The sequence below is a fragment of the Equus asinus genome, chromosome X (genome assembly GCF_041296235.1).
Source record: "Equus asinus isolate D_3611 breed Donkey chromosome X, EquAss-T2T_v2, whole genome shotgun sequence".
Classification (NCBI taxonomy): Eukaryota; Metazoa; Chordata; class Mammalia; order Perissodactyla; family Equidae; genus Equus; species Equus asinus.
Window position 1 is genome coordinate 37,365,239 of NC_091820.1, and position 144,179 is coordinate 37,509,417.

The 144,179-nt window shown below is 37.3% G+C and overlaps 1 protein-coding gene across 1 annotated transcript; it reads left to right on the forward strand.

Annotated features, from left to right (window-relative positions):
* The first annotated feature begins 88,914 nt into the window (after positions 1 to 88,914).
* On the forward strand, positions 88,915 to 89,330 carry LOC106822122 (non-histone chromosomal protein HMG-17-like). The gene is made up of 2 exons (XM_014827161.2): positions 88,915 to 89,035; positions 89,179 to 89,330. Exons 1-2 carry the CDS (start codon positions 88,915 to 88,917, stop codon positions 89,328 to 89,330), a joined length of 273 nt encoding a protein of 90 aa, XP_014682647.1.
* Positions 89,331 to 144,179: the final 54,849 nt, after the last annotated feature.

Here is a 144,179-nt window from a genome sequence, read left to right on the forward strand (position 1 = left end):
CTAGGTGGATGATGAGAGACGCTGGCCCATGCATCCCTTTCATCCCAGCTGACAGTGAACCCATTGCCAGAAAGGTGGGTAAGACCATCCTAGACCACCTGGCTCCCAGCAGAGCCACCTAGCTGACAAGGCTCTGACCACAGTTGCACAAGCAAGCCTTCTTATGCATAAGGACCACTCAGCTGAGCCTGGCTGAAACTGCTGACCTGCAGAATTGTGAGCAACAGAATTGGTTGTTGTTTAAAGTCACTCAATTTGAGGGTTGTCTGTTATGCATCAAAAGCTAGCTGACACAACCGTTAACTGCCATGCACCAAAATCCAACCAAAAATAAGGGAGAGAAGAAACATTTTCCGTAGTAGAAATTGAACCTCTGCTTGAAGAGGTTGACAGTGACCTTTCCCTTGATCGGAAGGAAAGGGATGAGGTCAAGGCATGGAATACTTGTGGAGCACAGTCTCTGTGCCAGGCCCTGTGTTGAGCCCTGTAGCCTATGTTCTCGACAGCCCATTATATCTTGAGCGGGCGGTTATTATTCCCATCTCCATGGTCGTGGCACCTAGAGCTGCCACTTTGGGGACTAACTTTTAAGGGGAGTACGATTCTAAGAGAGAGGAGCTCTCCAGAACAGCTGTTACCTCGGATAGAGAATGCTACAGACCTTCTCAGAGCCTGATAGAATTCACAGCTGAACCCAGCTTTCAGGAGAGTGACCACAACATATCTGAGAAGATTTCAAGGTACGTTAAAGGGAAACAGAGTCAGGGGAAGTGATCTTAGTAGTAGTCAACGAGACCAAAAAAAGGTGTTTTATAAACCAAATGCCCTGGAATATAAATCTGGCTCCCTCAGTAGCTATGCAGCCTTAAGTAAGTAAGTTTCTTTGACTTTGATATTTCTTATCTGTAAAATGGGGGTAATAAAATCACCTACCTCATTAACCTCGCCTCTCGCGAAAAAGGCTTTCCTGACCATGTGTACTCACTCACCCCTTACACTGGGATTAAATTACCCTCCTTTCTTGTCGCAGGCTCCCTTGACTTTAATTCTGTCATTGCTCTAATCAAGGAGCTCTGTCATGATCTGTCTGCGTGTTTGTAAGGAATTTAAAGGCTGGGAGCCAGCCCGAAACATACCTGTTCCCCCTGAGTCAGCACAGTGCCTGGAACTTGGTGTCCAGCAGGGATTCAAAATACAGCGACTGAATGCAAGACTGTGACAGAAGCTACATGGATCAAAAAGGACAGTTATTATTATACCTAATTGTTTATTAGAGGTTCAAAATGAAAGAGGAGCGAACATAGGCAGCTCCATACATGTCTTTGCACTTGGGGAGGTTGAGTGGGTTGTGTCTTTCGAACCACTCTCCATAGGTTCCCAAATTCCTTGTTTCTTCGTGTACCGTGGACACTGATTTTCTCGCAGCCACAGAATTGGCTTCACGGAGGGGCTGTGCTAAGTGAGTCAGGGAAAACTTCTCAAAAGCAAAGCGACTGGAACAAAAAATGCCTCCCCAGTTTTTCATTCGATTAATTGATAGATCACGGGATGAATACAGGACTTCTAATTGCGTGATTTTTGTGAGTAATGGCACGGGTGTGCACAGAGTTGAGGGTGTGAACACAAAGATTGATGGATGTCAAGTCCAGGTGAGTGCTTCCACTCTCTCAAAGAGGCAGCACTCCTTGATTTCTCCTGCTTCATTGGTCACGACCTCTAGCTCCCTGACTGCTGTGTACCTCCCTTTCACTGATCCTGTCCCCATACAGACTTCTCATTCAGCACCGAAACCCGTCCTAGTGCTCCTCTGTTCCTGCGACAGAGTCAAATGCTAAATCCTCACACAGGTCTACGAGGCCCTGGGAGGTCAGGGCCCTGTTTGCTCTTTGACTTACCCTTAGGCTCTCCCCTCAGTCACTCCTCTCTGGCTCTGCTGGACTCTGGGCGCTTTCTGCATTATGTCAGCCAGGCTCCCTCCTCAGGGCCTTTGCTGTAGCTATTCCCTCCACCTGGGATGCTCCCTACCCTGGCTGACTTCCTCACTTCCATCAAGGCTTGGCTCAGTTCTGGGCTTCTCAATGAGGTCTACCCAGGCCACCGTATTTTCTATTGCTGAGTGCACTCATCTTTTCCACCACCCCATATTCCTGATCCCCCCTTACCTCAGCCTAAATTGTCTCTTTGTTAGAGCACTTATCACCTAACAGATTATGTTATTTACTGTGTCGTTGTGTTTATTGCTTATCTCTCTCCTCCCCCATAGCTCCTGCTTGGACATAAACTTCTTGATGTTAGGGATCTTTGTCTCTTGCTCAATGGTTTCTCACAAGCAGCCCTGAACTTTGCCGAGCACACATTATAGTCATCCAGACCATATCTGTTGATGTAATGAACGTGCCTGTCTCCTTTGCTACATTGAGACACCCTTGAGGGCAAGGGCCGTGTTTCACTGGTCTTTGTCAATCCACCAGCCAGCACACTTTCTGATACAACTGGAAAGACACCACTGAATATTTGAATATTTGTCGAATTAATTAATTAGTTAATTGATTAATTAATCTTTCGAAAGTGACCCTAATAGGGAAAACATTCTGTTTCCAAACCACAGTTCTTCCAGTAGGTGCCATCTGGGTCAGCACCATGCATGTATCAGCTTCCATGCAAACTCTGTTAGTCGGCTGCGAGACAGCTGAGGGCCAGAGGTCTGACTCATTTTTGGCGAATCCCTCATAGGGCTGGCACAGTTTTTACTACACAGCATGACTTAGGGTGGTGTTTCCAGATCTCGGTCATTCATCACCTCGGTGGTTTTTGCTTTTATCTTGGCAGAACAGGTACTATCATTTACATAGTATATTTTGTTTAAATAAAACTGTGTCTTTGAGAATAAAACATAATTCTATAATTAAATAATGAAAGCAAAGCAATGGAATGAAATAGCTGACAGAATGGTTGAGATTAATGTTAAGTAATAGTACACATAATGATGGGCACTCCACCAGGCTCTTCATCGATCTTATTTCATCTAATTCTACCAAAAACCCTTCGAGGGAAATATTTGCATTCCCATTTCATAAAGGGGAATATTAAGATCAAGGACATTATGTAAACGGCCCAGGATCTGACACTTAGTAGGTAGCCAAATGAGGTAGAAACTCAGGGCTCATTGACCATAACACCCCACAAAGAGTGCAGGACAGGCAGAGCCCAGCTGAACTTGCCCCCAGCAGTCCTCTCTGATTCCCCTCCCTTTTCCCACTGATTCAGCTCTCCAAGGTTATCATCGCGTGTCTCCTAACGCTCTCAGAAGCTGTTCACCCCAGAGATCTCTCCCAGCTCCTTTGGCCAAATGTTGGTATATTCAACACTGATTCCTGCTGTGGCAGATGAAAGATAGCTATTTCAAGTCTTTGTAAAGGAATAGGATAATTGTTATTTACAATTCCTTCTTGACTTTGATGAGATGGATCCGAGGAGGGTTTTTGTTGCAGAGCTAATTTCCTTGTCTGAGAATCCTCTTCTTGGCAGGACGCCTTCCCTTCCACAAAGACATCAATCCCGCCCAGGATGGAAGATAGTTGACTTATCAATGATGCTGTGCACCCACAGGCCCAGGCACCATGAGACCCATTCCCTCAGAAGAAACAAAGGTTTCTCGGGGTCGCCACGCTGTTCCACAAATTTCCTAGCTTCCTTAAATGAAGACAACAAGGCACACACAAGTGAGGTTTGAGATCAAAATCGGGATCAGGAAAATGGCCGCATTCCGTCTTTCACAGTAAAAGCTTCAAGTACCCCCAATAAAATCAGCTCGTTCTGCAAAGATGCATCATCAGTGAGCACCATGGTGGGGTGTCTGTGACCATAGGCTCTGAACCGGGCACCGTTCTCTGGAATTCGAGATTGGTAGGAAAACAGCTTTTCCTTTTCTTTTTTCCCATCTTCTCCCAGGTTATGTATTTCAAGGCAAGTTTGAAAATCAGTGGTCTTGTTGGCAGTTTTCCCAAAATACAATATTACACCTCCTAAGAGAGGACACGAATTACATTTTTGGTTTCTACACTTCACTTTAGCTTTGATCCAACAGCTTCGACTACCAGCCTATACCTCAAAGGAAGTATCCTTGATTTGTTGCTTTCAATGAACTTTCTGATGTGCATAATTCCCAAAATTCTTATAAAGGAATCCTATTTGGGTTTTTTGTTGTTGTTTCAAAACTGCAGTATTAGAAGAGGTAATAAAAGCTCTTTGAGGGCCTACCATGTGTCAGATCCTTTACATATCTCACTGATAATTTTCATAAAATCCCTGTGACGTAAGTACCATGATTCCAGTTTCACAAATGAGAAAAGTAAGCGTCAGGAGGATGGATAACTTGCCCCTAACCACACAGCCAGGAAGTGGCAAAGCTGGGCTTTAGAAGAACTGCTGTTACAATCCAAAGCCTGCATTGGTGAGCATATCTCCACATTAAAAAAAGAATTCGAAAAAATTCCTGTTTTCTCGAAAGTCACCAGTGTAAATTTTAAAATTCCATGCCATTGCTATGTCATCACTTTATTGATTTTTACAGTCTTTTTTTTCTTAAAGATTGGCACCTGGGCTAACAACTGTTGCCAATCTTTTTTTTTTTTTTCTGTTTTATCTCCCCAAACCCCGCCCCTTACACAGTTGTATATCTTAGTTGCTTCCAGTTGTGGGATGTGGGACGCCACCTCAGCGTGGCCTGACGAGCAGCGCCATGTCTGCGTCCAGGATCTGAACCCTGGGCTGCCACAGCAGAGCGCGCGAACTTAACCACTCGGCCACGGAGCTGGCCCCTTGATTTTTACAGTTTTACTCCTGATAAATAATACTTTTCTTTGCAGTAAAACACGAAGTTTATAACATTTCAGTTGAGGGTGGCAGATATGGAAAGGCATCGACATGGCTAAGGTCTGGGAATTGTTGCTTTAAGCCATATTGTGTGCTGAAACCTATGCCACATGCTGTGTAGAGGCATATGGACAAATGGACCAGATTTCTCATCCTCCAACACCTTTTAGCTTCTCTAGGAGAGTTTTCATGGCACGTGCTACTCAAAAGCCACACATATGCCACCTACAGAGGAAGCATTTAGTGGACTACCATCCAGATTGAAAGTAGGTGTTGTTGCTGTCAAAGTTTCGGTATGAAATAAATGAATTCAGCAAACCTTCAGCAATGCCTATCATGTTTCAGGTTGTGTACTTCCTACAAGGTAAGCAAAGTGCAAATAAACCATCCTCCCAGCAGGAAAACAACAAAAAAAGAAGTGTAATTTCTGAATTAGAAGTCTCCACAGGGTACATTTGCAGTGCCGGGGGGGTGGGGGAGAGGAAGAGGAGACAAAAGTTGGACTGAGGAAGAATAGAAGCAATGGGAGCAGGAGTCGGATCAGGGAAACTGAGTCCTTGTGACTATGATCATGCGTGCCTGAACCTGATATTCCATTATTTGGGGGCTCACAGACTTGGTTCCATATTCCTGAATATTTATGATTTTCACCAGAAAATTAAATAATCAAATCACCAGTCTTATATTTATTCGTTTCTCCAGTTAAATTTTTCATGACTTTTGTGCATCAGTCACTTTGTATTTCCAGAGCCTAGGGGAGTTTCAAATGTTCTCCCACTCTAAGCCCATTTCAGACACTGAGAGATTATTAGAAAGGCTGACTCTGATTATGAAGCCAGGAAGTCAGCAATACAGTGGTACTAGAAGCTAGTGAATACAGGGAGCTGGGATGAAAGTCAGAAAATCCATATGTGCCATGCACCGTGGTAGTCTCTGGGGCTAGAGGGATCGTTCAAGCTGATCCAGCTGTCTTAGTACAGATAATCACGCAGGCAGATGTAAACCCCAGGGGCCTCTAAAGATGTCAGAGTTGTTTATCAAGGGGGTGTTTTACATATGCATGCGCACACAGACACACACGTAATTAATAAATTAAAATTCTGGAACTCAGCTAGGATCACAGAATAATAGAGCCAGTCTGTCTGACTCTAAAGCCTCAAAGCATGTCTATGACTTCAGACCTTTTTTCGTAGTAATTTATTTCAATTTAATTCAGAGCCAGCACCTGCAACTCCCCTGACTGTGCTTGTCTGTTGTTGTCTCATAAAAGAACCTTGGAACGGAATGTTCTGCCTTATCTAAAGGGCAGGGACTGAATAGGCAGCTCCAACATCCAAGCCCTTCGCACTGAGTGTGGCACCCATCTTACCAGAGAGTGTCCTCATTGTTGCTGTCACACTTCAAGCTGTCTGTTCTTGCCTCCGTGTTACACTCGAGTTAGACTTCACTGCCCTGTGACTTTGTCCATACTTATTTTAATTCGCACCTTAGAGCTACATGTGGTGGTGGCTGGGCCAGAAATTATTTCTCAACCTCTTCGGTAGGTTGGATAATACTGAGAAATACCTTAGCCACACACATTCAATACACTAATAACTTAAATACCTGTGTATCAGTTTTCCATGGCTGCATAACAGATTGCCACAAATTGGGCAGATTCAATCGACCCATACTTATGATTTCACAGTTTCCATAGGTCCGATGTGTGGCATAGATGAAGTGAGTTCTCTCTTAGGGTCTCACAAGGCTGAAGTCAAGGTGTCAGCTGGGAGGAGGTCTTACCTGGAGGCTCTGGGGAAGAAGGTGCTTCCTGGCTCATTCAGGTGGTCGGCAGATTCTCCTCCTGTGGTGGTCGGACCCATGACACCACATCCTCATGAGATGTCCTCAGGGTCTGCTCTCAGATTCTAGAGTCTGCTTATATCTCTCGTCATGTGGCTCCCTCCATCTTCAAGTGAGCAATAGTGTGTCAAATCCTTCTTGAGCTTCCAATCTCTCTTGCTTCCCCTTCTGCTGCTAACCAGAGAAGACTGTCTGCTTCTAAAGGGCCCCTGTGATTAGATTAGGCTCTTTAGGATAATCTCCCTATTTGAAGGTCAACAGTTTAGTAACCTTAATTACAACTGCAAAGTCCCTTTAGCCGTGTAACATAACGCAAAAATGCATGTGATGCCTCTTCTTATTCACTGTTCCTGGGCTAATGGCAGGAAATCTTGGGAGACCATTTTTAGAATTCTGCCTCCCACAACCTTTAATAACCGTCAGTTAATTTTTTTATGAAAACCCTGTTTTGTGACCCTGATTGTCTGTACTCCTGTGAACATACTGCCCACTCTTTCCAGAGTTACATCATGTCGTCATGTCCTTTTACTTCAACAAGAGGCTTGTGCCTTCCCGAGTGTATTAGTCAGCCTTCTCCAGAGGAACAGAACCAATAGCATATACAGAGAGAGACGGAACAGAACGAATAGCATATACAGAGAGAGATGGAAAGAGATTTTTTTTATTAGGAATTGGGGCTCCCATGAAGATGGAGGCTGAGAAGGCCCAAGATCTACAGTTGGCAAGGTGGAGACCCAGGAGAGCCAATGGTGCAAGTTCCAGTCCAAAAGCTGCTGGGACCGAGTCTCAGGAAGAAGCCGTTATTCAGTTCAGATCCAAAGGCAGGAAAAGACCAGTGTCCCACCTCAAGCGGTCAGGCAGGAGCGGTTCCCTCCTGCTTGAGGGGAGGTCAGCTTTTTCGTTCTATTCAGGCCTCTGACTGATTGGATGTGAGACACCCACATTAGAGAGGGCAACCTGCTTTACTCAGTCTACCTATTCAAGTGTTAGTCTCATCCAAAAACACCCTCACAGACACACTCAGAATAACGTTTGACCTAATATCTGGGCACCCTGAGGCCCAGTCAAGTGGACATGTAAAATTAAACATCGCCCCAAGCATCTTGACACGGTTGGTCATAAATTAACATTTATTTTTCAATTCCTATTGAATCTTAATTAAATACTCTATTTCCCTGTTTCCTTACCTGTAAAAAGGAGCTGTGAATAATTTCACTCTGTTAGTTGCATGTTGTCTAATTACCTTTAAGGCTCCATGTCTCAAAAGGGCAAAACAAAGCCGCGAGCAGTTTACATTCTTTACTGTATGGGGAAGTTTGCATCACGTGGTCTGCAGATTTAATGATACCTCATATGTATGAAATAGTTAGCATTTTAGCAAGTCCTTTTGTAAGCTCTTTAAGCGCTTTACCTCAGTCGGTCAGCAAAACTTCATGAGATTATGTGCCAATTATTAGCCCCATTGTCATATAAAGAAACTTAGGCACAGAAGTTAAGAAATTGTCTAAGATGGCATCTTGTAAGTGGCAGGCCCAGGATTGGCATCTATGGCTTCAGAACCAGTGTTCCTAACTAATTAGTGTGACCATATAATTTATCATCAAAACCAGTTCATATAATTTATCACCAAAACCAGAAGGAAAGAGAGTACTATGAAAAGTTATACCTCAGTAGGCATAAAACAGAAAAGCCTTAGACATACCAAGACATTGCTCACTCTGTTAGCGAAAGTTCTTCTGGTTGCAAGTAGCAGAGAATTCTCACCTAAATTGGCTAAATCGAAAAGGAAATTCGTATTTTCACAGCATTTGTAACATCATCATCACTTTTCCTGCCTCTGCTAGATTAGTCCTGTCAGCATACAAACTGGTGCTATTTTTTTCCATCTTAAAAACAACACAAAACCAACCAAACAGAAAACTTTCTTTCACCTCACTCCCTGTGCCAGCCATAGGGCCATTTCTTCTCCCCTTGATAGCAAACCTCCCATAGAGAGTTGTCTGCGTTCACGGTCTCCAATTCCTCTCCTCCCATTCTGCCTTAATCACACTCAGATCAAGCTTATATACCTTCAGCTACACTGAACTGTTCTGGTCAAGGTAACAATGACATGGATATTTCTAAATTAAATGGCTATCTCAGTCCTCTCCTTAACCGACCTATCCATAATTTTGGACAGAGCTGGTCACTCCCTGCGCCTGGGAGTACTTTCTTCCCTGGTGTATTAGTCACCATTCTCTAGAGAAACGGAACCAATCGGATACATAGATGGGAAGAGATTTATTATAAGGGATTGGCTTATGCAGCTGTGGAATCTGAGAAGTTCCCTGGTCTGGCAGCTGCCAGCTGGAGTCCCAGGAAAGCCGGTGGTGTAATTCAGTTCAGCTCCAAAGGCCTGAGAACCAAGGGAGCCGCCGATGTAGCTTTCAGTCAGAGTCTGAAGACCTGAGAATCAGTAGCACCGAGGACAGGAGAAGATCGATGTCCTAGGTCAATCAAGCAGGCAGGAAGGGCCAAATTCTTCCTTCCTCCACCTTTTTGTTCTATTCAGGCCCTTAAAGGATTGGATGATGCCCACTCCCGTTGGGGAGGGCAAACCGCGTTACTGAGTCCACATATGTAAAGGTTACTTTCATCTGGAAACACCCTCACAGACACACCCAGAAATAACGTTTAGCCAAATATTTGGACACCCCGTGATCCAGTCCAGTTGACACACACACACACCTGGGTTCCAGGACAATACTTTCCTGGTTGTTCTCTGACCTCATGAGTATAACTCCTCAGTCTGCTTGGTTGTTCTCCTTTCCTTGTCACCTCTTGACATTGACATGGCTCAGAATTCGATCCTTGGCCGTCTGCTCTTCCCTATGTACACTCATTCCCTTGGTGATCTCATCCAATATTGTGGCTTTATTTGCCACGTATACCCTCTTCTCTCTCCAATTTAGATATCCAACTTAAACTCTAGAGTCTGTTTCTTCCACCTCTCCACTTGGCAAGTCCAGATGGATGTCTAATAGACATTTTGATTTTAACCATGAAAAAAAAGAGATTCTTATTCCATCCCCCTCACTGCATCTACTTTAGTTCTTCCTCATCTCAGTTAACATTAACATTATGCTTCTAGATGCTCACTTAAAAATAGTGGGTCTGTCTTGGCATTAAATCTGTTCAGAAATCCTGTTGATAACATGTTCTAAATATATGGAGAATGGGAACAGTTTTGCCACCTCCACAGCTACCACTTGATTCTAAGCCACTACCATTTCTTGCCTGGATTATTTCAATAACATTCTTACTGGTTTATCTTCCTATAACTTTACCTTGATGTTTGGTCCCATCACAGCAACCAGAGGTATCCTTTTAAAACCTAACTCAGATCACGCCACTCTTCTGCCGTTGCTCTCCATCTCACTGAGAGGAAAAAATCAAAGTATTCACAAGTTTCTACATGATTTGATGTTGTGGTACCTCTCTAAAATCCAACTGCACTCCCACTAGATGCCTCCACGTCTGCCTTAACTATAATAGTTACACTTTTACTTGAAGGCATCTGCACTGGCTGTTCTTTGTGCTTGAAATGCTCCTGCACATATTTAATGGCTCATTCCAGCTCCTTCCAGTCTTTGCTCAAATACCACCTTCTGAGGTTGGCCTATCCTGACCGCTGTTTTACAAGAATTCCAATTCCTTAGCATTCCAGATTTTTCTTAACTTGCTCTAATTTTTTCCCCAGAGCATCATAATCTTCTTACACACAGTATAATTTAATTATTTTATTTATTATTTGTACAATTACTGAAAAATATGAGTTCTATGAGGGAAGAGACAGTTGTCTGTTTTGTTTACTACGGTATCTTCGGAGACAACAGTAATGCCTGGCTGTTAGCTGTTACTCATTTAATATTTGGTCCATTTCCAAGATACACTGGAAGTCAGCAGTAGGATGGGTTCTAGACATGGAGAACTGTAGCTCAGGGATGTCATCAAGGGTTCAGATCCTTTCCTTCTCTTTTCCCTGCCATCCTCAGTGTCCTCATCATCCTGGTCCCAAGATGTCTGTAGCAGTTCCAAGCCTCATACCTAGGCACGGTAACATTAAGAGAGAAAGGGAAAATATCTTCCACTGTCCCTTTTCAAAGGGATGGGAAACCATGACACAATGCTTTCCAGAAGATATCCACCCCCATCAAGCCCAGCATATGAGACTGAATTTGGTCTCATGTCCAATCGAAAAACAGTGATTATCAAAGATATTGGACTTGTCACGACTGGCTTAGATGAATAGGTGATGAAATGGATGTTGAGGAGTCAACTACAATGTTCCCTGAGACACATCGGTGCACTGGTATGATGTGTGTGTGTGTGTGTGTGTACCTGATAGGGGGCTGAATTCTGGTACTCAATTGTTGCACAGTGAGAAAGAACAGACTATGATAATTTGTGAACCAGAAATTAGAGAAGAGTTCATGTCTTGCATAGAAACTCTTTGTCTGTTAATGGCATAAGGCTAACATCGTCCAATATGTCCATCTCGCTCCAGGTAATATTTTGACAAAGGGACCAGAAATCCTCAAAGTCCCTTGTTAGAGATATTTCTTTATCCACACAGATTTTATCATTGGGCGTTAAAAGTATTTTCTTTCATAGATGACCAACTAACCCCTTCTGACTGATACATTCTTCATGTAGCCATGTTAAGACCTTTATTCATATCTTGGTGTCTCTCTGAGCTGAGACCTTCCTATTCTATTTTTGTGGGTCTCAGTTGTGAAATAATATATACATACCTACAAAAAAGTGCATCAACATGTATACAGAAGTTAATAATGAGCAATTATAAAGTGAAAACCTATGTAACCACCACCCAAAGCAATGAAATCAAAGATTATTAAAACCCCAGAGCCCATGATGCTCCCCTCCCTGACCACAACTGTGTATCTCCTTACAGAGATATCTGGCATCCTGATCATTGTTTAGTATCTCTTCCTTGCTGCTCAGTAAGCTCTATCACCTGTGTAAACAACACTAAACTACCTAGTGCATTTTTTTTAACTTTATGGCATCACATCTCTGCTTTGAGTTTTTAGTGCACACTTAGAAAACAACCTTATTTTGACTTGTTTCTAGAGGCTCCTTGAAGTGTTTAAAGGCAGTCCCTCTTCCCAGGTTAAAGAGACAAACCCTCTTCCCAGGTGGGTACTTGGGTGCCTACCGTGTGCTTAGGAGTGAATCAGATGCCAGGATATACATGAGAACTAAACAGTCTTCTCTACCTTCAATGAGAGTATAGTGTAGTTGGGAAGGTGGTGCTTAATGATAGTGTACACTGGTAGAACTGAAGACAGCTCAGGTTAGCAGCGAGGCTATGGCTAGTGCAGTGAGATACTCCATGTGCCACCTCTTACTGGCTTTTTGATTTTGGGTAAGTCTCTCCACCTCTCTGAGCCTGAATATATTTACTTCTTAAAGAGAGGGAGATTTAAAACCTACTCCCCAGGGCTGTCGTGTATGGTACTTCGTAGGCTCTCAATAATTGGTAGATACTGCTATTGTAATACATTGTGCTAGACAAAAATAAGGATGAAAAATAATTCAGTTCTCCCTGGACAATGTAGACGGCATATATACAAGTCTAATGAGTTTAGTACATACTAGATGTTAACGCGAGGATTCGTTCAGCCCCAGGAACACACTTAGGCAGCTAAGTGGAGTGGTAAGAGGCTAGACATTAAGATTAAAAATATTGGGACTGAGGGGCTGGCCCCGTGGCCGAGTGGTTAAGTTTGCGTGCTCCGCTGCAGGCGGCCCAGTGTTTCGTTAGTTCGAATCCTGGGCGCGGACATGGCACTGCTCATCAGACCACGCTGAGGCAGCGTCCCACATGCCACAACTAGAAGAACCCACAACGAAGAATACACAACTATGTACCGGGGGGCTTTGGGGAGAAAAAGGAAAAAATAAAAAAATTCTTAAAAAAAAAAAAAATATTGGGACTGAGGATAAAATCGTCCCATTCGCAACAACATGGATGGACCTTGAGGGTATTATGTTAAGCGAAATAAGCCAGACAGAGAAAGACAGTCTCTGTTTGACTCCACTCATATGTGGAAGATAAAGAAACGCGTGGACAAAGATTAGTGGTTACCAGGGGAAAGAGGGGGTGGGGGTGGACATAAAGGGTGAGGTGGTGCACCTATAATATGACTGACAATAATGTACAAGTGAAATTTCACAAGGTTGTAAACTATCATAACCTCAATAAAAAAAATTGGGATTGACAATTACTATCATGATGAAAGCTATCTTTGAGCACTATACGTTCCTGTAAGCACATAGAGTTGGACTCCCGGCGGGCACCTCAGTGACATGGTTAGATATGAGTACTTGGAACCAGAAATGTCTAGGTTAATGATGTACTTTAAAGACTTTTGAAAGAATCAAAAACATTAAAGAGGTTTAACTTTTATTGAATATTCTCTGTGTCCAAGATATTGCTCAAAACATATTATATGTATTATCTCGTTTGATCATCTTACCATGGCCCTAGGATGTAGGTAGGCTCAATGATTATCCCTATTTACAGGTCAAAAACCTTGACTTCAAGGGTTAAGTAACTTTTCTGTGATCACACAGTTAATAAATTTCAAATTTACAGAAAAATTGCAAGAATAGTACAAGGAACTCCGATTTATACTTCACCCAAATACCTCAATTGTTAATATTTTACATATTTGTTCTCTCTCCCTCTCCCTCCCTCTTTCTTTTTCCTCTGCATATATACACCACACACAGATGCATATACATGTAAGTTTTTTCTAAACCATTTGAGAGTAAGCGGCAGGCAAGTCCTTTTACTTCTATTGCTGCTGTGCTACTTCCTTTGAACAAGCACCTCCTTTTGCGTAAACACAGTACAATTATCAAAATCAAAGCATTAACATTGATAGAATACTATTGTGTATCTCATTTACAGACCTTATTCAAATGTGGCCAATTATCTCAACAATGTCATTATAGAAAATTTTATAATTTTCTATTCTACTCTGTAGTCTAGTATTATGCATCGTATTTAGTTGTTATTTCGCTCTAGTCTTCTTCAGTCTGACAACATCCTCAGACTTAATGTCTTGCACAACCCTATCAGTTTTGAAGAGTATGAACCATTTACTAGAGTGTCCCTCAATTTGGGTTTGCCTGATTCTCTGTTCTCATGATTAGGTTCAGCTTATGCATTTTTCCCAAGAATACCACAGTAGTGATAGTATCTTCTTCTCAGTGCATTATATCAGTTGGCACATGACATCCATTTATTCCATAATTGGTGATGTTAAATTTGATCACACAGTTAAGGTTGGACTCACCAGGCTACTCCAGTGTAAATTTAATATTTTCCCTTTGTCCGCTTAAATATTTTGTGGGGACATACTTGGAGACTATGGAAATATCCTGTTCTATCATCCATTGATCATTGTTGCCTGAATCCATTAATATATGATGGTTGACAAATTATGCATTTCCGATCCCTTCACTTTTCCCCTTTTACTCTTGGGAGTCTTCTGCAATCAAGAGCTTTTCTCTCACCCTCATGTATTCATTAGTCATGACTTCATTTATATCAGTGTGGGTTCATGGTTATATAATTTATTCACTATATAATAACCCATTACCATCATGATTCCTTTTGATGCTCAAATTTGTCCAGGTTTGGTCAGTGGAAGCCCTTGAATCTTGTTCCTGTGTTCTTTTCACATGTCCCCACTTGTCTTGGAACACATCTTTTGGTGCAGCAAGACGTTCCTGGTTCTTTTTGTACTTTCCCTGTTCCAGTCCTGGAATCAGCCATTTTCCAAGGAGCCCTGGTTTCTTTTAGTGTAGAATGGTACTGAGAATTGAGTCTGCTCTTTTTACCACCATTCTGTGCTGATAGTATGACTTTACAATCCTCTATATTTCCCTTAACTTCGGTTACCCGATATGTGGAATTGGCATAGAAATAGGATTTTTGTCATAGGTGTGTTGTCAGGTTTAAATACAGTAATGAAAGCATTTAGTAAAGTGCTTGGCACAGAAGTAATTTTTTTTAAATGGGACAATTTGAGCATCAGAATGAGTAATAATAGTAACGGATTAATACAATGAATAAAATAAGAATCTATAAGTCCATTTGAAAACAAGTGGTAGCTATTTTTATCCTCATTTTTGTTACTGTTAAATACTTCTGATTGTCACTAAGATCCACCACTGGGAAAAACCTCAGGATTACAATATTATCCTTATCAAGTCAAGGCCAGCTCAACAGCATCACAGAGCCTGCAAAAGTAGTGAGAAATAGAAATGGCAAGCAATAGGATATGTTGGAGTATATGAGGAATCCATTTGGTGTAAACCTCATTCGGTCTGATCTTGTTTTTCCAAAAGGGCCTGACCTTAGCCCTTGAGCATGGATTGTATATCTGCTTTAGACATTCCCTATGGCAAGAACAAAGGCCCCTGAGATAAAGGTGCAACTTCCCTCCCCCTCCCAAAGTTGGCATTTCCTTGAGGATTAATCATCTTTCCTTGGGCTAGGAACTGATTGCTGCGCTCACCTGTGACCACCCAGCTTGAGACAATAGACTTGCTTCCTGCTGCGCCGGCCAAGATAGCAGACCCACTACCTGCTGTGTCCATCAAGCGCTGTGCTGACAGGGCAATCTTGTGACTATTGTGGGAGGGACATTTCAATCATATGTAAAGCGTTCTCTTTGGGGGTATATAACCACTCTGTATACCTCATTTCTTTGGTGCCCTTTCTTCCTTCGGAAGAAAGGCCCCAGGCCATGGTCCTCAGATTTTAGCTCAGAATAAACTCTCCCAAATTTTCATTTATAGATTGGTTATGGACTATTTTCGTCGACAGCAGAAACATGAGGAATGACTCTAGAAGCAGGTCTCAGGCCTTGGGGACTGACAGGGCTTCAATATAGAAACAAACAACATGAAGTGAAGAGCAGCGGCTGCTCCTACAACCCCTGCTACTAGAAGCCAATGCTTTCCTTATCTTGGCTCTAACACCACTGGGCTGTACACAGACAGTTATTTGTCTTTTCCTTCATTAGACAGTGAGCTGATAGATGTAACTTGTTTACTGACTTATTCTCAACACCTAAAACAGTGCCTATCAGATGGGAGACATTCAATAAGTGTTTGCTGAATTAATGAATGAAAGTGGTGATCAATTTCAAATATCTCCTTAGGATAACTAACGAGAGGAGGAAACTAAGGCTCAAAAAGAAGAGAAGCATCCCCAAAGTCGTACAACCAGTGAGAGACAGAGGTAGAATTCCATCCTGGTTCTACTCTAGAAGCTTGAACTCTCAGTTGTATTGGCCTCTTTGGATGATGGGCCTTCCCAGAAAGATTAACGCCTCCAGTTTCCATGTTTCCTAGAGTTTGAGTGAGAGCCTTCTATGCACCAGGCTGCATATCCAAGAATGGTTCAAGGGTCAGGTAATTAATTCAACCAACATGGATTAATTACTATAGGCCTTTATTATGGGTTACTTACTCTAAGCCTTTCAGGCTCTGGGGACACAGCTGTGAGCATGACAGTCAGATCCCCTACTCTAATCAATGTTTGGTTCTAGTGTGGAGAGACAGACAATGAACAAAGGAATACAGAAAATTTAAGATGGTGGAGAAAGGACAGTGTGATTAACAAATAGAGAATCATCCAGCATGTGTGTGTACAGAAGAGAGAGTGGATGTGGAGGTGAGACAGGGCTTGCTGGGTTCAGGGAACTTGGAGTAGTTCATAATGGCTGGAGGTAGAGTGGGATATAGGCTGGGGGTTGAGGTGGGAAATTAGAAAGTAGAATCCACAAGAAAATGAGTCACTTAATTTCCCTGAGACTAAATGTTCTTTTCAAGAAAACAGGTATTCAAACGTCTGAGAAAATGCATGGAAAATGTCTAAAGCTCAAATTCAAAAACATTAATGTCATTAAGTTCAGTTATTGAACAATAAAGACAGTGATAATAGCTGATATTTTTTGAGTGTTGCTGTTTGATAGGCACTGTTCTAGTTGTTTACATGTTTATTTAATCCTCTGTAATGAAGAGTAGTGGGGATATTTATAGTTTACTAGGTTCGATAGCAGTAGGTGGCAGATATTGGGATTAAAGCCCATGTCTGTCTAGTTTCAAAGAGCTTGTTCTTTTATCTATGTTTGTGTTTTCCAGAATGACACTCAGGAAAGTGGTGGTGACCAAGATGAATTGAGTGGTACAGAAAGTTTAAAAGGGCAGTTATGAAGATTAAATGGCCATGTTTACAGAATACTTCATAAAAGGAGAATCAATTGTTGAATTGATATTTCATTCTTCGTTTTTAAACTTTTATAATTTTTATATTTCCTTGTATTAATTTTTTTAAATACCATAGCACATAATGCATGTTTTGTGTTTTAAGTAGTTACATAAAATTTTATTTTAAGTGAGCTTATTTGTGAAAAAGCTGATACAATATGACTTACATTGTTAAGAAATACTAGCATGGATTTTGTGTGTATCTTGTAAACCCTAAAGTTATAGTACATGAATGACTTAGGTGCTGTTGAAAATTTTGTGCCAAGTCAGGCTCTATAATGAGAACTTTGCTAGATACCAACTGGAGCTGCTAAAAATTCTTTTGTTAATGAGATTCTCCCAGAAAGCCTCAAAGTTGCCTATGAGTTCGCTTGGAATCTGGTCTTTAAAGCCATACAAATGATGACTACAAAATAGCATCCAATATATCAAGTTCCTATTGGAAGTGGGTATTTTTCCTATCTGTAGTCTTTATAAAATATTAATTTGTTATGATAGAAAATACTCAGTTATTCCCATCATATTTCCAGAAGTATTTCCCTGGACATGCAAAGGCCAATGAAATGAGGTCTATCACAATCATGGATTCACAATCTTGTTTTGGGGGCAGATACATAAATTAAAAAATAAAAAGAGGAACTGTGGACTCTGAAATATAAATCTTTACAGACTACCATAAGAGTTCAAAGGGCGGACACAGGGAACGTGGACCAGAGAAATGTAGAGAGGAGTATCCCAAAATGTAGGATAAGTGATACCATATAGTATTTGTCTTTCTCTGTCTGGCTTATTTCACTTAGCATAACGCCCTCCAGGTTCACCCATGGCAGAATTGTCTTATGTTTTTTATGGCTGAATAATATTTCATTTTTTTGTATATTCATCCTTCAATGGACACTTAAGTTGTTTCCATATCTTGGTTATTGTGAATAATTCTGCAATGAACATGGGAATGCAGATATCTCTTTCGAGATAATGATTTTATTTCCTTTGAATATATGCCAAGAAGTGGGATTGCTGGATCGTATAGTAGTTCTATTTTTCACTTTTTGAGGAAACTCCATACTGTTTTTCATAATGGCTGTACCAATTTACATTCCCACTAACAGTGTACAAGGATTATCTTTTCTCTGCCTCCTTACCAACATTTGTTATCTCTTGTATTTTTGATAAAGCTACTCTTACAGGTATGAAGTGATATCTCATTGTGGTTTTGATTTGCATTGCCCTGATGATTAGTGATTTTGAGCACTTTTTCATGTACTTGTTGGTCATTTGTATGTTTTCTTTGGGAAACTGTCTATTCAGGTCCTTTGCCCTTTTTAAAATCAGATTATTTTCTTTTCTGCTATTGAGTTGCATGAGATTCTCATATATTTTGGATATTAACCCCTTATCAGACAGGTAGTTTGGAAATATTTCCTCCCATTCCATAGGTTGCCTTTTCATTTTGTTGATGGTTTTCTTGGCTGTGTGGAAGGTTTGTAGTTTGATGTAGTCTCACTTGTTTATTTTTGCTTTTTTTGCTTGTGGTTTTGGTGTCATATCCAAAAAATTGTTGTCAAGACCAACATCAAGGAGATTTTCCCGTATATTTCTTCTAGGAGTTAAATGGTTTCGTGTTATACTTTTAAGTCTTTAATCCATTTTGAGTTAATTTTTGTGAGTGGTGTTAGATAGAGGTCCAGTTTCATTCTTTAGCATGTGACTGTCCAGTTTTACCATCAGCATTTATTGAAGAGACTACCCTTTATGTGTTCTTAGTACCTTTGTCAAAGATTAGTTGAGCATATATGCATGGGTTTATTTCTGGGCTCTCTATTCTGCTCCATTGATCTATATGTCTGTTTTTATTACAGTACCATACTGTTTTGATCACTACAGCTTTGTGATACAGTTTGAAATCAGCAAGTGTGATGCCTCCAGCTTTGTTCTTTCTCAAAACTGATTTGTGGATTCAGAGTTCTTTGTGGTTCCATACAAATTATAGGATTGTTTTTCCTATTTCTGTGAAAAATGCTGTTGGGATTTTGATAGAGATTGCATTATATCTACAGATTTCTCCCAAAAAACTTCAGAACTATTAAACAGATTCAGTAAAGTTGCAGGATATAAAATCAAAATACAAAAATCAGTTGCGTTTCTATATGCTAAGAACAAAATAACTGAAAAAGAGAACAATTTCATTTACAATGGCATCAAAAACAATAGAATACTCAGGAATAAATTTAACCAAGGAGGAGAAAGACCTGTACGTTGAAAACTATAACGCATTGATGAAAAAAATGGAAGAAATCCAAAATAAATGGAAAGATATCCTGTGTTTTGGATTGGAAGAATTAATATTATTAAAATGTCCAGGAGTTGGAAGATTAGCTCCCTGCTTGGCTCTGCCAACACAACTGAGTGGGAAATTGGAACACTGCCGCCTGCTTCTATGGGACTGAAGGTGGGATGGAATAGATCAGCTCCTTGCTCAGCCCCTCTGAAACCACAGGTGAGGTGGTGAGTTGGTGGGGTATAGTTTTTCCTTTGGTGTTTGTCTGTAGGTAGGGTGAGAATTGACAGAAAGATTTTATGTTATTAGGACACTCTTTTTTGGGCCCTTTGCCTGAGGGAAACAGGCTTTCCTTGGAGCTTTGTCTGTGGCTGAGGATCACTTCACTTTATTTGTGAGAGTCTATTTCTAGGCTCTCTATCTGTTCCATTGATCTGTCTATCCTTTCCTCAATACCACACTGTCTTGACTACAGTAGCTTTATAGAAAGTCTTGAAGTAGGATAGCGTCAGTCCTCTAATTTTGTTCTTCTCCTTCAATATTGAGTTGGCTATTCTGGATCTTTTCCCTTTCCAAATAAACTAGAATCAGTTAGTCAATAACCACAAAATAACTTGCTGGGATTTTGATTGAGATTGCATTGAATCTGTAAGTTAAGTTGAGAAGAACTGACATGTTGACAGTATTGTCTTTTTATTCGTGAACATGGACAATCTTTCTGTTTATTTAGTTTTTCTTTGATGTCTCTCATCAGAGATTTGTAGTTTTCCTTGTATAGATCTTGTACATATTTTGTTAGATTTATATGTAAATATTTCATTTTTTGGCACTAATGTAAATAGGATTATGTTTTTAATTTCAATTACAGTTGTTCATTGCTGGTATATAGGAAAGTTATTGACTTTGGTATATTAACCTTGTATCGTGCAAACTTGCTATAATCACTTATTCTAGGAGGTTCTAGGAGGTTTTTTGTTGGTTCTTTTAGATTTTCCACATAGAGGATCATGTCATCTTACAACAAAGATAGTTTGATTTCTTCCTTCCCAAGCTGTATGCCTTTTGTTTCCTTTTCTTATCTTATTTCATTAGCTAGGACTTCCAGTACAATATTGAAAAGTTGTGGTGAGAGACAACGTCCTTGGCTTTGTTCCTAATCTTAGCAGGAAAGCTTGTATTTTCTCACCATTAAATATGATGTTAGCTGTAGGTTTTTTGTAGATATTCTTTATCAACTTGAGGAAGTCCCCTCTATTCCTAGTTTCTGAGACTTTTTATCATGAACGAGTGTTGGATTTTGCCAAATGCTCTTTCTGCATCTGTTGATATAATTGTAATTTTTCATCATTAGCATATGAATGTGAAGGATTACATTAATGGATTTTTTAATGTTGTACCAGCCTTGCATACCTAGGATGAATTCCACATGGTCGTGGTGTATAATTCTTTTTATACATTATTGGATTTGATTTACTAATATTTTGTTAAGGATTTTCTATTTATATTCATGAGGGATATAGGTCTGTAGTTTTATTTTCCTGTAATGTCTTTGTCTAGCTTTGGTATTTGGGTAATGCTGGCCTTGTATAATGGATTAGGAAGCATTCTCTCAGTTTCTATCTTCTGGAAGAGATTATAGAGAATTGATTATAGAGAATTGATATAATTACTTCCTTAAATGTTTGGTAGAATTCACCAACGAACCCATCTTGACATGGCACTTCCTATTTTAGAAGGTTATTAATTATTGATTCAATTTCTTTATAGATGTAGGCCTATTCAGATTGTCTATTTCTTCTTGTGTGAATTTTGGCAGATTATATCTTTCAAGGAATTGAACCATTTCACCCAGGTTATCAAAATTGTGGGCATAGAGTTGTTCATAATATTACTTTATTATCCTTTTAATGTCCATCTGTAGTGATGTTCCCTCTTTCATGTCTAATATTAGTAATTTGTGTCTCTTTTTTTCTTAGTTAGCCTGGCTAGAGGTTTATCAATTTCATTGATATTTTCAAGGAACCAGCTTTTGGTTTTTAAATTTTTTTTGTATTGATTTTCTGTTTTCAATTTCTGCTCTAATTTTTATTAGTTCTTTTTTTCTGCTTACTTTGATAAAATTTGCTCTTCTTTTTCTAGTTTCCTAAAGTGAAAGCTGAGATTATTGATTTTAGATCTTTCTTCTTTCCTAATATTTGCATTCAATGCTATAAATTTCCTTCTAAGCACTGCTTTTGCTGCATCCCACACATTTTGATGAGTTGGATTTTAATTTTCATTTAGTTCAAATTTTTTAAAAATTTTCTTTGAGATTTCTTCTTTGACCTATATGTGATTTAAAAGTGCATTGTTTAATCACCAAGATTATGGGATTTCCCAGCTATCTGTTATTTATTTCTAGTTTAATTCTATTGTGTTCTGAGAGCAGACATTTGTATGATTTCTGTTCTTTTAAATTTGTTAAGGTGTGTTTTATGGCACAGATTGTGGTCTATCTTGGTATTTGTTTCATGTCAGCTTGGGAAGAATGTGTAATCTTTTGTCGTTGGATGAAGTAGTCTTAGATATCCATTATATCTATTTGATGGTGCTGTTGAGTTCAACTGTGTTGTTACTGATTTTCTACCTGCTGGATCTGTCCATTTCTGATAGAGAAGTGTTAAAGTCTCTAACTATGATAGTGTATTTATCTATTTTTCCTTGCAGTTCTATCAGTTTTTACCTCATATTTTGTTAGGTGCATACACATTAAGGATTGTTATGTCTTCTTGGAGTATTGACCCTTTTATCATTATGTAATGCCCCTTTTTATGTCTGATAACTTTCTTTGCTCAGAAATCTGCTCTATCTGTAATTATTATAGCCACTCCTACTCTCTCTCTCTCTCTTTTTGTTTTTTGGCTGAGGAAGATTTTTCCCTGAGCTAACATCCATGCCATTCTTCATCTATTTTGTAGTATGTGGGCCACCAGCACAGCATGGCCACTAACAGAGTGGTATAGGTCTGCACCTGGGAACTAAAACCAGACTGCTGAAGCAGAGTGGGGTGAACTTAACCACTAGGCCACTGGGGCTGGCCCCCTGACTCTTTTTTGATTAGTGTTAGCATGGTATATTTTTATCCATCCTTTACTTTTAATCTATATGTTTTCCTATATTTAAAATGGGTTTCTCTTAGGCAATATATAGTCGTGTGTTTTTTTTTATCCACTCTGAGAATCTGTCTTATAGTTGGTATATTTAGACCATTGATATTTAAAGTGATTATTGATATTTGTGGATTAATATCTGCTATATTTTCACTGTTTTCTAATTGGTGCTCTTGTTCTTTTTTCCAATTTTGTCTTCCACACTTTTTCTGACTTTTATGGTTTTAATTGATCATTTTATATGATCCATTTTCTCTCCTTTCTTAGCATATCAATTCTTTTTCTTTTTAAAACTTTTTTAGTGGTTGCTCTAGTGTTTGCAATGTACATTTACAACTACTCCAAATCCAAAACTTTCAAATAACACTATACTACTTCACGTGTAGTGCAAGTTCCTTATAATAACAAAATATTCCTAATTCCTCCCTCCCATACCTTGCATCATTGCTGCCATTCATTTCACTTATACATGAACATATATAAGCATATATATAAATATACATAAGCATACATAATTGAATACATTGTTGATATTATTTTGAATAAATTGTTATCTACTAGATGAGTAAAGAATAAACAAAATAGAAGTTTAACTTAACCATTTTCTGATGCTCTTCCTTTTTTTATGTAGATCCAAGTTTCTGACCTATATAATTTTCCTTCTCTCTCAATAATTTCTTTTAACCTGTCTTGCAAGGCAAGTATAGGGCAACACATTTCCTCAATTTTTGTCTGAGAAAGGCTTTCTCCTTCACTTTTGAAGGATAATTTTGCAAGGTACAGAATTCTATTTCGGTGGTTTTCTTCTCTGAACAATTTAAATATGTCACTCCACTCTTCTTGCTTGCATGGTTTCTGAGAAGTCAGATTTTGTTCTTATCTTTGCTTCTCTATAGATGAGGTGTTTTTTTTCCCCTCTGGCTTCTGTCAAAATTTTTTTCTTTATCTTTTATTTTCTGAAGTTTCAGTATGATATCCTAGGTGTAGTTTGTTTATTTATGACATTTATTTTGCTTAGTATTCTCTGAAATTCCTGGATCTGTGGTTTGGTGTCCTACATTAATTTGAGGATATTCTCAGTCATTATTACTTCACATATTGCTTCTCTTCCTTTCTTTCTTCTCCTTGTGGTATTCCCATTACATGTATGTTACACCTTTTATCAGGTTTATGGATATTCTGTTCTGTTTATCTCAATCTTTTTTTCTCTTGATTTTCAGTTTTGGAGGTTTATTTTGTCATATCCTCAAGCTCAGAGATTCTTTCCTCAGTCATATCCAGGCTGCCAGACTTTGGGATGGGACCAAACCATCGATTCTCCTGCATCTCCAGTCTGTCAGCCCACAATTCAGATTTTGGACTCACCAGCTTCCATAATGGTGTGTGCCAATTCATTACAATAAATCTCATTCTGTATATACACACACATACTATTGGTTCTGATTCTCTGAAGAATCCTGACTAAGACACATGGTAACCTCTTTAATCTTAGAGTAGTTACCGAATATAAAATAGACGACAGGCAAGTATGCCTTACCTTAGTCATCATAATTGTTGCCTTGACTAAATTCCCCATAGTCATAGTATCCATTGCCCTAAAATATCCAATTGTGGGCCTGGATGGTCTGACCCATTAAGTAATAAATTAAAATTAAGATTAAGTCTTTGGCAAGTACAAGCTGGTTAAGAAATGGGACCCCATGGACATCCTTTCCACCTTTATCTAGTTAATACAGCTGAATGTAAATTCAAACAGAGCCTTCAATGATTGAAATCCATTATACAAGACCTGTTTAGAGAAGGGGTGATTATCCACACTGCTTATTCTTTTAACAGCTCAATTTGGTCTGTTCTTAAACTTGGAAAAAGTGAATAACACTTCCCCGTGGATTACCACAGCCTTAATGCCATGATCCCACTCATTAAGGCCCCCATAACTAATATTATTGAAATTATTGACTTTGTCTAATCAGAAACTGGTAAAATTTTGCTTTTATAGATCTTTGGCTAATATGTTCTATCCTGCCTATTTCATCCATGTCTTAGACTCAGTTTGCCTTTACCTCTGAAGAGAAGTGATACACTTTTACCTAGCTACTCATGGAATACCTAAACAGACTTGTCATCTCAATTTGTGTGTATGTGTGTATATATATGAGTATATATGTATATGTGTACACATATATTTATGTGTACATATATACGCATACACATATACTTATATACAAAATTCCATATATACAGTTATATATATACAGATATAATATATATACACATGCATCTTTCTCTCCATATATATAGAGAGAGATACATTTACATATATGTCTTTGCCATCTTGAGCATTTTGTGTGTGTGTGTGTGTGTGTGTAGGAATTGGCTCACAAAATTGTGGGGACTGACAAGTCCAAAACCTGTAGGGTAAGCCAGCGGGCTGGAAGGAAACTCAGGCAGAATTGCTATGTTGCAGTCTTGAAGCAGTACTGCTTCTTGTTTGCGAAACCACAACTTTGCTCTTAAGGTCTTCAACTGATTGGATGAGGACCACTTACATTTTGGAAGGTAATCTGCTTCACTTAAAGTCAACTGATTGTAAATGTTAATCACATCCACAAATACCTTCACAGATACATCTAGATTAGTATTTGACCAAACAACTGGGTACCAACATCTGGCCAATTTAACACATAAAATTAACCATCATAGTCCCCAAGAACAAAAGGCTCTAGAATCTATAAAAACTGCAATGATATAGGCACTCTCATTAGTGACCCCCAGAGACTTCATCAATGTAGAGGCTTTAGAAACCTCCTCTCATGCCTCTTGGAGTCGCTGGACCACCTATGATGGCTTTAATTTGCCCATGTGCATCTGATACAAGAAACTGCCCTGCTAGGCCCCATGTTATATGGCATTAGAATGGCAATTGCTGTCAGCATACTAGTGTCCCTTGAAAATAGAGGCTCTTAGCCAGAGCAGTTAGGCAAGAAAAAGAAATAAAAGGCATCCAAATTGGAAAGAAAGAAGTAAAGTTGTCTCAATTTACAGATTATATAATATGACATATAGAAAACCCTAAATACTTCATGAAAAAACTGTTAGAAACAATAAACAAATTAATTAAAGTTGCAGCATACAAAATCAATATACAAAAATTTGTTTCATTTCTATACACTAATAAGGAAGTATCAGAAAGAGAAATTAAGAAACAGTCCCACTTACAGCTGCATCAAAAGGTATAAAATGCTTAGGAATATATTTAACCAAGGAGGTGAAATATCTGTACACTGAAAAGTATTGATAAAAGGAAGAAGGAACAAATAAATGGAAAGATATTCCATGCTCATGGATTGGAAGAATTAATACTGTTAATATGTCCATATTACCCAAAGCGATCTACAGATTCAGTGCAATCCCTATCAAAATTCCGGTGGCATTTTTTACTGAAATAGAAAAAATAATCCTAAAATTTGTATGGAACCACAAAAGACCCTGAATAACCAAAGCAATCTTGAGAGGGAAGAACAAATCTGGAGGTATCATGCATCCTGATTTCAAACTATGTTACAAAGGTATGGTGTTCAAAACAGTATGGTATTGACATAAAGACAGACACATAGATCAATGGAACAGAGTAGAGAGATCAGAAATAAACCCATGAATATATGGTAAAATAATTTACAACAAAAGAGCCAAGATTATACAATGAGGGACGGATTGTCTCTTCAAAAAATGGTGTTGAGAAAACTTGACAGCCACATGCAAAAGAATGAAAATGAGCCACTCTCTTATACCGTACACAAAAATCAACTCAAAATGGAGTAAAGACTTGAACAGAAGACTTGAAACCATAAAACTCCTAGAAGAAAACATAGGAGGTAAATTCCTTGACATTGGTCTTGGCAATGATTTTTTGGATTTGACACCAAAAGCAAAGGCAACAAAAGCAGAAATAAACAAATAGGACTACATCAAACTGAAATCATAGATACAGAGAACAGATTGGTGGTTACCAGGGGAGAAGGGGATTGAGGGTTGCATGGAATGAGTGAATAGGGTCAATGGTATGGTGATGGATGGTAACTAGACTTTTTTGTGGTGATCACTTTGTAATGTATACAGATGTCAAATTATGTTGTACACCTGAAACTTGTATAATGTTATATACCAATTTCACTTAAATAAAAAGAAATAATATAAAACTGGAAGCTCTGAAGAGGAGAAAAGAGCTCAAATGTGGAATTCTGATCGAAATGAAGCCTTAAAGAATTTTAGATTCCTTCAGTACATTAGTCTAGATTAAGGTGATTAACTTTCTGAGATATTTAATATAAATGAAAATATTGCATATTCTCCAAATCCTATATAATTATTTATGAATCCATCAGCCATAAAATAAATTATTCAACACTAGATAAATTATTAAATACATTAATTACCAAGCTAGAGAATAGTTGTTGGCTGACTTGGTTAGGTCTCTCCTTAAAATGAGCAGTTAAAAGACACTTCTTTCAATTAACTAGACATTAGTGATTTCAGAAGCTGTAACACATATGAGCATAGTTTAATGAGATGCTTTTATTCTGTTTTCTTTTTTTTATCAATTGACAAAGAAATATTCACTGACATTTTGGCTTAGTCACTGCATAAGCTATCTTTTATGTAAGAGTAACTCGAAAATTAAAGTTCTTTCTTTAAAAGAAAGCTTCTATACCACAAAGTAAATCATCAACAAAATGAAAAGACAACCTAAATAATGGGAGAAAATATTTGAAAATCATATATCTGATAAGAGGTTAATATCTGAAATATATGAAGAACTCTTATGACTCAATAGAAAAAAATCCAATTAAAAAATGGGCAGAGAATCTGAATAGACATTTTTCCAAAGAAGACATACAAATGGCAAACAGGTACATGAAAAGGTGCTCAACATCATTAATCTTTAGGAAAATACAAATCAAAACCACAGTGAAATCTCACCTCATGTCTATTAGAATGGCCAATATAAAAATGACAAAGAAATAACAAGTGTTGGTGAGGATGTGGAGAAAAAGGAACCCTTGTCCTCTGTTGGTGGGAATTTAAATTGGTGCAGCCACTATGGAAAACAGAATGGAGGTTCCTCAAAAAAGTAAAGAGAATTACCATATGATCCAGCAATTCCAATTCTGGGTATTTATACAAAGGAAATGAAATCACTTTCTCAAAAAGATATCTGCACTCCCACATTCATTACAGCATTATTTACGATAGCCAAGACATGGAAACAAGCCAAGTGTCCACTGACGGATTAATGGGTAAAGAAAATGTGGTATATGTACACAATGGAATATTATTCAGGCATAAAAAAGAAGGAAATCCTGCCATTTTTTACAACATAGATGGACCTTGAGGGTATTATGCTAAGTGAAATAAATCGGGTAGAGAAAGGCAAATACTGTACGATCTCACTTATATGTAGAATTAAAAAGGAAACCCAAACTCAGAAAAAACGATCAGATTTGTGGTTACCAGAGATGGAGGGTTGGGAGTGGGCAGAATGGATGAAGGTGGTCAAAAGGTACAAACTTCCAGTTTTAAGATAAATAAGTCCTTAGGATGTACTGTACAGCATGGTGACTGTAGTTAACAATACTATATTGCATATTTGAAAGTTCCTAAGACAGTAGATCTTAAAAGTTCTCATGATAAGAAAAAAAAATTGTAACTATGTGTGGTGATGGATGTTAACGAAACTTACTATGGTAATCATTTTGCAATATATACATATATCAAATCATTATGTTGTACAACTAAAACTAATACAATGTTATATGTCAGATATATCTCAATTAAAAAAAAAACTTGGGATAGAAATAAAATTCCTGGATCTAATGGAGGATATATGTGAAAACCTTATAGCTAACATTGTGCTTAATTTTGAGAGACAACATTTTGCTACAGTCAGGAGCAAGGCAAGAATGTTCTCTCTCACCAATCCTATTCAGCATCATACTGGTAGTCCTGGCTAGTGCAATAAGGCAAAAATAAATAAAAGGTTTGCACATTACAAAGAAAAGTGTCATTATTTGTGGATGATATAATTCTCAATATAGAACCCCCCAAGAAATCTATTAGAAAAAAACTTCTAGAACTAACATGTGAGTTTAGTAAGTTTGCTGGATATAGAATCATTGTAAAAATTTCAATTGTGAGCCAGCCTTGATGGCCTAGTGGTTAAAGTTGAGCATACTTTGCTTCAGCAGCCTGGTTTTGGTTCCTGGGCTCAGAACCACAGCACTCATCTGTCAGCAGCCATGCTGTGGTGGTGGCTCACATAGAAGAACCAGAAGAACTTACAACTATACACAACTATGTACTGGGGCTTTGGTGGGGGAAAAGGAAGAAAAAAGGAGGAAGATTGGCAACAGATTTTAGCTTAAAGAATCTTTTAAAAAAAAGTCAATTGCCTTCCCAAATACCAGACACAAACAATTAGAATTTGAAATGTAAAAAAGTATCATTTACAATAGCACCAAAAAATTAAGTACTTAGGTATAAAACTAACAAAATATGTACAATAGCTGTATGTGGTAAACTATAAAACATTGATGAAAAATCAAAGATCTGAATAAATGGAGAGATATTCTGTTTTTATGGAATCAATATTGTTAAGATGTTAATTCTTCCCAATTTTATCAGTAGATAAAATGCAATCCCAATCAAAATCTGTGCAATTTTTTTGTGGATGTCAATAAGCTGGTTCTAAAATATATATACAAAGGCACAGATACTAAAATAGCCAACACAATTCTGAAAAAGAACAAATTCAGATGACTCTTATTACTTGACTTCCAGAAGTACTATAAAGCTACAGTAATCGAGCATGGTTTTGACAAAATAATACACACATACATCAATGCATTCAAATTGAGGGACCCATTCAACTATAGTGAACTGATTTTTGACAAAGGTAGAATGTCCCCTCAATATAGAAAGGATAGTCTTTTCAGTAAACAGTGCTGGAAAAATTGGATGTTCACATGAAAAACGTTCAACTTGACCCAAACTGCATAGCTTACACAAACATTAACTCAAAATGGATCACAGACTTGCATGTAAAATGCAAAACTATAAATCTTTTAGAAGAAAACATGCAAAAACCTTCGGTTTGGTGAGGAGTTTTTAAATACAACACTAAAAGTATGATCCATGAAAGAAAAAGTGATAAGCTGGGCTTTATTAAAAGTAAAAACTCGTCATTTACAAAAGAGAATTTTAAGAGAGTGAAAAGACAAACCAGATACTGGAGACTATATTTGTAAGTCACATATCTGATAAAGTACTTGTATCCAGAATATGTGAAGAATTCATAAAACTCAATTTAAAAAATCATTTTAAAAATGGGAGAAAGATCTGAACAGATACTTAACCAAAGAAGATAAACAGATGGCAAATAAATGTATGAAAATATGCTTGAAATCATTTTTCATTAGAGGGATGCAAATTAAACAGTGAGATTACACTACACACCTGCTAGAATGGCTAAAACTTGTAAAAAGTGGTAATAACGAATACTGGTGAGCTTGCAGAGCAACAGGAACTCTCATTCATTGCTGGTGGGAATACAAAATGGTACAGCCAATTTGGAAGACAGTTTGGCAGTTTCTTATAAGACTAAACATAGACTTATCATAACACCTGGGAATCATAGTCCTAGACATTTATCCAACTGATTTGAAAATTTATGTCCATGCAAAAGCATCCATGCAACAATAATATAAAGGAAACATGCACATGAATGTTTTGGCAGCTTAATTCATAATCACCAATAACTGGAAGCAGCCAAGTATTCCTTCAATTGGTGAATGGACAGACAGTCAGTGGTACATTGGTACTAAGGAAAAGTAGCAGTCTAACAATCTTCACAACATAGATAAATGTTAAATGCATATAAGTTAAAGAAGCCTATCTGAGAAAGCTATGTATCATATGATTTAATGTATATGACATTATAAACAAGGGAAAACTGGAGAGTTGAAAAACAAATTAATGGTTGCCAGTGGTTTAGGGAGAAAGAGAGGTGACTAGGTGAAGCACAAAGGATAGTTTAGAGCCATGAAACTATTTTGTGGTGGGGACATGACATTTGTGAAACATTTAGAACATTACAGCACAAAGAGTGAATTTTAACATATGCAGATTTATTTTAAAAGTAACTAGGAGGGGGTCAGCCCCAGTGGCCTAGTGATTAAGTTCACACGCTCTGCTTCAGTGGTCCAGGTTCGGTTCCCAGGTGCATACCTGCACCCCTTGTCTGTCAGTGGCCGTGCTGTGATAGCAGCTCACATACAAAAAGAGGAAGATTGGCAGCAGATGTTAGCTCAGGGTGAATCTTCCTCAGCAACAAAAGAGAAAAGAACAGAAAAAAAAAAGAAAAGAACTATGAGGGTGGAGAATACCATAACGTATGAAAACTGACAAAAATCTGGCAAATATATTGCTATATGCATTACAAATGTTTGACGTTATATCACTGAAGGAGATGAATAAAAAGAAGTGCTGGCTAAAGTAACTTTGGAAATGATTGTATATCATAAGACTAAAGATAGAAGGAACTGTATATAAGTTCTGTACTCTAGTTAGTAAAATTGTTTCTCATAGGGTATAGGTTAAAAACTCTCAAATTGTTTTATGTGTATCCTGGGAATGAACAAATAAATAAATGGATGGCAGGTGGTGAGAGTCAGTTTTCTCACTGCTGGAGTAGATAAGCAGGGAGAGAAACTTAGGATGAAACATAAGGTATTGGATTAGAGTTTGAGATATCAGTATGAATTCATATTTAGTTTAATATAGATACTGACAAGTATGCATGGATAAACATAGTATATGTTACATAGTATACATATATATTCCCTAGCTCTGTGTTCTGAGAGGGGCTAGAAGCAGTTATATTCCAATAGCAACAAGCACACCAAGTGCCCAGGCTTTGCTTTCTAATATCATTCTCTAGTAAAAGTAACCAGGGCTCCTTGGAGAATTGGCTGATATTAGGGCTGCGGTGGGAAATATAACAGATGGGGCTGGGGCAGAAAATACATGAGATGAGGCTGAAGCATGTTGTAGGGAGAAAGCAAGGAAGTGCTTAAAAACAAAAGAATAGGGATATGTCAAAGGAATATAGGAGCCAACTGAAAGAGTTCCAAATGGCCAAAAATGGAACAATCTGAGCAACAACATATATAACATAATATTGGATTATAAACCAAAGCATAAAATAAATATTAATTAGTTCATACTGATATAAATACATTATTAAATACATAAATAAGTGGAGAAGAGACAAATCTCTCATATAAAAGAATTCCATATAATTTATGTGAATACTCCCCCTTCAAGGTGGTAGAACATAACTCTCTACCCCTAAGTGTGGGATATGCTTCATAATTTGCTTTACAAAGAATGCATTAAGGAAAAAGAGGAAATAAAAATTGTAACTATACCATGGAGAAACCTGGCAAACCCTACCTTAGACACGAGATCAAAGTTAACATTATCAGTTTAAGTCAAATTGATAGCATATACTCTTGATATGTTGTGTTGAGAATGTCACTTCACCTCTGTGGTCTTCCTCCCCAAAATCCATAACCTCAGTCTAACCATGAGAAAAACATCAAACAAACACAGTTCAGGTGCATTGTACATAATACCTACCAGTATTACTCTACACTGTCAAGGTCATCAAAAACAAGGAACGTCTAAGAAACTAACAGCAATAGGATATTATTCACCTTATTTTTAGGTTGATTTTGTTTAATATATTTTCTTCTCTGTTGGAGAAGAACACTATTTAAGTAAACTTTTCTTTAGTTACTGTTTCTTTTGTTCTTGTAAATGACACCGACAAAGTTACTCACTTTTCTCTGATAATTTGATCAGGTGAAAACTTAGAAATTTTACAAGTCATAGGTTGGATTTGACAGTTTTTTAGTTTTATTGAGGTCATAATAGTTTATAACATTGTGAAATTTCAGTTGTACATTATCATTTGAGTGTCAACATAGGCATGTGCCCATACTGGTTTCTGTAGTGGTTGCACCAGTTTGCATTTCCACCAGGAGTGTATGAGGGTTCCCTTTTCTCCAGATCCTCTCCAACATTTGTTATTTTTTGTCTTGGTGATTATAGTCATTCTAAGTGTAAGGTGATATCGTAGTGTAGTTTTGATTTGCATTTCCCTGATGATTAGTGACGTTGAACATCTTTACATGTGTCTATTAGCCATCTGTATATCTTCTTTGGAAACCACTATGGAAAACAGTATGGAGATTTCTCGAAAAATTAAAAATAGAAATAACATACAATCCAGTTATCCCACTACTGAGGATTTATCCAAAGAACTTGAAATCAATGATCCAAAGAGATTTATGCACCCCTATGTTCATTGCAGCATTATTCACAATAGCCAAGATGTGGAAGCAACCCAAGTGCCCATGTATAGATGAAGGGATAAAGAAGATGTAGTATATATATACAGTGGAATACTACTCAGCCATAAAAAAGCCAAAATCGTCCCGTTTACAACAACATGGATGTACCTTGAGGGTATGATGTTAAGTGAAATAAGCCAGACAGAGAAAGACAAATACTGCATGATTTGACTCATATGTGGAAGATAACAAATAGGGGGATAAAGAGAACAGATTAGTGGTTACCAGAGGGGAAAAGGGTTAGGGGGGTGGGCAAAAGGGATAAAGGGGCACATATGTATGGTGATGGATAAAAATTGGACTACCGGGGGTGAGCATGATGAAGTGTATTCAGGAATTGACAAACAATAATGTACACCCGAAATTATACAATGTTATAAACCATTATAATCCCAATAAAATTACTTGGGAAAAAAAGAATCCCATTTGCAGTCACAACAAAAAGAATAGAATGTCTAGAATTAAATTATTCATCTTTTAAAAAGAAGGGAATCCTGCCATTTGTGACAACATGGGTGAACCTGGAGGACCTTATGCTAAGTGAAATAAGCCAGACACAGAAAGCAAATACTACGTGATCTCACTTGTATGTATGATCTAAAAATGTTAAACTCATAAAAGCAGAGAGTAGAATGGTGATTGCCAGGGGTTGGTGGGGATATTGCAGAAATGAGGAGATGTTGGTCAAAGGGTACAAAAGTTATGTGGAATGAATAATTTCTGGAGGTCTAATAAACAGCAGGGTGACCATAGTTAATAATACTGTATTGTATACTTGAAATTTGCTAAGAGAGTTTATCTTAAGTGTTTTCACCACATATACATACAAAATAATAACTATGTGAGGTGATAGGTTATTTGGCTTGATTGTGGTAATCATTTCATAATGTATACATATATCAAAACATCATGTTGTAAACCTTAAATCTATACAATTTTTATTTGTCAAGTATACTTGTATAAAGCTGGAAAAAAGAAAATTAAAGCAATAATCCTCCCCCACACCCCAAAAAAGAAGAGCCTAAGGAGACATGAGGACTAAATGTAATATGGTATCTTAGAACACAAAAATGACATTTGATAAAAACCAAAGAAATCTGCATAAAATATGGACTTCAGTTAATTATGTGTGCGTGTTGCGTCATTAGTTGTGACAAATGTACCATAATAATGTAAGATGTTAACAACTGAGAAAACTGATGTTTTGGTATATGGAAACTCTCTGTACTGTATTTGAAGCTTTTTTGTAAATCTAAAACAATTTCAAAATAAAAAATTCATCAAAAAAAGAAAAAGAAGACTGACCATACTAAGTATTAGCCAGGATGTGAAAGAATGTTATAGGAATATATAATGGTACAACACTTGGACAGTTTGGAAGTTTGTTTAAGAAAAGCTTTAAACCTACACCTACCATGTGATCTAGCCGTTCCAATCCTAAGTATTTAACCAAGAGAAAAGAAAGCCTATGTCCAAATGAAGACTTGTATAGGAATTTTCATAACAGTTTTATATGTTGTAGCTCCAAACTGTAAATAACACAAATTTCCATCAACAGGCTAATGAGAAAACAAATAACGGTATATCCCTGCTGAAATAAAAAGGAATGAACTATTGACATGTGCGACAACATGAAATCTCAAAATAATTATTCTGAGTAAAAGAAGCTAGACAAAAAGGTGGAAATACTTTATAATTCCATGTATATAAAACTCAAAAATATGCAAACTAATTTACAGTAACAGGCTATTCCACCATCCACATGCAAGAGAAAGCCCCGTCTTTTAAGCCAGCCTGCAATCAGGGAGCACAATCAGACAAGACTTCTCATAGCCTAACAGCCTTGTGGGAATAGACGGACAGGTGGGTGACAGTGACTAAAGCATGACCTAGAGGCTGGCAAATCTGGAGTAGGAAGGAGCCCTTACTTAGGTATCAGGAGTCTTTTATCACCTATGTATCCTGAAATCTTGCCTTCACCCAGTAATCTCAACAAGGCATTGGTGAGAGGAGAAATGTCAAAGGGCTCTGTCTGAAATCCTGGGTGGTCAATCCAGCAGTCTCTTCTTCAGGTGCCCTTCACCTGGCTGATTCATATTTATCCTTCAGGTCTCAGTTGGTACATATTTTCCCCAGGAAACCTTCTCTGTCTCCCGCCTCCCTTCCCAAGTCCTTGATATGTGCACCTTTTATTAGGGTTGCCAGATTTGGCAAGTAAAAATACAGGACACCCAGTTAAATTTGAATTTCCAATAAACAATAAATATATTTTTAGTGGAAACATGTTTCATGCAATATTTGGGAAATACTTATTCTGAAAAAATCTATTCATTGTTAAAAAAATTCAAATATTACTGAGCATCCTTTATTTTCTCTGGCAACTCTACCTCTTATATGCTCCCATAGCACTCTGTACTTCCACCCTCATCGCTCTAATCCTACTTACATATATTTTATTTCAATATATTAGTTTATAATTTCACGAATGCTTTTCTTTTCATTATATTAATCGTCTCAGCTATCTTGACATAATAAAACATTTTATAAACAATCATATAGATAGTGTTAATATAAAATAAAATCCAGAAATGACTGAGGTGGTAGAAATGCTTCCCTAGATTATGTTGGTGCCAAGAAATGAGCTACCTGCCGTATGAGAAGCTATATTAGTTTCCTATAGCTGCCATAACAAAATAGCACATCTTGGATCCCTTAAACAACAGAAATTTACTATTTCACAATTCTGGAGGCTAGAAATCCGAAATCTAAAATCAAGGTGTTGGCAGGGCTGGTTCCTTCTGAGGGCCTTAAGGGAAGGATAGGTTCCAGGCCTCTCTTCTTGGCTTATAGATTCATCACCCTGATCTCTGGTTTCACGTTCACATGGCATTCTCCCTGAATGTGTGTCATTTCTTTATATGGTGTTTTTAATAAGGACACCAACTGTGTTGGATTAGGGACTAAGTACACCTACAATGACCCAATTCCCAAATAAGATCATATTCGGAGGTACTGGGGCTTAGGATTTCAATGTATGATTTTTGAGGGGACAGAATTAAACCCATAACAGATGACAAATGGTGCAGAGTTCTGGATCTCCAAAACCTCAGATACCTTGTACAAATTATATAGCACCTACTACACAGAAGCTATTCATATGGTGTCTTGGAAAGATAACTTCTACTATACCAACACCAGTTTGGAAGGAAAATTTTTTTCCTTATAGTATATTTAGAAAATATTTTTTAAATCAAAAACTCTTCAGTGAGCTCTACCATATTCCAGGCAGTTTTAGATGCCCAGTATGAAGGACTAATAAAACATGGTTCTTACCCTGAAGGATCTCACAATCTGAGGGAGTCAGATACATATTTTTAAAAGCAAAACCAAAGGTTTCAGTTGTTGAATCCAACATCTTCATATGTAGAGTGGCAGGACAAAGCCCATGGAAAGTGAAATGAACAGAAAAGCAGTGTCCAAAGGTATAAGAAGTAAATAAAAGCAACTGTGTCCTCTAGATTCTGAGAGAGCTCACCTGCATGCAACAATTCCATTGTGTATTCAATTCACACTTTTGAGTCTTTCCATGTGAGCTTGAAGGAAAACTGTGCTTTTCACCTAAAAAAATCCAATTAGCATATTTGTTCATCCATATAGAAATAATTATTAAAGGTCTAATATATGTGCTAATAGCATTGTATTTGGGAAACCTTCAATGAACTTTCAATTTAATGCCAAGATGAGGCCAGCTCTGAATTAGAATGTAATGAAGATGCTGGAGTCTTTCATGAATCTACAATGTCAGGATACCAGAAGTCCTATTCTAAAAGTTTTCCAAAACAAGTGGGGATTAAAGATATACTAGCATATCCAGTGTTGACTGATTTTTCACATACATTGTCAAGTGACCAAATACTAAGTACAATAATAGTGATCTGTCATTTAGTGAGCTGTACATGTCATTCATACAATGAACACTCACTGACTACTTGTGACTATCTAGACTGGGACTCTGCCATACTCTGGGGAATACACATCATAGGTCTCATCCCTCAGAGACCTTACCATCTAGTTGGCACAGACTAGCAGACAGATAACTACAGGGTTATTGTCAGGAGACCATGACAGAAGTAATGACAATGAGCCCTAGAAACACACAAGAGGGTATCTTATCAAAAGTTGTTAGGAAAGACTTCTCAGATACTGTAGTATTTCATGATGAAGCAGATCTAATTATCCTCATTTCACAGATGAGGAATCTGAGGATAAGAGAAGTTGGCCAAAACCACACACTTGGTAAATCTGTGAAGCCAGTTTTCATTCTTGCTCTGTTGAAATCTAAACTACTATGTGTTTTAAATGGCAGCCGCCACGTAGAAGTCTGATGAATCTTTTGGGGTAGAATTACTAAAACTGCTAAATCTAGAGTAGTTTTGGATCAGGAGGCATCTTCCAGGGAGAGATTATTGTAAGTTTCTCTGTATTTTCCTAGAGTCTCCCCACAGGGGAGTTTGGCTAGGCTGTGAGTATTGCAGGACTCTGAAACAGGCCTTTCATTTCCCCCTTTCTATTTAACAGCTCTTTTTGTGAAACTGCTCCCTCTTAGTATTGGATGCTACTTCTTTAAGTGACAACGACAGAAGTTGTAGATCCAGTTTCCAACCCCTTTCACTGGATAAGGCACCTCTTCCCCAGAAAGAAACTTTAATGTTGCTGATTTTTTTCCAAGATGCCTGCTTCTTCCTGAGCTCACAGAGAAAATGTGAGAAAAAAAAAAAAAGCAGATCTATGAGGGCCAGCCCAGTGGCACAGCTGTTAAGTTCGTGTGGTCTGCTTTGTCACCCTGTGGTTTGCCGGTTCGGATCCTGGGTGCGGATCTACGCACAGCTTACCAAGCCATGCTGTCACAGGCGTCCCACATATAAAATAGAGGAAGATGGGCACAGATGTTAGCTCAGGGCTAATCCTCCTCAGCGAAAAGAGGAGGATTGGTGGCGGATGTTAGCTCAGGGCTACCTCAAAAAAAAAGAAGGCAGATCTGTGGTTTCCATACAAATTTAGTAGAATGTGTTAATTCAATATGTAATCTACATATATGTTTTTTAGCTTTTTATTTTGGAATAATTGCAGACTCAGAGGAAGTTCAAAAATAGTACATAGATTCCCATGTGCCCTTCAACTACAATGGAGACATCTTATATTTAGGGTATAATATCACCACCAGGAAATTGACATTGGCAGAATATTACTAACTAGACTACAAAACATTCAATTTCACCAATTTTATAGTCATTAAAAATTGTGTATATATGGTTCTATACGATTTTATCCCATGTATAGATTCACAAAAGCATCACCACAATCATGACACAGAACTATTCCATCAGCACAAAGGAAATCCCTCGTGCTACATCTCATTTAGCAACCACTCCCCCCATCTCCATTTCTTGGCAAGCACTAATGTGTCCTCTATCTCTATAGCTTTGTCATTTTGAGAATGTTGTATAAATTGAATCATATAGTGTGTAATCTTTTGAGATTTTCTTTTCCATCAATTGTAATGCCCATGAGATCCATATAGGATGTTGCATTTATCAATAGTTCTATTTTTTTTGTTGTTGCTGAGTAGTATTCCCTTGTAAGGATGCACCAGAATTTGTTCACCCACTGAATGATATTTAGGTTGTTTCCAGTATTTTTGCTGTTATGAATAGAGCTGCTATGAACATTGACGTGAAGATTTTCGTGTAAAGATAAGTTTTCTTTTATTTGGGATAAATACCCCAAGAGTGTGATTTCTAGGTTATGTGGTTAAGTACAGGTTTAGTTCTATAAGAAAATTCCAAATTATTTTCCAGAGTGGTTGTACCATTTTACATTACCACTTGCAATGTATGAGAGATCTCGTTTCCTCACATCCTCACTAGCATTTGGAGTTGCCACTATATTCTATTTTAGCCATTCTGATATCTATGTAGTGATATCACATTGTGGTTTTAGTTGGCAATTCCCTTATGGCTAAAGATGTTGAACATTTTTTCATATGCTTATTTGCCATCCATATTTCCACTTTGGTGAAATGTCGGTTCATGTCTTTTACCAATCTTCCAATTTAATATTATTTTACTGTTTAGTTTTGCGACTTCTTTATGTATTATAAATATAAGAGCATGTTTGATATGTAATTTGCAAATACTTTCTCCCAATCTGTAGCTTGTTTTTTCATCATCTTAACAGGGTGTTTGGTAGCACAAATGTTTTTAATTTTAATTTTGATGAAATTCAATTTGATTTTTTTTAATGGATCATGCTATTTTGTCATGTCTAAGAACTTTTCATCTATCCCTAGGTCATAAAGATTTTCTCCTTGGGGCCGGCCCGGTGGTGCAGCAGTTAAGTTTGCACGCTCTGCTTCTCGGTGGCTTGGGGTTCGCTGGTTCAGATCCCGGGTACACACATGGCACCGCTTGGCACGTCATGCTGTGGTAGGCGTCCCACATATAAAGTAGAGGAAGATAGGCATGGATGTTAGCTCAGGGCCAGGCTTCCTCAGCAAAAGAAAGAGGAGGACTGGCAGTAGTTAGCTCAGGGCTAATCTTCCTCAAAAAAAAAAAAAAAAGAGGTTTTCTTCCTTTTTGTTCTAAAATTTTAAAAATTTTACTCTTGCCATTTAAATATACTATCCATTTTGCATTGACTTTTGTATATGATGTGAGTTTTAGGTTGAAGTTCTTTTTTTCCCTATAGATGTCTAATTGTTCCAGTACAATTTTTTTTGAAGAGCTATTATTTCTCCATTGAATTGCTTTTGCCCTTTGTCCAAAATCAGTTGGGCATATTTGTGTCAATCTATTTCTGTGGTCTCTATTCTACTCAGTTTACATATGTGTCTATTTCTCTGAAATTTCACATTGTCTTGATTACTGTAGCTATATATAGTAAGTTTTAACATTATTAGATTGATTTCTCCCACTTTATTCTTCTTTCTCGGAATTATTTTAGTTATTCTAGTTCATTTGCCTTTCCATGTAAATTTTAGTACTAACTTGTCTATATTTATAAGTGATCTTGCTGGAATTTTGATAAGAATTGTGTTAAACCTGTGGATCAATGTGAGGAAAATTTACATATTTTCTATATTCATTCTTCTAGTCCTTGGAAATGGTATATATCTTCATTTATTTAGCTCTTATTTTGTTTATTTCATTACCATTTTTAATTGGCTTCAGCCATAGATGGAGAAATTCACCCTGACAATGTTCCTACCTGTTGATTTTCACAGACATCTTGACAGCTATGTGATTTAGAATAGATCAAGGGAGACATGGAGAGAATGACATGGAAGGGATCTCCACTGACGTCAGAAGCTGTGATATCAGGGCTTCATGCCTATCTTTATGCGAGAGATCAACCTACAGATGCTTTACAAGTCTTACTATTAAAATTATACCTTGTATTTCTTTTTTTGGAGTGCTAGTATTTTTGAGGGGTTTTGCACTTATATTTATGAGAGATATTGGTTTTTAGTTTTCTTTTGTTGTACTGTGTTTGCCTGGTTTTGGTATAACACTGGTCTCATAAAGTGAGTTGCGAACTGTTCTCTTCTGTTCTACATTCTGAAAGAGATTGTGCAGACTTGGTGTTAATTCTTTAAATTTTTGGTGGAATTCTCCAGTGGAAACTTCATGAGCCTGGATGATTTCTTTTCTTAAGTTTTTAAATTACAGATTTATCTAATAGATATAGGACTCAATATTATCTATTTCATATTGGGTGAGTTTTAGTAATATGTAGTTTTAAGGAATTGTTCCATTTCATTTACTTTGCCAAATTTGTGTTTGTACAGTGTTTGTAATCATCCCTGATTATCCTTTTAAAGAATCTGTAATTATATCTCCCATTTCAAACTTGATATTGGTAATTTATGTTTTCATTCATGTTATTTTTGTCAGCCTCATAAAAGGTTTGTCAATTTTACTGATGTTTTCAAAGGAATAGCTTTTGGTTTTTTTGATATTAGATTTTCAATTTTATAAGCCTGGTCTTATCTTACTTATTTCCTTTCTTCTGATGTTTGGTATTCATTTTACACTGCTATATTTCATCTCATTACACTAGTTGGTGGAGGGGTAGTTAAGTTTTCATCTTGGCCTTTCTAACATCAGTGGGGATAGTTTTACCACTGGTGCTGGTTTGGAGTAGGGCAGGTATTGTCAAAAGGTTTCTGTTTTTCTAGGCTGACCTTTTCCAAGTCCTTTGGCTAAAGAGTTCAGCCTCTTGTTTGGTTGTGTCTTTCTATTTTTGTCTGCAACTGTTGGCATTTCCAGGTGGTAAACTTCTCCATCACCCTGTCTGGGATATGTGACATGTAAAAGGAAAACCCAGGGACCTCACCACTGTTTTGTAGCTGAAGTCCTGAGGTTCCGAGCCAGTCTGCTTTCTTATTTCCATCTTTGAGTCTTCCTATGTTTGTTGTGTTATATCCTTGGATTTTTAGTCATAAGAGGTAGAACTAGGAAGTAATGGGGCTATTGCCTTTTGGCCAGAACTGGAAGTCCAAATATCTGGTAAAAATTAAATAATTCAGCATTACAAGCAAAAAAGAGCTGAAATTGTTGAGAATGCTTTAACTTAATCAGCACACAAATGATTTATACATTATCTCAAAATAGTCTCAGGATCATATTTCTTTACACAGAAAGGAAAATTCTCATTTTGAATGAAAAAAGTTACATACACATTTTTATATAGAAATACTACCATTTTTCATCAATAAATCTCAATTAGCATGCTGTTGGAACATTCTTTCATTATGTCTTGATCAACTTCATATCACTTAAAATTATGTAATTCTACCTGCAAAAGCACTTTTATTTTAAAGCCACACACACACAACATTAGAATCCCTGTCCTTACAGAGAGGGGTTTTAAGCATGGTATTGCTGGCTTTGGAGAATGAATAGAAAAGTATTCCCTTCTTTTCAAATTTCTAGAAGAGTTTGTGAAAAACTGGTATTATTTCTTCTTTAAATATTTGGTGGAATTCCCCAGTAAAGTGATCTGGACTGAGAGATTTCTTTGTTGGAAGGTTATTTTTAGCTAAAAATATGGCTTTCCATAATAGATATAGGGATATTCAGGTTATCTTTCTCTTCTTGAGTTAGCCTTGGTAGTTTGTGACTTTCAAGAAATTCGTCTATGTTGTCCAACTTATTGAATTTATTGGCACAAAGTTGTGCAAAATATATTTCTATTATCCTTTTGATATCCCTATAATCTGTTGTTACATCTTGTCTCTCATTGTATATATTGGTAATATTTGTATTCTCACTTTTACTTTTCCTCATCAGAATGGATAGAGGCTTATCTTATTTTTCTTCTCAAAGAACCAGCTTTAGGGTTTGTTGACTTTATTGTTTGACTGCTTTTAGTTCATTAATTTCCACTCTAATCTTTATTATTTCTATCTTCTCCTTCCTTAGGGTTAGTTAACTCATATTTTTCCCTAGTTTCTGAGATCTTTCTTCTTTTCTATTATACGCATTTCACGCTATAAATTTCCTTTTAAATAATGTTATATCTGTGTCCCCCAAATTTTTATGTGTTTTGCTTTAATTTACATTCAGTTCAAAGTGCATTCTAATTTCCTTTTTGATCTTTTTAAAACTGAAGGAGTATTTAGATGTGTGTTACTTAGTTTCCAAATACACCAGAATTTTTGAGAATTCTTTCTACTATTGATTTGTAATTTAGTTCCAGTCTGGTCAGAGAGCACAGTTTGTATTACTTAAAATCTTTTTAAATTTATTGAGACTTGACTTATGATGCAGAATATTATCTATCTTAGTAAAGGTTCTGTGTGCACATCTAAATAATATTTATTCTGTTGTTGAGTGGAATGTTCCATAAATATCAATTAGGACAAGTTGCTTGATCGTATTGTTCAACATTCTTGTATTGTACATTCTTGCTAATTTATGTCTACTTTTTCTATCAATTATTGAGAAAGGGTGTTGAAATCCCTGACTATAATTGAAAATTTGTCTATTTCTCCTTTCAGTTCTGTCTGTTTCTGCTTCATTTACTTTGAAGCTATATTACTTGATACATAAATGCTTAGAATTTTTATGTCCTCTTGGTGGATTAGCCACTTAATATTATGAAGCTACTTTCTTTATCAGTGCTATTATTATTTATGCTAACATATAATTTGTCTTATATTAATATACATAATCCTTATACCTTTTTAGTGATGTCAGTATGGTATGTCATTTTTTGAAACTTAATCTTTTTGTGTCTTTATATTGAAAAGGTGTTTCTTATAGGCAGCATATACTTGGGTCTTTATATTTAATCCAATCTGACAATGTATGCCTATTAATTGGGGTGTTTAAACCACTTAAATTTGATTGATTGTTGACATGGTTGTATTTCAATCTACCCTTCAGCTGTTTTATTTTGATTTGTCACATATGTTTTTTGTTCCTTTTCTTTCACTCTTTCTCTACCTTCTTTTGGATTAATTGACTATTTTTTGTGATTTTATTTTATCTCTAGTTGACTAATTTGCTATACCTCTGTTACAGTATTTTGGTGGTTGCTTTAAGGTTTATATATACATATGTTACTTATCATAATCTACCTTTAAGTAATATCATACCACTTCATGTATAAAATAAAAGCCATACAGTATTGTACTTTTATTTCTCTTGTCCCTAACTTTATACTACTATTGCTATGTTTTACTCCTCCATGTGACATAAAGGCTAAAATATGTTGTTATTATCTTTGTTTTACATGGTCAATTACCACTTTTTCTAGGTAAGGAGAGACTTTATTTGAAAGAATTGTTCCAACAGGGGGGAAAGGGACTATTGCATAGGGAAAATTCTCTGACCATGAGATCTGCAAGCATCTCAAAAGTTAGGAAGAAAAGAGCTTTTCTTTATTTTTTTGAATATTTGGACACTATGGCTTATTACTTATGTGTTTTTGAATTTTGGTAGCATAACATAAAATTAACCATTCTAACTATTGGTAAGTGTACAGTTCAGTGGCATAAAGTACATTCACATTGTTGTACGGCCATTACTACTATCCATTTTCAGAACTTTTTCATCTTTCCAGACTGAAACTCTGTACTCATTAAATAATAACTATGCATTCCCTTCTCCCTACAGCCTTTGAAAACCACCATTCTCCTCTCTGTCTTTATGAATTTGACTACACTGGTAAATCATGTAATCGTAAACATACAAAATTTGTTGTTTTGTGACTTTTTTTTCACTTAGCATAATGTCTTCAAGGTTCATCCTTGTTGTAGCATGTTCAGAATTTCCTTCATTTTTAAGGGTTAATAATACTCCATTGTCTGGATAAATCACGTTTTATTGATCCATTCATGTGTTGATAGACAACACTGGAGTTACATCAACCTTTTGGCTATTGTGAATAATGCAGCTATGAACATGAGTGTACAAATATCTATTTGAATGCTTCTTTTCAATTCTTTTGGGACTATACCCAGAAATGGAATTGATGGATCATACAGTAATTTTGTTTTTGTTCTTTTGAGGAACAGCCAAACTGTTTTCCACAGCAGCTGCACCATTTTAATGTTCCCACCATCAATGCACGAGAGTTGCAATTTCTCCAGATCCTTGCCAACACTTGTTATTTTCTCCATTTTTTTTGTAATAGCCATCCTAATCAGTGTTAAATGCTATCTCATTGTGGTATTCATTTGCATTTCCTTAATGACTAGTGATACTGAGCATCTTCTCATGTGCTCATTGACCATTTGTCTATCTTCTCAGGATAAATGTCTATTCAAGTCCTTTGCCCATTTTTTTAGTTGTTGTTGTTGTTGCTGAGTTGTAGGAGATCCTTCAATATTCAGGATATTAATCCCTTATCAGAGACATGATTTGTAGGTATTTTCTTCCATTCTTTGGGTTGCCTTTTCACTCTGTTGATAGTGTCCCCTGATGCACAAAAAGTTTAATTTTCGTGAAGTCCAATTTATCTGTTCTTTTCTTTTGTTGCCTGTGATTTTGATGCCATATCCAAAAAACTGTTACCAAATCCAATGCTTTCCAGATTATGTTTGCTTCTAAGAGTTTTACAGTTTTAACTGTTATGTTTAGGCCTGTGATCTATTTTGAGTTAGTTATACTATGTAGTGTGAGATCAGGGTCCAACTTCATACTTTTGCTTGTGGATATCCAGTTTTCCCAACATCAATTGTAGAAAAGACTGTCCCCTCTGCATTGGCACTCTTGTTGAAAATAACTTGACAATAAAGAAGATTTATTTCTGGGCTGTCTATTCTATTCTGTTGGTCTATATGTCTGTCTTTATGCCAGTAATATACTGTTTGCATTACTGTAGCTTTGTAGTAAGGTTTAAAATGGGGAAATGTGAGACGTCCAACTTTATCTTTGTTTTTCAATACTATTTTGGCTATTTGAAGTCCCTTGAGATTCCATATGAATTTTAGGATTGATTTTTCTATTTCTACAAAAAATGTCATTGGGATTTCACAAGGATTGCATTGAATCTGTAGGTCACTCAGGGTAGTATTGACATCTCAACAGTATTAAGTCTTCTAATCAATGAATACAGAATGCCTCCATTTATTTGTGTTTTCTTTAATTTCTTTCAGTGATTTTTCTAGTTTTCAGTGTACAAGTCTTTTACCTCCTTGGTTAAGTTGATTCCTAATTATTTTATTCTTTTTGATTCTATTGTAAATGGAATTGTCTTCTTAATTTATTTTTAGGATTGTTCATTCTTAGTGTATGAAAATGCAACTGATTTTTGTGTGTTGAGTTTGTCTTCTGCAACTTTGCTGAATTTGTTGATTAGTACTAACAGACTTTTTGTGGACTCTTTTGGTTTAATAACATCATGTTGTCTGGGAACACAGATAATTTTACTTATTCCATTCCAATTTGGATGACTTTTGTTTCTTTTTCCTGCCAAATTGCCTGGGCTACAACTTTCAATACTATGTTGAATAGAAATGGCTAAAGAGGGCGTCCTTGTCTCATTTCTGATTTCAGAGGAAAAGATATCAGTCTTTCACCATTGAGTATGATTTTTGCTGTTTTTCATATATGGATTTTATTATGTTGAGATAGTTTCCTTCTATTCATAGTTTGTTTTTAATCATGAAAATTATTGAATTTTGTCAAATGCTTTTTCTGCATCAATTGAGATGACCATGTAGTTTTTCTTTCCTTCATTCTATTAATGTTATGTATTATATTAATTGATTTTTGTGTGTTGAAGCATCTGTGCATTCCAGGAAACAATCCCACTTAGTCATGGTGTATAAATCCTTTAATATTCTGTTGAATTCTGTTTTCTAGTATTTGGTGGAGGATTTTTGCATCAATGTTCATCAGGGATATTGATCTGTAGTTTTCTTTCCTTGTAGAATCTTTTTCTTACTTTGGTATCAGGGTTATGCTGGCATGATAGAATGGTTTAGGAAGTATTCCCCCTGCAATATTTTTGGAAGAGTTTGAGAAGGAATGGTGTTAATTATATTTCTTAATTTTTTTGTAAAATTCACCAGTGAAGCCATCTGGTCCTGAACTTTTCTATATTGGCAGATTTTTTGATTACTACTTCAATCTCCTCACTAGTTATAGGTCTACACCTAGTAAGTAATTTTCTGTTTCTTCATGATTCAGTCTTGATAGATTATGTGTTTCTAGAAATTTGTCCATTTCATTTAGGTTATTCAGTCTATTGGCAATCAATTGTTAATGGTACTCCTTATAATTTTTTTATTTGAGATGCAATTGACATATAACATTGCATTAGTTTAAGGTGTACAACATAATGATTCGATATATGTATATATTGTAAAATGATTACCACAATAAGTTTAGTTAACATCCATCAGTTCACACAGTTACAAATTTTTTTCTTGTGATGAGAACTTTTAAGATGTAATCTCTTAGCAACTTTCAAATATACAATACAGTACTGTTAGCTATAGTCACCATGCCATAAATTTCATCCTGCAAACTTATTTATCTTATAACTGGAAGTTTGTGCCTTCTGACCACCTTCACCCATTTCCCACACTCCTCACCCCCCACCTCTGGCAACCACCAATCTGTTTCTATGAGTTCGGTATTTTTAGATTCCACATGTAAATGAAATCATAGTGTTTGTCTTTCTCTGACTTATTTCACTTAGCAAAATGAACTCAAAGTCCATCCATGTTGTTGTACATGGCAGGATTGCCATCTTTTTATGGCTGCATAATATTTCATTGTAAGTAGATACCACATTTTCTTTATTCATTCATCAGTGGACACTTAGATTGTTTCCACGTTTTGGCTATGGTAAATAATGCTGTAATGAACATGGAGTGCAGATGTCTTTTCAAGATAGTGTTTTTGTTTCCTTAGGTATATACCCAGAAGTGGGATTTCTGGACCATATGGTAATTCTATTTTTAATTTTTGAGGGAAACTCGAGTGGCTGTCCGGGTTTCCCAACATCATTTTTTGAAGAGACTATCCTTTCCTTATTATACATGCCTGGCTCTTTTGTCATAAATTAACTGATCATATTTGCATGGGTTTATTTCTGGGCTCTCTATTCTGTTCCATTGACCTATGTTTCTGTTTTTATGACAATACCATACTGTTTTGAATACTATACCTTTGTAATACAGTTTGAAATCAGGAAGTGTGATGCCTCTAGCTTTATTCTTCTTTCTCAAGATTGCTTTGGCTATTCGGGGTCTTTTGTGAATCTATACAAATTTTAGGATTTTCTTTCTATTATTGTGAAAAATGTCATTGGAGTTTTGATAGGGATTGCATTGAATCTGTAAATTGCTTTGGGTAATATGAACATTTTAAGAATATCAATTCTTCCAATACATGACTATGGAATATCTTTCCATTTACTTGTGTCTTCTTCAAATTCTTTCATCAGAGTCTTGTAGTTTTCAGTGTACAGATATTTTACCTGTTTAAATTTATTCCCAAGTATTTTATTCCTTTTGATGCAATTATAAATGGGATTGTTTTCTTAATTTGTGTTTCTGATAGTTTGATATGAACATGTAGAAATGCAACTTGATTTTGTATCATGTAATTTTGCTGAAATTATTTATTAGTTCTAACAGTTTTTTGATGAAATCTTTAAGGTTTTCTATGTATAATATCATGTCATCTACAAATAGTGACAGTTTTACTTCTGTCTTTCTTTCGATGCCTTTTATTTCTTTTTCTGGCCTAACTGCTCTGGCTAGGACTTACAGTACTATGTTGAATAAAAGTGGTGAGAGTGGGCATCCTTGTCTTGTTCCTGAAGTTAGAGGAAAGCTTTTAGCTTTTCACCATGAAGTAGAATGTTAGGTGGCAGCTTGTTATATATAGCCTTTATTATGTTATAATTATATTATATTTCTTTTTATTTCTGTAAAATTGGTAGTAATATCTTCACTTTCATTTCACGTTTCTTTATTTTAGTCTTTTCTTTTTTTTCTTAGTCAATATAGCTAAAAGTTTGTGAATTTTGTTGATCTTATAAAGACTCAATGTTTTATTTCATTATTTTTCTCTATTGTTCTTCTATTCCCTCTTATTTGTCTCTGCTCTAATAGTTCTTATTTCCATTCTCTGCTACTTTACGTTTAGTGTGTTCTTCTTTTTTAATTCCTTAAAGTGTAAAGTTAGACTGTTGATTAGAGATCTTTCTTCTTTTTAATGTAAGCATGTACACCTATAAATTTCCCTGTTAGTACTGCTGTCATTATATGTCATAAGTTTTGGGGTTATATGTTCATTTTCATTTGTCTCAAAACATTTTCTAATTTCACTTGTGACTTATTCTTTGACCCATGGTTTTTTAAGAGTGTGTTGTTTAATTTCCACATATTATGAATTTTCCAGTTTTCCTTCTTCTGCTTCTTTCTACTTTCCATTGTGATCAGAAAAGATACTTTGTATGATTCAAATCTTTAAAAATTTGTTGACTTGTTTTGTGTCCTGATATGTGGTCTATCATGGAGAATATTCCATGTACACTGGAGAAAAATGTATATTTGATGCTGTCAGGTGGAGTATTCTATATATGTCTGTTAGGTCCAGTTGGTCTATAGTGTTGGCTCAAGCCTTTCTATTTCCTTGTTCATCTTCTGTCTGATGTTCTATCTATTATTGAAAGTAAGGTATTGAAATCTCCTACTACTTTTGTAGAGCTTTCTATTTCTCTCTTTAATTCTGTCAGTGTTTACTTTCCCTATTTTGGAACTGTGATGTTTGGTGCATATATGTTTATAATTGTTACATATTCTGGCTGAATTGACCCTTTTATCAATACATAGTGTCCTTCTTTGCCTCTTGTAACAGTTTAAAATTGCGGTTTAAAGTAACAGTTTAAAGTTGTAACAGTTTAACTTGAAGTCTATGTTGGCTCATATCAGTATAACCACCTCTGCTCTCTTTTGGTTACTGTTTGCATGGAATATCTTTTTCCATCTTTTCATTTTCAACCTATAAGTATCCTTAGATCCAAAGTGTCCTTTGTCTGTAATGATCTAGATATAGTAATGAGAGCTCTTTTTGTTCCTTATTTCCTCTGTTACTGCCCACTTTTGTGTTTACTTCACTTTTTTGTGGTGACATTTGATCCCTTCCCATTTCCTTTTGTGTATATTCTATAGATATTTTCTTTGTGGTTACCATGGGGATTTCATATAACATCCTAAAATTATAGCAATCTTTTAAAAATTATTGTCAACCCCTCTTCAACCACATACAAAAACACTACTCCTTTACAGCTCCACGTGTCCCACTTTATGTTTTTTTTTTTTGAGGAAGATTAGCCCTGAGCTAACTACTGCAAGTCCTCCTCTTTTTTTGCTGAGGAAGCCTGGCCCTGAGCTAACATCGTGCCCATCTTCCTCTACTTTATACTTGGGACGCCTACCACAGCATGGCGTGCCAAGTGGTGCCGTGTCTGCACCCAGGATCTGAACTGGTGAACCCCGGGCCCCTGAGAAGCGGAACATGCGGACTTAACCGCTGCACCACCGGGCCGAGCCCCCCACTTTATGTTATTGATGTCACAGATTACATCATTATATACTGTGTACCCATTAACATTGATTTATAATTATTTTATACATTTGTCTTCTAAATCCTATAGAATATAAAAACTATATTTAACAACCAAATACAATAATACTACTTTTTATGTTTACCCATGAATTTACTTTTACTGAAGAACTTTATTTCTTCATATGGCTTTGAGTTACTATCTAGTCACCTTTCATTTCAATCTAATCTTTCATATCAATCTAATGGACTCCCTTCAACATTTTTTTGTAGAGCAGGTCTACACATAATGAACTCCTTTAGCTCTTGTGTTTCTGGGAGTGTCATAATTTCTCCTTCATTTTTAAAGGATAGTTTTGATGAATGTAGAACTTTTGGTTGTCAGTTTTTTCTTTCAGCATTTTATATGTCATCTCACTGCCTTCTATTCTCCATGGTTTCTGATGAGAAATCACCTATTTGTTGAGTATTCCCTGTATGTGAGGGGTCACATCTCTTTTGCTGCTCCTACAATTTTCTGTTCATATTTGTCTTTTGACAGTTTGGCTAAATTGTGTCTCAGTATGGAGTTTTTTTTTTTGAGCTTCTTTTATATGTAAATTCATGTCTTCCATTGAATTTGCTAAGATTTTGGCCAGTATTTCTTCAAATATTCTTTCTGGCCCTTTCTCTCTCTTTCTTTTTGGACTCTCATAATGCATATGTTGATCTGCTTGATAATATCCCACAGGTTCCTTAGGACCTCCTCACTTTTCTTCATTATTTTTCATTCTGCTTCTCTATGTGGATAATTTGAATTGTCCCTTCTTCAAGTGTGCTGATTGTTTTCTGCCTGCTCAGATCTACTTTTGAATCTCTCTAGTGAATTTTTTCATACCCACTACTATACCTTTCAGCTCTTGAATTTCTATTCATTTCCATTTAACAATTTCTATCTCTTCATAGTTGTTCTCATTTTGTTCATATATTGTTTTCCTGGTTTCCTTTGGCTTATTGTCTATGGTTTTCTTTAGCTCTCTGGTAATATTTGATACAGTGATATGAAGTATTTTTTTAGTAATTCTAATGTCTGGACTTTCTCAGAGATTGTTTCTTTCAATATATTTTTTTCCTGTGAATGGGCCATACTTTCCTGTTTCTTTATATACCTTGTGATTTTTTCTGATGGAAGCTTAATCTTTGAATACTATAATGTAGTAAGTGTGGAAATCAGATTCTCCTCTTTCCCCAAGGTTGCTGTTTTTGATTGTTGAAGTCTGAAGTCATTCATTTGTTTAGTGAATCTTCCAAATCTTTTTTAATACCAAGACTGCATTCCCTGTCATCTGTGATCTCTAAAGTCTCTGTTCCCTTAGCTTGTGTTCAGCTAGTGTTTTGAAAGAGATTTCCTTGAATGGCTGGAGCTAATTTTTTTAAAAGATGAAAGAATTAAAACAACCCCCTCTTCTCCCAGTTTTTGCAGATTGTCTCTGTGCTGTGGCACTTCTTCAACACGCATGCTAGTCTATTTACAAATTTGCTTTAGCCTTCACTTCAGGCTTGTATAGAGCCTAGATATCAACCAGAGGTAAAAATCTTAGGATCTTCTCAGTTTTTTCTGAGCATGAGTCCTACCCTTGTCTTGCACACAGCTTTCTAAATTCATCATTAATAGATGTTTTTGAATACCAAATTTCCTGAAGAAATTTTCTCCCCAGCTTTTCTCTGAGGCTTTATGTGATCTATTGTATAGCTCAATGGTAATCTTTTGCCCCAGGGATTGCAGGTTTTTCTTTCACCTTATAATTCTTTTGAGCCATGCCCATGACTTTTTGTTAGGCAAAACAGAAACAAGCACCTGTGTCAATACTTCAAGTAGCCCACAGACAGGTTAGAAGAGACAAACACAATAATTTGGAAATAAGCTCTGCTCTGCATTCTCCAGAAGCAAGGACCAGGGTTCCACACTGGAAACACAGGCTGCCATCTTGAAGACTTCCAGTGATCTGGGGGAAGGGTTGGCAAAGGGCAAGTAAAACCACCATACAGATTTTCTATTCCTTTTAAGTTGCCTTTTTCTTGATATAACATTAACTTGTTTACTGTAAACTTGGACTCTTTTCTGAAGTTCTGATAAAGTTGATTCTAATTGTTTCTTCTTTAAAAAAGATGTTTCTGTGTAGGATCGGGAGTTTGGAGCTGCCTGCTCCACTATTTTACTGATATCACTCTCTCATATTCATTTTTATATTATTGTTGGATTCTGTTTTAAAAAACTCTGTTGAGCAATTTTGTGTCTATGTTCGTGAGAGATATTGATCTTCAGTATTTTTTTCTGTTGTCTTTGTCTGGTTTTGATATCAAGGTCATTTTGGCCTTATAAAATAAGTGAGGATGTGTTTCCCCTGGCTCTATCATCTGCATGATACTGTGTAGAATTGGTAGTATTTAAACATTTGGTAGAAGTCACCAGTGAAATGATCTGGGTCTGGAAATTAATTTTTGAGTAGTTGTAAACTATGAATTTAATGTCTTTTATAGATATAGAACTATTCATTTTATCTTTTTTATCTTGGTGAGTTTCTGTAGTTTGTGTTTTTTGTCAAACTTGTCCATTTTATATACATTGTTTAATTTATGTATTTAGAGTTGTTCATAGTATTCTCTTATTATCCTTTTAATGTCTAAAGGATCTGTATTGAGATCCTCTCTTTCGTTCCTAATATTGGTAAATTGTGTCTTATTTTCCCTTTGTCACTTCTGCTAGAAGTTTATCAATTCTACTCATCTTTCCAAGAGATGCTTTTGGTTTTATTGATTCTATTTCTTTCCTATAATCACTTTCTTTATTTTTTAATTTATTTTTTAAAGATTGACACCTGAGCTAACATCTATTGCCAATCTTCTTTTTTTCTTTCTTTCTTCTTCTTCTCCCCATAGCCCGCCAGCAAATAGTTGTATATTCTAGTTGTGGGTCCTTCTGGTTGTGCTATGTGGGACACCGCCTCAACATGCCTTGATGAGTGGTCTCATGTCCGTGCCCAGAATCTGAACCAGCAAAACACTGGGCCGCTGAAGTGGAGCATGAGAACCCACCTACTTGGCCACAGGGCCGGCCCCTCACTTCTTTATTTTCCTCTCTTATATTTATTATTTCCTTCCTTCTGCTTGACTTGGTTTTATTTTACTCTTCATTCTCTCATTTCCTAAAGTGGAAACTTGGAATATTGATTTCTCACTTTTCTTCTTTTAAAGTAGTTATGTACTGCTATAAATTCCCCTCTAAATACTGCCTTAACTGCATCCCACAAATTTTGGTGTTTTGTATTTTTTATTCAGTTCAAAAATTTACTAATTTCTCTTGAGATTTCCTTTTTGACTAATGAATTAATTAGAAGTGTGTTTAATTTCTAAGTACATGGAATTTTTACTGTTGTCTTTCTGTTATTGATTTATAGCTTAATTCTGTTATGGTTAAAGAAAAATATTTGTATGGTTTTGACTATTTTTAACTGGTTAAGATTTACTCTATGACACAGGAAATGGTCTATCTTTTTTAATGTTCTATATGCACTTGAATGAATGCGTATTCTGTTATTATTAGGTGCAGTGATCTAAAATTATTAATTAAATCTAGGTGAGTAATGGTACTGTTGTTTTATTCTTACCCTTGTTAATCTTCTCTTTTTTAGTTCTATCACTGAGAGATAAGTGTTGAAATCTCCAACTATATTTGTGAATTTGTCTACTTCTCTTCTTAGTTCTGCCAATTTTTTTTCCTTCAGATATTGTAAAGCTCTGTTGTTCAGTGAATATGTATTTAACATTTTTTTTGTGAGTCCATCATTTTATCATTGTCATGATGTTAATGTACCTCTTTTTTGCTGGCAACTTTCTTTGCTTGGAAGCCTAGTTTGTCTGATAGTTGTAAAGTTGCTCCAGGTTTCTTTTGATAATTTTTTGCATGGAATATCTTTTTCTATCATATTGCTTCTATCCTACATATATCATTATGTGTGAAATGAGATTTTTGTAGACAACATATATTTGGGTCATATTTTTAGTCTTTCTGGCAATCTTTCCCTTTTAATTGATATGTTTAGACCATTTGCATTTAAAGAGATTATTGATATGCTTAGATTTAGGTCTAAACTTAATTGTTTTCTCTTTCTTCTCCCTCGTCTATATTCCTCCATTTCCCCTTTCTGCCTTCTTTTGCATTATTTCAACATTTATTAGTATTTCATTTTAATTTAAATTCTGTATTTTTTACTTTATCTTTTTGTATAACTATTTTGGTGATTGTTTTAGAGATTTCCATATAGATACTTAACTTTTCACAATCTACTTAGAATCAATATTTTATTATTTCAAATGGAGTATAGAATCCTTAACACCTTATAAATTCATTTACTGCCTCCTTTCTATTTCTCTTATATATTACATATGCATACACTGAAAATCCCTTCAAAGTTACATTTTTTTCTTTCAACCGTCAAACATTTTAAAGAACAGTAAATGAGAAGATTAGTTTATTTACCCAGATGTTTACCATTTCTCTTATTATTTCTTCATTCTTGATGTTCCAAGTTTCCTTCTGGTTTTATTTCTCTTCAGTCTAAGTGAAAAACTTCCTTCAACATTTCTTTTAGAGAATGTCTCTTGGCAATGAATCCTCTTCATTTTCCTTCTTCATAGAATGTCTTTGTTTATCCGTCATTCATTAAAGATATGTTTCTGGATATAGAATTTTTGGTTGGCAATTCTTTTCATTAACACTTGAAAAAAGTTTTGCTTCCTTTCAGCCACTATGGTTTCTGATGAGAAACCCACAGTTATTCAAGTTGTTGTTTTCCTATAGGTAATGTGTAATTTTTGTTCTGTCTGCTTCAATACGTTTTATTTGTGGTGTTTTTCAGCAGTTTGATTACAGTGGGTATGGGTATGTATTCCTCTGAGGTTATCATGTTTGAAGTTTCCTGATCTTCTTAAATTAGTTGGTTTATGATTGTTACCAATTTGGAGAAACTTTCAGCCATTAATTTATCTAATATCTTTCAACACTGTACTCATTTCCTCTATTTCTGGGACTCAGATGACATGAATGTTGGGCCCTTGATATTGTCTCTGAGTCTTTAATTTTTAAATGACATTCCTCCCTGAAAATTAATTGATCACCTATTAAACAATACTTGGGTAAGAGAAAAACTAGAAATGATAATTATGAAATTTAAAAAAAAGAGATCATGAAATCAGTACGTATTAAGACCTTTGTCATATGAAAAGCATAGTTAGAGGAAAATTCAAAGCTTTACACTTTTTTCATCAATAACGACTAAAGAATGATAAAAAATAAATTAAATTTATAGCTCAAAAAGTTAAAAAACAACAAAGTAAATCAAAACAAAATATAATGAAGGACATAATATATACGGAAGTAGAATGTAGTAATAATGTAGAAAAAAGCAAAACATTGTTTTTCCTGGTTTCTTGAAAAATATTAATAGAAATACCACTAGCTAACATAATCAAGAAGAAAAGGAGAAATCAGACATAGAAAATAAGAAATTACAAGGATAAATAACTATTGAATCAGAAGAAATGTTAAAAAATTATTCAACCTACTTTGCAGACCTCTATGAAAGTGAATTTTAAAACTTTATGAGATGACTAATTTCGCTAGAGAAATACTGGTTACCAAAATTGACGCTATTAAAGATAGAAGGCCTAAATAGACCAATTGTCCTAGAAGAAAGAGAAAAAGTTATCAACTAGTCCACCAAAAAAGCTCATGTCCTAGAAGATTTCACAGGGGAATTCTGCCAAACTTTTAAAGACCAGATTGTTCCTTTGATTTATAAATTGTTTTAGATTATTGGAAACCAAGGAAAACTGCTTATAATTTTTTAGATAAACCAAATATAACTTTGATGTTTAAGTCTGATAAAGACAGTGTGAAAAATTAAAAGTATTTTAATTTTTAATTTAATTTTAATAAAAAGTAATTTAATTTACAAGAAAGAAACATGTAATCCAGTATAAGAATCCTCTCCTGCTCTTCACGTCCAGCCCTAGCTGCTATTCTATACCTCCTTCAGGATTAAGATAGCAGGTTACCCTAACTGCCTCCACCAACATTTCTGGTAGTCATTCCATACCTCCTTCCCAATCAGATGATTTCTGACCTACCATGTTACCAACACATCTTTGGTCACTACCAGTGACCTCCAACATGAACATCCCAATGGATATTTATCAGTTTTCATCTAGTTTTAGTTAAAATCTCTGCAATCATTGGCACTCAGTGACATTCTTCTCTCGCTTATTTTTTTTAATGCCCTCTTGATGAAGACTGGACAGCCAAATGCTTCTCACCAACTCCAACCCCACATATGCAATCGAATGCTAGACTTTTCCACTGGAATACCTTTGATGCACCTAAAATTTGGTGAGAGTATAAATGAACTCATCTTTCATATACGAAGTTTCCCTTAGTAGTCAGTGTCCTATTTGTGTTAACTAGTTTCCAAAGATGGCCTCTGATGAATGATGACTCGGTTTTCATATCTTTTTGTAGTTATTTTCCACAATGAATGTGGGCTGGCTCTGTAACCAAAGAATAAAGAGGTGATGATGTGTCATTTCTGGGCCTCAGCTTTAAGAAAGCCTGACAGCTTCCCGTTTTACACTATTGGGAGCCGTGAGATGCCCTGTAAGAGGATCAGCTACCCTACTGTAAGAACAACTGGAGAGCCAGCATGGTGAGGGAGAGGCTCTGAGACTACATGAAGAGAGGGAGGCCCAGCAGTCCCAAATGAGTCTGGCTTTCCAGCTATCCCCTTCCAAGGACCCAGATATGTACATAAACTGTCATAGACTTTCCAGACTGGTCAAGCCCTTAAACGACCACTGACCCACCAATATTGAGTGGGACAGAAGAATCGACCAGCACATAATCTAAGAGGTTATAAAATGGTGGTTGTTTAAAGCCACTCTCTATGCACTGCCTTACCCAACAGCCACCACCACCACTCACCCACACAACCATACAACAAAATCCTCTCCATTAAAGACAGACATCTGCTCAGCTCTGCCCATACTAGGGTCTTCCCATCACATTAAGCAGGATGCTCTACACATTCTTGCTCCTGCCATGGTGGTTCTCTTTCTTGTACGTAGGCTTCTAGCCATTCTTACCCATGCCTAACTCTCCAGTGCCACCACATGCAGTGTCATGGTTCAATTCCATCATTAATCTCTGTCACAGGTATGTTTGGTTTTTATTTAAGTTCTATTATATCACTCCTCTGTCATACACAGGGATTCCACAGATACACATATAACAAAATTTTCCATATGTGTGGCTCTGGAACCTATACTTGGATTTGGAATATACTTTCTCTTTATAGGGACAATTATTACATTATGGCTTTTTCCATGCTTTTTATATGCTTTGTGTGTCTCTGTGTGTGCTCTCATTTTCCCCATTCAAGTGATTCTGGATGGACTGGGTCAACTGTCCAAGTTGTAGTCTATGCCCAGTTGTTCCTGAATTACTTTCCTACTGCTGCTAGAACAACTTTCCACAAATTTAGAGGCTTAGAAATCCCATGAATTTATTCTATTACATTTCTGGGAAGTCAAGAGTCAGAAATGGTCTTAGTGGGCTAAAAATCAAAGGGTCAGCAGAGATGTGTTCCTTTTGGAGGCTCTAAGAGGGAATCCATTCTTTTGCCTTTTTCATCTTCTAGAGGCCTTCTACATTCCTTGGCTCATGGCCCCTTCCTCCATATTCAAAGCCAATAGTGTAGCATCTTGAGTTTGATCTCTTCTCTGACCTCTGTTTCTGTGATCTTATTCTCTGAATCTGACTCTGACCCTCTTGTCTCCCTCTTATAAGGACTCATGTGATTATATTGGACCTACCTAAATAATTCAGGATAATCTCCTCATTTCAAGATCCTTAATCACATGTGCAGTCTCTTTTTCCATGTAAAGTAACATATTCACAGATTACAGAGATTAGGATGTGGACACTTTGGGGGGGCATTATTTAGTCTACCACAAAGATTCACATCTGTCTCAGATTAGGTGCCAAAATACATTCGTCCCACACTAAAGTCCCCAAAAGGCTGAACCCATTACAGCATCAAGCCAAGTCCAAAATCTCATGGCAATCTAGGTTTTTTCTATTATGGTCCTCAAAATTCTACCATCCCCTACCCATTGCCATTCCAAATCTACTTCCACATTTTTAGGTATTTGTTATAGCAGCACTCTATTTCTATTACCAAAATTTGTATTAGTTTCCTTTTACTGATATAACAAATTATCACAAATTTAGGGCTTTAAACAACATACACTTATTCTGTCATATTTCTGGAGGTCAGAAGTCATAAATGGTCTTACTAGGCAAAAATAAATATGTAGGTAAGGCTGCATTCCTTCTGTAAGCTGTAGGGGAAAATTCATTTTCTTGCCTTTTCCAGCTTCCAGAGGCTGCCTGTATTCCTTGGCTCATGGCCCCTTTGTCCATTTTCAAAGCCAGCAAAGTAGCATCTTCAAGTCTATCTCTTCTTTGACCTCTGATTCTGTGGTCTCCTTCTCTGACCCTGAATTTGACCCTTCTGCCTCCCTCCTGTGATTATATTGGGCCTGCCTGGATAATCTCCTCATCCCAAAATCATTAATTTAACCAAACTTGCAAAGTCTTTGTTGTAATGTAAGGAAATATATTCACAGATTCTAGGAATTAGGATGTGGATATCTTTGAGAGTCCATCATGCAGCCTACCATAGCCCTCAATCCCAATTCTCCTAGCTCTGTGTCCTGACCTTTCAAACTGACCATTGACAGAATCATTTGGCAGCAACACAGCATTGATGTTGAGCAAAACACTGCAGGTTCTCCCAGTATTCATGCTGCGGCTTCCAATATCCTAGCCTTCTCTAACTCTAGTTGCCTTTCTAAACTCCTGCCTCTGGCCAATTTCCTTCATATTACTTCATAAAGATGACAATCTGGTTTCTTTCTCAGCTCCTATTTACATTCTCTCACTAAGTTGCCAGCATTGCACCAAAAACTCTCCTCACAAACCAAAATTCTTGGTAAATGGCAGGAGATTATAAATAACAATTATCTATTCATTTCAAAAATACTTAAAAGCAAAGTTGTTTTTACAAAAGGTTAGTTTCAGGGAAAATACTTAACCCTATAAAAGATGGCATGGAGTAATAAACTTCCAAAGAAGATAACTAAGCAAGCAATCAGATTGGCTTGCCAAAAGTTGATGGGTGCCAAAAGTAGATAATGAGACTTAATGAATCAAAGCACAACAGTTTATTACTCACAGCATAGGAAACAGCATGAACATCAGTATGGTAGCACAGGTGTCCCTGTCTCCAAGTCCCACAGGGCCCAGATGGTGGCTTCACACACAGTGAGTTGTACCACAGCTGAGAAAGCAAAGAGCAAGGGCTCTGAACCTTTTGTAGCAAGCAGCAAACAGGTTAGTTCTCTTTTCCAGGGAGTAAGCAGTCACACAGTAGTTAAGCTAAGATTGCCTTGACCTATGTAATTGCCTATGTGACTAACTACAGAAATTGCTTAGTATCAAGGGACAGTTAGGCACTGCAGTTTGGATGTGCTGAGACGCTCGGGACCCATGGTGAACTGCTTTCCCCAACAGTTATAAAATCCATGTATAGTATTGTAATATATCACAGGGGGCAAAAGAAGAAGTCAGTGTTGCGTATGCACAGCATTTAGCCACTGGATATAGAGGTAAGTCTCAGGAATGAAGAGCACCTGGAATTGTTACGAGATGAAATGAAAATTGTGAAGAGCTGTAACAGAGAGGAAGGGAAAAGGAAAGAGTGGGAATTGCTAGAGCATGAGTAAGTTGGGGACTTCTTATATTACAGGACTCTGGTACTTTAGAATAAGATAGTTATAAGATTGAATTCTGGCTTGTCACATCTATATAAGGGAATAAGAATGCATACATCGAGGAAACAATGTGAGGATCAACTGAATAGCTTATATAAGGCATAATTGGATTTAAAAATCCTCTGCATTCCTTGTTAATATAAATTTTCAAAATTTTGCTGATTTTTTTATTGTAATTATTTTTATCTTTATGGCAATTAATCCTCTTATATACATAAAAATATTAGGCATAAAATGAAATGAGCTGTGTAGCTCTGACAAAAACCCTAGAGGTAATATAAGAATGAGGTATAAACAATGTTGCTCATGGTGTGTATGGGTAATTTTGCTAGTGTGTTTGTAGGTTGATGTAGAAAAATATGTGAGAATTCCACATTACCTGATACACAAAGATCTCACATATACTTATCTATGCGGATAAGATTTACCGTACTACCTCCAATTGGAAAGAGGGCTATTTCTCTAACCAGTGTTATTACCATAAATTAATTATTCAGTTAAACAACCATTGATGACTACTTGATTTCAGGAAGTGTCCTGAAAGTTGGATATGCAAAGACCAATCATTCAAGGCCCTACCTTTCAAAGATCAAACATCTCAGTGAAAGAATCATATAAGCATATAGGTCTTAGAGGATAAGTTACTTATTCAAGGTCACAGAACGAGTAGTGGTAGTAATAAATTGTCCACTCTAGTTCTGCCAGTCTATAGTCTCAAGCAATTGTTTTCAACAAAGTTTCCTCTTATAGTCTTCTCCATTTTAACTTATCTCACTTCCCCTGGCTCTGCTTGCCCATAAATTATTAAAATATGCACAGTAAGTTAATAGACTTATATCAGGAGGCAGCTTCCAGGGAAAGATTGCTGGAAGCGTCTCTGTATTTTTCTACTGCTTCCCCAGGGAAAAATTCTGGAAGTAAAGCTTTGTTTATCTGTGAGTGGTACAGGGATCTAAGGCAGGCCTTTCACCTTCTCTTTCCTAGCTAATAACTGTTCCAGAAAAACTGCTTTCTTAGTCATGGACCCCATTTAAGGAGTAATAACAGAAGGGACAGCTCCAGCTTCCAAGCTTTTCAAATTAAGTAATGCCTGCATGATCCTCAGAGACAGTCTCTAATGTTTCTGTCATTGGCCAAATTGCCTAATCCTTTCTGATGTATAAAAATGTCAGATAGTTGGCCCCAAGCTGGTTGGTTTCAGCATAGATCCTCTGAACTCTGACTTAGTCTTTTGAGGGATGCTACAACCTTGTGAGTTCCTGGATTTTTCAAGTGTCGTCCTGTGTTGCCAGGAAGATGACTCTGTTGTCAAGAATGAAATCTGTATCTCAACAACTGTAACAGAAGCAGTGTTTCCATGGTGAATGGAAAAAGACCCACCTTTGGAGTTCAGCAGGTCTGGATGTGAATCTAAGCACCACCACTTGACAACCTAATTTGCCTAACTCATCTCAGCATATTTCTTCAACTGCAGAAGGGGAACAATAATATCTTTCTCTCAGGTCTTTGGTAAATAACAAATGTAAAGAATTGAGCACACAGTTGGTATTCGATATAGGTTATTACACGAATGATATGTTTATGTTATTCCTCAATATTGTTGAGCTCCTTGAGACAAGGACACTGCGTGAATCATCTCTGTGTCCTTCAAACTCTTAGCAGTGTTTAAAGTGTCAGTGAATATTTGTGGAGCACAGCTAACCAGGACTCAGTCTTTATATCTGAAAAACAGATGAGTATTTCAACTCTGAATTTTTACAGCTCTGTATAAACTACTCATATGCCAATGTTGATATTGATCTCTATTATACACAAAGTAAAATGTTGCTGCATATAACACTCTTGCCATGATGATTTTCATTTTTGCTATTGAGCTATATGGGACTAGGCTTGACTGCAGCATTTCCAGTCCTCAAATCCAGACAGGGCAATATACAAAGGCTGAAAGATTTGGTTTCTTACAGCATCTCTTTTTTAAGAGCAGAGAAATATATCCAAGAAGCACTTCAGCAGACTTCCCCTCAGGGTCCATTGCCCAGATCTGGGCCACACACAATCCTAAATCAGTCAAAGACAAGGAAAGTCATGTGAGAGAGGAGGTGTGTGTGTAATGGGTATGTGGAGGCAGAGGGAATGTGGTTGTGTGCATGTATCTATGTGCCCATGCCTAATGAATGGTTGATTCCTGGGTCCATCAAAATGGCGCAGAGTAGGGGCCGACTGTGTGGTGGAGTGGTTAAGTTTGCTTGCTCCGCTTCGGCAGCCCAGACTTTCGCCAGTTCGAATCCTGGGCGTGGACATGGCACCGCTCATCAAGCCATGCTGAGGTGGCATGCTGCATGCCACAACTAGAAGGACCCACAACTAAAAATATACAACTATGTACCAGGGGGCTTTGGGGAGAAAAAGCAAAAATAAAATCTTTAAAAAAAAAAAAAAAGATTGTGCAGCGTTAAAATGGTCTGATAGTTCAGATTTTAAGGAATGGGAGACAGCCAACATGAAATGTGCATAAATTTACCTATTTAATGGCTTCATGATAATCCCATTGTATCTATCTAGTAATTGTTAAAGCCTTGCAAATGGGATCTGACATATGCATAATCCCCTGGATAAGACTTTTCTACCCTTGCCAGTGCTGGAATGGGCACTGACTTTGATTGTTTCCATGGCTGACCAAATGTTTACCTTTTGATTGATAATTTTTTTCTGTAACTATTCTTTTAATAGTTTTATTCTTAAGTTTTAAAGACGCCTTGAAATATCTTCCCTGATTTTGTAGTTCAAACTTAGCAAAAAAATATATTTACCTGGGGTATCAATTGTGGCCACCGCCATGAACACCTATTGGAAAGCTTTTACATTCTGGAGTTTTCTCTCAGGCTTTCACATCTGTTCATGTTCACGTAAGAAGCTCTTTCCCATGGGGTAATTCTGGCTTCAGATTACAAGTGTAAGGACTGAATAAACTAGTGGTCACTTCTCACATAAATTCCAAGAGGCATGGAAATGCTGCTGCAATGTTGAGTGCTCTGAAATACACCAGATTTGAGACATGCTCACCAGTGGCGCAGTGATAGCTAATGTTTATTGCACAGTTACCATAAGACAACTGCTTTTTTAAGTGTTTTAATCATGTTAATTAATTTAATGATCAAAGCAAAGTCCCTATAAGTTTAGGTATAGGCATTTCCCAATTTTATCAATAAAGATATCGATATAAAGGTTCAGTGACATGCTGACAGTCATTCAGCACGCAGATAGTGGAAGCAGGATTTTTACCCAATCCATCTCCCTTCAAAGCCCAACCTCTTAGCCACTGTGGCACATGGCTTCTACTCCAATGGCGGGACAGGAGAGGTGCTCGGATTCTTTTATTTTGGGGAGGTCAGTGAGACCCAGTGCAAAGGGCATGAATAATGTTAATAATAATGTGCCTTCTAATTTTCTCTAAAGATGAATGAGAGAAAATATCATGCTTAGCACCTGGAATTTATGTAGAAACCCAGTGAATGATATATGTGATATATAGAAAAAAGACAAAAGAAGAAAACAACTTTTTTGTGTTATTTAAGAGTGGTTGGGGCCAGCCTAGTGGCGCAGCAGTTAAGTTTGCACGTTCTACTTCTGGGCGACCCAGGGTTCGCCGGTTTGGATCCCAGGTGTGGACATGGCACTGCTTGGCAAAAGCCATGCTGTGGTAGGCGTCCCACATATAAACTAGAGGAAGATGGGCATGGATGTTAGCTCAGGACCAGTCTTCCTCAGCAAAAAGAGGAGGATTGGCAGTAGTTAGCTTAGGGCTAATCTTCCTCGAAAAAAAAAAAGAAAGAAAGAGTGGTAATAAACTAACTCTGGGAAAAAAGACTATCCAATTATTTTATAAATGTCTTCTCAGACCACCCACGGGGTCTGAATGGGGTTTCCTCTGAAAAATAAGAATGGTCTGCTGTTACACATTCTAGATGAAGATGGGTCTTGGGGCCTAAAATGAGGGTACTATAGAATTCCCCCTTCTTAGACTGAGATGAGGGAAGAATTTTCCAACACTCTGTTTTGTGCTAGTAGTAAGCTTGGCCATGATTCTGAGGTGGAAAGGCTCATAGAAAATCCTGGTGGTGGAGGTGATGAACTGCCCCTGGCCATTTGGAGGCAGGCTGGGGGTCAGGCAGAAAACTGGCATAGTGAGAAATCTCAGAATGGATCTGAGGTCTATGAATAGTTATAAGTCCTAGTATTTGTGTTACACTTCTCTCCCACAGTCCAAGAAGTGTCAATAAAATCTTATTAAACATTACAGCCTGGTTTCTGCTGTGCGGTGAGAAATCTGGGAACGTCCTAAGTCCATGCCCGGAGTTAAGAGGCAGAGGTGAAAGAGCAGGATCCCTTCCGTTGAGGCCTGAGTGCTGATGGCTGAGACAGTCACTGGTCTGGAACCAAAATGCCCTGGGGAGGAACATCATAGGGTCAGAAGTGGCAGAGGTAGACTGGTGTGGCAGCAGGGCAATAAGTCCAGAGTAAACAGAAGGACTCCAGGGAACTTTTTCACATCACAGAGAAAGCAGCAGCAGGGCCACCTCTAGCAAATCTGATTCATCAAACCAAATTATACAAAGGACTCCTCCTCTCTTTGATCAGGAAGATGGCCTTGGCTTTTTTGCTTTTGTCATTTTAACAAGGGGAGAATTACCATTAGTACAGAAAACTCTGTACAAAGGCTAAAAACTGCTTAACCTTTTAGTTTAGTTTAGTTTTTGCTCTGTTAATCCTAAACCTAGGTGACAGATCATGAAAAAAGAGATGAGGTATTGAAATAAAGAGCAAGTCTCAGTCTTCAGGGTAGCAAGGATTGATCATACCCAGGATTTCAATGAAGGTCACAGGCCCTGGAGACAAACAATTCTATGGTGAAAAGTATGGCTCTACCACTAATCAGCTGAATGATCTGTTGATTGTTACCAAACCTCTGGGAGCCTTTCTTTCTTCACCTGTGGAAAGGAGCTGATGAGGGCACCTATGTGAAAATTTTAAACTGGTGTGTATTTGGTGAAACAGTCACTCATAAACTGCTGGTAGTACTGTGAAGTCATTCAGTCTTTATGGAAGCCTGCATCAAAGGTTAAATACGCAGAAGCACTAAATCTATAATGTCCCTTCAACAATTTATTCTAAAGGAAATAAATGGACATGTATACAAACATGCAAGTAAAGGATTGTTCACTAGTGTATTGTTATTAACATGAAAAAATGCCCTAAATGTGCATTAAGTCTCAGCTTAACTTCCTCTGGGATGCATTTCTTGACTACACTTAAACAAGGTTATTTTCCTCCCTTCCTAGGAAGGTATGCAGCCCTTCCTGGGGTCAGTTCTGAGTTGGTCTCCCAGGGTCCTGGAGGAGGCTTCTGGATGGTCTGCAGAGGGCACTGTACCTAGGGAGCGAGAGAGTTGTGGGTGGGGACCTTTGGCTGGGGTGTGCAGTTCTCCTTGAAATCCAGCACTCACACCCTTCAGTCTGCACCTCCCTTGATTTCCACTGCCTCGGTGGCTCCACTTCATTAGCTATGCACCACCTGTGCCCCTGCAGGAATGCCCTTTCTAGACAGAGTGTTCAGAAAGGCTTTCATGGCCTCTGCTCCTGTGTAGTAGCCCCGTGCTTGCCTGCTTGCGCCTTCACAGGGATCCATTCACTTAGGGGCACAAAGCTCTACCCTTTCCATTTCCCTGTTTCTGTCTTTGCCTCCAACCTCCCTCCCTGGCCTCCATACCTCTTCTTTGCTGGTCCCTACTTCTGAGGTGGTATGAGTTTCTGAGAGGAACTACATATCCAGCTTTTCCATCTTTGCTATCATCCTGGATACAAGGTGAGACTGAGGAGGAGGGAGAAGGAAGTGAAGGTTAGACAAAGAAGAGAAGAAAAAAAGAGGGAAAGAAGAGAGGAGAAGGGGTGAGGAGAAGAGAGAAAAAGAGGAGAAGAGAAAGGGGGAAAGAAGGAGGGGAGGAGAGAGAAAGAGGAGGGAGGGAAAAGAATAAGGAGAGGGGAAAGTGGAGGGATGAGTTGAAGGACAAATAGGGAGAGGAGGGAAAGAGAGTGAGGGGAAAAGGAGCATGGAGAAGGATTAGGAGTGAAGAGCATTAGGAGGTAAAGGAGAAAGAGAAGGAACAGGTGATGGAAGGGAGGAAGAGGAGAGGGAGAATTTTGTGTAGGGGGTGGGGGAAAAGGAGAGGGAAGGAGAAAAAAGAGCTTAGACGGAGATGAAGAGAAGGATAAGAAAGGAGAAAAGGAAGAGGAACAAAAGAGGAGGGAGGGAAGAGGGTTGAATGGAGATGTGAGAGTGGGGGAATTTGTATGTCTTAAGATCTCAGTTGATGCTCCCCAGGGACAGCTTTCCCAGGTGGGCTCTGAGTCCCACTCTTCTCTGCTTTCCCCACAGGTAGCCCCTTATGAGGGTGCTCTCTGCTCACCTCTGGTGCTTATGCTGTGATTGCTGATGTTGCTTGGAATCTGCCTCCAGGAACTCCTTTGCCTTCCTGTTCTCCTCCTCAAACAGCTGCCTGGAGGGCTGGCCACAAGGGTTGAAGGGTCATCAGTCCATCCCCCAACTCCTCTCTTCAGCTTCCCTCCATTCTGCTGTGAAAAAAGAGCCTTACACTGAGGGCAGGGTAACCTTTTCCATAGAACAGCTGGTTCAGCTGATGCTGCAAGTACTCCTTCTTTACGTATCAGCTTCTCTGTGGAAGTAAGTAAGGCAGGGCGGGTACCTCTTACCTCTGAGCCTCACTTTGCATTCCCTTGCATTGCGTCAGGAAGATTCTCGGTGTCTATCTATGGGGAGAGGAATTAAGGAGGCCTTTTGAGAGGTCACAGGATGAATCAGGGTTGGGCAGATAATTGGGTGGAAGATGCCAAGCTAATTTAAAGGAATACTGGTTCTCTGCCTCCATGTCCCACCTCCAGAGTCCCTATTGCACAGATTGAAGCCCTAGAGGACACACTTGCATTTTATTCATCCATTATGTTGTCCTTGGCGCATAGTAAGGGCCCTGACACAATTGCCACATATTTGCACGAGCTAAACAGAATCCTCAGGTGCCGGAGCAGTCTATGTGTACTATGTGTAGGTGTTGCTCTTTCACCAACTGGCACAGAACAGGAAATCCAGAAGTGTTGATCAGAAATGGGAAGTTTGTTCTGCCAATGTTTACTCTGGCCACTGAAGCACCAGGTTTTACATACCACACACACAAACACATATACATATATAGCAACGAGGCTTCTGAGAAACCTGTTCTGGGGTTCCTATGACCATTACCTTTACCCTTGTATGATTCTTCTTTCCTCCTGGAAATGGTGGATACAAGTTGAGTGGATTTATGAATGTACAGGTGGATGAGTAAATGGTTGGATGGATACATGAAGAGATGATAAACACATGGTTGAATGAGTGGATGGAATATAAGACAGTTGGATAGATGAAAAATGGATTGGAGGAAGGATTATGGATGAATAAATAAATGGATGGATGGATGGTTGAAAGGAAGGGGAGATGGCTAGTTGGGTGATGGTATGATTTTTTGTATGAATGGGTAGATGAATAGATGGATGGATAATTGGATGATGGTTATACAGATGTATATTTGAATGGATGGATAAAAACAGCTGTGTGGATGACTGAATTTATAGATGGTGGGTAGGTAGATAGATGAATGGATGACGAAATGGATGAATGGATGGGTAAATGGATAGATGGCTGGGTCTATTGTTGGCTAGATGAATAGATGGAAGGGTAGATAGTTGGATGATGGATGGTTAGTTGCAAGGGGTGGAGGAATGGAAGAGTGGATGCATTGGATAATTTGGATGGATAGATAGATGGATAGATGGCATATTGGGTGAACAGATGGATGGTAGGCTGACTAGATGGTTAAATGGATGGAGAGATGGTTAGTTGAATTGGATGCTGCTGCTTTTAAGTCCCTGCGTGGTTTTGGCCTGTGTGGCTCCTTATGTAATTTTTTTCTTTCTTACCCTGGTTTCCTCTTGCTGTTTCCTTCAGAAAGGCTGGGTTAAAAAAAATAATAATTCTTCATCCTACTAGGAATTGATTCAGTTCATTTGTTCCATAAGCATTTATCCAATGCCTATTACTATGTGTCAGACTTTGGGCTTGAGTTGGTAAAAATTCAATGAACAAAAAAAACGGTGATTAATTACCAGTAGGGAATCTACAGATTAGTGGGGGGGGGATGTATTAAGTTCATTACCATGCAAATAACTCCGTCATTATTTATGAAATTTATGATTATCAGTAACTGGAGTGTTTCAGGCAACAGGAATGGCAAATTTAAAGGCTCTGAGGTTTTAGAATGTGCCCAGTGAATGTCTGGGAATAGTGAGAAGGCTAGTATGACTGGAGTGAACTCAGCCAAGGGAAGTGGTAAAAGGTGAAATGGAGACATAAAGGGGCTACATAATATCTAGGTTGCAGCTCATTGACAGGACATCCATATTTACTATGAGTGAGGTGGGAGGTAGGAAGGGGTTTTACTATAGGAGGGATGTGACTTGATTTACATTTCAACAGGATTCATCTGTCTACTATGGAAAAAGTTTTTATGGCATAGCTAGGGCAGAAGCACTGAGAGAGAGAGAGAGAGCAACTATTCAATACCTTGCTTTTTCCTCAGACCTCCTTCAAGCTCAGCTGCTCTAGATTCTGGAAAAAAACAGTGACACATTCAGACCTCAGGGACCACACACTGCCCTGCCCCCCAAAATTCAAACTTCAGGGAAGCGACTTGCCTGATGTCACATGAAAGGTCTTGTATAGACCCAGGAGAGACCTGAGTGTCTAGTCCATCTCCTTTGCTTAGTGAAGATCACTCTGAGATCAGCCCCTTCTTCTATGTGTGCCCACATTCTCTGTAAGTGCTAAAAGCCCATGGCCTTCACAAATGGAAGTGTGAGTATGGTACAGACTGAACATGGTTTTACACAAACCTTACATTTCGTTGGAGAGATATGATAACACAGTTGTAAATATATCAAGTCAGGTAGGAATAAGGGCTATAAAGAAAAAAGTCAAGCAAAGTATGGGGAATGGGGAATGATCAGGTTGGGGCAGGTGATATTTTTCAGATGGTAAGATAAGTTAAAACCTCTATAAAAATGATGTGAAGTTTGAGCTGAGAGCTGAATTACTAGAGGCAGTAGGAGGACATCTAGATTATGAAGGGTGAAAAGTACTAAAGCAGAGGGAACAGATAGTGAAAAGTCCTTAAGATGAGAGCGTGCTCTTGTACTTATAACTCTTTGGACTCTTGGTAGGTTCTGCTTTGTTGTCATCACAGTGGAAGAGGGGTGAGAAGTAGAAGTTGAAGCCAAAGGGGTGGCAGGACACCCAAGTGGGCCTTGGGACCACATTGAAAAATCTGCATGTTTGAAACCCAGGATTTAGGTAGGACAAGGGGATTTACTATTTAGAGATGTCATAGGACTTCACTGTGTTCTTCTTGCGCCACTTGCATGAATCTAATTCCTTCTGTTTGGTCACCCAGAGGGAATGGGCCTCTCTCACATCCTCACTGGCTTTCTGTTTAACTGGGCAAGAGAAAAGAAAGTCAGACATTGAGTAAGCAAAGCACTTAGCTCTGCTGCCTCTCAAAATGTTGCATTTCAAATTACTCGACAAGCATCCCCAGATTACACAGATGAAGAAACAGAAGCTTCAAAGCCCAGGCTCTTCTCTCTGAGCTAAGCACGCCAGCCAAGTTCACTGAACTCACATTTTTTAAACTCCTTAACCCATCTAATCAGGTCTTCAAGCCGTAGATCCAGGCTTCCTACTGCAGAGGGAAAGAGAGATGGAACTGGAGATAGCCGGCAATCCGAAGCAGGTGGAGGTGGGGTGGGTGCTTGTTCAGTGTCTATCCTGCTTTCATTTGACATGCATTTATTGAGTGTCTGCTGCATCACAAGAGATGTGGAGGACGCTTGTGGACTTCTGTTATGAGTGGTAGACAAAGACAGTGAACAGAAAAACATCACAATATTTGACATCATGTTGGTAACTGTTTTGTAAAAAATAATAACACAAGGCATAGGGAGATATTGAAGGGCTGGCAGACGTTTCTTTTTACAGGAAGGACTTCTTGGGCCCCAAATAAGGAAGATGAGCAAGCTCTACAGTTCTCAAGGAGGGGAAGTTGTGGGACATTTCTAGGCAGAGAGAACATCAAATGCAAACACCTTGAGCTGGGGAGGCAGGAGGTACATGTTCCAGAGTACAGGGAGAATACCCAGTGACCAAGTGGAGAGTAGCAGGATGTGAAGTGGAGTGAAGAGAGAAGGGAGATCGTACAAGGCCTTGTGAACCAAAATAAGGACTTCTGGATTTTACTGAGTGTTGTGAGAAGCCGATGGAGATCTCCCTGCAGTCCCATCCTATTAAGATTCCTGACAAGGGTTAGGGAAGAATATGGCAAATCTGTGACTAAGGCCCTATTAGACAAAAGAAAAAAACACTGCTCCTTTGCATGCCAAGTGGCAGCTTGCAAGCCCCAAAGTAAAGGGAACACACTGCCTCTTGGAGAACTTTTGCTACTGTCTTCTTATCTTAGTCTCCTCACAAGTTTCCTGGTTTCAATGATCTGAATTGAGAAGCACTCCTCCTCCTGCCTCTCTGGCTCCCAGATCATCAGTGCAAGAGCTGGAGGACTAAATTTGAAGAAAAACATCTCAATTGTCCCTGGGCCCTCCACCAACTCCCCCAAGAACTTCTGGGCCTCAGTTTTACCCAGTTCTTTCTGTAAGCCAGGGTTCTACTTGCAGGACACATACCTTACAATTGTACTTCTGAGTGGGATTTAAAAAAAACAACACAGGGAAATACAAGGAAAACGCATCCTGTCGATCTATTAACAAAATACCCAAGGTGTGGCCAGCCCGGTATCATAGTAGTTAAGTTTGTGCACTCCACTTCCGTGGCCTGGGGTTCGTAGGTTTGGATCCCAGGCGCAGACCTACACATCGCTCATCAAGCCACGCTATGGTGGCATCCCGCATACAAAATAGAGGGAAATTGTCACGAATATTAGCTCAGGGCCAATCTTTCTCACCAAAAGAAGAAAAAAAAATACCCAACGCCTTAAAATGCTCATCTCAACTCATTTCCCAGGCTGGATCCTCAACTCCTCCCAGGGTAGGAACTAAGTGTCTTCATCTCTGCATCTGCCCAGGGCCAAACCCATAGAACCTACCAAGAGTTCACAGAGTTATAAGTGCAAGCAATGGGTTTCTGAAGTCACTAACTGGGTTACATGACCTTTGGACCAGGTAGCACTTTCTGAGGTGCTAACAATAACTTTGAACACCACCCCCCCAGGGCCTTTTGTTTTCCTGAGGTTAGGGTGGTTCCTGTCCTATGGTCTACCTAATTGTTGCCCAGACAGCAGGCCTGATGTTCCATCTTAGGAAAGGGGGCCAAAGTTCTTACTTATGTGGTTTTGACTGAATGACCATAGTGTTTTTAAACTGAGAATGGTAGAATCCCTTTGTCCCAATTCTGCTGTGGGCTCTGGGCTCATATTATCTCTATGATACAGCTCAACAACAAAAGGAAGGTGCAAAGCCATTTACATTGTTTACTGCCACTTGTGTATCAAAAACTGGGGAAAAGTATATATATTCGTACTTGTGTATATATAAAATATCTCTGGGAGGATATATAAATTATCTAATAACAGTTGTGAATTACCTACCTGAGGGGAAGACAAATGGGAGACAAGAATTTAGGGAAATAATTTGCCATTTATCTTATTTAATTTCTTGAATTCTGAACCCTGATGTGATATTATTGGTTCAAATAATTAAATTTTAAAACAAAAAGTGAAATGGGATAATTTCCTGAGGTTTGAATTGTGAGGGCTCTGAATCCTGTCTGTAAACTCCAGACCTGGACTCAGGCACAAGGAGACACACGACCTTGCTGCAGCTTTTCTACCATCTCAAGAAATTCTCCTATCTTCTTTGAGTTGGATTGCCCTGTGGAGGCAAAAACCAGAATTACAGGATCTTCTGAGAGTGAGAGGGAAGTGAGGAAAGGATCCAATCCATCTGGAAGTAGATGGAAGGGACCCCTAGTGGGCTTTAAAATCAAGCCCAGACTTCCTGACATTTCATATCCAAATACTTCAGAATGCATCTCTAAAAGTTAAAGGTATTTTCTTAGAAATCCACAACTCTATTATAATGACCAACGAAATTCCTTAATATCATCCCAAACCTAAACCTATATGAATGTTCATGATTGTCCCTAAAATGTCTCTTAGAGTTGGTAGGCGCAACCATTTCTCAGTGTGGTTTTGGTAACAGATATGACCTCTACCTCTCGTTTTACTCTCCACTGTATTTTTAGTCACAGTCACAGGGTATGTCTTGGTATATTTTCATGTGTTCCCCTAGGATGGTGTCATCATTATTAACTAACATCTGCCTAGGATAGTAGAAAAGATGTAATCTAATATTTTAAATTATAGAGGTTTAAAGGGAGTGTAGAGGAATTGATGAAAACAAGAAGGGCAGTAAGTCAATGGTTGAAGATAAGTGATAGGTACAAGGGGTTTCGTTATATATCATTCTCTTTACTTCGTTTGAAATGTTTTAATAAAAAAGTATAGTGGCACATCCTCTGAGGAATGGAGTACAGTTACAGGAGACAGTTACGGGATAATTTTTCAATGTTTTTATATTTTCTGGATAGCAATTTTCAGAAATTATCTGAAAAAAAAATGCACTAGCTTTTAATTCCATAGGGAAAATATCATAATCTAAAAATAAAGAGAAAGAATGTGTTTGTGATGGAGGATGGTCTTAAGAGATTCCTAAAAGACTATGCAACATGTGGACACTGTTTTGAAAACAAAAATCCCACTTTTAAAAGTGATTGTGAGGACAAAGAAGGAATCTACATAGGAGCTGGGTATGAGATGATAATATTGGGGACTTGTTAATTTTTTCAGTTGTGATAGTAGTATGATGATTTTTGTTGAGGAAAATGTTCTTTTACTAAAGAGAAACATACTAAAATATTTCAGAGGCAATTGAAAGGATATCTATAATTACTTACTTTTAAATACTTAAAAAATAATTGTAGCAAATATGGTAAAATTAACAAGACTGAAATCTTGGTGATAGAGAGTCAGAAAATAGTGGTGGCAGTAACACAGTTTACGTCTTTCTTAATTTGCACTTAAAAACAGACAGAACTAGATAGCGAAACCAAATATTATCATCAACATTTACAATAAAATGTGGTAACAAACTATTCTCATAGACCTTAAAATACACATGGGTGGAAACAAACCACCAACAGCCACAGGATCTGTTGGCATCTGTGTGACAGTAAAAGGAAGAAATAATGGCACAGCATCTGATGGACCTAAGACAGGAGAACAACAAAATAGCCAGAAGATATTCAGTGGAAAACACAGCAGGCCAATTTGAGAACAGCAACTAAAAATGGTAGTTGTTTTGCCCTCTCCAATACTGAGTGAGTGTGAGGGCCAAGGTAAAGACTACTGGAGCAGTTTAAACCCTAAGCCTTTGGTGTGCTTAGCTATCCAAAGAAAAAAATGGCTTGACTGTATTATTTGCCAATTTCTCCCACCATGGCTAATTTTAAGTTGCCAATGTGATGTCACTGAAATCAGACTTGAGAAAAAATGCTAAGTAGAACACTGTAATATAATATTTCAACCATACAAGCACAATAGGTATGAATAATCTCAAGAGCATAATGGTAAGATGTAATAAAATACAAACCTAAACTTTTACATGCCTTAGTAATGCAGCTTCAAAATGCATGAAACAAGAACTGATAAAACTAAAAAGAGTAATAGAAAAATCAAATTTATAGTTATGGATTTTAATAACCATCTCTTAATACAACAACCGGAGGGAAAAACAAGTAGACAGGAAATTGATGAGCATACAGAGAACTTGGAAAACATAAGCTAACTGAAATTTGTGACTATTAACCAAGATGTGCTAACTGAAATTATGGAACATTCTACCCACAACAGCAGAATACACATTCTTTTCAATGGCTCACAAAACATTAACCAATATAGACCATATCTGGGGCCCCAAAAAACTCCAAATAAATTTAAATGTATTCAAATAATACAAAGTATGTTCTAAAGCCACAATGGAAATAAAGTGGAAATAAATAAGAGAAAGATATCAGGAAAGCATTCAAATATTTGATAACTAAATAACATAGTTCTATATAACCCATAGATCAAAGAAAAAAGAGAGAGACTGGAAAGTGTTTTGCACTCAATTTAAACGAAACTACAAAAGGGAATTATGGCTCTAAATACTTATATTAGAAAATAAGAAAGATCTCAGAACTAGTACATAAGCTTCCACCTTAAAAAATAAAAGAGGAAGAGCAAATTAAACCCAAATCAGAAGGTAAGCAGAAGTACAGAAGAAAGGAAAACAAAAAACGAATAAAGAAAATTAATGAAACCAAAAACTGGTTATTTGAGAAATCAAAGTTCAAATTCATAAAATTGTGCACATTAAACATGTGCAGCTCTTTGCATATCAATTATACCTCAGTAAAGCTGTTAAAGAAAGGAAAGATAAACCACTAACCAAAGTGATCAAGAGAAAACACAATTACCATTATTAGGAATGGAAAGGGAACATCACTATAAATTCTAGACATTAAAGTTACAAGAAGGGAATGTTATAACAACTTCATTGCAATAAATCTGACAACCTGAAAGAAATGAACAAATAACTTGAAAGAAACAAACTACCAAAGCTCACTCAAGAAGAAATAGGTAACTTTTATGGCCTTGTATTTACTGAAGAGATTGTATTTGTAGTAGTAAACCTTCCACATAGAAAACACCAAGCCCAGCTGGCTTCACTTCTGAACCCCACTATACGTTTAAGGATGAGATAATATCAATTCTCTGCAAAATTTCCAGAAAATTGAAAAGATATGAAAACTTTCCAATTCATTCAATAAGGAAAGCCTTATTCTGAAACCAAAGACACACAAAGATGATACAAGAAAAAAACACTACAGAGTAATATCCCTCATGAACATAAATGCAAAAATATTTAGCAAGTCAAATCCAAAAGAAAAATATATCATGGCCAAGTGTAGTTTATCCCAATAATACCAGGTTGGTTTAACATTTAAAAATGAATTAATATAATTCATCATATTAAACAAGTTACAAAAACAAAATTTTAAAAAGAAAAGAAAAATAAATTATCATCACAACAGATGCAGAAAAAGCATTTGATAAGGTTCACGTTCCATCCCTGAAAAAAGCTTTCTCCTAATATCAGGAATAAGAGAAGGATATCTCTTGTCAACAGTTCTATTCAATATTGTGCTGGAGGTTCTAACTAGTGCAATAAAGTGAAAAAAGGGAAAGAAAGTCGTTCAGATTGGAAAGTAACAATTAAAACTGTTTTATTCACAGATGGCATGATCGCCCAGGTAGAAAATCCAAAGAAAACTACAAAAAAGCTAGAAATGATGAGTATAGCAATGTTGCAGGATACAAGGCCAGTAATAAAAACTGATTGCATTTCAATTTATTATCAACAAATCTGGAGTGGAAATTTTAAAAAATACAATTTGCAATAGCGGTAAAAATATGAAATACTTAGCGGGAAAACAGAAAAAATCATGCGTAAGAACTGTACTCCAAAAAAATACACAATGTTGATGAGAGAAATTAAAGGAAACAAATATATAGAGGCATATACCATATTCATGGATTAGAAGATGCAATATTGCTGAGATAGGAAAACTCTACAAATTGATCTATAGACTCAGTGCTATCACAATCAAAATTTGGCAGGTGGCATTCTAGACATTAACAAATTGGTTTTAAAATGCATATAGGAATGAAGAGGACCTAGAATAGCCAATAAATTTGAAAAAGAATAAAGTTGGAGTACTTATAGTACCTTATTTCAAGACTTATTATAGAGCTACAATACCAAGACAGTGAAGTATTAGCATGAAGATGGACAAATAGACCAACGAACAGAATAGATCCAGAAACAGACCTAGTCATATACATGGAAAACTTATTTTCAGCAAATGTGTAAAGATAATTCAGTGGAGAAAACACAATCTTTTCAACAAACGGTGCCGAAACACTTGGAGACCTATATGCAAAAAGCAAAACAAAAACAAAACACTTGGAATCACAACTCACAACATATAGAAAAAGTAACTCAAAGTGAATCATAGACTTAAAATTAAAATATAAAGCTATAAAATTTCTAGTAAAGATTTGTTAAATACAAAAGCAAAGCATAATCCATAAAAGAACAATATGATTAGCAGTACTTCACATTTTTAAAACTTCTGCTCTTAAAAAGATGCTGTTTAGAGAACGAGAAGATAAACTATAGATTGGGAGAAAAGCTTTGCAAAACATTTATCTGATAAAGGACTTGTATTCACAACACAAAACAAATTCTTAAAACAATAACAAGCAAACAACCCATCCAATGTAAAATAGGCAAAAAGTTTAGCAGACACTTCACCATAGAAAATATACTGATGGCAAATAAGCACATGAAAAGATGTTCAATATTATTAATCACTAGGCAAATGCAAATTAAAAACACAAGATGCCACTATATACCTATTAAAATGGCTAAAATTAATAATGCCTGCCATACTGTCAGTGAGGTTCTGGAAAAACTGGAACATACACACTACTGGTGGAAATGTAAAATGTAAAAATTTAAAATGTTATAACTACTCTGAAAAACTGTTTGGCAGGTTCTTGAGAAGTTAATTATACACTCAGTCTATTACCCAGTCATTCCCATGCTAGGCAATTACCCACAAGCAAAACTACATGTCTATAAAAAAGACTTTTAGCTGAATATTCTCAGCAGCACTATTTGAATAGGCAGAATCTGAACATAATCCAAATAAGAACACCTGAACAAATTGTGGTCTATTATACAATGGTTTACTACTCAGGAGTAAAAAGGAATGAGTTATTCATACAAGACTGTGGATGAATCTCAAAATGATTACACTGGTGAAAGAAGCCAAGCCAAAGAATGCATACCATATTGCTCCACTTACAAAAAATTTTAAAAACTACAAACTAATCTTTAGTGAAAGAAAGCTGATCCATAGTTTCAAATGGGGGAGGAGCAGGAGGGCAGATTGCAAAAACAATGTGAGTGAATTCCTTGTTTTGACCGTGCTGATGGTTTTTCGGGTGTATACATATGTCAAAACTTATCAAATCTAAGGCTTTAAACTAAATACAGCTTATTGTATGTCAATTATACTTAAATAAAGCTGTTGAAAATAACCTACATAGTGGTTATTTCGGTTTTGATAATAAAAAGCTTAATATATCATTATTTTTAAATTCATTATTCGTTAATATTACAGTTAGAATTTTATCTGGAGGAAGCTTCCTGCTCTAATTACATCCCTTTTTCCCAAGCCTGTCTCTGCTGGGTGTGAGGCCCAGGCCATTTTTCCTTGCCCACTCCCTCCCAAACTTAGTACCAGAGGGAGGCCCTCCATAGCCACCAACCTCCTTACTTCCAGCCTGTTCAGTCCAGTCCATTGCCCCTGCAGGTCCCAATCAGGACATTTCTGACATTATCCAAGGGTCTTTCTGAAGGTCCTCTGGCACCTTTCCTTCCCCTCAGCTTGGACCAAAACCATGAAAGGGGCAGGGTGCTCTGCAGCCCAAGCCTGTGCAGTGTACTTCTGGGCCATTGTTAATACCAGAAACCTGGGAGCAAGAGCAATGAGTCAGTGGTCTAAGCAAGTCCAGGATATCTGGTGTGAAAAGAGAGTACCAGGTATAGATGCTTCTGGTTTGGGGCAACTTAAGCACAAGGTTCTCTTTTAAAACAACCTCAACAGGCTGTAAGCAATGGTTTCTTTAGGCACCAGAGTCCTCCAAGTGGGCACTCTGTCCCAAACAGAGTGTCCCTTTCATCCAGAACTGCCAACTGTCTGTGGAACCTTAGCTGGCCATGGATAGTTCAAGGTAGTAATCTGCTCAGGAGGCAGATCTCTGAGGCATGGCCTGAGGATAAGATGTCCAAGAGAAAAGGTGCAGCCCCTGCTAGAGGCTGGAACATCACTTGGTGTGGGGAGGTGGAGTTGGAGGAAAGTGGAAGAAAGGGTTTCCCAAAGGCAGAGGGGATTCCCTTTGGGGGCATCCAGCACCTGAAGGGGTGTACAGTCATGCTGAATTCCTTCCCCATATTGTGTGGGGACTCTCAGAAGCTGCCCTCCTGAGCACAGAGGCTCCAGCCATAGGCCTCTCCAGCAGTCTTCCTCTTCTCCCTCCTAACAGGGTCCAGAGATAAAGGGTCAAAGCTGGACGTCAGCATCATGGTGGAGTGAGTTTTCCCAGTAATCTTTCCCCTCCAATATACAATGAAAAGGACATTCATACTCCAACAGAGGACATCCAAACACAACACAAAAAACATCGGGAGACCCATGCAGCCATGCTATGGAGGGCGGAAAGGCTAGAGCCCCCCCTAGGAAGAGGTGGAATAAGGTAAGAGAAAACTTAGCTCCCTCCCATAAAGACTGCGATCTGGGACCATGGGCGGCCTCTGAGAGGGAAGGAGCAGGGGAGGGGACATTCGTTTGTAAAACATCAAGGACTCCCGAGGGCTCTTGCAGCCTAGAGGGAAGCCCTCTACTAGGGCAAAAGCTTTCGCAGGGGGTGACATTATCAAGCCAACACCCCACGAGAGCAGATAGCAAGAGCAGAATGAGAAAACCCTGAGATCACACAGGAGAAAGCATCCCTCCCCCCACCCACCCAACCAGGCTCCACTGCCTGGGATTTCGACTGAAGGCAGAAGGCTCACAATACGTGGATCCTGACCACCTCCCAGTGGTGATAGGTGGTAACTGTGACCAAATAACACCAAGATGCAAAAAAACAGAGCCACTCCCTCTAGCAATATCAAACATTATATGAGATCTCCAGACTGGAGAGCAAATGACAAGTACCCAGAGATCAGTCCTGAGGACACATAAATATGTAATCTAAATGACAAAGAATTAAAAACAGCTATCATCAAAAAACTCAACGTGGTAAAAGAGAATGCAGAGAAACAATTCAACGAGTTCAGGAGCTACTTCACAAAAGAGATTGAAACTATAAAGAAGAATCAATCAGAACTATTACAGATGAAAGATACAATGGAAGAAATAAAACAAAATATGGATTCCATGAATGCTTGAGCGGACACCATAGAGGAGCATATCAGCATAATCAAAGATAGACATGTCAAAATGCTCCAGATAGAGGAGGAGAGAAAACTAAAGCTAAAAAGAAATGAAGAAATTCGCCGAGAAATATCCTAGTCAATTAGGAAATGCAACATGAAAATTATAGGTATTCCAGAAGAAGAAGAGAAGGAGAATTTAGTAGAAAGCTTGTTCAAAGAAATAATAGCAGAGAACTTCCCAAACTTAGGGAAGGAAATCCATGTGGAAGAGGCTGCCAGATCACCTAAATATGTCAATATAAAAAGACCTACTGCAAGGCATATAGTAGTGAAACTGGCAAAACTGAATGACAAAGAAAGGGTCAAAGCTGAGGTTGGACCCTCTTCAGTTGACTCTACACGGTTTCAGTTTTCAGAGATACATATATAAGTCATTATGGTGGATCCCTTCTGCAAGAGCCAGGTGGGGAGGCATAGAACCACTCCTCCTGTGTCTTCACTCAGTTGGTATTTGTTCAGCAATTACTGCATATCAGGCTGATTCTAAGAGATTTATCTACCTCAGTTTTCCTCATCTATAATATATGTATAATACCAAGTTGTGTAAAATTCTGTTAATTATTTTCTGAATGTTTGGTAAATTCTTCAGTGAAACCATCCAGGCCTGGAGATTTCTTTTTTGTGAGCCTTTTAGTTACAAATTCAATTTCTTTAATGGTTATAGGCACATTCAGTTTATTTATTTCACTTTGGCTAAATTTTAGTAGTTTGTGGTTTTTGAAGAATTGAAAGATTTCTTCTAAGTTGTTGAATTTATGAACATAAAATTGTCATGGTACTCCCTTATTATAATTTTAATGGTTGCAGGATCTGTTGTGATGCCCCCTGTTTCTTTCAGATATTGGTGGTTTTTGTCTTCTTCTTTATTTTTATCTTTGTCAGTCTTGCTATCAATTTTGTGGGGTTTTTTGGAAGAAATAACTTTTGTCTATGTTTTTCCTATTTTCAGTTTTGTTGGTTTCTGTTCATATCTTTATTATTCCCACTTTCTGCTTCCTTTCGGTTTATTTTGCACTTCTTTTTCTAGGTTTTGAGACAGAAACTTAGACTATTGAATTGACATTTTTCCTTTTTTTCTAATGGAAGCATGTAGTACTTTAAATTTTCTTCTCAGCATTGCTTTAACTGCATCCCATAAATTTAGATATTCCATGTTTTCATATTCATTGGTTCTATGTATTGTTTTTATTTCCTTTAAGATTTCCTCCTTGACTTATGGAGTATTTGGAGATGTCTTGTTCAATTTTCAAGTATTTGGAGATTTTTCTGTTCTATTTTAGAACTGTATTTCAGTTGCTGACTTATAGTTGGATTCCATTATGGTCACAGAACACACTCAGTATTATTCAATTTTTTAAAAACATATACTGAGGTTTGTCTGATGACTTAAGATATTGTCTATCTTTGTGGAAGCTCCATTGAGAAATCTACTTTTTTCTGATATTAATAACATCTGCTTTTTTGATTAGTGCTTTTATGATATATTTTTTTAACTTTCAATCTACCTAATTTGTTATATTTGATGTCAGTGTCTTATAGAGAACATATAGTTGGGTTGTGTCTTTTTATCTACTCTGCCAACCTCTGTCTGATATTTGTTGTACTTGAGCACTTACATTTAATGTAGTTATTAAATGTTAGAGCTTAAGTGTTCCATGTTATTATTTGTTTTCTGTTTATTCCCTTTGTTTCTAGTGTTTCAGTTCTTCTGTCTTATCCTCTTATGGGTTACATGAACATTTTATAAAGCTCTATCTTCATTTATAATATTTTTAAGTATATTTCTTTTTATCATTTTCTTACTATTTATGCTAGGTATTGCCATATGCACACATAACTTATCATGGCCTACTAATGTCGATGTTTTACCACTTCAAGTGAAGTGTATGTTCATTATGTTGCTTTAACCCTCCCCACTTTTTAAATATAATTGTACTAAGTATTTGCTGTGCATACGTTGAGTATCACATTAGATGCTGTATAACTTTTGCTTCAACCATAAAATATGATTAAAGAAATTCATGAGATGAAAGATAGTCTATTATGCTTCTATTTTTACCCATTTTATTGTTCTTTCTTTTGTTATTACAGTCATGTCTTGCTTAATGACAAGGATACATTCTGAGAAATTCATCATTAGGCAATTTCATCATTGTGCAAATATCATAGCATATACTTACACAGACCTACATGGTAAAGCCTACTACACACCTAGGCTACATGGTACTAATCTTATGGGACTACTGTCATATATGCAGCCCAATGTTGAAATGTCATTATGTGGTGCATGATTGTATTTTCTTTCTATTTGGAGAGGTTCCTTTAGCTATTATTCGAGGGTAGATCTGGTAAGCAAAATGTTTCTTAGTTTTCCTTAGTCTGAGAATTTCTTTGTGTCCTCATCATTCCTGAAGGATAGTTTTGCCAGATCAACTATTCTTTTCTCTCAATATTTGAAAATTTTGTGCCCGTTCCTTCTGGCATCCATGGTTTCATGTGAGAAATCCACTGTCATTTGAATTGTTGTTACTTTATAGGTAGTGTGTCATTTATCTATTCCTATTTTTAATAATTTTGTCTCTAGTTTTCAGAAGATTAATTATGATGTCTCTTCTTGTGAATTTCTTTGAATTTAACCTATTTGGGATTCACTTGAATTGTTGGATCTGTAGGTCTTGCACCAAATTTAAAATATTTTCAGCCATTATTTCTTCAAATACTTCTTCAGGCCTACTCTGTTTTTCCTCTCCTATAATTCCAATGATAAGAATGTTAGATCTTTTGTTATTGTCCCACAGATCATTGAGACTCTGTTCATTTTCAGTCTATATCTTCAACAAAAAGAATTGTGATGGCCCAAGAATCCTACAGATTATCTCATTTTTAGATAATAATTTTGTTATTTTGAAAATTTGAAAGTTTTATTACATAAAATTCAAGCAATATAGAAGAGTGAAAAAGAAAAGAATGTAGCAATTTCTCCAAAGCTCCCTATTTAGAAGTAACCAGTAATAACATTTTGTAATTTGTATTTCCTCTCCCATATTTACCTCTTCTTATATACCTACAGATGAATGAAGAGAGAGGGAAAGGAAAATTTTTTAAAGATTAGGGTCAAAGTATAAATGCTATTTTTTTTTAATTTTACTTTTTTTTCCTTTTTCTCACCAAAGCCCCCCGGTACATAGTTGTATGTTCTTCGTTGTGGGTCCTTCTAGTTGTGGCATGTGGGACGCTGCCTCAGCGTGGTTTGATGAGCAGTGCCATGTCTGCACCCAGGATTCGAACCAATGAAACACTGGGCAGCCTGCAGTGGAGCGCGCGAACTTAACCACTCAGCCACAGGGCCAGCCACCGCTATTTTAAAAATAATTATTCACTTTAAATGTGTGCAACATACACATGACAAAAAAATCAAAAGATAAAAAGAATAATGAGTGAATAGAAGACTTCTTTTTCTACCCTGTCCCTTATCAACACCTATCCCTTCTTGCAGGCATCTATGTTTAATCCATTTTTGCACTTCTTTCGCCTGACATTTCAAGCATTTTCAAAGATTTTCAAATTCCTTTTTTAAAATTTTATTTGACAAAAATGATAGCATACTTAAACACAATGCTGTGTATTGCTTTTTTTTCTTAATAATATATCTTTCAGATCCTCTCCTATTCATAAAACCCTGTGAGCTCTAGAGTGGTTTCTGTGCCTTCTCTTCCCTTCCCATTCTTCTTGGAACAATAGACTCTCATTCAAAAATGTGCTCTTTCTATATATCATAGTTTTGAGGTTTAACTATGGAGATACTTGTAGATATGGTCTATTCCATTTAATTGCTGTATAATTTTTGATTTTTTAAAATATACATAGAACAACTTATCCATATTTCTTCTGAAGGCTTAGCTTAACCTAGGTTACCACTGAAAGCAGAGCCTGAAACAAAGGGGTGTGTGTGTGTGTGTGTGTGTGTGTGTGTGTGTGTAGTAGTAGTAGTAGTAGTAGTAGTTTATTTCAGAAGTAATTATGAGGAAAAAGATTGGGGGACTTGGGAGCACAAAAGAGGACATATATCCAGAGGTGGAATTCCAGCATCAATGAGTATTTGCATGTTTTAATTTCACTTGCACTTTTCACTTCACTCGATGCTGCTGATCCTCAATGTATCTGTTCCATTGTTCATTCCCATCAACTGAAAGTATTCTCATTGCTCATCATACTCATCATCACACGGATTAATATTCTTCCAGTCATATGCTTATAAAATATGGAATCCTGGAGTAATTTTATGTAGCAATTCCATGATTTTTAACTAGGGAGGTTGAACATTTCATCATATGTTCTTTGGCCATTCAGTTATTCTTTCCTCTGAGTTGCCTATTCCTATCCTTTGCCTATTACAAACTTAGAATATTATCTTTTGCCTAATTTATATGTGGTAGTTCATTATGTATGCACAGTACCTAGTGTCATATGGTTATACACAAATTTGTTCTCCTGGTCTTTGGCCTAAATTACACCTGGTTTTATGGAGAAAGTGACATTAAGTAGTTAGGAAACACATCCTCTGGCATCAAGTTATTGGAGATCATATCTCTGCTCTTATTAGCTGTGTGTTCTCAGGCAAGGTATGTATCCTCTCTATAGCTAACTTTATACAAATGAAAACTGATAATAATGACAATACCTACAGTCTGGCCTTTCTTGGAGAATTCAAAGGCACTATCCATGTAAGGCTCATAGAACTTTGCCCTATTCAGAAGAAATTCTCAATAGGTATTAGCTATCATATTTGAATTAACTTTTGTAAAACGTGAGTTAATAATTTTAACATTGCCAAAGTTATGTCTTTTCTTGCATTGATTGCCCCTTGTCAATCTTGTTTAATTCCTCTGCACTCAAAAGTACAAAATTATTCTCTTTCCAATATTTGGTGTTTGCTCTTTCTGAGAATTTAATTTTGTGAATGGTATTAAAATTAGAGGCTGCCCTTTTGCAATTGTTCCTGCTCATTTACATTTTTGAAATGGTATAAACTTAGTATTTCAATGTTAATCACCAACTCTTGAGAATTAACTTTTCTGTTGCTCTGGTTACTTTGATAATGCTACACTTAGTATTACTAGCTGTAACTCAGTACCAAGAATGTGTGTACCTAGTGTATGTGTGCGTATGGGTAACTAGTTAATGACAAAGTAAGTATTGAATTGAAACTAATTGAGATCAGTCTCATGTGACCAAATGCTAGTCAGTGATGCAGCCTCACAAGGGTTCACGTTGCATTAATCCCCTTGCAGTGCTCTTATGTTGTATGATTCTTGTTTGTTTATAGCTATTAATTGCTTAAGTGTACTTTTGTCAAGGCCTAGTTGATAAGATAGTACATATGAAATGACTCCAAGCAATATCTACCTTAAAAGTACATGCTCATTTGTATTAAATTCATAGGTGAATTTTTTTCTACCAATAATAATTTGCAGTACCTTATGAGGAAAATAGTACCAGGAATTGAGGTTCTTTTGTTTTCTGATCACAAAGTCAGATCTCTAGCCCTAGCGATCCATCATCTACTTGAATTTAGTGTTAAATACTGATTGTGTGTATAATCCTGGAGGAAGAAGCTAGGAGTGAACACTTTTCTGCATAAAAATTGTAAGAGATTAAAATTTCCAAGGAAAGCTCTCAGAGGGAGAAAGAGAAGCCAGTGGGATTCAGAGACTGTTCAGCTGAAAAGTGGAGAAAGAGAGGAAACCTAAGAAACTAGAGGAGGAAAAGGGAAATTTGAGAGTTTATATATGCCTAATTGTAACAAAGCTATTAAAATATCTATGCATAAACCCCAAAACTCATCTCCCCTATGAAATCTTCAGGACACTCAATATAGGTTCCTAATGATTTGGTGTGATTAAAGAGGCACAGATCAATCCCCTGGGTTCCCTTATAATGAACCCATGTTTAGTTGGAGCCCACAAGCTCCCAGGGGCTTCTCCTACAGAAGTGGTCCCAGATGAAGGCCTGGGCTGCCTGTGTTGCACCAATGTTACCTAGGTGGATGGTGTTCTACTTGTCATCACATATAGACCTCTATTTGGATCAGTCTTGCCAAAGCCTCTAAAGACTCTTGAGTACCTCCCCATATAGGAAAAACCTTAAATTTTAGTTGAAAACTGATCAATAAATCATTTCAAGTCACTACTTCCTTCTTTGATGGGAAGTTTTTCTCAATGGTGTTATTATTGAAGCATTATTTTCTATTTAAGAACATCTTTATTTCAAATTTTTATCCATATTTTAGCCTTTGGACAATTTTCAAAATTTTTTCACATTTAAAATTATATTTTAGGGCCTGTTGCTGGGAGTATATATGTTCCTGTTGTCCAGAGGAGAATGTCTTCCCCTAAAACCCCATAAAACTCTTCCATTTGGACTTTGGAGAAGAGAAAGAATAGGAAAGGGGAAAGGTAGCCATTTTGAAATATACCCAGAGCATTCACAAGTGTCCCTGTAAGGGCTATCTAGAAACCATAAAATGAATGAATGTATATTATTGTGAAAGGCAATCATCATGAGGTGAGTTCTGATTCCCTAGTTAGGAAGAGAGGTATCCTGCAAGAAGAACTAAGGCATCATGCTCAGCTTGTCTACCATAAGTTCCTCGTCCCTGAACTTGACATCAGCAAACAGGCTCTACCTAAATCAGGGGACTATCACATGAGTGCTAAGGGAAATAGGTCACAACTTTAGGATCATGCACTGATAAATAATGCTGAGTATAAACACCATAAGTACAAAAGATCTGTTCAGTTAAAATGGAAATGAACTCTACCAACATATAATTTCAAAAAATTGTACTGATTAAAAATAGTCCTAATGATGACTTCTGGTTTTTGGTCCAGCATGTAAGGAACCTTGAAATTGTCACTCCCTTCCTCACAATAAAAAAAAGATGAACAAGTTAAAAATCAACAACTCTTCTTAGATTCATCAGAGAATTGAGGTCACAGGGCAAACTACTGCCCCCAAAATTGGAAATATTGACAGAGAGATACAGAGAATCACAATTTACTGGAGTAGAAACCCAAAGAAGAAACCTTTATGGGAACTAGCATCAGGGTAGGGAAACCTAAACTGTGATTGATGAATTGCTCAAGACTCAATGTGGACAAGTTTGTGGGCTCAGTCTAAGGGAGACCTACACTTCTATGACTTTTACATCCAGGAGCTCTACTATATTCTCACAGTGAAGATCAGAGAAAACTTCCCTTGTGTTTTTGGCAGGAAGAAGGGAAAAAGAGCCATTTTGAAATACACCCAGGGCATTCTTCTTATTAATAAGGCTTACCCTCTTGAGAAACTGTTTCGCTATGGCCTAACTGACTAGGGTTTTACCAGAGCCTAAACGATATACAGGAAAGGAAATACACAACTCCAGACCTCTCTAACTTTCATGTCTAACATAAGGTAGGGAGAAACAAAACTGAAAAGCACTTAAGAAGGTCACAGCCCAGGGAAACAGGATCACTAAAAGAGAGCAAATTATAGAACTTCCACCACCACACACACACCTCACTACTACATCAATAAGGCTCCTGTATAATAACAAGGAGAATACAACCTAAAGACTGCACATCTCAGACCTTATTTAAGCGGTCTCTAGGGAAACCCAAAAGCAATAGGAGAGAGAAAAACAGTGGAAATTTTAGCTTCTGACATCCACACTTACATAAAACAACAAATATGGCCTGAGCCCTAGCCAGAAAAACATAAAATCTCACACTAAAGGAAAATTTACTTCAGTTCCTTTTGCCCAGTTTGTCATATCCAGCTTTCAATAAAAAATTACAAGTCATACTAAATGACCAAAAGCACAGCTTGAAGAGAAAGCATGAGCATCAGAAACAGATTCAGGTAAGGCAGAGACATTGGAATTATCAGACTAGGAATTTAAAACAATTATAATTAGTATGCTATGGGCTGTAACGGAAAAATTGGACAACATGCAAAAGCAAACGGATAATGCAACAGAGAAATAAAAACTAAGAAAGAATGGAAAAGAAAAGCTATAAATCAAAGAATATAGTAAATGAAGAATAACTTCAATGGGCTTATCAATAGACTTGGAAATAATTAATGAAAGAGCTAGTGAGCTTGTCGAAATGTCAATAAAAACTTCCAGAACTGAAGTGGAAAGTAAGAAAGAGTGAAAAAGACAGAACAGAATATCCAAGAACTATGGGACAATTAGAAATGTTTAACATATGTATTACAGGAATGTCAGAAGGAGAAGAAAAAGAGAAAGTAACAGAAGAAATATTTTCAGCAATAGTAACTGAGAATTTCCCAAAACTAATGATAGAACACCAAACCACAGATCTGAGAAGCTCAGAGACACCAAGCAGGATAAAACAACAAAATCTGCACCTAGGCATATCATGTTTAAACTGCAGAGAATCAAAGACAAAGAGAAAATCTTGAAAGTAGCTAGAGGGAGGGAAAAAAACCCTATAGAGTAGCAAGGATAAGAATTACATCAGATTTTTCTTCAGAAATCATGAAAGCAGGAAGAGAGTGGAATAAAATATTTAAAGTGTTGAAAAGACAAAAACACCAACCTAGAATTCTGTATACAGTGAAAGTACCCTTCAAAAGTGAAGGATAAGTAAAGACTTTCTCAGACAAACAAAAATTAAGGGAATTTTTCACCACTAGACCTGCCTTGCAAGAAATGATAAATTCTTCAGACAAAAAGGAAAATAATATAGGTCAGAAACTCAGATCTACATAAAGAAAGCAAAAGTGTTAGAGAAGGAGTAAATGAAAGTAAAATGAAATTTTATTTTTCTTAAATTGATCAAACAATTGTTTGTTGAAAATAATAATAGCACCAATCTATTCAGTGATTGTGGCTTATGCATAAGTGAAAAGAATGAAAGCGATGTTATAAGGGATGGGAGGGAGGAATTGGGAATATTCTGGTATAAGGCAATTATACTACTCATGAAGTGGTATACTGTTCTTTGAAAGAGGACTTGGATAAGTTGAAAATACCTTGAAAACTCAAGGGCAACCACCAAAAAAATGGAAAAATAAGTATAATTGATATTCTAAAAGACAAAGAAGAAAAAATGAAATTATGTAAAATGCTCAGTTCAAACCAGAGATGTGCAGGCCAGCCCTGTGGGATAGTGATTAAGTCTGTCATGCTCTGCTTCAATGGCCCGGGTTCACAGGTTCGGATTCTGGGAGCAGACCTACACTACTTGTCAAGCCATGCTGTGGTGGTGACCCACATACGAAATAGAGGAAGATTGGCACAGATGTTACTTCAGGGCTAATCTTCCTCAAGCGAAAGAAGAGGTAGATTGGCAGTAGATATTAGCTCAGAGTGAATCTTCCTCACAAAAAACCCCAAAACACCCCAAAAAAACCAGAGAAGGTAGAAAAAGAATGAAATACAGTAAAAGAAATGAAGAATGAGAGCAAGGAGGAGCAGTGTGAAGAAGAGGCAAGAACACCCCCAGACTGACCAAAGCCCATGCACCACTGCACCACTGTGTCCAGCACCTATGTCCCACTACTGTTGCCACCATGCCCAAAAGAAAAGCTGAGAAGAATGCTAAAGGAGATACAGCCAACATGAAGAATGAACCACAGAGAAGATTCACAATGTTATCTGCTGAACCTTCTTCTCCAAAGCCAGAACCCAGACTTCACTGGGTTTTATAGTGGCTTTCTAATTTTGGTAGTCCGTTAAAGAAGGGAGTTTGAAAGTCGTTGTATACTACTAATGATTGTCTGCTCATGACCTGTCTGAAATACCATGATTGTTTATGAAAAGTATCTTTAATAAAGCTAGAAAAGCCCCTTCAAAGAAAGGAAAGAAGGTACCCAAAGGGAAAAAAGGAAAAGCTAATGCTAGCAAGGATGGGAACAACCCTGCAGAAAATGGAGATGCAAAAACAGACCAGGCACAGAAAGCTGAAGGTGCTGGAGATGCCAAATAAAATGTGTGCATTTTTGATAACTATATATTTCTGGTGACTTTAGAGTTTGAAATACTATTTTTATCAGGTTTTATAAAAATGTAGGATTTTGTTTTACCTTTTTTTGAGCTATGTTATTAGCGTACAGAACACTTTGTTGTTTTTTGAGGAAGGGCATATGTCACTAATAAAATGTCTCTGAAGCTGGACTGACATCAGGGAAAAACATCTTTCCTTTCTAGTTTTGAGAGACTTCCTTTTAGTTCCCAGAAGGAAGGATTCTTTGATGTTGACACAAATTGGCCACCTTGGCACAAATGCCTTGTGGTGTGGAAAAATGAAGATTTGTTTTTAAGTCCTCTTCTTCCTCTCCATCTTCATCATAGACTTGACTCCCTTAAACTCAGAGACCTGTTGGCACCTGACCCAAAAAAATTGTTTACAAATATGTCAGGTAATCTGGACTTTCCAGTGTCACCATTGAGATGGCATCCCTCAAATGAGCAGCCTCTCCTTTTTTAGATTGCACAGCTGAGGAAGCCAGGCACTCACTCACTACTCTTCCTTTCCCCCAAGGAAGAGGTTGCCTCTGATTATTTCAGCCCCATGCTATTCTGTCTTAAGGGAGGGGAAGTGCTGGCAAATTTCCTCTTACTTCAGATTGATAATTCTCCCATTTTCATTTCGTTTCCTGAAAGTCAAAGTCGGCTTGTGAAAAGTTGTTAAACAACATGCTAAATGTGAAATGTTAACCATCACTCTAAACTTTCCCTGTTCGGAGTGTCAAATGAGGACTTCATTGGGTTTTATAGTGGCTTTCTAATTTTGGTAGTCCATTGAAGAAGGGAGTTTGAAAGTTGTTGTATACTACTAATGATTGTCTGCCCATGACCTGCCTGAAATACCATGATTGTTTATAAGAAGTGTCTTTAATAAAGCTGGAAAAAAGAGAATGAGGGCAAGGAATAGAAAGTAATAACGAATACAGTAGACATCAATAATTACATCAGAGGCCAGCCCGGTGGCGCAGTGGTTAAGTTCACACATTCCTTTTCAGCAGCCCGGGGTTCGCTGGTTCTGATCCTGGGTGTGAACATGGCACCACTTGGCAAAAGCCATGCTGTGGTAGGCGTCCCACATATAAAGTAGAGGAAGATGGACATGGATGTTAGCTCAGGGCCAGTCTTCCTCAGCAAAAAGAGAAGGATTGGCAGCGGTTAGCTCAGGGCTAATCTTCCTCAAAAAAAAAAAAAAAGAATTACATCGATCATCATTCTAAATGCCAACAGTCTAAATACACCAATTAAAAGACAGAAACTATCCAATTAGATAAGAAAAAACAAGATCCAACTGTGTGATGTCTACAAGAAACTTACTTTTAATGCAAAGACAAAGATAGATTAAAAGTAAAGGGATTGGAGGTCGGCATCACGGTAGCATAAGACATCCCTCCTTTTTGTCCCCCTTTTAATAACTAAAACTTAACATCCATTCACAAGCAAAAGTGCTTCTGTGGAAGTTGTGAGACCCAGCACCATAGGCCAAGGGACCCAGAAAGAGTCTTGCCCACCTGGGCATCCAGTAATAGGCAGAGAGACCTTAGTATCGTCTGTGGAATCATCAGGGCCAGGAACCTGGCCCCAGCCTTTTTAAACTGTGGCTGGAGAATTCCTGGTGAGTGCTGATTTAGAGAGACACCCAGAGATGAGAGAACTTTTATAGAAGGCCGGGATTCCTGAGGAGAGATTCCAGCATTCCATTGGAGCAAAAAGAAAATACAAGTTTGGATGCATTGGAGAAGTAAGAGGAAATTTGCCAGTACTGCCCCTCCCTCAAGACAGAGTAACATGGGGCTGAAATAGCCAGAGGCAACCTCTTCCATGGGGGAAAGACTGAGTAGTGAGTGAGTGCCTGGCTTCCCCAGCTATGCAGGACACTGCTGCAGAAACCTGTTTCTCTCCTGCAGTACCCAGAGTATTTAAGCAGGACTTCCATGACTGGGAGAAGGGAGGTGTGTGAAAAAGAGGCAGATAAGAAAATCAGAAGCCACCAGTGTTGCTGGTGGGAATGTAAATTGGTGCAGCCACTATAGAAAACAGTATGGAGATTCCTCAAAAAATTAAAAATAGTGGGGCTGATCCCATGACAGAGTGGTTAAGTTCAGTGTGCTCCACTTTGGCAGCCTGAGTTTGTGGATTTGGATCCTGGGTGCAGACCTACATCTCTCGTCAGCCATGCTTTGGTGGTGACCCACATATAAGGGGGGGGGGGGAAGATTGGTGCAGATGTTAGCTATGGCTAATCTTCCTTAGGAAAAAGAAATTCAACATAGAAATACCATATGATTCAAGCTATTCCACTTCTGGGTATTTATCCAAAGAACACAAAAACACTATTTTGAAAAGATATATGCACCACTGTGTTCATTTCAACATTATTCACAATAGCCAAGGCTTGGAAACAACCTAAGTGCCCATTAACAATAAACAAATAAACAAGATGTGATATATATATACAATGGATTACTACTCAGCCATAAAAAAGATGAAATCTTGCCATTTGTGACAACATGGATGGAACTTGAGGGCATTATACTAAATAAAATAAGTCATATAGAGAAAGACAATTACTGTATGACTTCATTCATGTGTACAAGCAAACACATAGATATGGAGACCAGAGTGGGGGTTACCACAGAGGAAGGGGGTTGGGGGAAGGCAAAAAGAGTAAAGAGGCACAAGTGTATGGTTATGGATGGCAGCTAGACTTTTGGTGGTGAACATGATGCAGACTATGCAGAAGTCAACATATAATGATGTACACCTGAAATTTATATAATGTCGTAAACCAAAGAGACCTCAATAAAAAGAAAAAGAAAAAGAATCAGGGGGCATTAAAGGGATGCAGTTCTTACTGACTGCATTTGGAACTCCAGCAGGAAGCCCAAAAAAGATCCCTTGGGGAAACCTCACCCAAGGATCCTCACATCTGGCCCATGGGCACCCCCAAAACTTGGAGTATTAAACCCACACCTCCCCTACTCTGCAGCCAGCTCCTTGTGTGTGCTCCTGAGTTTGGCAGCAAGAGCAAGCTCTATTAGACATAGAATGTGCTCAGAAAACAGGCTGAGGTCTGTGGGGCAAGAGAGATACCATAAATTTGAACGGTAGCACCACCTTCTGGAAAACAAAAGAGAGGTTTCCAGCAGCCAGCATGGTGAGTTGTAAGATCAAGAGAAGATATCCAAGCTTAAGAATTCTGCCATAAGAGAGGTCAAGAAGCGTGGAGCAGGTGTATTCATACAAGCTTGGAGAAAGTCACAGATAGGCAGAACAAACAAAAATATCTTCCCCCTAAAGGCAAATAGTAAAGATTGGAGGAGGTGATTGCTATGTCAAATGGAAAACAGCATCACAAAAGCAGCCTAGCCTCCTTGAGCACCTGCAGCAAGAGCAACCTGTCACAATAGAAGGACACATGTAGCCCACACAGGGGTCACTCCTAGAAAATTTGGAACTGGTGTTGAGAGGGAAGCACATTGCTGAGCCCAAAAAGGCATCTCCTACATAAGGCCAACTCTCCAAGATCAGGAGACATACCTGACCCACCTAATACATAATATAAGCACAGAGAAAGAGGCAAAATGATGAGGAAAAGGAATACATTCCAAGCAAGGGAACAGGACAAAACCCCAGAAAAAGAAATAAAGGAAACAGAAATAAACAATCTACCTGACAAAAAGTTTTAAAAAAAGAGCTGTAAAGATGCTCACTGATCTTGGGGAAGAATGGATGAACTCAGTGAGAATGTCAACAAACAATTGGAAAATATAAAAAGAACCAATCAGAAATGAAGACTACGATACTGGAAATGAAAAATTCACTAGAGGGATTCAACAGCAGAGTAGATCATACAGAAGAACAGATTAGCGAGCTGGGTGAAAGACTAGAGGAAATCATCCAAGCTGAACAGATAAAAGAAAAAAGAATGAAAAAGAATGAGAAGAGTCTAAAGGAACTCTGGGACAACATCAAGTGCACTAACATTTGTGTTATAGGTGTCCCAGAAGGAGAAGAGAGAGACAAAGGGGCAGAGAATCTAAATGAATAAATAAAAGCTGAAAACTTTCCTAACTTAAGGAAGGCAACAGACATCCAGGTACAGGAAGCACAGAGAGCACCAAACAAGAAAAACCCAAAGAGGCTCACACCAAGACACATTATAATTAAAATGTCCATAATTAAAGATAAAGAGAGAATCCTAAAAGCCACAAGAGAAAGGCAACAAGTGACACACAAAGGAAATCCCATAAAGCTATCAGCTGACTTTTCAGCAGAAACCTTACACGTAGGTGAGACTGGAATGATATATTCAAAATACTGAAAGATAAAAACTTTGAGCCAAGAATACTCTATCCAGTGAAACTATCCTTCAGATACAACAAAGAAACAAAAGCTTTCTTGGATAAACAAAAGCTGAAGGAGTTCATTGCCACTAGACCTCCCTTATAAGAAATGATGAAGGAAGCCCTCCTACCTGAAACAAAAAGACAAAGGTTTACAAAGCTATGAGCAAAGAGATAAATAGACAGACAAAATCAGAAAATTGCAGCTCTGCAGCAAAACAGGTTAGCAAACACTTCATTATAACGTAAAAGATAAAGGGAAGGAAAGCATCAAATAATTATAAACACCTCAATTTAGTAACAAACTCACAACACAAAAAAGAATAATTTGTGACAACAATAACTCAGAAGGGGAAGAGAGGAAAGAGATGCAACCCACTTAGGCTAATGGAGATAAGAGACTATCAGAAAATGGACTATCTCATCAATGAGATCTTTTGTACAAACCTCATGGTAAGCGCTAAACAAAGAATTAGAATAGAACCACAGCATAAATAAAGAGGACACTAGAAAACTACCAAACTGAAATGACAGTCAGAAATACAAGGGAAGGGAAACAAGGCAAATATAGAACAACCATAAAACAAGAGATAAAATGTAAGTTTTAAGCCCTCATATATCAATAATCACTCTAAAGGTAAACGGATTGAATTCTTCAATCAAAAGACACAGAGTAGCCGGATGAATTAAAAAACAAGATCCAACAATATGCTGCCTCCAGGAAGCACATCTCAGCTATAAAGACAAACATAGGCTCAGAGTGAAGGACTAGAAGGTGACATTCCAAGAAAATGGCAAGCAAAAGAAAGCAGGTGTTCCCACACTTAGACAAAGTAGATGTCAAGATAGAAAAAAACAATGAGAGACAAAGAAGGGCATTATATAATGATAAATGGGACATTCCACTCAGAGTAAATAACACTTATGAACATATGTGCATCTAACACAGGAGCACCAAAGTACATAAAGCAACTATTAACAGACCTAAAAGGAGAAATTAACAGCAACACAATACTAGTAGGAGACCTCAACACTCCACCTACATCAATAGATAGATCATCCAGACAGAAAGTCAACAAGGAAATAGAGGAATTAAATGAAAAACTAGACGAAACAGACTATATATATATATATATAGAGAGAGAGAGAGAGAGAGAGAGAACACTCCATCCAAAAACAGCAGAATAAACATTCTTCTCAAATGCACATGGGATATTCTTAAAGATAGACTGTATGTTGAGAAACATGGCAAGCATCAATAAGTTTAAGAAGAGTGAAATCATATCAAGCATCTTTTCTGACCACAATGCTACAAAACTAGAAATCAACCACAAAAAAAAAGATAAACTGGGAAAGTCACAAATATCCGGAGACTAAACAATGTGCTGCTGAAAAACATTTGAATCAATGAAGAAATCAAACGAGAAGTCAGAAAACATCTGGAAACAAATGAAAATGAAAATACACCATACCAACTCATATGGGATGCCGCAAAAGTGGTCCTAAGAGAGAAATTCATAGCAATAAAGGCCCACGTTAACAAGCAAGAAAAATCTCAAATAAGCAATCTTAAACTACACCTAAAAGAACTAGAAAAAGAAGAACAAACAAAGCCCAAAGTCAGGAGAAGGAGGAAATAATAAAAATTACAGCAGAAATAGGGGAAATTGATACCAAAAACACAGTAGAAAGGATTAATGAAACTAAGAGCTGGTTCTTTGAGAATGTAAACCAAATTGACTCATTAAGATAAAAAAAGTAAAGCCTCAAATAAATAAAAGTAGAAATGAAAGAGAAGAAATTACAATGGATAACAGAAATACAAAGGATTATAAGAGAATGCTATGAAAAACTATATGCCAACTAATTGGACAATCTAGAAGAAATGGATAAAATCTTAGACTCTTATAACCTCCCAAAACAAAATCAAGAAGAAATAGAGAATCTGAATAGACCTATCACAAGTAAAGTGATTAAAACAGTAATCAAAAACCTCCCCAAAAATAAAAGTGCAGGACCTGATGGCTTCTCCGGAGAATTCTACCAAACATTCAAAGAAGATTTATTACCTATCCTTCTCAAACTATTCCAAAATTGAAGAAGACAGAATGCTTCCTAATACATTTTATGAGGCCGACGTCACCCTGATCCCAAACCAAAAGTGGACAATGCAAAGAAAGAAAATTACAGGCCAATATCACTGATTAACATATCTGCAAAAATCCTCAACAAAATATTGGCAAACCAAATACAGCAATACATTAAAAGGATCATACGCCATGATCAAGTGAGATTTATACCAGGGATGCAGGGATGGTTCAACATCCACAAATCAATCAATGTGATACACCACAGTAACAGAATGAGGAACAAAAATCACATGATCATCTCAATAGATGCAGATAAAGCATTTGACAACATCTAACATCCATTTATGATAACAAGTCTCAATAAAACAGGTATAGAAGGAAAGTACCTCAACATAACAAAGGCCATATATGACAAACCCACAGCCAACATCATACTTGACAGTGAAAAAATGATAGTGATCCCTCTGAGAAAGAAAAAAGACAAGGGTGCCTGCTCTCATCACTCCTATTCAACATAGTCTGGAGGTTTTGACCAGAGCAACTAGACGAGCAAAATAGATAGCAGGTATCCAAATTGGAAAGGAAGAAGTGAAACTCTCACTGTTTGCAGATGAAAACCTAAAAAATCCATAAGAAAACTATTAGAAAAAATCAATAACTACAGCAAAGATGCAGGGTACCAAATCAACTTACAAAAATGAGTTGCATTTCTATACACTAATAACTAACTTGCAGAAAGAGAACTCAAGAATACAATCTCATTTACAATCGCAAGAAAAAGAATAAAATATCTATGTATAAATTTAACCAAGGAGATGAAAGTTCTATACACTGAAAACTATAAGACATTATTGAAAGAAATTGAAGAAGAGATAAGGAAACAGAAAGATATTCAATGCTCACAGATTGGAAACATTAACAGAGTTAAAATGTTCATATTATATAAAGCAATCCACAGATTCATTGCAATCCCAATCAGAATCCCCATGACATTCTTCACAGAAATAGAACAAAGAATCCTAAAATTTATATGGAACAACAAAAGACCCCAAATAGCAAAAGCAATCCTGAGAAAAAAGAACAAAGCTGGAGACATCACAATCCCTGACTTCAAAATATACTACAAAGCTATAGTGACAAAATAGCATGATACTGTCACAAAAACAGACACACAGATCAATGGACCATAATTGAAAGCCCAGAAATAAAAGCACCATCTATGTACAGCTAATCTTTGACAAAAGAGCCAAGAACATACAATGGAGAAAATCTCTTCAATAAACTGTGTTGGGAAAACTGGACAGCCACATGCAAAAGAATAAAAGTAAAGGGCCAGCCTCATGGTCTAGTGATTAAGTTCATGTGTTCTTCTTCGGCAGCGCAGGGTTTGCAGGTTCAGATCCCTGTGTGGACCTATCACCACTTGTCAAGCCACACTGTGGCAGCATCCCACATAAAATAGAGGAAGGTTGGCACAAATATTATCTCAGCAGCAATCTTCCTTAAGCAAAGAGAGGAAGATTGGTGATATATGTTAGCTCAGGCCCAATCTTCCTCACGCACAAAAAAAGGAATGAAAGTAGACTATTATCTTACACTCACTATAAAAATGTACTCAAAATGGATTAAAGACTTGGATGTAAGACCTAGAACAATAAAACATCTAGAAGAAAATATAGATAGTATACTCTTTGACATCAGTAGTAGCAGCATCATTTCAAATACTATGTCTCCTCAGGCAAGGGGAACAAAGGAAAAAATAAATGAATGGGACTACATCAGGCTAAAAATCTTCTTCAAGGCAAAGGAAACCATGAACAAAACGAAAAGACAATCCACCAACTGGGAGAACATATTTGCAAATCATATATCTGACAAGTGCTAAAATATATAAAGCACTTGGGGCTGGCCCAGTGATGCAATGGTTAAGTGCACACGTTCCACTTTGGCGGCCCGGGGTTCACCAGTTTGGATCCCGGGTGCGGACGTGGCACCACTTGGCACACCATGCTGTGGTAGGCATCCCACATATAAAGTAGAGGAAGATGGGCATGGATGTTAGCTCAGGGCCAGTCTTCCTCAGCAAAAAGAGGAGGATTGGCAGCAGTTAGCTCAGGGCTAATCTTCCTCAAATAAATAAATAAAATAAAATATATAAAGAACTCATACAACTCAATAACAAAAAAACAAACAACCTAATCAAAAAATGGGCAGAAGATACAAACAGACATTCTTCCAAAGAAGAAATACAGATGGCCAACAGGCATATGAAAAGATGTTCAATGTCACTAATTATTAGGGAAATGCAAATCAAAACTACAATGAGATATCACCTTATACCTGTCAGAATGGGTACAATTAACAAGACAAAAAAATAACAAATGTTGGAAAGGATGTGGAGAAAAGGGAACCCTCATACACTGCTGGTGGGAATGCAAACTGGTGCTACCACTGTGGAAAACAGTATGGAGATTTCTCAAAGAATTAAAAATAGAAATACCATATGATCCAGCTATCCTACTGTGGGGTATTTATCCAAAGAACAGGAAATCAACCATTCAAAGACATTTGTGCACCCCTATGTTCATTGCAGCATTATTCACAATAGCCAAGACATGGAAGCAAACCAAGTGCTCATCAACTGATGAATAGATAAAGATGTGGTGTGTATATAGATATATATATATATCTATATACACACACACAATGGAATACTACTCAGCTATAAAAAAAAGACAAAATCGTCTCATTTGCAACAACGTGGATGGACCATGAGGGTATTATGTTAAGCAAAATAAGCCAGACAAAGACAAACACCATGTGATTTCACTCATATGTGGAAGAGAAGTAAACACATGGATAAAGGCACAGATTAGTGGTTACCATAGGGGAAGGGGGTGGTGGGTGGGAAAAAGGGGAAAAGCAGCACATATGTATGGTGATGGATAAAAATTAGACTATTGGTGGTGAGCATAATGCAGTCTATACAGAAACTGATATATAATGATATACACGTGAAATTTCACAATGTTATAAACCAGTATTATCTCAATAAAATAGTACTGAAAAAAAAGAAATAATAGCTGAGAACCTCCCAAACCTTGGGAGAGACTTCTACATCCATATAAAGCTAATAGATCACCCCATTATCTCAATTCAAATGACCTTCTCCAAGGCACATTATAACAAATCTATCAAAAACTAAAAACAAAGAAAGAATTCTATAAGCAGCAAGGGAAAGAAAGATTGTACCCTGCAAAGAAATCCCCTTTGGGCTATCAGTGTATTTATCAGCAAAAACCATACAGGCCAGGAAAGAATGGAATGATATATTCAATATGTTGAAAGATAAAAATTGCCAGTCAAGAATATTCTATCCAGCAAAGTTATCCTTCATAAATGAAAGAAAAATAAAGACATTCCCAGAAAAACAAAAGCTGAGGGAGTTCATCACCACTACGACTGCCTTATAAGAAACGCTTAAAGGAGTTCTTCAAACTGAAATGAAAGACACTAATTAGGAACATAAAAACATACAAAAATATAGAACAAACTGGTAAAAGTAAATATACAGTCAGATTTAGAAAACTCTAATTCTGTAATATGATGCTGTGTTAGTCACTTATTTATAGTATTCAAGTAAAACAACATTAAAAATAACTATAGCTACATAATTTGCTAATGAATACACAATATGAACACAGGTAAAGTGTGACCTCAAAAATGTAAAAGAGGAGGGAACAAAAGGGTTGAGCTTTTCTATGCAATCAAAGTTAAGTTGCTATCAGCTTAAAATGGGCTGTTGTATCTATAAGATGTTTTATGTAAGCCTCATGGTAACCACAAAACAAAACTTATAGTAGATGTAAAAAAATAAAGAGAGGGGAATCAGAGCATACCAACAAGTAAAATAACCAATTTACAAAGGTAGGCAGAAAGAGAGAAAAAAAGGAGCAATGGAACTACAAGACAGCTAGAAAGCAATTAATAAGATGGCAATTAGGAAGTTCTTATCTATCAATAATTACTCTAAATGTAAATGGATTGAGTTCTCCAATCAAAAGGCACAGAGTGGCTGGATGGATAAAAAAACAAGACCCAACTTTATGCTGCCTAAAAGAGACTCACTTCATACTTAAGGACATACATTGGCTCAAAGTGAAGGGATGGAAAAAGATATTCAGTCAAAGTGGACACCAAAAGAAAGCAGGGGTAGCTATACTTATATTAGACAAATAGACTTTAAGCCAAAAAAGTAATGAGACACAGATAGTCATTATATAATGTTAAAGGGGTCATTTCATCAATAAAATATAACAATTATAAATATATAAGCACCCCAAATTGGAACACCTCAATATATTGAGCAAATACTAACAGATCTGATGGGAAAAGTAGACAACAATAGAGTCATAGTAGGGGTCTTCAGTACCTCACTTTCAGCAATAGATAGATCATACAGGCAGAAAATCAACGAGGAGACATTGGACTTGAACCATATTTTAGACCAAACGGACCTAAGAGACATATATAAAACATTCCATCCAACAGGAGCAGAATGCACACTCTTTTCAAGAGCACATAGAATATTCTCCAGGATATATTATATGATAGGCTACAAAAAAAGTCTTAGCAAATTTCAAAAGATTGAAATCAGACCTAGTATCTTTTCTGACCACAATGATATGAAGCCAGAAATCAACAACAAAATTAAAGTTGGGAAATCTACAAATATGTGGAAACTAAAGAACACACAAACAACCAATGGGTCAAAAAATAAATTAAAAGGGAAGTAAAAAATAACTTGAAACAATGAAAATGGAAACACAACATATTAAAATATATGGGATACTGTAAAAGCAGTTCTTAGAGGGAAGTTTATAGCAATAAGTACATATATTAGGGGAAAAGAAAGATCTCAAATAAACTACCTAACTTTGCACTTCAAGGAACTAGAAAAAGAACAACAAACTAAGCCCAAAGTTATCAGAAGGAGGGAAATAATAGTAATCAGAGTGGAAATAAATAAGATAAAGACCATAAAAAAACAGAAAAAGTAAACAAAACTAAGAGCTGGTTTATTGAAAACTTAACTAAAATTGACAAACAATTAGCTAGGCAAACAAAGAAAAAAAGAGAGAAGGCTCAAATAAATAAAATCAGAAAGAAAACAGGAGACATTATAACTGATACCACAGAAATATGTAGGATCATAAGAGACTACATAGAACAATTATATGCTAACACATTGGATAACCTAGAAGAAATGGATAAATTCCTAGAAATGTACAAACTATCAAAATTGAATCAGGGAGAAATAAAAAATTGGAACACACTAATAATGAGTAAGGAAATTGAATCAGTAATAAAAAATCTTCCAACACAGAAATGCCCAGAACCACATAGTTTTACTGGTGAATTCTATCAAACATTTAAAGAAGAATTAACACCAATACTTCTCACTTTAAAAAAATTGAAGAGGTAAGAAGACACCTAAATTCATTTTACAAGACCAGCATTACCCAGATATCAAAGCCAGTTAAGGACACTGCAAGAAAAGAAAACTATGGAATAATATACCTGATAATTATAGATGCAAAAATTCTTAGCAAAATATTAGCAAACCAAAGTCACCAACATATTAAAAGGATCATAAAAGTGTAACTTATCCCTGAGATGCAAGGATAGTTCAATGTATGCAATTCAATAAATGTGATATGCCACATAATACAATGAAAGATAAAACTCACATGGTCATCTCAATAGATGCAGAAAAAGCAACTGATAAAATAGAGCATTCTTGCATGATAAAAACCCTAAAAAATGAATTTAGAAGGAACATACCTCAACACAATAAAGACCATATATGACAAACCCACAGCTAACATGATACTCAGTATTGAAAAGTTGAAAGCTTTTCCTGTAAGGTCAGGAATAAAACAAGGGTCCCTATGCTCACCGCTCTTAATTCAGCTTAGTACTGGAAGTCCTAACCAGAGCAATTAGGTAAGACAAATAGCTAAAAGGCCTCCAAATCAAAAAGGAAAAAGTAAATTTGTCTTTGTTTGCAGATGATATAATCTCATAGGTAGAAAATTCTAAAGTCTCAGCCAAAACACTGTTGGAACTAATCAATGAATTCAGTAAAGTTGCAGGATATAAAATCAACATATATAATCAGTTGCATTTCTATACTCTAACAACTAAATATCTGAAAAAGTAATAAATAAAACTATCCCATTTATAATAGTATCAAAAAGAATAAAATGCTTAGGAATAAATTTAACCAAGGAAATGAAAGATCTGTACAGTGAAAACTACAAGACTTTGATGAAAGAAACTAAAGAAGATACAAATGAATGGAAAGTCATCCTATGTTTATGGACCAAAATATTTAATATTTTAAAATGTCCATATTACCCAAATCCATCTGTAAATTCAATGCAATCCCTATCAAAATTGCAATGGCATCTTTCCCAGAAATAGGAAAAACAATTCTAAAATTTGTGTTGGAACTACAAAAGACCCCAAATAGCCAAAGCAATCCTGAGAAAGAAGAACAAAACTGGAGCCATCACACTTCCTGATTTCAAACTATATTACAAAGCTATAGTAATCAAAACAGTATGGTACTCACATAAAAATAGGCATATAAACCAATGAAACAGAATCAACAGCCCAGAAATAAACTATTATTTGACAAGGGAGCCAAGAATACTCAATGGAGAAAGGATAGTCTCAACAATTGGTGTTTGGAAAACTGCATAACTACATGCAGAAAAATGAAATTGGACCCCTATCTGACACCACTCACAGAAATTAACTCAACATGGATTAAGGACTTACATATTAGACCTAAAAATGTAAAACTCCTAGAAGAAAACATAAGGAAGAAGCTCCTTGACATCAGTGTTGGAAGGATCTTTTTGGCTATGATACCAGAAGTACAAACAACAAAAGCAAAAATCAACAAGTGGATGGGCCGGCCCTGTGGCTGAGTGGTTAAAGTTCCATGTGCTCCACTTTGGTGGCCCGAAGTTGGCAGGTTCAGATCCCAGGTGCAGACAAACTCCACTCATCAGCCATGCTGTGGAGGCATCCCACATACAAATTAGAGGAAGATTGGCATGGATGTTAGCTCAGGAATAATCTTCCTTAAGCAAAAAAAGAGGAGGATTGGAAACCAATGCTAGCTCAGGGCAAATCTTCCTCAAAAAAACCCAAAATCAACAAGTGGAACTACATCAAACTTAAATGCTTCTGCAGAGCAAACCAATCAAAAAAATAAAAATGTAACCTACAGAATGGGTGGAACTATTTGCAAAGAATATATTGGATTAGGAGTTACTATCTTAAATATATAAAGAACTCATACAACTGAATAACAGAAAACGAACAATCAAATGTAAAAATGAGCAGAGAAAACAAATAGACATTTTTCTAGAGAAGACATCCAAATGGCCAACAGGTACCTGAAAAGATGCTCAACCTCACTAATCATCAGAGAAATGCAAATCAAATCCACAATGAGAAATAACTTAAGCCTGTTAGACTGGCTATCATCAAAAAGACAAAAGATAAGTTTTAGCAAGGATGTAGAGAAAAGGAAACTCTAGTGCACTGTTGCTGGGAGTGTAAATTGGTATAGCCATTATGGAAAACAGTATGGAATTTCCTCAAAAAATTAAAAATACAGCTACCATACAATCCAGAAGTGCCACTTCTGGATATATATCCAAAGGAAATAAAAACAGAATATCAAAAAGATATCTGCACTCCCATGTTTATTGCAGCATTATTCACAATAGCCAAGACGTGGAAACAACCTAAGTTTCTGTCAGTGGTGAATAAGTAAAGAAATTGTGGTGTATATATATATACAAAGGAATATTATTTAGCCATGAAGAAGAAGGAAATCCTACCATTTGTGTCAACAAGGATGGACCTTCAAGGCATTATGCTAAGTGAGATAAATCAGGCAGAGAAAAACAAATACTGTATGATATCACTTATATGTGGAGTCTAAAAAAGCCAAATTTGTAGCAACATAGTGTAGAATGCTGGTTACCAGGAGCTGGGGGCTGGAGGAATTGGAGAGATGTTGTTAATGTATACCAACTTGCAACTAGAAGATGAATAGGTTCTGGAGATCTAATGCACAGCATAGTGGTTATAACCAAAAATACTCAACGTTGCTAAGAGACTAGATCTTAAATGTTCTCACAGCAAAAAATAAATGATAGTTATGTGACATGATAGAAGTGTTAGCTAACACTACAGTGTTAATCATATTTTAATATATAAATATATCAAATAAACACATCATACACCTTAAACTTATAGAATGTTATGTATCAATTATTTATCAATAAAAAAGTAAAGGAATGAAGACAGATACACCATGCTAATACTAATTAAGACGTGCCTGTATTAACTATATTCATTTCAGACAAATCAGACTTCAGAGCAAGGAAATTTTCAAGGAAAAAGAAGGGCACTACATAATGATAAACAGATTAATTTTCCAAGAAGACATAACAATCCTTAATTTATATGTGCCTGACAACAAAACATCAAAGTAAGTGATGCCAAAACTGATAGACCTATGTAAAGAAATAGATGACTCCACTATTACAGTTGGAGACTTCAATACTACTCTATCAGTAATTGACAGATCCGGCAGGCAGCAAATCAGTAAGTACATTGATGATCTCAACAGGATCACCAACCAGTTGGATCTAATTGACAATTATAGAACATTTCATCTTACAACCACAAAATACACATTCTCCTCAAGCTCACATGGAACATTACCAAGATAGATCACATTCTGGGCCATAAAACACACTTTAAAAAATATAAAATAACAGGAAATAGACAAAGTATGTTCTCATATCACAGTGGAATTAATGACAGAAGGATAGCTGGAAAATCCCAATGTACTTGAAGGTTAAAAAACACATGTCTAAATAACACATGGACCAAATAGGAAGTCTAAAGAGAACTTTAAAATATTTTAAACTAAATGAAAATGAAAAACCAACTCATAAAATTTATGGGATGCAGTAAAAGCAGTGTTTAGAGGGAAATTCATAGCACTGACTGCAGCTATTAGAAGAGAAAAAAGATGCAAAATCAATAATCTGAGCTTTCACCTTAGCAATATACGCCTAAAGCAAGCAGACAAAAATAAATGATAAACCTTAAAGCAGAAATCAATGAAATTAAGGAAAGCGATGTCAGTAAGAGTGAAGTATGAAGCCCTGGATCCTCCTTCCCCTGACAAACACACCAATTTAGCAACAATTTACAGACAAATTCCCTTTGTGAGAAATGCAGAAACTAATTAAGAGCTCCTGTACCCTGGACAAATGCAAAACCAATTTCGCAGAAGCTGGAAAAGATCTGGAATGCCCTCTTGCTGGAATAACTGCACTGGGCATAGCAGCATACAATCAGAAAGAGACCCTCTGACTTTCAGCTTCTCCTCAGGGATGGAGGGATTGGTTCATGCATCCAATGCTGCAACTGTTCTGAGGGGGATCCCCAGAGAACTGGCTTCTGTCTTGGCAGTCTTGGAGCTCTGGCAGTTCTGGCACAGTCTAGCCATCTGAGAGAGAACAAAGATGATGGTTTAGACTGGTACCCACCATAGATTCTCATCCATTCACAGAGTGAACAGACAAAAGTCCCAGCATTCAGCTTCCCACTGAGGAGGCAAAGAGATGATCTGTCTGTCCAATTCCTCAACTTCTCTGGGCCTTCCCAAAGAACTGGTATCTGATTTGCCAGTCTTAGAGCTCTAATGAGTCTGACACAGTCTGGCCATCTGAGGGAGAACAGAGATGGCAGCTTGGGCTGGCAAATGCCATATACACTCCCCACAACTCAACACAGAGCAAATGGATGAAAAATCTTAGCTCTCAGCTTCCACCTAGGGAGGGAAAGAGTTTGTAGAGACACCCAAAATCTCTGACTGGCTTGATTTGGTGGAGTCTTCTCCCACTGAGGCCAATTTGTGTAGACTGGAAGAGAACCTGCTTTGTCTAATGCACAGACACCAATACATAGAGTCAAAAAAAATGAGGCAAAATTGTTCCAAACAAAGCAACAAAATAAATCTCCATAAAGCAACCCTAATGAAATGGAGTTGTATGGTTTATCTCAAAGAGAATTCAAAATGACTGTCATAAAGATGCTCACTAGAGTCAAGAGAATTGTGCAGGGACAAAGTGAGAATTTCGACAGAGATAAAAATATAAAAATATATAAAGCAGAAATTATGAATCCAAGAACACAATAAGTGAAAAGAAAAATTCACTGGAGGGGTTCAATAGCAGCCTTAGATCAAGCAGAAGAAAGGATCAATGGTCTTGAAGACAAGCCATTGGAAATAACTCAGAAAGACGTATGTGACACCATAAAGCAAACCAATCTATGTGCTATGAATTTCCCAGAAGAAGAGAGAGAGAAAGGACCATAAACCATACTTAAAGAAATAATGACTGAAAACTTCAAGAATCATGGAAAGAAGATGAACTTCTGGATCCAAGAAGTCCCAGTAATACCAAAATATCTGAATCTAAAGAAATTCACACTGACATACATCATAATTAAATTGTCAAAAGACAAAGACAGAATTTTGAAAGCAGCAAGAGAAATACGACTTGTCACAAGCAAGGCAAAAATCTATAAGACTATCAGTGGAATTTTCAGCAGAAACTTTACAGAATAGGAGTGGGATGATATATTCAAAGCGCTGAGAGAAAAACAAACCTACCAACCAAGAATACTATACCCATAAAACTGTCCTTCAAAAATGAAGGAGAAATACTTTCCCAGACAAACAAAAGTTCAGAGAGTTCATCACCACCAGACCTGCCTTACAAGAATTGTTAAAGGGAGTTATTCAAGTTGAAACAAAAGGACACTAAACAGCATGTTAACATAAGAAAGTGTGAAACTTGTTGGTAAAAGTAAACATATAGACAAATACAGAAAACTGTACTACTGTAATGGTGGTGGGTAAATCACTTTTAATTCTACATAAAAGTTAAAAGATAAAAGTATTAAAATTAACTATAACTAAAAAAATGTTAAAAGATATATAATATGAATAGATATAAATTGTACCAACAATAACATAAAGTGTGTGGGTGGAGTTTGAGCGTAGGGTTTTTTAGTGTGATTGAAATTAAGTTGTGATCTATATTAAAATGGACTGTTACATGGGGCCAGCCCCATGGCTGAGTGGTTAAGTTCACATGCTCTTCTTCGGTGGCCCAGGGTTTCACCAGTTCGGCTCCTAGGGGCGGACATAGCACTGCTCATCAGGTCATGCTGAGATGGCGTCCCACAACCAGATGACCTGCAAGTAGAATACACAACTATGTACTGGGGGGGCTTTGGGGAGAAGAAGAAGAAGGAAAAAAAAAAGAAGATTGGCAACAGATATTAGCTGAGGTGCCAATCTTTAAAAAAAAATAGACTGTTATAACTGTAAGTATTTTACGTAGGCCCCATGGTAACCACAAAAAAACACCTGTAAAGGTAACACAAAATAAAAAGAGAAAGTAATCAAAACATATCGATACAAAAAAGATCAAGAAAACACAAAGGAAGGCAGCAAGAGAGGAATAGACAGACAAAAGAACTATAAGACAAAGAAAATAATTAACAAAACAGTGTAATAAATTCTTCCTATTCAATAATTATTATTATAGATTGATTGTAGCCCCCCCTAAAAATCATATGTTGAAATCTCTTCTCCAGTGTGATGGTGTTTGGAGATGAGGCCTTGGGAGGGGTAATTACATCATGAAGGTGGAGCCCTCCTGAATGGGATTTAGTGCCCTTATAAGAAGAGGCCAGAGAACTAGCTTGCTCTCTTTTCTCCACATGAGGATACAACAAGAAGTTGGTAGTCTGCAACATGGAAGATGACTCTCACCAAACTGACCATGCTGACATCCTGATCTTGAACTTCTAGCCTCCAGACAGCAAGAAAGAAATTTCTATTGTTTATAACCCATTTTATTTATAGTACTTTGTTAGAGCAACCCAAAATAAGAAAGACAATTACTTTTAATGTAAATGGATTAAGCCGTACAATCAAAAGACATGGAGTGACTGAACAGATTTTAAAAACATGACCTTAATAAGATAAAACAGGACTAAAAAAAAGATTATAAAAAAGACTACCCAACTATATGCTGTCTGCAGGAAACTCAGTTTAGATTTAAGGACACACATAGGCTTAAAGTGAAGAGATAGAAAAAGTTATTCCATGCCAATAGTAATTGAAAAAGTACAGAAGTGGCTATACTTATATCATGCAAAATAGACTTTAAGTCAAAAATTGTCACAGGAAACAAAGAAGAACATGATATACAATCCACCAGGAAGATATAATAATTATAAATATATTTGCACCCAACATCAGAGCACCTAAATATACAAAGCAAACAAAGACACAACTGAAAGCAGAAATAGACAGTAACATAATAATAGTAGGAAGACTTCAATACTCCACTTTAAATAATGGAAAGAAGATCCAGACAGAAGATATGGAAACAGCAGTTTTAAACAACACTATAGACCAAATGGACCTAACAAACATTTACAAAACGTATCACCGAATAGCAACAGAATACACATTCTTCTCAAGCACACAGAGAACATTCTCTAGGATAGATCACATGCTAGGTCACAACACAAGTCTTAATGCCTTTAAGAAGATTGAAATTATACCAAGTATCTTTCCTGATCATGATGAAATGAAACTAGAAATCAATAGCAGAAGGAAAACTGTAAAATTCACAGATATGTGGAAATTAAACAATACACTTCTGAACAACCATTGGGTCAAGGAAGAAATGCAAAATGGAATCAGAAAATGCCTCAAGACAAAGGAAAATGAAACCACAACATACCAAAATTTATGGGATGCAACAAAAGTTTTACTAAGAGGGAAATTTACAGTGATAAATGCCTACATTAAAAAAGAAGAACATTTTTAAATAACCCAACTTTACACCTCAATGAGGTAAATAAAGAAGGACAAGTTAAGTTCAAAGTTAGCAGAAGGAAGGAAATAATAAAGATTAAAGCATAAATAAACAAAATAGGAAAACAACAGAAAAAATTAAAACCAATAGTTGGGTTTTTTAAAAGATAAGCAAAATGTACAAACCCTTAGCTAGAATACCTAAGAAAGATGATAAATAAAATCAGATATGAAAGGAGAGACATTATAACTAATGCTACAGAAATGAAAAGGATCATAAGCAACTACTTTGAAAAATTATATGATAACAAACTGGCTAATCTAGAAGAAATGGATAAATTTCTAGAAACATACAATTTACCAAAACTAAATCATAAAGAAAAAAAGTCTGAATTAGTATAGAGATTGAATGAGTAATCAAAAACCTCCCAACAAAAAAAGCCCAGGACCAGATGGCTTCACTCGCAAATTCTACCAAACATTTAAAGAATTAACACCAATAATTCTCAAACTCTCCCAAAAGTTGGAAGAGAAGGGAAGACTTCTAAACTCAGTTTGTGAGGCCAGCTTTACCCTGATACCAAAGCCAGACAAAGACACTATAAGAAAAGAAAACTACAGGCCAATATCACTTTTGAATATAGATGAAGAAATCCTCAACAAAATACTAGGAAATGGAATCAACAGCACATATAAAGGGTCAGACACAATGACCAAGTAGGATTTATCCCCAAGATGCGAGGATGGTTCAACATAATAAAATCAATTAAGGTGATACACTACCTTGAGGATGACTCAATGGATGTTTGGATAGATGGATACTTGATAGCTGCAATAGATCACGCTATGTTCAAGTTCCTGCCTAGTTCTGGCTCTCTGTGTCTTTTCTTTCTTTCTCTACCTGGTTAACTTTTGCTGTTGCCTTCCAAGTGTATGGGCTCAAAACAAACAAACAAAACTCCATTATCCTGTTACATTCAATCTGATTTGTTCATTCAGGACATAGGTATTCATTGAAAGTCTACTATATGCCAGCCATGGAGCTCAGGACTGAAAAATTTCAATGAACCAAAAAGGATAATTTCTTTCCCTTAGAGAATCAACAGTTTAGTGTGTGTGGAAGATATTAAGTACTGAATAATGGAATTAGTTATGTCATTAAATATGATAACCATGACTCCCTGTGAGAAAAGTATTTCAAGCAAAAATAATGGCATAATCAAATTCCCTGAAGTTTTAATGTGCCTGGAAAGTGAGGTAATGATAAGGAGGCCTGCATGTCTGGAAGGTGCAGAGCCAGGAAAAGTGTGGTAGTGATAAAAATGACAGATGATGGTGTCTGATCACTTTGAGTCTTGTAGACCATTGACAGGAATTTGTTGTTTACTCCCAGTGAGTTGAGAATCATGAGAAGAATTTTATTATAGGAAAGATGTGATATGACTTTTGTCTCTATGAGTTGCATATGACATATCTGGGGAGAGTGGGCTTTTGTAGGGTGGGGAGAAAAGAAATTGAAAGATGGAGCAGCAGGAAAACAGCTTGCTTATTCCTCAAGACCTCCTCCAGGGGCACACTTTCTCCACTCACTGAAAAACACAGAGAATCTTTCAGACCTCAAGGACCATACTTTCTTTTTCCCCAAACTCCAACTTCAGGGAAGGGGCTTGCTGGCACAGACTTAGGAGACACAGAGGTGTCTTCTTGGTACTTCTGCTCCCATTACCTGCTGAGGATCATTCTGAGGTTAGAAGCATTCCCCCCATCTGTGGCCATATTCCCTGTAGATCCTAAAGAGTGGTACAAATATCATGTGGAAAGCACATGGTTTTACACAGAACTTACATCATACATTTATCACATCAGGTGGAGATAAAAGCTGTAAAGTAAAAAAGCAAAGTAAGAGAAATGGAGAGTGACCAGGTTGGGGGTTGGCTGATACTATTTTAGATGGGATGATCTTTTAGGGCCTCTCTGAGAAGGTTGGGTTTCAGTTGAGAACAGAGTGACCTGAGGCAGCAGGGAATCCATCTGCATTACAAGTATGAAGAATGTTCCAGGCAGAGGCAATAGACAGTGAAAAATCCCTGAGGTAGGATTGTGCACAGGAATTGTTCCTTTGTCATTGGAGTGGGACTGCAGAGTGGAAATGTGGGAGAGAGGTAGGAGTTGAGACCGAAGACTTGGCAGAACATCTTACTGTGCCTTGGAGACCATATTTTGGGATGAGCAAGGTGGTGGGTGATCATGGGACCTCACTGTGTCTCTCTATTTTACCAATTGCATGTGTCCAGTTCCTTCTGCAGGGAATCCCAAAAAGCATGGACCTCTCTCTCTTCCTCACTGGGTTTTTACTTAACTGGGCAAGAGAAGAGAAAGGCAGATACTGTGTGAGCAGAGCCCCTGAATCTCAGTTCCCTCTCAGAATGTGTTATTTCAAATTTTTCCACCAATCAATCCTGGATTATAGAGATGAATAAATAGAGGCTTTCATAGCCAAGGCCCTTTTTGCTGGGCTAAATTGGCCAGCTGACGTCCCTGAGCTATCTTCGAAACTCTTTTAGTTGGTTAACCAGGACCTTGATCTGCTTATCCAAGCTTCCCACCACAGAAAGAAATAGAGATTGAGGTGAAAATGACCTGCCATCTGAGGCAGATGGAGGTGGGGTGGCCATCAGCCTTGTGTCTTTTCTCTTGTCATTTGACATGCATGTATTAAATGCCTTCTGTGTCCCAGGAGCTATGTAGTGCCCTTGTGGATCTTCTGTTCCAGGTGCAGGAGATGGGCAGTGAACATCAAAACAGACTTAAACATGAAATCTTGTCTGATGATGGTTACAGTGCTGTGAAGAGAAATAAGGCAGGGCAAAAAGAGAAAAGAGTAAATGAGTAGGAAGTCTGTTCAGATAATTGAAGTGCTTGGCATCCTAAATCAATGAGGGGAGCAAGACCTACAGCTATTGGGGTAGGGGACGAGATTGCCAAGCAGTCTAAGCAAAAGGAGAAGCAGAGAAAGTCTCTGAAACAGTGGCAAGTGAGGCAGTAGCTCCACAGAACAGCAAGTGAGGTAAGTGAGTAAGTGGAGAGGGGCAGGAGTTGAAGAAGATGGAGAAGAGATTGTATAAGCCAATGGAGATCTCCTTCTCTCCTCACCCAGCTCAGAGTCTGACAGGGGAATGCGAGTATCCATCTGCAACAATGGCATCGGCTGGATTTGACAAATGTGTGACAAGTAATACCTTCCATTCCCCCTGAAGAGGAGCTTGTGGCCTCTTGTGGAAACTTTTGCTACAGTCCTCTCTATCTTAGTCTTTTTGCACTTTTCCTGGTTTTTTCTGTTCTGAACCTAGAAGGGTTTCTCCTGGCCAATCTGTAGCTTTGGGATCCTCATTACAGATTTGGAGGAACTACCTTGAAGAGAAGACAGTCACCCTTCACTGGGACTTGCCACCAGCTCCTCATGTGCCAAGTTCTTTCTTTAGGCTGGGGTTTGCCTGCGGGACACTCCTGTGGGAGCTTATACTTCCGCAGTGAATGCTTTTTAAAAGCATGCAAATATAGGAAAAATCCCTCTTCCTCATTTTAAAGCTACCAGAGACCTAAAAATGCTGAACCCATCAATGCCACGAACTCTGGCTTCTGTGACACAGAATACCCTCCAAAGACCTAATGATACTGAGGAAGACCCCAAGGCCTCTGTTTATCAGAGAAAGTTAGGACTACTCTATTGTTCCTATCCTAGGTTATCTCCAACTAGTTTTCCCAATCAGTGGGTTTGATGTGCTCCCTCTGTGGATGTTCTTGAAATGAGGGGTCTGAGTTTCTATTCATCTTAAAGTGACTGACTGACTATACCAGTTTAAACTGAGCAGGGGGTGAGGGTGCCTCCCTCCACCTGGCCAGTTCTATTCCCCAGCTGTGCTTTGGTCTCTGGATGCATGCCATCTCCCGGATCCCCCACAACAACTAAAAGACATTGAAAAACTATCCACATTGTCTTCTTCCACTTGTGTATAAAAAGAAGGGGGTATAGCGGCTGGCCTCGTGGGAGAGTGGTTAAGTTCGCGCACCCTGCTGCAGGCGGCCCAGTGTTTCGTTGGTTCGAATCCTGGGCGTGGACATGGCACTGCTCATCAAACCATGCTGAGGCAGCGTCCCACATGCCTCAACTAGAAGGACCCACAACGAAGAATATACAACTATGTACCTGGGGGCTTTGGGGAGAAAAAGGAAAAAAAAATAAAAATCTTAAAAAAAAAAAAAAGAAGGGGGTATATAGTCATACTTGTGTGTGTGTAAAACATCTCCTGGAAGATATATAATAAATCTAACTGTTAAAGCCTCCTGTGTGAAAGGGAGTGGGTAGCTAATGGAAGGTTAGGGAGAAGGTATTTAAATTCTGAATTCTGAATGAATTCTTAACCATGAGGTGGTATTGTTGGCTTGAAGCATTAATTTTCCAAAGAGAGAGAATGCACAGTGGGAAATTTCCCAAGTTGTGAATTGTGGGGGTCGTATTTGAACCCGCATCTCCCCCAATCCCAAATCCCTGGCCAAGGCTAAAACATAGAGGGAACAAATGACCTTTCTGCAGCTTTTCTACCATTGCCGGCACATTTTTCTCTCTTCTTTGAGACGTTGGCCTGCCCTGTGGAGACAAAGAACAGAAATAAAGAATCTGGTGGAAGTGAGAATGGAATAGGGAAGGGCCAAACACATTTGGAAGGGGAGAGTCACCTATAGTCTCTCCCTGTAAAACAAGCTCCAATAAGCTTCATGACATTTTACCTTCAATAGCTTCAGTATTTATCTCTAGAAATTAAGAATATTTTCTTAGCAATCCACAACCCCATAATTACACTCATGAAGAAAAAAGAGTTCCTTCATATCATGTTATATTCAAATTTTCCTGACTGCCTCCAAAAGTCTTTCTACAGTTGCCATGTGCAACCATTCATCAGTCTGTTATTGGCAATGGACTAGAAAGTAAATCTCACTTCTGCTTTTACTCCCCACTGTATCACTAGTTCTCTTCAGAATGGGCAATCGGTAGTTATCTCTTTAATGATCAAATTATTATCTTGTTGAGAGAAAAAAAAAGATTAAAAGCAATCTTATAATATGACCCTCCATTTATATTCATTTGTGTGTGTGTGTGTGTGAGGAAGATTGGCCCTGAGCTAACAACTGTGCCAATCTTCCTATATTGTATGTGAGATGCCACTGCAGCATAGCTTGAGGAGCGGTGCTATGTCTGCGCCCGGGATCCGAATCTGCAAACCCCGGGCCGCAGAAGTGGAGCACGCAAAGTTAACCACTATGCAACCAAGCCAGCCTGTATTAACTTTTTATTTTGAAATAATTTCAAAATTACATAAAAGTTGAATAAGTAAGAAACAGAGCTCCCATTTGCCCTTCACCTGGATATCCACTTTTTAATATTTCTGGTCCATTTTAGAATAAATTGCAGATGATGCCCCATAATACTATAATACTTCAGTGTGTATCTTTTAAGTACAGACGTCTACATAACTGCAGTAAAATCATCAAAACTAGTATGTTCTCATTGATCCAATATTACTATATATTTCTTAGAATCCATTCAACCTTCGCCAATGGTCCCTAAAAAGCCATTATAGATCCAAGGTCCACTCTATGATAAATGTATTGCATTTAATCATTTTGTATCTTAAGTCTTCTTTAGTCTGGAACAGTTTCTCAGTCCCTCTTTGCCTTTTATGATTGACATTATTATAGAGGACAGGATAGTAATTTTGTAGAATGCCCCTTACTCAATTTTGTTTTACCTAATGTTTCCTCATGATTAGATTCAGGTTATGCACCTTTAGTGGGAATACTACAGAAGAGAAATTGTGTTCTTCCCAGTGCATCATATTAAGAGACACATGATGTCTTTGTCCTACCGCTAGTAACATTAAGCTTGACCACTAGGTTAAGGTGGTAACTCTAAGACTTCTATACTATAAAGTCAATTCTGTAAACTTATATAATTAATAACAACATTTGTAAAGTAAGAGTAGAAATTAAAATCACAGACTCTGGAGTCAGAGAAAACCTAATATGCAAGCTGTGTGACCCTGGGTAAGATGCATAAAACACATATAACAAGCCTGAGGTTCTACTTCATTTGGAATGCAGGGATAAAACCTAATCTATGTTATTATTGTAAAGGAGGAATAAAGTAATATATACAGAAGGCTTCACATTTAGGACAAAGTCAATAAATGGGAGTTGTTATCTGTGGTTTACACTAAGATTAAAAGTCTAGAAGAAAGTACAAAGTACAATGGCTTGTCTGGGGGTGGATTGGGGAAAAGATGGGAAGATCTTGGGTGATTTAAATTTTCTTCTAATTTCCAGTTGTAATTCTTCATTCACCAACACTGAATATTAAATTTCTCGTTGGAGTTTGACTTACACTTGAAGGGATTATATTTTCTTATTTTTTTCTAAATGAAAACGCCTTATATTTTACTAACATAATTATAGAAAACCAAAACCAAAGACTCTAGAGTAGATTTTTAGGAACTTCCTTAACCTAAAAATATGACATCTAAAGAAGAAACTCCAGCGACCAGTAAACAGTAAAATATTAGATGCCCACCCTTTAAAACCAGTAAAAAGACATGGATGACAATTTTTGTTATGGGTCTTCATTGTTATGTTGATGTGGGTGGTGAGCACATGGGTGTATGTTAACATTTGTGAGTATGCGCTAGTCAGCAGACTTAATAAGTGTTCACTTAAAGAGTTAACAAAACATGTTGTAATAATGAAAAAAAGATACACGTATGAGAGTCACAAAAATAAGATACCCAGGGACACAGCTCACAAAAAATGTACAAGACCTTTCTATATTTTTTCAACTAAAAGACGCTAAGGAATATCTAAAACTAAGCAAAGAGGCCATGATAATGAATGGGAAGACACCATGTGACAAAAAAGTTATATCTCCTCCAAATTGATTTATCTATTGAATACCATCTCAGTCAAAATCTCAGTGAAGGTTTATTTTTCTTTTCTTTCTTTCCTTTTTTTAAACTTAATTTTAAAATTTTATACAGATAAACAAGCAGTCAAGGATTATTAAAATAAATCTGAAGAAGAATAAAGTGGATAAAAATTTTTCCTCCCTAGTCCTTTAGTTTTCTCTTATATCTGGAGAAAAATAAAGTTGGGTACTTTTGCTAAAGATAATCATAAATGACTAATTAAACTAGGTGCAGTAGTTAGAATTTGAGTCTTTTTTATGTAAAATGACTAAATTACTTTATGCCTTGAGTAGTGAAGATTTCTTTTTTTTCTACCAAATTATTCTGTTAATCCTTGGTGTTTATGACATACTCTTAAATCATATTTGAAGAATCCTTACTTGAAAAAAAGCTAAATTTGTAATAATCATTGTTATTTATTGCTGTGTTTCTACAATGTTGTCTGTAAATATATATTGCCTTTAGATATTTATGGCTTATACTTTTGTCCTCTGAAGCTATTCTTGCTTTTGTGTTCCCTAAACTCTCACTCAAAATTCAGAATAATAAAACTATTAAGGTAACTTTTATTCTTAAGCTATCTTTGAGTTTCCTAAAATAGCCATTGGGTAACACAAAGATTTGCTGCTTCACTCTATGAAAGAAGAAACAACAATAATAATTGAGTTCATTTAAATTCTCTAAATTTTAATTGAAACTTATGAAAGATTTTATCTAACAAACAGTATTACAAACTAAACTTAGCAAATTAAATAGATTTAACTTTCTAGGTTTGTTATGCATTAGTAAATATACTAATATAAATATCATCCAATATTTGAATATTTTTCAGGTAAAAGAAAAATATCACGTATAAGCACAATAATTATCTACCAGAATAATTTTCCATGATTCCAGATTTGCAAATTCCTCTTTCTTTGTGATCACAACTGAAATTTCACAAGGTTATAAACTATCATAATCTTAACAACAAAAAAATTTAGAGAGGGGGCTGGCCCTGTGGCTGGGTGGTTAAATTTGCACACTCCGCTTTGGCTGCCCAGGGTTTCACCAATTTGGATCTTGGGCAGGGACATGGCACCCCTCATCAGGCCATGCTGAGGCAGTGTCCCACATAGCACACCCAGAGTCACTCACAACTAGAATATACAAGTATGTACTGGGGGGCTTTGGGGAGAAAAAGCAAAAATTAAAATTTGGAGAGACACTAGGGGTACTGGTCCAGTCACATGGGGATCATCAGAGGCTTTTTGCTACTTGAGTCTTTTATTTGATACAGTAGCCGTAATATCTCTACCTTATCTAAAAGCTATGATGGCAACAGCAAGACATATAAAAATTTCAATTAATTATGTTGAGGTTGTTCCTTGCTGGAGGGCTATGATTGCAATGATATAACATTTTATTTGATTTTGTGTTCCTGACTTGTAAAACCCAACTTATCTCTCCAGGAGGAGTAACACAAATTTCACCAGCATTGTTGTTAAAAATTAAGTAAAGTTTTACTTTTAAGTATCTTTTACTCATAAAATATGCAGTCTACCATCTACACATTTTTAAAAATAAAGAAAACTAACAAAGACATACAGATGGCCAAAAAGTGCATGATAAGTTGCTCTACATCATTAATAATCAGGGAAATGCAAATCAAAACCACAATGAGATATCACCTCACAGCTGTTAGAATGGCTATTATCAAAAAGACTAGAAATAACAAGTGTTTCCCTAATAATTAATGATGTTGAACTTTTCATGTGCCTGTTGGCCATCTGTATATCTTTGGAAAAATATCTGTTCAGATTCTGGAAGATCAGAATTGGCCACCCCAAAATGTTTCTCTTTGGCATAAGGATTATTTTGAGCTGGTTACTTTTAAAAAATGCAGACAGGGGAGAAATTCTGAAAACCAAGTAGAAGTTACACTTTTTAAGAGACGTGTACATTTGTAAGGGAAATCTCCATCTGTAAAGGTGTCTCCCTCTCTGTATCAGGAAGAGGGGGATGACCTTATCTATAGAAACTCATATCAATGCAGAAGACAAGGACTTAAATCTTCATAATAACCTTAGTCTTGTTTACTGTGCTTTTCTGGTAATCTCCCATGACTTACCCACCCTACCCCTAACGTCCTCCTTTGTCTTTAGCTGAAGATGATATTTAAGGTGGCAGCTTTGGCCATTCTGGAGAGTTACCCAGACTTCCTGGGTTTCTTCAATGTATACATGTTATAAAGCTTTGATTTGGAGTGAGGTCAGCATCATGGTGGAGTGAACTTGCCCAGGACTTTCTCCCCTCCAACATACAACAAAATGGGGCAACCCTACTCAAACAGAAGATATCCTAAAAACACAAAAACCTCAGAGAGACATGCAGCAACATGACTGAGGGCAAAGAGGCTGGAGCCCCCCTCAGAGGAGCTGGAATGGGGTAAGAGAGAATTTCGCTCCCTCTGCTAGACTGCTATCACTGCCATGGGAGGCTCCATTAGGGAAGGAGTGAGGGAGGGGTCGCTCATTCATGGGATCACCCAGGATTCCCTAGGGCCCTTGCAGCCTAAAGGAAAGTCCTCTAATGGGGCGAAGGCTTTTGTGCTGGGTGACCTCATCAAGCCAAGACCCCAGGAGACTGATCAGCGAGAGCTGATTGGGAAACCTGGGACTCCTTGCAGGAGAAAGTGCCCCTCCCCTGACCCATGCCATGCCATCTCAGCTGAAGACAGAGGGCTCAGAAAACGTGGCTCTGACCCCCTATCCAGTGGCAACAGGCTGTAACTGCAACCAAGTAATATCGGAATGAGAAAGAGCCGACCTTCCAACATCAGACACTATCTCAAATCTCCAGCCTAGAGAGAAAACGACAAGCACCCTGAACTCAGTCCTGAGGACGCAGAAATATGTAACCTAAATGACAATGAATTCAAAATAGCTTTTGTCAAAAAAACTCACCGAGGTAAAAGAGAATATAGAGAAATAATTCAACGAGTTCAGGAGCTACTTCACAAGAGAGGTTGAAACTATAAGGAAGAATCAATCAGAAATATTAGAGATGAAAGACACAATGGAAGAGATAAAAAATGCAAATTCCCTGAATGCTTGAGTGGAGATCATGGAGGAGCGAATCAGCATAATTGAAGATAGACATGTTGAAATGCTCCAGACAGAGGACGAGAGAGAACTAAGACTAAAAATAAGAAAGTCTCTGAGAAATATCCGAATCAATGAGGAAATGCCACATAAGAATTATAGGTATTCAAGGTGAAGAGAAGGAGAATGGAGCAGAAAGCGTGTTCAAAGAAATAATAGCAGAGGACATCCCAAATCTAGGGAATGAGAGGGAAATATATGTGGAAGAAGCTTCCAGATCTCCTAGATTTGTCAATGTAAAAAGACCTACTACAAGGCATTTAGTAGTAAAACTGGCAAAAATGAATGACAAAGAAACAACACTCAGAGCAGCAAGGCAGAAGAAACTAACCTACAAAGGAACCCCTATCAGGCTTTCAGCAGATTTCTATGCAGAAACCTTACAAGCGAGGAGAGTATGGAATGACGTATTCAAAACTTTAAAGGAGTAGAATCTTCAGCCAAGAATACTCTATCCAGCAAAAATATCCTTCAGATATGAGGGAGAAATAAAAACTTTCCCAGACAAACAAAAGCTAAGAGACTTCATAGCCATGAGACTCCCACTACAAGAAATCCTCAAGAAGGCCCTCATGCATGAAAAAATTAAAAAATGGAGAAAGGAGTCACAAAACACAGAGTAAGGTGAGAAATAGCTAGACAGAAGCAGAATAGGTTAGCAAATGTTCAACTACTGCACTACACTAAAGGGAAGGAAAAGACCAAAAACAAAGACAATCTTGTCACTTTAACCACAAACTCACAACACAAGATGGAATAAGATATGAGAAAAACAACCATCAGAAAGCCATCAGAAAATGTACTCTCTTATACATGAGACTCTGAATACAATCTTTAGGGTAGCCACTAAACTAAAAAGCAGAACAGAGACATAAAAAATAAATAAGGAAAAAACAAAGAAACGCATCACATAAAACTACATAATTCAATGGGTTGACCAAAACACACAGGATGAGAAACAAAGGAAATGCAGGAAAACCAGAAAACAAGTGATATAATGACAGCATTAAGCCCTCATACATCAATAATCACCCTAAACATAAATGGATTGAATTCTCCAATAAAAAGACACAGAGTGGTGAGATGGATTAAAGAACAAGATCCAACAATTTGCTGCCTCAAGGAAACACACCTCAGCTCCAATGACAAACACAGGATCAGAGTGAAGGGGTGGAAGACGATACTCCAAGCTAATGGCAAACAAAAGGAAGCAGATGTTGCAATACTCATATCAGACAAAGTAGACTTCAAGATAAGGCAGGTAAAGATAGACAAAGAGGGGCAGTATATAATGATCAAAGGGACACTCCATCAAGAAGAATTAATGCTTATACATATCTATGCACCCAACACAGGAGCACCAACGTTCATAAAGAAACTCTTAACAAACAAACCTAAAAGAAGACATTAAAAATAACACAATACTAGTAGGGGACCTCAACACCCCACTCACATCAATGGATAGATCATCCAGAAAGAAAATCAACAAGGAAACAGTGGAATTAAATGAAAAACTAAACCACTTGGATTTAATAGACATATGTAGAACCCTCCATCCAAAAACAGCAGAATACACATTCTTCTCAAGTGCACATGGAACATTCTTAAGGATAGACCATATGTTGTGAAACAAGGCAAGCCTCTATAAATTTTAAAAAATTGAAATAATAAGAAGCATCTTTTCCAATCATAATGCTATAAAGCTAGAAATTAATTACAAGAAAAAAGCTGAGAAAGGGAAAAAGATGTGGAGACTAAACAACAGGCTATTGAAGAAGCAATGGATCATTGAAGAAATTAAAGCAGAAATAAAAAAATATCTGGAGACAAATGAAAATTACAACATACTATACCAACTTATATAAGATGGTGCAAAAGCTGTATTAAGAGAGAAATTCATCACCATACAGGCACACTTTAACAAAAAAGAAAAATCCCCAATAAGCAATCTCAAATGACACATAACTGAATTAGAAAAAGAAGAACAAACAAAGCCTAAAGTCAGCATAAGGAGAGACATAATAAAAATCAGAGCAGAAATAAATGCTATTGAAACAAAAAAGGTGGTAGAAAGGATCAATGAAACAAAGAGCTGGTTCTTTGAGAAGATAAAGAAAATTGACAAACACCTAACCAGACTTACAAAGAAAAAAAGAGAAAAAGCTCAAATAAACAAAATTAGAAATGAAAGAGGAGAAATAACAACAGACTCTACAGAAATACAATGGATTATAAGAGAATACTGTGAAAAACTATATGCCAACAAAATGGATAACCGAGGAAATGGAGAAATTCTTAGATTCTTACAACATCCCAAAGCTGAGTCAAGAAAAAACAGACAATCTGAATAGATCAATCACAAAGAAAGAGATTGAAACAGCAATCAAAACCCTCCCAAAGAATAAAACCCCAGGACCAGATGGATTTCCTGGGGAATTTTACCAAAATTTCAGAGAGTATTTAATTCATATCCTTCCTCAAGCTATTCCAAAAACTTAGGGAAGATGGAACACTTCCTAACACATTCTACAAGGCCAACATCACTCTGATACCAAAGCCTGACAAGGACAGCAAAAAAAAAAAAGGAAAACTATAGGCCAATATCACTGATGAACATACATGCAAAAATCCTCAACAAAATTCTGGCAACCTGAATTCAGCAATACATCAAACGGATCATACATCATGATCAAGTGTTATTCATACCAGAGATACAGGCATGGTTGAACATCCGCAAATCAATCAATGTGATATACCACATCAACAAATTGAGGAATAAAAACCCTATGATCATCTCAATAGATGCAGAGAAAGCATTTGACAAGATCCAACAGCCATTTATGATAAAAACTCAACAAAATAGGTATAGAAGGAAATTACCTCAACATAATAAAGGCCATATATGACAAACCCACAGCCAAGATCATACTCAATGGGCAAAAACTGAGCGCCATCCCCCTGAGAACAGGAATGAGACAAGGATGCCCACTATCACCACTCTTCTTCAACATAATACTGCAGGTTTTGGCCAGAGCAATTAGGCAAGAGAAAGGAATAAAGGGAATCCAAATAGGGAGTGAAGAAGTGAAACTCTCGCTGTTTGCAGATGACATGATCTTATATATAGAAAACCCAAAAAAAATCCATTGGAAAACTAATAGAAATAATTAACAACTACAGGAAAGTTGCAGGGTACAGAATAAATTTACAAAAATCAGTTGCTTTTTCTATACTCCAATAACGAACACACAGAAAGACAACTCAAGAATACAATTCCATTTGCAATCGCAACTATAAGAATAAAGTTCCCAGGAATAAATTTAACCAAGGAGGTGAAGGACTTATACAATGAAAAGTATAAGACATTACTGAGAGAAATTGATAATGACATAAAGAGATTGAAAAGAGATCCCTTGCTCATGGATTGGAAGAACAAACATAGATAAAATGTCCATACTACTGAAAGCAATCTACAGATTCAATGCAATCCCTATCAGAATCCCAATGATACTCTTCATGGAAATAGAGCAAAGAATACGAAAATTCATATGGGACAATCAAAGACCCCAAATTGCTAAGGCAATTCTGAGAAAAAAGAACAAAGCTGGAGATATCACAATCTCTGACTTCAAAAGGTACTACAAAGCCATAGTGATCAAAATGGCATGGTACTGGTACAAAAACAGGCACACAGATCAATGGAACAGAACTGAAAGCCCAGAAATAAAACCACACATCTACAGGCAGTTAATCTTCGACAAAGGTGTGAAGAACATACAATGGAGAAAAGATAATCTCTTCAATAAATGGTGTTGGGAAAACTGGACAACCACATGCAAAAGAATGAAGGTAGACCACTATCTCACGCCATACAGAAAACTAAACTCAAAATGGATCAAAGACTTGAAGATACGTCCTGAAACTATAAAACTCCTGCAAGATCATATTGGTAGTACACTCTTTGACGTCGAAATACAAAGGATCTTTTCAAATACCATTTCCTCTCAGACAAGAGAAACAAAAGAAAAAATAAACAAGTGGAAGTTCATCAGACTAAAGAGCTTCTGCAAGGCAAAAGAAACTAGGATCAAAACAGAGACAACCCACCAACTGGGAGAAAATATTTGCAAATCATGTATCTGACAAGGGGTTAATTTCCATAATATATAAGGAACTCACACAACTGAACAATAAAAAAACAAACAACCCATTCAAAAAATGGGCAGAGATTAACAGACATTTCTCCAAAGAAGATATACAGATGGCCAATAAACACATGAAAAGATGTTCAACATCACTAATCATCAGGGTAATGCAAATCAAAACTACGCTAAGATACCACCTTACAGCTGTTAAAATGGCTACAATCACTAAGACTAAAAATAACAAATGTTGGAGAGGGTGTGGAGAGAAGGGAACCCTCACACACTGCTGGTGGGAATGCAAACTGGTGCAGCCACTATGGAAAACATTATGGAGATTCCTCAAAAAACTAAAAATAGAACTACCATATGACCCCGCTATCCCACTACTGGGTATCTACCCAAACAATTTGAAATTAGCAATCCGAAGTAGCACAGGCACCCCTATGTTCATTGCAGCACTATTTGCAATAGCCAAGACATGGAAGCAACCCAAGTGCCCATCAACCAATGACTGGATAAAGAAGATGTGGTATACGTATACAATGGAGTACCACTCAGGCAGAAAAAAAGATGAATTCATCCCATTTGCAATAACATGGAAGGACCTAGAGGGAATTATGCTAAGCAAAATAAGTCAGTCTGGGAGAGACAAACACCAGATGATTTCACTCATATGTGGAATATGAAGAAGTACTGGGAGAAAGAAAACAGTTCAGTGGTTACCAGGGGAAGGAGCTGGGGGCTGGGGACATGGGGTGAAGGGGAGCACTTATGTGGTGACAGTCAAGAAATAATGCACAACTGAAATCTCACATTGATGTAAACTGTTATGAACTCAATAAAAAAATAATTGAAGTGGCTGGGCCCATGGCTGAGTGGTTAAGTTCACACACTCTGCATCGGCGGCCCAGGGTTTTGCCAGTTCCAATCCTTGGCGCAGACATGGCATCGCTCATTGGGCCACGTTGAGGCGGCATCCTACATATCACAACTAGAAGGACCCTCAACTAAAATATCCAACTATGTACTAGGGGGATTTAGGGAGAAAAAGCAGAAAAAAGAAAAGAAGATTGGCAACAGTTGTCAGCTCAGGTGCCAATCTTTAAAAATAATAATAATAATAATTGAAAAAAAAAAAGCTTTGATTTTTCTTGTTATTCTATCTCATGGTAATTTAATTCGTAGCCCAGCCAGAAGGACCTAGAGGGTAGAGGATTTGTCTTCCTCCCCTACAAGATCCTCTGCCTGGTTTTCAATTGGATTTTTTGATTTTTTGTTGTTGAGTTGTATGAGTTCTTTATATAGTTTGCATATTAACCCTTTATTGGATGTATGATTGGCAAATATCTTCTCCCATTTGGCAGGTTGTATTTTAGTTTTGTTGATGATTTCCTTTGCTGTGCAGAAGCTTTTTAGTTTGATGTAGTCCCATTTATTTATTTTTGCTTTTGTTTCCCTTGCCTGAGGAAACATATCCAAAAATATATTGCTAAGACCAATGTCAAAGAGTTTACTGCGTATGTTTTCTTCTACGAGTTTTATGATTTCAGGTCTTACATTTAGGTCTGCACTCCATTTTGAGTTAATTTTTGTGTATGATGTAAGAAAGTGGTCTACTTTCATTCTTTTGCATGTGACTCTCCAGTTTTCCCAACAACATTGATTGAAAAGACTTCCTTTTCTCCATTGCAGCTTCTTGGCTCTTTTGTCATAAATTAGTTGTTCATATGTGTGTAGGTCTACTTCTGGGCTCTTAATTCTGTTCCATTGATCTGTGTGTTTGTTTTTATGCCAGTACCATGCTGTTTTTATTATTAGAGCTTTGTAGTGTAATTTGAAATCAGAGAATATGATTCCTTCTGTTTTATTTTTTTTCCTCAGGATTGCTTTGGCCATCTAAGGTCTTTTGTGGTTCCATACAAATTTTAAGATTTTTTTGTTCTATTTCTGTGAAAATGTCACTGAGGTTTTCATAGGGATTGCATTGAATCTGTAGATTGCTTTAGGTAATATGGATATTTTAATAATGTTAATTCTTCTCATCTATGAGCACAAAATATTTTTCCATTTCTTTGTGTCTTCTTCAGTTTCTTTCAACAATGTCCCATAGTTTTCAGTGTAATGTCTGTCACCTCCTTGGCTAAGTTTATTCTTAGCTATTGTATTTTTTTGTTGCAATTGTAAGCAGGATTGTTTTCTTAATATCTCTTCTTCTAGTTTGCTGTCAGTGTGTAGAAATGCAACAGATCTTTGTATATTGTTTTTGTACCCTGCAACTTTACTGTATTCACTTATTAATTCCAATAGTTTTTTGGCAGGGTTTTTAGTTTTTTCTCTATATAAAGTCATGCCATCCACAAATAGTGACAGTTTTACTTCTTCCTTTCCAATTTGGATGCCTTTTATTTCTTTTCCTTGACTAATGCTCTGGCTAGAATTTCCAATACTTTGTTGAATAAGAACGTCAAGAGTGGCATCCTTGTCTTGTTCTTGTTCTTAGAGGGATAACTTTCAGTTTTTCAGGGTTGATTTTATGTTAACTGTGGGTTTGTCATGTATGGCTTTTATTATTTTGAGGTGCTTTTATTCTATACCCATTTTATTGAGAGTTTTTATCATAAATGGATGTTGGATCTTGTCAAATGCTTTCCCTGCATCTATTGAGATGATCATATAATTTTTATCCTTTATTTTGTTAATGTAGTGTACCACATTGATTGATTTGCAGATGTTGAGCCATCTTTGCATTTTTGGAATAAATCTCACTTGATCATGGTGTATGATCCTTTTAATGTAATGATGTATTCAGTTTGCTGATATTTTGTTGAGAATTTTTGCATCTATGTTCATGAGCAATATTGGCCTCTAATTTTTTGTGCGTGTATGTTGTCCTTGTCTGGTTTTGGTGTCAGGCTAATGTTGGCCTCATAAAATGAGTTAGAAAACATTCCCTCCTCTTCAATTTTTGGGACAGTTTGAGAAGGATAGGTATTAAATCTTCTTTGAATGTTTGGTAGAATTCACCAGTGAAGCTGTCTGTTCCTGGACTTCTGTTTTTTGGGGAGGTTTCTGATTACTGTTCCAATCTCTTTAATTGTGATCAGTCTATTCTGATATTCTATTCCGTCATGATACAGTCTTGGAAGATTGTATGATTCTAGGAATTTATACATTTCTTCTAAGTTGCCCAATTTGTTGGAGTATTCATAGTATTCTCTTATAATTCTTTATATTTATGTGGTATCCATTGTAATTTCTCCTCATTCATTTCTGATTTTATTTATTTGAGGCTTCTCTCTTTTTTTCTTAGTGAATCTGGCTAAATGTTTGTCAATTATGTTCATCTTTTCAAAGAATCAGCTCAGTCTCATTGAGCTTTTCTATTGTCCTTTTAGTCTCTATTTCATTTATTTTTGCTCTGATTTTTATTATTTCCTTCCTTCTACTGACTTTGGGCTTCATTTGTTATTCTTTTCCTAGTTATTTTAAGTGTAAGATTAGATTTCTTTATTTTAGATTTTTCTTGTTTTTTGATGTAAGCCTGTATTACTATAAACTTCCCTCTTAATACCACTTTTGCTGCATCCCATAGATTTTGGTAAGTTGTATTTTCATTTTTATTTGTCTTCAGAGTTTTTAAAAAAATTTCTCCTTTGGTTTCTTTGTTCACTCATCAGTTGTTCAGTAGCATGTTATTTAGTTTCCAGATATTTGTGGTATTTCCAGCTTTATTCTTGTCATTGATTTTTAGTTTCATTCCATTGTGGTTGGAAAAGATGCTTGATATGATTTCAGTCTTCTTAAATTTATTGAGACTTGCTTTGTGTCCCAACATATGGTCTATCCTTTAGAATGTTCCATGTGCAGTTGAGAAGAGTGTGTATTCTGCTGGTTTTGGATGGAATGTTCTGTATATATCTATTAGGTCCATCTGGTCTGATGTTTCATTTAAGGCTGATGTTTCCTTGTTTGACATTCTGTCTGGATGATCTATCCACTGATGTAAGTGGGATGTTACATTCCCTTACTATTATTGCATTACTGTTGATTTCTCCCTTTAGATCTGTTAATAGTTGCTTTATATACTTTGGTGCTCCTATTTGTGGTGTATATATGTTAATAAATGTTAGATTTTCTTGATGGATTGTCCCCTTTATCATTATATAATGCCCTTCTTTGTGTCTTGTTATCTTTTTTGGCTTGGAATCTATTTTATCTGATATAAGTGTTGCTACACCTGATTTCTTTTGCTTGCTATTTGCTTGTAGTATCATCTTCCATCCTTTTACTTTGAGCCTATGTTTGTCTTTAGAGCTGAGATGAGTCTCCTGGAGGCAGCATGTTGTTGGGTCTTGTTTTGTAATCCATCCAACCACTCTGTGTCTTTTGATTGATGAGTTCAATATATTTACATTTAGGGTGATTATTGATATGTGTGCATTTAGTACTACCATTTAATCTTTTGTTTTCTGGTTGCTCTATATTTCCATTGTTTCTTTTTCCTTGTGTTTCTGTCTGCCATTTCAGTTTGGTGGTTTTCTGTCATGTATTTCTTGGTTTCCTCTTTTTTATGTTTCATGATTCTGCTTTGAATTTTTTGTTTTGTGATTAACATGAGATTTGTGTAAAACATTTCATAGATGAGATTGCCCTTTTTCTGCTGATAGCATCTTATCTTCATTTGCCTATACAAATTCTGTCCTTTTCCTCTTCTCCTTCTATGTTTTTGTTGTCAGAAATTATCCCTTTTTATGGTATGAGCTCATTACCAAATTGAAGTAGCTATGGTTATTTTTATTGCTTTTCCCCCTTTTAAACATTATGCTATAATTAAATGTTTAACAACCTATTTTGATATAGAGTTGTAATTTTCTAATTTTGTTTATTTATCACCTTGCTCAAATTTTTGTGCATTTTTGCCTTTTTTTTCAGGTAGAAGAGCTCCTTTCAACATTTCTTATAAGGTAGGTCTAGTGGTGATGAATTCCCTTAGCTTTTGTTCATCTGGGAAACACTTTATTTCTCTTTCATATCTGAAGGATAACTTGGCTGGATAGAGTATCCTTGGCTGACAGTTTTTATCTTTCAATATTTTGAGTATGTCATCCCACTCTCTCCTGGCCTGTAGAGTGTCTGCTGAGAAATCTACTGATAGCCTACTGGTGGTTCCTTTGAAGATTACTCTTTTTCTTTCCCTGGCTGCCTTTAAAATTCTTTCTTGATCATTGAATTGTTACAATTTTAATACAATGTGTCTTGGAGAAAGTCTTTTTATATTGATTTAATCAGGTGTTTTATTAGCTTTGTGGACTCGTATATCTAGTTTCTTCCCCAGGTTTGGGAAGTTCTCAGGTATTATTTGTTTAAATAAGCTCTCCACTCCCTTGTCTCTATCTTCTTCTGGGATTCTGAATATCCTTGTGTTGCCTTTACTAATGGGGTCAGATAGTTCTCCTAGAGTTTTTTCATGTTTTTAAAATCTTAGTTCTCTCTCCTCTTCTACCTGAATTATTTCTAGATTTCTTTCTTCAAGCTCACTAATTCTCTCTTCCATATGGTCTTCTCTATTTCCAATGTTTTCCTTTGCATTCTTCATCTCATTTATTGAGTTCGTCAGTTGCAGAATTTCTGTTTGGTTATTTTCTACAATTTCCATCTCTTTGGTAAAGTATTCCTCCTCTTAAGTAATTTTATTCCTGAGATCATTGAACTACCTTTCTGGGTTTTCTTTTGTCTTTTTTTTAAAGATTGGCACCTGAGCTAACAACTGTGGCCAATCTTTTTTTTTTTTTTTCTTAAGGATTGACACCTGAGCTAACAACTGTGGCCAATACTTTTTTTTTCTGCTCTATCTCCCCAAATCCCCCCCTGGTACATAGTTGTATATGTTAGTTGCAGGTCCTTCTAGTTGTGGCATATGGGACGCCACTTCAACGTGGCCTGACAAGCAGTGCCATGTCTGCACCCAGGATCCGAACCAGTGAAACCCTGGGCCGCCGAAGCAGAGCTCGTGAATTTAACCACTGGGCCACGGGGCTGGCCCCTGGGTTCTCTTGTAGGTAGCTGAGTTTCTTCATGACAGCTATTTTGAATGTTCTATCAGTTAGATCACAATCTTCCATGACTTTAAGTTTGGTTTCTGGAGAATTGTCATTTTCTTTTTGTGATACTGTGTTACCATGGTTTTTCGTGATACTTGCTGAGTTGTTCCTCTGCCTGCACATTTGAAGTAATGAACACTTTTTTCATTTAGGTAAAGCTTTGTTTACAATTCAGCATGTTGCTATTTAGAGGCCCTTTTGTTTTTCAGTAGGTGGTGCTATGGGACAAGTTTTTGGTTTCTCTTACTTGAGCTTCCTCTGGCTGTTTTTGAGAATCAGCAATTTCCACCCTCCACTGCCTCTGCCAGAGGTGTCACCAGTGCCCTCCTTATTGCTGCTTGTGCCTCCGGGGTCGCTGGTGCCTTGCTGTTGCTGGTATCACTTCTTTTGCTGGTGTTGCTCCTGGGAGAACCAGGATAGTGGGTGCTTACACCATGTCCAAAGCCACCTGGGTTGGGGACATCACCACTGAGGTGGGGAGAGGGGAAGGGGGAGCTGAGGTTGCAGGCAACTCCACTGAGTCTTGGGTTGTTGGCTTCACAGACAGGGTGGCCAGAGTGGTGGGCATGGCCCTGGCTAGAGGGACTGGGGTTGTTGGCCTTGCCCCTGCATCTGCCTGGTTCCTTGTGGTTGTGAGTGCCACTACAGCTGGGAGTCTGGAGCCATGTGTGCCACCTCCACACCTGTTACCAGATTCCCTGTGGCTACTGACTCAGCCATCACAGCTAGAGGGCCAAGATCATGGTCTTCTCCAGGTTTCACCTCCTCTGTGTGTTCCAATCCACCAAGCTTCAGATGTACAGATATACAGATTTCTCTGGTGTCCTGGTGTGTTGGGCAGAGGAACCTTTGTTGAGTTATGAATGTTTTAATAGTTGTAGATTGAAGGGGAGAGACAAAGGGAGCATCTCACACTGCTGTGATGCTGACATCTAGACAACTTTTTAGAACATCAATAGCAGAGAAGACCACCGTGTGAGCATGATTGATCAAAACAAAAATAAGACCACTTGGTAATCAAGTATGAATATCGAAAAAAACATGAATATTGTCCAAATTACAAAAATGATCAAACATCAGTCCACACTGGCTAATATGAGTGATGATCTTTTACTAATTACTATTTTAGCCTCACTCTAGTCTTCTTTCCTTCTATATAAGACTCATTGAGACACCGAATCATAGAATTATCCCTGTTTCCTGACAGCATCCAATCCAGAGCAAAAGCTGCTCCCTTGCGTGCCTCTAAAATCACCAAAACAAACTCTAAAACATTGATTCCTTTTTATCATCATTTTACTGAAATGCTTCATGGTTTCATTGTCTTATTCTTCCTCACTACAGTGAACAATAATCCCAACATTTTAACCACAGGTGTATTCTTGTTGGATTTTAACTTGAGGGAATTAACACTATATGCATTTTTCTAATAGAAAAGTCAAACAATACAACCTAAGAATGTTCCTTCACCTTGCACCACTCTCAAAACCTAAGTACTTCCCCCAGAATTAAAAATTAGGCATGTATGCTAAAGAAATTTTCATGTTCAATGCACATGGGACAGTAACTAATGTCTTTGTAATCTATTTTGATTTTTCCTTACAAAATTTTCTCTCTTGGAGATCATTCCGTGACATTAAATACATACAGGTCTGCATCATTGTTAAAATTAATTTGCTTAATTGTATGCCCGGTTTGAAAAAAATCTGCTCCACAGATATTCCACAGTAGGTTTAGATACACCTGGATTTAGCCATTCCCTTGTTGCCCATGTTTTGCTATCACCAGCAATACTCTAGTGACCATTCCTGCTTCATGCCTTGGTGTATCCTCATTCATCATTTTAAGATGAATACTGAAGAAGTAGAATGGTATTTTAAATGCTAAAAAATCCTTTATAAATTGCTCTGTGCAAAGCCTTTCCCAGAGTGTAATCAACACTGGATACCATCCCAACCTCTGATTAAATAAAACAATCTGAGGGACTAAAAATGGCATCTCATAGTTCTCCAAATTTTCTTCCATTTCAGACGACAATGCTCATATCATCATCTGAATATATTAAGTAATTTGATAGTTTTAAAAGAATAATGCCACAAGGGTTCTTTAGGACAGTGGTGGTCACAGCAAGTACTTAGATAATGAGATCTATTTACAGCTATCTTGTTTATTTTCTATCGTTGCTTAAGGGCTGGCACTCAATGCCAGGCCCTGTTTTAAGTGAGCTCACTGTGTTAAAGATATTTTATTATTCTTCCAGTTATTTAAAAAATTTGCTGAACAATTACTATGTGAAAAACAGGCACTATTTTAGGTGATAGGGAAGCAGCAGCAAGCAAGATTCCTGTTTTTGCAGTGATAAAACTCGAGGACAGAAAATAAACAGGTGAGTAAATAATCATCATCATGATCACCATCATTAGTATTGTTATGTCTATCGAGGTTAGTCTGGAAGGAGGCAACCTGACATATTCTTCTAAATTATAACAGTTTAAAAGCTGTGCAGTAGATAAATGAAACAATAATGGCAGAAAGTCAAGGACTGTTGAAGTTTAGTGATAAATACATCAGCTGTATTATAGTTCTGTCTACCTTTTTGCTTGAAAATTTCCATAATAAAAACTTTAAGAGAAAAGTATAACAGCATGTCCTCCAAGAGGTGGAGTGTAGCTATAGGAGAGCTTTTCAATTTTTTTCTCTTTTCTGGATTGTAATATTTAAATTTCTCTATAATAAAAATGTACTACCAAACTGTCTATGGGAGATGATATGCTTCATTGAGAGATTTAAAAGACCCCCATACAACATGTAAACACTGGTTTGAAAAAACCCACTTGTAAAACTAATTTTTGGGACAATCCAACAACTCTGGATATGGGCTAGAAGAGATATGATGTTATTAGGGTATTTATTTTTAATTTTATCCATGTGGTAATAGGTGATTTTTTTGAGGAGAATTTTCTTTTATTAAAGAGATGAATACAAAATTCTTAAGGGCAAAGTAGAAAAATGTCTATAATTTACTTTAAAATACTTAAGCAATAGATAAAACAAATATAAAATGAAAAAGTCTGAAATCTAGGTGTTGGAGATTCTGGGAATATGATGGTGGTAGCTGCATAGCTTTTTGATATCTCTGAATCCCTACAAAAACCCGTTCACAATATTTACAGCAAAACTAGATGACATACTGTTCCCATGGACCCTAAAATACAAGCAAATGGACACTAAGAATCACAAGATCTACAGACAAGTCTTGTCTATGCAGGAGAATAAAGCTTTGAGCTACTTTCCACCCTAAGTCAGTCTAACTCAATGCTTCATGCTCTTTTTATTACACTGAGATCTCTCTCTTTTAATAATGTAAGCTATTTTAGTTCACTACTATCGCCATCATTTACAATGGCCCTGCTTGCCTCTATTCTCTTAAGATCTACTAAATGCTGTGTGATCAGGAGACAATATCTGAGGAAATACCATTAGAAGTCTCTTAGTAATGTACTGGTGTTTCCCCTCAGGGGAACACTGAATGTAAAACCTTTGCCCAGATGTTAGTTGTGTGGGTCTTTCATACAGGCCTTTTACTTCCCACTATACGAGGTAACAGCTGGTGATGGATAGCTGCTCTTTTTCAGAAATGGACCTCAATTAGAAGGAAAGAGAGTCAGGACAGGTCCAGCTTCAAAGCCCTTCACACTAGGTAAGGCACTTATTGTCACACATACAGATTTGTGTAACTATCATCACAATCAGCATACAAAACTGTTTCATCACCACAAAGAAAGTCCTTGTCACTGCCCCTTTATAGTCAAACTCTCCCCACAACCCTAAACTCTGGAAATTACCAATATCTTTTCAATCACTATAATTTTGTCACTTCAAGAATGTTATATAAATGGAATAACATGGTATGTGACCTTTTGAGATGGGTTTCTTTCACTTACTATAATACATTTGAGACTGATCCATGTATTGAGTGTATCAATATTTTGTTAGTATTACCATTGAATAGTATTCCATCGTATAGATTCGCCACAGTTTATCTGTTCATCCTTTGAAAGGCATTTGGATTGTTTCCAGTTTGGGACTATTACAAACAAAACTGCTATGAACATCTGTGAACAGGTGTTTGTGTCAACAGAATTTTTTATTTATTTAGGATAAATACCAAGGAATGTGATAGAGGAATCACATGGTAAATGCATGTTTAACTTCAAAAGAAACTGTCAAACTGTTTTCCAGAGTGATTATACAATTTGACGTTCCAACAGCAATGTATGAGAGATTTGGTTTCTCTGCAATCCTTTGCAGCACTTGGTATTTTCCATATTTTTTTTTTGTTTTAGCCATATTGATAGTTGTGTAGTGGTATATCATCATAGCTCTAACTTATATTTCCCTAATGGTCGATTATGTTGAACATCTTTTGATGCCCTTATTTGGCACCCCTCTTTCCACCTTGGTGAAGTGTCTGTTCCATCTTTGTGACTCTTGCTAGAAGGTTATTAATTTTATAGATCATTAAAAGAACAGCTTTTGTTATGAAGGGTTAACTCCTTTGTTTTTCTCTTTTCAATTTTCTGAATTTCAACTCTTTATCATTTCCTTCTTTCTGCTTTTTTTTTCATTTTTATTTGGAGAAATAGATAGATATAGATCAATATCTATATTATACATAGATATATAGATATAGATCTGTATTTATAAAATTTACATACTGACTTCCTCTTTGACCCATGAATTATTTTAAAGTGTTTTGTTTAATTCCCAAGTGTTTTATATTTTCCTGTTATCTTTCTGTTACTGATTTCTAATTTGTTTCCATTATGGTCAGAAATCATATGTTCCTTCTATGACTCCAAATCTTTATTTGAGATTTGTTTTATGATCCAAGATATAGTATATCATAATGAGTATCCCATGTGAGCTTGAAGGTATTCTCCATACTTCTGTTGTTTTTTTTTTTTTGAAGGCTTCAGTAAATTTGTGAGGGTAGATGTTGTTGTTCATGTCTATTTTCTTGCTGACATTTTATCTATTTCTCCTTTCAGTCATGTGTTTTTTTCTTCATATATTTTGCATCTCTGTCGCACAGTACATATATATTTAAGATTGTTGCATTTTCTTGTTGAATTGACCCTTTTATCATTATGTAATGGACTTTACACCTCTTTGTCTCTGGTAAATTTTTGTTGAGAAGTCTACTTTGTATGGTATTTTTTCATCTTTATTGAGGTATAATTGACAAATAAAATTGTAAGATATTTAAAGTGTGCAATGTGATGATTTGATGTATTTATACTTTGTGAAATGATTCCCCAATGAGGTAATTAACATATCCATCACGTCACATATTTACCCTTTTTTTTGGTGAACATATTTAAGTTCTACTCTATCTGCAAATTTCAATCATACAATATAGTGTTATCAACTATAGTTACCATGTTATACATAAGATCTACAAATCTTATTCATCTTATAACTGAAAGTTTGTACCTTTTTACCAGCCTCTCTTTATTTCCCCTACCCCCCAGCCCCTGGCAATTACTTTTACAGTATCTATTTCTATGAGTTTTACTTTTTTATTCTTTTTCTTTTTTAGATTCCACATCAGTGATACTGTACATTATGTATCTTTCTCTGTCTGCCTTATTTCACTTAGCGTAATGCCCTCCAGTTTCATCCATGTTGTTGGAAATTAGAAGATTATCTTCTTTTTTTAAGGCTGAATAATATTCCACTGTATATATATATACACCACATTTTCTTGATCCATTCACCCACTGGCAGACACTTGGGTTGTTTCTATAATTTAGCTATTGTGGATAATGCTTCAAGATAATAGTTTCATTTCCTTTGGATATATACCCAGAAGTGGCTCTACTCTTATTTAATTGAAAAACAACCAGAATAGCCAAAGGAAAAAGAACAAAGCTGGAGGTGTCACACTCCCTGATTTCAAAATATACTACAAAGCTATAATAACCAAAACAGCATGGTCCTGGCACAAAACAGACACACCGGTCAATGGAACAGAATCTAGAAATAAACCCACACATCTATGGACAGCTAATTTTCGACAAGGGAGTCAAGAATATACAATGGAGGAAGGAAAGTCTCTTCAATAAACGGTTTTGGGAAAACTGGACAGCCACATGCAAAAGAATGAAAATAGACCATTATCTTACAATATACACAAAAATTAACTCATAATGGATTAAAAAGACTTGAATGTAGGACCTGCAGCCATTAAACTTCTGGAAGAAAACATAGGCAGTACACTCTTTGACATCAGTCTTAGCAGCATATTTTCAGGTACCATGTCTGACCGGGCAAGGAGAATAATAGAAAAAATAAACAATGGGACTACATCTAACTAAAAAGTTTCTACACAGCGAAGGAAACCATCAAAAAGACAAAAAGACAACTTAACCATTGTGAGAAAATATTTGCAAACCATACATCTGATAAGGGGTTAATATATGAAATATACCAAGAACTCATACAACTCAACAACAAAAGAACCAACAACTCAGTTAAAAAATGGGCAAAACATCTGAACAGACATTTCCCCAAAGAAGATATACAGATGGCCAACGGGCACATAAAAAGATATTCAATATCATTAACTATCAGGGAAATGCAGATCAAAACTACAATGAGATATCACCTCACTCCTGTCAAATGGCTATAATCAACAAGACAGGAAACAATAAGTGCTAGAGAGTATGTGGAGAGAAGGGGACCCTCATAGACTGCTCATGGGAGTGCAAACTGGTGCAGCCACTGTGGAAAACAGTATGGCGATTCCTCAGAAAATTAAGAATAGATCTATCATACGATCCAGCTATTCCACTGCTGGATATTTTTACAAAGAACACAAAAACATGAGTACATACAGACACATGCACCCTCTATGTTCATTGCAGCATTATTCACAATAGCCAAGACTTGGAAGCAACCTAGATGCCCATCAAGGGACAAATGGATAAAGAAGATGTGGTATATATACACAATGGAATACTACTCAGCCATAAGAAATGATGAAATCCAGTCATTTGTGACAACGTGGATGGACCTTGAGGGTATTATGCTAAATAAGTGAAATAAGTCAGAGGGAGAAAGTTAAAACCATGTGAGCTCACTCACAAGTAGAAGATAAAAACAGCAATGAACAAACACACAGACACAAAAATTGGATTGATGGTTACCAGAGGGGAAGAGGGCAAAAGGAATGATTAGGCACATGTGTATGGTGACGGTTGGTAATTAGTCTTTGGGTGGTGAATATGTTGTAATCTACACAGAAATCAAAATATGTAATGATGTACACCTGAAACTTATATAATATTATAAAACGATGTTACCACAATAAAAAGTAAATAAATAAATAATGTGTACAATTTGGTGGCATTTGCTACATTCACAATGTTGTATATCTTTTTTTTTTTTAAAGTTTATATTTTTACCATTTTTTTTTAAAGATTTTTTTATTTTTTCCTTTTTCTCCCCAAAGCCCCCCGGTACATAGTTGTGTATTCTTCGTTGTGGGTTCCTCTAGTTGTGGCATGTGGGACGCTGCCTCAGCGTGGTCTGACGAGCAGTGCCATGTCCGCACCCAGGATTCGAACCGACGAAACACTGGGCCGCCTGCAGCGGAGCACGCGAACTTAACCACTCGGCCACGGGGCCAGCCCCACAATGTTGTATATCTTTTTAATAGTACGTGTTCTTACAAATCACGTATTGCTTTGTGTGCATGTATTTTTAATTTATGTCAATGGTATTGTGGTACCTAGCTTAGACTCATTTTTTTAAGCTCATAACTATGCTTTTTTCATTTTTAATGAGGTATTATTTACATAAAATAAAATCCATTCTTAAAAAAAAAAAAACAACCAGACTCCTGAAACAACCAGACTCCAACATTGAATAGGGTTAACACCAGTGCAGGTCTCACCCATGGGATGGTGATTGATTGGGACAAGTGTTTCTGTCATCAACTAACTGCTTTGAGTAACACAAAGGAGGTTTCAAAAGCACTTAACTGTTTCTCAAAGTTGTTTTTCAATTATGTTAAGAGATGCAATCACCAATCACCCTGAATGGTCCAAACCCCACCACAAATGTGGCACCTGTGCAGAGGGGCTGAGAAGTGTCAAAAAGTTACCTTTCCTTCATTTTAATGCTAGTATCTCCACCCAGGAGGAGCTTACCTTATTAACATAACATGCAGTGTATGTGAAAGCATGTTTTCAAACTATGCCTGCATGAGCTTATACCCACCTCTACATGTGACGGCAAAACTTCCTTTTTGAGTAATTCATTTCTTACCGAAAATAAAAAGCACCTTCTTCCCCTTTCTCAGGGAGCCACAGGTTTGGAAGTGATCTCTTATGGTCTCCTTTATTTGCTGCAAATAAATTTAACTTTCTGTGACAACTACTTCTGGTGAAGTCTTTGATGTCAACTCACCAAGAAGGAAACTCACTTCAGTTTGGTAACAAAATTTGGCAACCCAGATAGGACGTTTGTACCTCTGAGGTTCCAGTCCTCCAGCTACCTGGTTTCCAACAGACAGAGCAATGACCTGAAGCAGTATGCTGTGGCTCACCTGTTTCTGCTACTGGGGATCGGGGATTGGACTTCACAAGGAGGACTCCCTTCTTGGTGCTTGTGCTGCCAGTTCAATGTCACTGGCATTAAAAAATGTAAGCATTTTGCTTGGAGGATCTGTTAATAGAGATAAGTGGTACTGAACCCATGGCATGGCAGTAAAAGTTGTTTCTTTAAGGTGTCTCACAAAGTTTGGTTAAGGCTAGCTGAAAGAATTAAGGGATTGTACAACCCAGCCATTGGGAGGCCCAAGACATTGGATCTTGCAAAACAGGAGTGATCTGACCCTTGACTAGTCTTTCCTGAATGTTTGAGTCCTGGGGTGATGAGGTGTGGGTTCAAGTTCCCTCTAAAGTCGCTGTGGCTTCAAGTCCCCTCTGGAGTTGTTGAGTCTGTCTTTGTGGTAGGGGATGCCCAACATTGACTTTGGTTTTCTACAATCCCTCTGCCATTCTGGCTTTCTGGACTGCTAAGTCCCCTTCTTTCCCTTGCCTTCTTTACCAGTGGTCCATGGGTAAAGCCCAGTGACCATCACTTTTACTTTCTCTTTCATGCTCTACTAAAGGATTTCCACTAGTCTCCCTTTCCCTCACAGAACACCTCTTCAGATCTCAGTGGGGTGATTTTGTCACTTTAGTCCTCTGCTTGTGAGACAGTCAGCAAAAAGAAGGACCTCCTCTGGGGCTCTTCAACCACTCAAGTGGATATCACAACTGAGCTCATCCTTTCTTGAAGCAAGAAATTCACCTTGCACCTTAGTCAAGCCTATCCAGAACCTCTGCCTGGTCAACTTCTTTGGAATTGCCTAGCAGGTGAAGGAATTAGGGAGGCATCACATACCTGGCAGTTAGAAGAGTCTTGGAGGCATCCTGTGCTTCCTTTCCTTGACTTCCCCAATCCTCTTAAGCACCCTAGGATCCATCATTTCACAGCGTGGGTCTGGTTTCAGGTTAACAAAGAGCTAAACTTCCTCTGGGTAAAATATTGTGGCATCTGTGTCACCACTAACCATTATAAGCTGCCCCTGGAAGACTGGAAACAGACCATAAGAAAAGACTCTAGAATATAGGGGTGGCAAGCTTCATCCCAGAGGAGAGCCCATTGGGTTGCATCCTCCAGAATTGGAAGGCCTTTGCGTCTTTCCCATTGACCCAAAAGCAGATGGTCTTTTAATATAACACAGTCTGGCTGCAATATTCACTGGAGGATAAGGAAAAATGACCAGAAAATTGGACCCTAAATTTTAACACCATATTACATTTGGATCCATTTTTCAAAAGAACCAAGAAATGGGAAGAAATCCCCTATGTCCATTGCTTCATGGCACTATATCAAAATGAAGGGGTACACAGAAAATGTAAAATTTTCAAATTAAAAGTTGAACCTAAACTTCAAAAATACTTCCCGTACTACAAGATCCTTCAAGTGAGGAGGACCTGCTCCTCCAAGTCAGGAAACATGAGGCCAGAGACCACCTCAAAGTCCACCCCACTCACATACTCCAGCTTTGGCCCCACTCTTGGGCCAGCTGGTGACCCCCAGAGACCTACCCAGACTTCACCCCCACTCAAGCCAGAGGCCAGGACCCCAAAGTCCCTAACCCCAGTGGATTCAGGGCCAAATCCTTTACTGTCCCCACTAATCAGTCCCCCTACCATGAATTTGACTCTCCAACAGCCAAAACTCCTTCACCTTTCTCTTCCAGGCAGTACAATTAGTTTTAGGAACCACCTATAAACCCGGGATATATCCCTTGAGACAAGTGCCTGATAGTGAAGGGAGACTTATTAATGTACATATCCCCTTTTCCACCTCTGATTTATACAATTGGAAGGCACACACTAAAGTATTGAGGGCTGACCCAGAGGAATTCATAAACCTAACAAAGGGAATCTTCTCTACACATAATCCAACCGGGGAAGATATTCAAAGCCTATTAACTACTCTCCTCACAGCCAAGGAGAAGTCAGCTGTTCTGTTAAAAGCTAGGGAACAAGCAGATAATGACTATGTCCTGGGCTCAGAAATTTGCAGGCCCAGTGGACAGGCTGTGCCAGGGACTAGAGAGAAGTCCAACAAGGCCCTGAAGAGAACCCCCCCTGCCTTTTTACAAAGACTATAGGACTGCCTCGGATGATATATAAATTGGGATCCTGAGCCCCAGGGAAGTACAGTGATTCTTAATATCTATTTCATATCTCAAAGTTCTCCAGACATCCATAGAAAAGACCAGAAATTGGCGATAGGTCCTGATACTAGTTCTGCACAATTAGTGAAGGTTGCCTTTAGGGTGTTCAATAACCAAGATGTAACTGAGGAAAAAAAAAAGACAAGAAGATGGAGACACAAGCTACACTGTTACCCGTGGCCCTCCTGTCTGCTCAAGATAACCTGAGGGAGTAGAAGAAGACACCACAGTTGAGTGACCCTGGCCCCCACTGAGGGATCAGAAGGCCACCGACAAAGTTGAGGGCTAATCAATGCACGTACTGCAAACTGGAAGAGCACTGGCAGCAGGGTTGCCTGAATGCTGCTTCCCCAGAGAGGGAAGGGATTGAACAGGATTGAGTCATGCCAACTTCCCTTGACCAAAGATGAAATGTGATGGGGCCATGGGACTCCCCAGTTGGCTCCAGGCAACCAAATCCTCATCTCCCATGAGACATCTGGGAAACTTAAGCAATGGGAGGAGAGCATGTTGAATTCTTCCTTGATACTGGAGCCACATTCGTGGTGTTGAATGCCCGAAAGGGAGATCTTTCCAATAAAAAGTGTACCATAAAGGGAGTATCAGGAAAAAGACAGACTAAAAGTTTTCTGGAGCCCTTGACCCATGAAATAGGATAAAAAATTCTGAACCATTCCTTTCTGTATGTACCAGAATTCTCTGTTCCCCTTCTAGGGAGGGACATACTATCTCAGTTAGGGGCCTCAATAAACTGGGAACAAGATAAAATAGAGATCCAAGTCCCTAAAAGTCAGAGAGTTGAGCTAATGGCCCTATTGCAAGATACATCAACATCTGAGAAGGAAGAGATTCCCCTAAATGTTTTAAGTCTAGTTAACTCAGAAGTATGGGCTCAAGGACAGGTTGGATGAGCAGCCAATGCCTTGCCAGTAAAGGTAAAATTGAAGTAGATAGATCACTAGCCTTGCGTAAAACAATACCCCTTGAAGCCAGAAGCCATAAGAGGAATCCTTCCTGTAATTAGTAGGCTTTTAGAACGAGGACTGATCAGGTGATGTAGATCCCCATGGAACACACCCATTCCACCTGTTAAAAACCCAGGAACAGAGGAGTGCAGACTTGTTCAAGACGTTAGGGCTGTCAATGAAGCAGTCTGAGACATACATCCTGTAGCACCTAATTCTTACACCCTGCTAGTTAATCTCCATGGGGACAGCAGGTTCTATACAGTGCTGGATTTAAAAGATGCTTTATTCAGCATCTCATTGGATCCTGAGTCCCAGGAGATATTTTCCTTTGAATGGGAGGACCCAGACTTCCACCAGAAGCAATAGTATTGCTGGACTGTCTTACCCTAAGGGTTCAAACTCCCCTACTATCTTTGGGGAAATCCTGGGTCAAGATTTAAGGGAATTAAAATTCAAGCAGTACTATGTTACAGTTTGTGGATGACGTCCTAATAGCCAGCCCTACTAAGGAAATCTCTGATTAAAACACCATAACTATGTTAAACTTCTCAGCCAGTAAGGAATATAAAATGTCTAAAGGAAAGGCACAAATATCTAAAGAAACTGTAAAGTATTTGAGGTTTATTATTTCAAGGGTGCAACACAGCCTTCCTCAAGAGAGAAAAATGGTAATATTCCAACTTGCTCCACCAAAAACACTTAGAGAGCTACAATGATTCTTGAAGATAGCTGGCTTTTGCCACATTTGGATCCCTAACTTTGAGTTGATTGCTAAGCCTCTCTATGATAAACTACAGGGGCCAGAAACAGACCCTTTTGAATGGGATAAGCTATGTGACCAAGCTTTCAAGAGCTTAAAAAATTGCTAATGGAAGTGCCTGCATTGGCCTTACCAGACGTGAGCAAAACATTTGACCTATATGTTCATGAAAGACAGGTAATAGCTAAAGGAGTATTAGCCCAAATGTTGGGACTCAGAAAGAGTGGTATCCTACTTCTCAAAGCAGCTAGACACCAAGGCAAAAAGATGGCCCCCATACTTGAGAGCTGTAGCTGCCTCCTGCCTCTTAACCAAGGAAGGAGAAAAACTGACTATGAGCCAACTCATGATAGTATGGACACCCTATCAAGTTTCTAGCCTACTAGAGACAGGACATATATCCCTATCCCAGAATAGAATGCTACAATATCAAGCTATGCTGCTAGATTCCCCTGAGATTTCTTGAAAACTCTATCATATCCTAAACTCAGCTACCCTGCTCCCTGATTCCAATGGACGTATTACCCATGCCTGCCCAGAAGTGATTGATCAGGTTTACTCCAACTGCAATGATCTCTAGAGCAAACTACTACCTAATGCAGAGGAAGTATGGTTTGTAGATGAGAGCAGCTTCGTATATAATGGAAAGAGAAGAGCAGATTATGCAGTAGTGTCCCTGCACACAACCATAGAAGCCAAGGGGCTACAAGCAGGCACCCCAGCTCAGAAAGCAGAGATAATTGCATTAACTAGAGCTTTGGAATTGGAAAATATGGAAAGTATGGGAAAATAATATCAATATACACAGACTCTAAGTATGCTTTCTCTGTAATTCATGCTAATGGGGCCATTTGGAAATAAAGAGGACTTCTTAACAGCAGCAGTAAAGAAATTAACATGTTCCAAAGATCCTTAAACTGTTAGAATTGGTACAGGGCCCCAGGGAAGTAGCTGTCGTCCATTGTAAAGGCCATCGAAGAGGAGAATCAGAGGCCATGAAAGTAAATAACTTGGAAGATGCAGCTGAAAAAAGGGCCACTATATCAGGAGAGCTTCTCCAATTACCGTTAATTCCCACTCTACCATTTTATGAATTTACTCCCATGTATGCCCCTGATGAAGTAAGGGAAGCCACCACAAAGTGTTACCAGTTGTTCCCAATATTTAAGAGCTGGATGGTAAACCAACAAGAGAAGATTTGGGTTGCCAAACAGCTTGGGGGCTCCTTAAGAGTATTCGTGACTCTATCCATTATGGAAAAGATATCTTATACCTATGACTGACAAAGGTTAAGCACCCCAGGTATGAGAGAACTCATTGAGAAAAATTACCGGACAATGTGTTTATTGCCAGAGAAGCAATGTAGAAACCAGATCTCCTGTATCTGCCCTGGCCAGAGCAACTCAAATTCATGGAACTTTACCAGGAGAGGATTGGCAAGTTGATTTTACTGTTATGCCCATGGACCCCGGGGGATAAAAATACCTCTTTGGTGTTTATGGACACATTTACTGGATGGATTGAAGCCTTTCCCTATAGATTGGAAAGGGCAGATGAGGTAACAATGATGTTGTTAAAAGAGAGAATTCCCCATTTTTGGTTGCCTAGATCAGATCAGAGTGACAATGGGCCAACTTTTATATTAAAGATAACCTCTGACAAAGCCAGAGTTTTAAAAATTAAATGGAGGCTACATGCCGCCTAGAGACCACCATGATCTGGAAAAACTGAGCAGGCCAATAAAACCTTAAAGAAAACTTTGGCTAAACTGTGTCAAGAGACACAAGAAAATTAGCTAAAATTACTGCCAATAGCCCTCACTCAGATAAGGGTAGCTCCAAAAGGCAAACTGAAGCTTAGCCACTTTGAAATGAGCTGTGGGAAGATATTCCATAAAGATCTAGATTCACTCACAAACCCAGACCCAGAGGTTTCCATAGCAACCAATACATAATCAATCTGAAGCAGGTGGTAGCTGCACTTAGTAAATATGGAAACTTCTGTCTTCCCTTACCTACGGAGGTCAAACTCCACCCATATGCACCTGGAGATTGGGTCTATCTTAAAACTTGGAAAAGGGGTTTTCCTCAAGATCAGTTAAATCCTATTTGGCCGGGCCTCACTTGGTGTTACTAACCACTCACTTTTCCCTAAAATTAGAAGAGTCACCCTTTGGATCCACTACATATGGATAAAAAAGGCGCTCATGCCTGAACATCAAGAGAGATCATTGCAGACGACTGAGGACACTGAGCTTTCCTGCGAACTTCTCTCTGACTTGAAACTCTTGTTTCAGTGGCATCATAAGGATAAGTAACTCCCAATGACCTGTCAACCTACTCCTGTAGAAATACTTGGGACTACATTCATTATAGCCTTGCTAATAGCTTTAATACTTACACTTACCTGCGGCCTGCCTGGGACACCCATAACTG

Bases quoted from the DNA above. Each gene is read 5' to 3' on its own strand.
- LOC106822122 (XM_014827161.2), top strand. From the start codon at position 88,915: ATGCCCAAAAGAAAAGCTGAGAAGAATGCTAAAGGAGATACAGCCAAC. The intron at 89,036-89,178 runs TTCACTGGGTTT...TCTTTAATAAAG, and splicing joins TCCAAAGCCAGAACCCAGAC to CTAGAAAAGCCCCTTCAAAG.